General features: G+C 40.8%; 2 protein-coding genes across 6 annotated transcripts; one reads left to right on the top strand and one right to left on the bottom strand.

Moving 5' to 3' along the window:
* Nucleotides 1-8,488: 8,488 nt before the first annotated feature.
* On the top strand, nucleotides 8,489-12,768 carry LOC130602494 (cytochrome P450 1B1). 2 transcript variants are annotated; one of them, XM_057415395.1, is made up of 3 exons: nucleotides 8,489-8,626; nucleotides 9,243-10,406; nucleotides 12,029-12,768. In XM_057415395.1, exons 2-3 carry the CDS (start codon nucleotides 9,397-9,399, stop codon nucleotides 12,639-12,641), a joined length of 1,623 nt encoding a protein of 540 aa, XP_057271378.1. In that variant the 5' UTR covers nucleotides 8,489-8,626; nucleotides 9,243-9,396; the 3' UTR covers nucleotides 12,642-12,768. The 2 variants fall into 2 exon arrangements, with proteins under 2 accessions (XP_057271378.1, XP_057271377.1); XM_057415394.1 differs by having other exon boundaries at nucleotides 9,396-10,406.
* A 21,708-nt stretch (nucleotides 12,769-34,476) lies between these two features.
* RMDN2 (regulator of microtubule dynamics 2) lies at nucleotides 34,477-83,628 on the bottom strand. Of its 4 annotated transcripts, none has more exons than XR_008972907.1 (11): nucleotides 82,523-83,026; nucleotides 75,761-75,953; nucleotides 74,734-74,836; nucleotides 72,567-72,627; nucleotides 59,336-59,411; nucleotides 57,570-57,647; nucleotides 48,581-48,679; nucleotides 46,831-46,884; nucleotides 46,656-46,736; nucleotides 35,668-35,825; nucleotides 34,477-35,177 (listed from the first exon to the last, which is right to left on the bottom strand). XR_008972907.1 is itself a non-coding variant. In XM_057415335.1 (11 exons), exons 2-11 carry the CDS (start codon nucleotides 82,975-82,977, stop codon nucleotides 35,124-35,126), a joined length of 1,254 nt encoding a protein of 417 aa, XP_057271318.1. In that variant the 5' UTR covers nucleotides 82,978-82,989; nucleotides 83,533-83,628; the 3' UTR covers nucleotides 34,477-35,123. The 4 variants fall into 4 exon arrangements, 3 of the variants coding, with proteins under 3 accessions (XP_057271318.1, XP_057271316.1, XP_057271317.1); XM_057415335.1 differs by lacking the exon at nucleotides 35,668-35,825 and adding an exon at nucleotides 83,533-83,628 and having other exon boundaries at nucleotides 82,523-82,989; XM_057415333.1 differs by having other exon boundaries at nucleotides 34,477-35,825.
* Between the last annotated feature and the right edge of the window lie 55,755 nt (nucleotides 83,629-139,383).

Below are 139,383 nucleotides of genomic sequence, written 5' to 3' on the forward strand. Positions count from 1 at the left end.
CTGCTGCCCCAGGGAGGGCATGGGCTCCTGCTCTGCGCTCCCTTTTGGAGGCAGCTAGCAAGCCTTTGTGCAGCCCCCCTGAACCTGGGTGTGGGCTGCTTGGGAAAGGAAGAATTTATGGCAACATTTTTTAGGTCTTTCTCCCTTGGCGTGCCATGAGATTAACAGACATTAGCAAATGCCTCTTCCTGGAGTGCTGTGACAAGAAGAAACCTGCCCTGACTGGCATCTGCAGTCTGTTTCCCTTGTGGTCTTTGATCTGCCACTGCTGAAGGTTAGAAGACCTGAATGGCTCAGAAACTTCCTTAGGTTTTCTTCCAAATGCTAGGAGCAATCTGTATGTGTCAAGACTGTTTTCTCTCCCTGACACATTTACTGGGAGCTAGAGGAAATCTTTATTATTATTATTTGTCTTACAGGAGAAGTCAACTGTCTTGATCAATATTACAGCCCTTACATGGCATACCGTCAAAATCTCCTTATCTCAATTTTTCCAACACTGACCACAAATACCACAAAGGGAGTTTCCCTTATTCCCCTTGGTTTGAATATACTATCTCCAACTCTTTCTTCAAATTAAAAAATGTGCAAACAACCAACTCTCATTTCTCATACCCCAGGGAAAAGCACAAATAACTTTACAGACTAGAATATTACCCACATATATCCCAGTCCCTAGTTTTTGAGTCATTTCATTTACCACTGAAATGCAGTTACCGCTGGAGGCAAAGACACTACACCCTTGCACAGCAGAGGAGAAGAAGCCAAGAATGCCATGATGTAGAGGGATTTGCAAGTGTCTCCTCAGCTGAGTTTCATCAGCCCAAATCACTAAAGATTGTGGTTTGGATTCACACATTTCCACTTTACAGGATACTTCAGCAATGCCAATGTGACCAAACCAGCGTTTTTGGTGGAAAATCTATCACTCTGTAGCTTCTTCACAAATACTATTAAATATTTTGTTGACCTGCAGTAATCGAAGGGAGGAGGGTGAGCATGTTCCCTGGCCCATTTAGGAAGCACCATCTAAGGTGTGACATTTACAAGCAACTCCTTGACTGACATGAAATTTCTTAGGTCTGTGACATGAATCTTCTTTGGGAAATCCCAGATAAAGGCCTGTATCTTCATGATTAAAAGTGAAGGAAAGCCCTCATGATGCATGAATTATTATGCTCAAGCTTGGTTCAGCTGCCATCTCAACAACCAGTTTGTGCCCAGCACCACCTGCTCTCTCAGAGCACCTGAAAACCTGGAAGGAGCAGTACTAAAGATAACATTTAAAAAAAAAAAAAACGAAAAAAACCTGAAAACTTCCTGTTATAAAATGTCAATCTCTGGGACAAGAAATTACCCCAGACCTTATAGAGTCCATGCCCGATAGCATAAGCAAGTTTTGAGTATCCACCTGAACGTAGATACACATTGCCAGCCCTGTGAAAACACCAGATGAACACAGGTAGCCAAGACAGGCCTTCTGCACTTGACATTATGCTTCAGCCGCAGTCGTAGCCTGACTCCAAAAGAGAAAGCATATATGTCTGTACACACACTGTACTAGACCCCTGGCATCAATTTCTGAAGTACTCTTAGACATTTGTAGCCAAGTCCAAGAACCCCCTTAAGCAGCAAGATTGGAGGTAACAGGACAAAGTATTGCTCACAGCTCTGTGCAGCTCCCTTCCCTAGATCAGACCTGCTTCTCCCATTAGGTAGCCACGCTTATTCTCTGAAGGAAGAAGAATTCTGAAGATCAACTTGGATTGCTCTAGGGGCTATTAGATTCAAACTGTGTTGCCTATTTTAACATTCTGATGAGTTGTTCTGCTGTCAAGGCACCAAAGAATGGTACACACTGTCCTGGGTTTAGCAGTAGCAGTCAATTTTTCTCCTTCTTGGTAGCTGGTGCAGTGCTGTGTTTTGACTTTCAGCCTGGGAACAGTGCTGATAATACTGATGTTTTCAGTTGTTGCTCAGTAATGTTTACCCTGACCAAGGACTTCGTGAGTATCATGCTCTGCCAGGAGGAAGCAGAAACAGGACACCTGACCCAAGCTAGCCGAAGAGGTATTCCATACCACAGCACGTCATGCCCGGGGTGGGGGGTAACTGGGAGTTACCCGGAAGGACAGGGGCTTCTGGGTCAGACTCGTTTCTCGGCGGGTGGTATTGTATTCTCTTCCCTTGTTATTTTCTCTTATCATTGTTGTCACTGGTAGTAGCGGTGGTGATTTGTGTTGTACATTGGCTGGTGGACTGTTCTTGTCTCAACCCGTGGGAGTTGCACTCTTTTGATTCTGGGAGCAGGGAAGGGGAGAGCCCCCGGGGTGGGGGGGACACGGGCCTCAATTGCTTCCAGCCCGGCACCACCCACTGGGAGTGAGTGAACAAGCTGTCTGGCTAGGTTTAAACCACGACAATTTGCAGTACAGAGTGAAGACCCAAATAACCAATACTTGTATCATGGGAAATTATTGCTTGGGAAGTGGTGAGCTGCATATTCACAGGCTGGGCTAATAGCTAGGAAACCTAGAACACAATAGGAAAACCCATGTTCTTATCAAAGAACTGTAAGTTTCTTCATTCCATCTGCTTCACTATCCTCTCTCTGCAGAAGAGTCATGGTATCTACTCCCACAGAGTTCCCTTAGCTGAAAACTCCTGGTCCTCCATCACTTATAACTTTGTCCAATTCAATCATCCAGCCTGATATTTTCAATTCCCCAGGCAATCCACATTTTACATTGTAATTTTTAAAAATGTCCAGTCCAAACCCAGTTGAATCCATTTATGAGAACAAGAAAAATAAGTGTTCATATTAAACATGGTGGTGGGAAAGCTTTTTAGCCTCAAGCTTTCAAGCAGGGACTTGACATTCATCTGGGTAATGATCTTTTCTCCCACATTTGTGTCTTTTGCTCTTCCCTTAATAACTGTCAAACTTCCAAACTCTGAAAGTCATATTTTGCGCATCTGTAGTAAAGATTTTGTAGAATTTCAAAAGTAAATCTTCAAAACCTTCACCCCTACAGAATATGCTCCTGCCTATGAGTAAAGCTGACTTTGCTTTCAGCTGTAGTCCAGGGCTGTTTTGAGCTAGCATCCGTCACTACACTGAGCACACAAGCACACTGGCGTTTTCTAAAATAGCAAATACTAAAACCTTCAACTTAATAAACCAATCACACTACAAATTTTGTATCACCACGACTAATACAACATCTAAAAAAGTCTGGAAAACAAATAAGAAATATAATATTATCACTTGTTAACATGTTAACAATATTGTCCCTAAGCAAGGTTTTCATTTATTAAGCTTTAGAGTGACCTAGCACATCATAGAGGCTATAAAGTTTCTATACTTCAGAATAAAGATGGAGCTTGGCAACACAGCTTTTGGTCCCGGAAACCTCAGGAACAGTGTGAGGGCGCAAAGCTTCTAGATGCCCCAGGGAGCTGCATTGCTAAAGAGGGAGAGCGAGCAGGCACAACAGTTTGCCCACATACCACATGTTGAAGATAGATACAATTATGCACATCTTAAGCAGTATCTAAACTTCCCTAATTTTTGACATTTTGTCCATCTTCTTCAGAGTACTTCTTTCAGAGTACTTTACAAAGAGCATTTGTACAGTAAAAGTAGTAAGACACACAAAAACACCATGGATGAGTGCCCAACAGTGTGTAATTTAGAGTTTGCTCTTTTGGCTCATAGCAGAAGGCAGTATAAAAAAGCTTCTCAAAAGGTAGCCATGAAGGGATCAACTCTGTGTTACCTGTGTGGAAACAGACCACAATGTATACCTTTAATTTGCTAGTAATGTGGAAAGTGCAGAGGTGGAGAGGCAACAATTCAGACTAGCACGGAACTGAGCCCCAGCAAGTACTGGGAGGTTTCTTGACTTCCCACAGCATCTAGGGGAATTTGGCTCATAATTAGGAGCCAAACTTAGACTCTTCAACAGCAAGGGAGTATTGAAAGTGTGAGCTGCAAAGCCAGTGGGAATGCAGGGAAGAGTGAAAGTCCAAGGAACTCTTCACATTCACACAAAGCTAATGAAGGACAGGAATGCGATAGGCAACCACAAATACATATGCTTTAAAAAGCATACCACAAATGTTTTATTTTAAGCCATAGTGAGCAGTCTAAATAAATAACCCTGAATCACTGAGCTGCAGCAGTCTGCTCCTGTGTATGCATAGCACTCTGGGTAGCACTGAGGATGTGCCTCCTTTTATTTTGCTTATGCCTCATGCTTAGCATAACAGGAAAGCTGCCAAACTGAGCAAAACCAGGATCCTGCATCAGACACTATCTCATTATCATACACACTCATGGTACCTCAGTTTCAGGTTAGTTTAAACACTGAGCAATTCAGTATCATGTAGATGTATCAGTATCAATGTAGATACCCAAGCAAGCAGGCACATCTGTATGGTGCAGAGCAGCAAGCACAGATGATGGCTGTGGAGCCAGCTGTCCTGGGCTGGCCCTGTGTCTGGATTAAGTGGCTGGCGCAGATCTTCTGCTCCTAGATCTGAAACTACTTGAAGCATAGTGGTAACTCTTCATCCTCCTGGACTGCAGTGTAAACATAATCTGAGGGAGATGTTGTAAAAGCAGAGGCTTACAGGTTCTGATTGTAATCGGATTGCTTTAATGGTGATTTTCCTGACTACAGCAGTACTGTTGAAACTAGAGTCAAACTGCAGAGGTATATAAAGACACCTGCAGAATTTTAAGCAGCCTGAAACAATAGGATATTACATTTGTTTAGGTTTCCAAGTGATTTGTGTTTTACAGTTACTAGACTTGTTCCTTCATCTTGTATAGTATTGTGCAACACTCAGAAACAGACAATCAGAGACAGTATTTCCAACGGATTATTTAATGAAGAATGACTTGGATCACTCTATAAACTGTAAACAATTTGTACAAGCCCAGTACTGAATCAATCCCAGAACAAAACGTTGCTCAACTGTTTTATAATTCACCTTGAGATTTTGTAAAATTAAGAGAGAGAAGGAAAAGAAACACAGCCCCAGGTATGGGAAACAGACAAAGAAACCCAGTGTGGGAAGGCTTTCCATGGAAAGATGCAAAAAAAAGAAGAGAAAAAGAAGGAAAGAAAATGGCATAAGGTCAGGTTCTTGAGAAATTCCAGTTGCTGCTCATGAGGATTTATGAATACCTTGCCTGTGTCCAAAAGAGAAGCCAACAGCTGCCACAGTTAGCAGCAAACCTGAGAACCGAGTCTGCAAACCCTTGTTTAGGTAAGTAAAGATCTCTTAGGGGCTAGCCGGTTTTCCTCAAAAAGGAGGACTGTGGCAGAGATAAAAATTTCCTCTCAAAGGGCAAATGAAGACTCTCCAGGTGGAGTAACTCCTCCTTTATCAAACTTTTACCTGTATATGGACTTTTGTCCTCATACAAAAAGTACCTTCATTTAGAGTCACAGAGGTACTGATGTCCCCACAAACGCTACTAGCCCCCAGCATCTAGCATTCCTGACAAATCAATCAGGATTTTTAGCAGAATAGGCCTGAGTTCCTTCCCCTTAATCCCAAATCCATCCGCTTCTGCCCCTTCAACTCCTTTTCCATATCTTACACCAAGTAGGGTTTTCTAAGCCTCAGAAATAATTCACTTTAGGTGGTGTATGTTTTCAGTGATTCAGTCTTCAATGCCTGCCCAAACTAACTATGATTCAGGAATCTGGGACTGGCTTCAGTAGAGCCTGCATCTGAATTAAGTGCCCAGAACTGGGAAAAAAAAACCACACATAATCTAAGGGCAGTTCTGAACTGCTGTGCTTCTATAAACCAAAGAAGCAAGAAGTGTAATTGAAAAGGTAAGCAGGAGGGCAATTTGTAGAATAACAAAGACCAAGGGCCTGATTATCCATTGCCTGCATTTTGTACCACATTAAATCACTGGTGTGATAAAATGCTTCCAGCAAGCTATGCCTGATTGTAAGGAACTAATCAAGGTCACATAGACTCAGAGCCTAGACACCTGGGTGACTGTTCATTACAGTTAAAATAATACTCAGGCTGTAATAGATGCAACAGTAAGCCCAGACTGTTGTTGTACAGCGTATAGCATAGGGTGGCCAGATGGTACTACTGCAACAGAACAAAATAGCTAACATAGATTTTTCTTTCTCTCCTATGTAAGTGATAGAACTCCTAAAGACCAGAGAAAAGTGTAAAAAAAAAAAAAAAAAAAAAAAAGGAAGATAAATTCATGCTAATTCATACACCAAAAACATATGTACCAGGATTTGTAATTCCAGGGCTTATGCCTTACAAACAGGTCCTGATAGTGGAAGTGTGTTCCATCCTCTCTGTTGCCTGGCAGGAGCCAGAAAGAAATCCCACTTACAGTATGATGTTGAGAAAAAGTGTCAGTAGGGTGCAAAGCTCACAGTGCACTGGACCCACACTGCTTCACTGAATGGATGATGAACAGCAAGGTGGGTGCAGGGCCACTTGCAGCAGAGGTCAGAAGTGGCACAGCATGCCGCCTCCAGCAGCCCCATGGCAAAGTGTGTTTCCTCTTAACTAACTGCAACCAGAGTTGAGCCCCCTTAAGGACACTGTTTCTTTATAAATTCAGATTTACATGAGAGCTGGAATGGAATCTGCTCTGCTTCCTCCAGAGTAAATGTCAATTTCTCACTTTGACTGCAGTACATCTAGTTTATGTGCTGCATTAAAATTAAAGAAAGCATTTAGGGACTTACTAACAAGACCTGTAATGCCTGGGGTTTAGGCAACTGGTTACCACAGTGACCAGGAAAAGGGCAAATTTACCTGCTTCCAATGGCAAATGCTCAGCACTGTAATCCAGACCTCAGATAACCAATCCAAGATAGCCCTTACCATGCAGATCCGGTGCCCAGAACACTCTTTGCAGGGAGAAGCCGCATCTCTTGTTTGACATGGGACCAATGAAGGAAGGAAGAAGGGTGGCTGACAGAGAGCCATTTTGCTACAGCTGAGTGGTTACAGCATGTGAAACTGAATTTCAACCTTCTGAGGGTGATGGAGAGATCAAAGTGCTAACCTCTTTGCAAGGTTGTCCTAACCTTAATGCCACAGGGATGGAGCTGTCTTTGCTCCTCCTTGAAGCTGGGCCGTGTGGTCAGCTGGACTGGGGGATCCTTCCAGTTCACCCAGAGCTGGGGCTGAGAAGAGAGAAGCTCACTTTTTCTGGCACTGGCAATACCAGGAAGAAGCACAGTGTGCTCTGAGGCATACAGAGATACGTCTGATGCTAGTTTGAGCAAGAGGCAGTACCACTGACTGGAAGTGCCTAGGACAGTGACAGCAGCCAGGATTACACCTCTTAGCACAGAGAGAAGCAGTAGCAGCCCAGCCAGGCCTGGGTTCACACCCTGAGCTGGGCTGACTCCCAACATCTAATTTTGTCTAATCCCTAAATGCTACCAAAACATCTTCTCATAACATGACTGTAGAGAATCTGAAATAAATGTTGTCTTTTTAAGTTCTGGTTGGTACAGGAAAAGCGATTATAACAAAGTAAGAGCGTTCTGATTTCTTGGGGAACCGCTTCCTTGACGCCTGGCGGTTTTGCATTCCCGGGTTCCGGTGCGCCGGAAAGCCCCAGAGGCGGGGGAGAGGGCAGAGGTGCCAGTTTAAGGGTCAAGAAGCGCCACGAGCAGGAGAGGAGGGGCTGGAGGACAGCGGAGCTGGCGGGGTGCTAGCTGCCCGGCGCTCCCTGCCTCCTTCCCCCCGAGCCGGTGTCAGGTACTGCGAGGAGGGGTAGGGGCCCGGGGAGGAGATGGCTGGAGGCTTTCCAGCCCCAGCTCACGCAATGCAAACTCCGCACGCAACGGGGAGGCGACAGGCGGAGGAGGGGAAGCTCTCCGGCTTTCTCAGCCCCCAAGATGCAGGCGAGACGCTGCCTCCCGACAGAGAGGGCTGCGAGCCCACCCGCCGACCCGCTCCCCGCCCGGTACCTCCTCTGCTCAAACTTTTGGCCCCGGCCATAAAAGCATCCGCGGCTCAGCCGCTCCGCTTTGGCGGGGACCCAAAGGCAGCTGGCAAATAGCTGCGACCCCTCAAGCCAGGGGAAGGGCCAGGCAGCGGCGATTTGTCCTTGGGTCTAACAGCCTCCAGCACCGCGCTGCGCATCGCGGATCCCGGCCGACTTAAAGCCGCGGGTTGCTGTGCCAAGCACCCGGACACGACGGCTCCGGCTGGGGGCAACGGGCTGAGCTCCCCGCGCCCTCTGAACCGTTCGCCTTCACTCCCTGCAGCGAGGTTTCGCTGGCCGCCCCGGCACCGCAGCCCGCTGGCCCTCAGTCCGCGGGGCTGCTCCGGGCAGGTGCCTGCCGGCGGTGAGAGCTTCCAAGGGTTAAAAGTGCTGGGAAGGTGATAACTCTGCCCTGGGATCGGGTACAACTGGCATTTGCTTGCACATGACCTGCCAAACTGCGGGTGACAGGACCCGGGGCTCCTAATGAATTTCCCAGAGGCTGGGATCTGAACGTTGCCATCGCCGCTCTCCTCCCGGGGCTGCCTGTTAGAGCTGCCGCCGGCTGCCCGGTTCCTCTCCATCCTCCCCGAGGTCGCGTATGGAAGGAGCGTGCAACAGGTCAGTTCTGCTACGGGCGGCCGAGGTGACCATGTATTTCACCCCTTTCTCCCCTTGCTGCTTCAGAACGGCTGGAACAGACGGTAGGATTGGGCGGTCCCCGGATACGGGTATGGGAAGGGGGACCAGTTTGGTCTGCCGCGCCGGGAGCTCAGGCATCCTCCGCAGCCCATCCCCAGGACCGCCGGCCGCCAGCCTGCGCTGCCGCGACTGGCACAGAGGTGCAGGGAAGAGGGAAGGGCTCAGTGCAGAGCGGGCTCGCTGGCCACGTACGGAGGTTTCCCCTCCGGAGCAGTGAGGAAGCTCTGACGGCGGCGCGGGGAGCCCGTTTCTCGCAGCGGATATTTCCGCGGGCGGCGGGATGCGCAGCGCCGGGTTGAACCTGTCTCCAGCGCGCGGCGGTTGCCGGCATCTGCAGAGGCTCGTTAGGCAAAGCATCCTTGTGCCTCCCCTTCTGCCCTTCTCAGCCGTCACCTTTTGGATCCCCTGCCACAAACTTTACCTACCGGGAGGGGGGCAGGGGATAAAAGCACCAGCCAGGCAGCCAAATATGCTTCGGATCCCTTACTGACAGTTTGCCACTTGATTATCGATTACGCGTTGGTTTTTCGTACAGGATCCGGGCAGGCTTTAGGCACACGAGGAGCGCACAGAAAGGCGCACTCCGAACCGGCAGCCAGCGCTGCCCGCTCGCCCCTGCCTGCGGGCGCTGGGGATCTGGCTGCAAGGCCGCTGCCCGCTGACCTTTCCCCTTCCCTTTCCCTTGCAGCATGGCCCTCGAGAAACTCGGGGAAGCCCTGGGCGGCATCCCCCCCTTGCAAAGCTCCCTGCTGCTCCTCCTCTGTCTGCTCACCGCTATCCACCTGGGCAAGCTCCTCCTGCAGCAGCACCGGAGGCAGGGCCAGCGCCAGGCGCCGCCGGGTCCCTTTCCCTGGCCCCTGATTGGCAACGCGGCGCAGCTGGGCAGCGCCCCGCACCTCTCCTTCGCCCGCCTGGCCAGCACCTACGGCGCCGTGTTCCAGCTGCGCCTGGGGCGCTGGCCTGTGGTGGTGCTGAACGGGGAGAGCGCCATCCGCCAGGCGCTCGTCCGCCAGGGGGCCGCGTTCGCGGGGCGGCCGCCGTTCCCGTCGTTCCGGCTGGTGTCGGGCGGGCGCAGCCTGGCCTTCGGCGGTTACTCGGAGCTGTGGAAGCTGCACCGCCGGGCGGCGCACGCCACGGTGCGCGCTTTCTCCACCGGCAGCCCCGGCACCCGCCGCCTGCTGGAGCGCCACCTGCTGGGCGAGGCGCGGGCGCTGGTGGCGCTGCTGGTGCGCGGCAGCGCCGGCGGCGCCTTCTTCGATCCGTCGCGGGTCCTGTTGGTGGCTGTGGCCAACGTGATGAGCGCCCTGTGCTTCGGCCGCCGCTACAGCCACGGCGACGGCGAGTTCCTGCGCCTCGTGGGGCGCAACGAGCAGTTCGGCCGGGCGGTGGGCGCCGGCAGCCTGGTGGACGCGCTGCCCTGGCTCCAACGCTTTCCCAGCCCCGTGCGCGCCGCGTACCGCGCCTTCCGCGACCTCAACCGCGAATTCTACGGCTTCGTGCGCGGCAAGTTCCTGCAGCACCAGCGCAGCCTGCGCCCGGGGGCCGCCCCCCGCGACATGATGGACGCCTTCATCCGTCTGCAGCGGGAACAGCCGCGGCTGCAGCTCGAGCACGTGCCTGCCACCGTCACCGATATCTTCGGCGCCAGCCAGGACACCCTCTCCACCGCCCTGCAGTGGCTCCTCATCTTCCTCATCAGGTAGGTGCCGGCGGGGAGGATCCGGAGAGCACCACCTGCCCGGGGAGGAAGGACACGGGGAGAGCTGCAGCCTTGGGGCATTGCGCCCCTGTTTAAATGGCGCTGCACGGGCAAACCCGCTTCGACGGTAAAAGCCGCCGCGGGAGCGCCTCAGCCGCTCGGTTCTCAGAGAGCCGGGGAGGGACCCGCCGCCCTTCGCAGCATTGAGGAGGGTGTTGCCGAAGCCCCGCTGCCACCGCCGGCGCACTCACTCGGAGGCGCTGGGGAAGCAGCTAGGGAAAAAAAAGGAGAACGGCTAAAAAGCCCGCAAACCAAACCCTAGTTTGGCTATAGGGTAATAGCGCGTAAAGAGAACATGGCAAAAAGGCAGCCGAGTAAAGCCTAAAAGCAGCAGATTTTACCAGGGCCGGATCAAAGAGATCATAGGTAACCGCTTAAGAGACGTAAAGAGTTGGCGCACCAGTTTACAAACCCGCTATTAACGTTAATTTGCCAGCAGCGTGTGCCTTGTGTGACTCAGGGAAAGGCCGAGCCCGCGGAGAGTCTCCTGCGCACTGCCCTCCACCAGCTCTTGGCGGGGGGATGGGGGGGGGGGGGGGGGAGCTTAGCTGGGGATATAGCTTAGCAGAAAAAGCCGTAACACTGATCGCCTTCCCTAACCCGGCTTTTTTCTTCATCATCTGCATGGTTTATAGAGTTGCACAAACATTATCTGCCCAGCTGGAAGCCAGGCAGATATTTCACACTTGGAGCTAAGGGTACAATGCTTGGAGTTCACATAAACTGTTGGGTTTCTCCTTGTTTCTTACATTTGCCCAGCATTCCATATGCACTTCTGCTGCAGGAGGAAAAGGCAAGGACACAAAAGCCAAACTTGGGTAGTTTAAGCAAACAGAGGCTCCTTGGAGGAACGCCTGCTTTTAGACAAGCAAAAGAAAGTCACCAAAATGTGTTAATATCTTGATCTTGTCTGGTTACTGTGTAGTCTTCCAGACTATCCAGAATTCAAGCCAGTCATCTTGAAATAGATTATAAAGAAAACATATTTTGATATCAATTAGGAAAAGTGTACATAAACTTTGGGGTGTCCATAAAGCTATTTCAACAATTATTAGCAGGGGCTTTTTCAGTTTAAAAACCTGTAGGCAGGTTTTTAAACTGAAACGTATGTATGCAGTATATCTAGTGATAACAAACTGTGCTTTTTGAAGTCATGTACAGAGCTGGAAAACCCAAGTTCTAGTTCCCAGAGAAAGCCCAGAATTTACAAGAGACAAGTAATTTCAGGTTTAGAATGAATTCTCAAAATTGGATCAGGATATTCAATTTAGGCACATTTTAAGTTTAATTTTTTATGTTGAGAATCGATTCCCTGTGGTATTCAAGTGAAAACGGAGCAAATCTAAAACACCACCATTGCATGGGAAGTTTGGGTTTTTCCTCTCATAACATTTTCCATGAGGGTCTACACATTCCTGCAAAATATATTCAGGCTTTGTTCAAACTGCATGATTTCAGTTAGGGGTGAGGTGTCAGTGAAAACACGCTGACAGCAAAGATTGTTTTTGAGAAAATCTTTTGGAAGTGTTATGTATGTACACACATCTTACTTGAAATGGCAGGTATCCGAATGTGCAGGCTAAAATGCAAGAAGAAGTGGATAGGATTGTTGGAAGAGACCGTCTGCCATGTGCCGAGGATCAGCCTCGCTTGCCCTACATCACGGCTTTCTTGTATGAATCCATGCGCTTCAGCAGCTTCGTGCCTGTCACCATCCCACATGCCACCACAACCAACACCTTCATAATGGGCTACCTCATTCCCAAGGACACAGTGATTTTTATTAATCAGTGGTCAGTGAATCACGATCCAGCAAAATGGTCCAACCCAGAGGATTTTGATCCAACAAGATTCTTGGATGAGAATGGATTCATCAATAAAGACCTTACTAGTAGCGTGATGATTTTCTCACTGGGAAAACGTCGATGCATTGGAGAGGAGTTATCCAAGGTGCAGCTCTTTCTCTTTACCTCCATATTGGTGCATCAGTGCAATTTTATTGCTAATCCAAATGAGGACCCCAAAATGGACTTTACCTATGGGTTGACCATTAAACCTAAGCCATTTACCTTGAATGTTACGCTTAGAGATACTATGGATTTGCTTGATCAGGCTGTCCAAAGACTGCAAGCAGAGAAAGCAGCCAGTGAAAATCAGCTGTCAGCAAATGCCTAAGCAACAAACCCTGCATCTAAAGATAATCCCTCTCTCTTTTTAGACTTAAATAAGTTATAGTTTGTTCTGGTTATCTTTTTGGAAAATAGCTGATATTACAAGTTGCAAGAGCAAGAAGGAAAACTGCGCAAGGTGTAACTCAGTCCTCTCTTAAATTCTAAAAGGAAAGCCATGAGAACAGTCTGATATAGTACATAATGAAACATATACAATTTGAAAGTAAGCCTTTTTTTTTCTAGCTTGTTCACAGAAGTTGCCATTGTAAAGCGTTTTTTATCTACTGACTGGTTGGAGCATCTCCAGGAACTGTTTGTACAGTCTGTTCCCTGTCTCCATGTACTGTGCCTTAACTCTAAGTTCGCCTTCGATGATTCCACATCCCAAAGTGAAATCACTTATTTTAAATAAAATAGTAATAATAATTATATAAAGGGTTGCTCAGAACACTGCAGCCTGCCTCTGAATTCACTTGTTGTGACTGCTTGGATGTACATTAGTGCCTCAATAATACATGTTCAAATGATTTTCAGTAAAATGACAATGTAGTCTTGCCTTCAGCATTCCAAAGTGTTTACATAAGTGACTAAGAAAGAAGACTAAGAAAGAAGCACATCTGAAAATAAAATTTGTATTTTAATAATTTAGTAACTCATTATTAAGTTTTGAAAGATCAGATTTGATGTCACCAAATGGCAAGAGTGATACAAACCAATTGCTAATCTGTTCATTAGCATATTCATTAACAATGTAGATATTTGAATTAAAAAGCCTTATAAAGGTATAGCTGAAGTTTGTATTTCTCTAGTAAAGACTTAATATCCCTGTTGCTATGCACATAGGTAAGCCAAGTCAAACCCGCATTCACCAAGATGTTCAGAAAGGGGAGTTTGGGTTTTTTTTATATTAAAACTTTGATGCCACAAGCCTCAAGTAAAGTGTACAGCAAATACACCCCTGCTCACTTGTCATTCTCTTAGGTTGAGGGAAATGGTATATCCAAAAATTAACAATGTAGTTTTAGTAAAAATTGCTTGAAACAGAATCACAGAAGGAAAGCTAATATTACATGTCCTAATTATTGTACCCATTAACTGGAAAAAAAAAAAATCAAAAATACCCCAAATGACCCCAAACTATTATTTTAAACTAAAACACACACATGAAGTTTTATGGCTTTGAGTCTCTGGCTAATGTTTGTGTGCACAAAACTGCATGTATTTCTCTAAAATGCAAACAACCTTATGTAAGTACTTGATTTTGAAAGTGTTGGGCGCTTCTTTGGAGCTGCAGATCACCTTCAGTTAGATATGAAATCCATCAGAAATGAAAGTATCTCACATGACTTCCTGTGTTCAGCTTAGTGCTAAATAAAGTATTAGTAGAGCTAGAAAAATAAGGGTGCAGTGCTAGACAGCAGAGTAGCTCTGCTGAGACCTAAAGCAAGTAAAGATTTCCACCAGGTCTTCCAAAAGATGGGCAGTCTTAGGCATTGCAGCAGTGGTGGACCTGTCACTGACATTAGGAAGAGCTGGGTTAACAACAACACAATCCTTCTGAAGCAGAAGCTTCACTAATCAAGCCTAAAAGTACAGCTCCATAACCCCCCACAGTAGTAATGTACCTGTTTAGAATCTGTTTAGACTTCACGTGGCACACAGAAAAAGCTTTCTGTTACATACACATAGAGTAACCTCAGGTGTTTTTCTGAATTATGTACAAGTGTGATAGCCCAGAACTTAGCCTATACCTGTGAAAAGCTTTATAAGATACTCAGCATTTTCATATGGAGATCTACATTAGATCAAATGCTAGCACAACAATTTTCCTGGTACCTTTGTAAGTATTATTAAAAAAAGAAAAAAGAAATGTAACCTACAAGTGATTATTCTAACACAAGAATCATTATTCATATTTTAATAAAAGCAGTTTTGCAATTTTGTACTCTTCAAAAGCTTTATGCATTGGCTACTAATGCAACTTCCATTCACATTGCTTATGTCTGGCAGGGTCACACACTACCTAGCTGTTGGTCAAATAATGCCTCATTTAATCTGTGAAGTTACTCAAATGTAGTAGCGCTCATTTAGAGTGTATGCAGTTGCTCAGCAAGCTAACTTTTATGGTCATTTTGAAATGTATCATGTTGCCAAAATACTAAATAAAATTATTCTTACACTTTCTTTGCTTAGTTTATTTATGGCCTTTCAACATCAAGATAAAATTATTGTGTCTGATTTGGAAAGTACTATTAGTTATTCATATACTTTCCACCTTCTTTCCATTTCTAGATTTTAAGGTTTCTTCTCCACACTGCCTTTACAGATTCTCAGATCTGCCTGCTTATTCATACCTTGCCATCCATGTTTAGCTTGCTTATGCTCCTTCCAAAGATTATTCCCTGCCACTCATCTCAGCATTGATCTGAATTCTCTCATGTCTTCTGCTTTCTTCTAAGACTTACTAATCTCTCCCCAGCCAACACAATCTCCCGTGCTATGTTCTTTCTGGCATTTCAGTTTATCTTCACCTCCCCTTATTTCAACCCCACAGACTCATTTTCCTTCCTCTTTCTCCCCTCCTGTAACTAATGCTGGCATCCATATACTCCTGATAATTTTCAGAATCAGGCAAGGTCATGTTTAACAGCAAGTCATGCACATCTCATGAGATCTTGTGTTTGCATTGTCACTGCCTCCCTCACCATCCTGTGAGTGGAGGTCACCACAGCAATACTAGACAGATGCATGTTGCTCTTTCTCTGTGAAATAAAGCACAAAGAAGTTAAGCAGCTGTATTCAAGAGAAGACTGTTACTTTACAAATCTTCATGCTCGTGTTGTAGTGATTTCAATGGGTCAGAAAAGCCAAATGTCATCTCATGTTCGTTTTCTCCATGTATGTGCACACACACACATACTTAGTAAATCTCCCCAGATTTTAGTACCATCTTTCATTCAAGTTAAGGGATTAAAAAAAAAAAACAAACCACCAAACCCACAAAAAAAAAAACAAACAACAAAGACCAAACCCACAAAACAGGAAGCACAAGGTTAGGACAAGCATATGTTTCTTGGAAAACTAGTAGTTGTCAGACCACCCTACTACATAACTAGGAGGGGAAGCAAGGAGGCTGAGATAGCAGAGTTGATATGGCATACATTTATACCGTTCAAGTGTACCAGTACGTTCCTCGTGAACTAAGAGTTAAGCCTGCTGTCTTCAGCAGGAGTCAGTTCATAGCTGCTGAAATAAATAGCAATAATATAACAATAAGAACAAGACTCATCAGAACTTGAGAAAAAAACACTGCTCGAAAGAGGAGAGGGGCGTCAGCCCAGGACCTGTGCAACAGCTGCCAGTACCAGCATAGTCATGGCACAAACGTGGCTAAATGCAAATTCACAACAACGAATTTCAACTAGTTTTGCATCAGACCCAGTATGTTTTTGTAAGTGTCAGGGACTGATGCATAGGTCTTCCTGTAGGAGGCTGGTTCAGATTACCCAGGCAGAGCAATCAGAGACTAAGCAATTGGGAGTTTACATTTTACCTCAGAAAAGGGGAGGAATTATCCATGGAAAAGGAGCAGTTAACGTTTGTCTTTGCTGCATTTTCAGCTTGGTTAAATTTTACTCAGAAGTCTCATTTGTCCACATAACAGATTCAACTTGGGATAAGGCTGAAGGTGGATCTCGCTTTTTCATTGGTGAAGAAAAGGGCTGGATTGTGAATGATGTCATTATTTTAGTGTAAGTGTAACACAGATACAATGATTCAAGTTTCAGCAACTTCTTCACTGTTTACCACCCTGCATTACTGCAGCTGAATTTTTCCAAGTACCAGTCATTCGTACTCAGACCAGGACTGCTCACTCAATTGTCAGGTGAAAAGAAGCCCAGTCTTAAGCACAAATAGCCTGAGGCATTTAAGATGGCTGTGGTGGATGCCTTGATGGCTCACCTTTGGGGCTTTTTGCCAACGATTCAGACAGCTCCACTCACCAAAAAATTCATTGTTTTGTTAGCGATGCCCCGACCTTCAATAGTCAGAGCAGATCTTGCTCCAGCCTGAAAGCACAAAGCTAGAACTAAGCAAATCAGACAAGAGTCTCAATTCCCTACACTATCTGTGCTGGATGCCTGGGACACTGCTCCATCAGTATGGGTACCTCAGAAGGTACAGGATGCCAAGGCATTTCAGCTGCATGAGTGCAGAGGGGGGAGAATGAAGTGAATGCCAGGGGAGTGACTTTACATTGCTTGAACGCACACTCAGGATTAGAGTGATAAGAATCCACACAGCATTAAAGACGTCCCCTCTCATCAGCAGGGAACATCAGACTGAGAGCACCTGAACCAAAGCTTACCTTCACACCAGGCTGAACACAGAATGAGTGATTATTTTCCAAAAAACTTTGGACAAACAAATGAGGTCCAAATAGTAACTCCTCACTGCCTGTTAAACTCAAGTAACAGAATTGAGACATAGCAAACATGGAAAGGAGATCCTAGGAACTAAATATGAGGGATCAGGTTGCACCGTACCGGCTGCAGGACTTGAAAACACAACCTTGTCTACAACATAAAGCAATGGAGAGTCTGTCATCCTCCTTCACCTCAGCATCCCCAGTGCCAAGAACAATCGGGAGGAATAGACAGTCTGGCCACAACAGTCTAAAGACCTTTTGGGGAAATTTTACTGTTGACATTGAGTGGTGGAAGGAGTGGGCACTACACCAAACACTATGGGTCTAGAGGATCCAGAGCAGGTCAGTGTCATTTATTTGGGTGAGCTGTCCAGGAATAGGTTAGTATCAGTTTGCTGTATAGTTATGTCTTCAGTTTTATCTAGGCTTGTTCAATGTCCCATAGGGAAAGAATGACACATATATTGCAGGATGCTCCAGAACTGCTTTTATCCTCTGATATTATTGTTATATTTTCAGTGATGTTGGTATATTTTCATCCTTCCACAATCTCCCTTCTCCCAGCCTGAGCTCTGGCAAGAGTGTAACATTTACCATGTAGAGACAGGTTTCTAATCCTCTCATGGTAACAAATGGGATTTCACATAATCATGTTTTCTGTTCTAAGAAAACCAGAACATTCTCCACTTATTTAGACTACTCATCATAACTGAGGTGGAGATGTGGTATGAGACACCCTTGTTCCCAGTATAAAAGCAAGATTTAAGACAAATTTTTTTTTTGTCTTTTTGACAAAGCAATTATGGTTTGCAAACACCTGCAGAATAGCACAAAACAATACTCCATGCTTCTTTTATGCTTTGTATTCTGTGAAAAACTTCCAAGCTGCAGTTTGAAAATTGAATTCTACTGTATATCTTATTTTTAATCATACTTTTTCACTCTGCAGAGAAAAATAATAAATTGTGAAGCTGTTAATCTTTCGTGGTTCAAGAAAATTAAATGACTGAATTCAAGCTAAAAAAAGTGCCACCAGAAATTAAACTCAGACTTCACTGTAATTACGCTAATGAAAAATGGGATTCCTAAATGAACTTCTGTCTCATTATAACAAAACTGCTTTTCCTTACCTTCATTTATGTATATAGCTGCTGGGACATAGTGTCATGCTGCAACTTGTTCCAAGACATAACTATGTTCATCTTTCTGGCAGAAGTGAGGAAGACCTGTACCTACACTCCAGAACAATATGCCTGCAGGGAAGCTTTCTGGGCAACTCTTCCAGGTGGCACAGGAATAAATGGGAAGTGTTTTCCACCAGCTTTCTCTGGATGAACATTCTTTCTCATGAGTGCCTAACATCATGCCCAACATCATGCCCAGCCTGCATCTTCCAAGTATATGACAAGCACTTGTGCTACAGTGGGCTGAGGGCAGATCAGTCAATGGGTTTCAGTCAGAACCACCACAGAAAATATTTAATAAAATTAAACAAGGATGAATTCCCCTACAGGAGGGGAGTTAAAAAAAATCCTATTTAGATGAATATTTAAATTAAGAAGGTTCCCCAGAGAATTATAAGGCAGATCCTCCAGTGACACTATGCTTGAACTGAAACCTTGTATGAAAAAATACTACTCCTGGCATTAAGACTGAGATACTTAATACCTGTGCACACAAATCTAAGCACACTGACAATATTGGCCTCTGCATTTCAAGGATAAGGTAGTAATTTCCTTGAAGTCATCAGCAGAGCCAGAATTCAAAGCATTTGGCTGATGATGTATTCACTATACACCACTTTAAAATATTTTCATGTCTTACTGAAAGCCAGAAAGATTCCTTTCTTATCTTCACAAGCTATCTCTTACCCTAATACTTTTATGCTTGAGTGAATAGATCTAATCTCTTCCCAGAGCTGAGCATACACAGTAGTTTTCAGTAGGTATAGGCCCATAAAACTATACAGCAGAAGAGCAACCTGTAAGGAAGTTCTTGAAATAAGTGAATGCTCCATGCATCCATTTCAGCCAATCATCTGAAATTGTGAAAGCAGGACAGACACATAAAGACTGGATATTAACTTTTGCTCTCAAGAGAACAGATGCTTTCTTCTGGGTTTATGAAAAGTCAGTTAATGAAGTGACTCTTTAGCTCTCTTTATAGCCCCAAACTGATTAGACCATAACGTTTTCCCTAGAAAAGATCCAGTTGGCAAGGCTTATTGCATTCCTACATTCATATACAGTCACAGTCTACGTGTAATTATGAACAACTTCCTCCCTGAGGATTTGTCATCCCTTTCTTTTCTTCTAGTATTTCCCTGAATTACACACAACTTTAACTGGCAGAAGAATTCTAATCAGTTATTTCACTGAACTCAAGTCATATATATTTATTTTTATTTTCTAAATAGGGACCTTTCTGCCTTTTGGAGAAATCAGGTTTGATCAATAGCCAAGAAGATTCTGTATCTATGGAGGAATAAGTATGGGGAAAATTGGGCAGTTGAGAAGTGATAAGGTGAACGAAGCAGAGAAGGAAACACATTAACATAACAGACCAGAGAAAGTTTTCATCACATGGAGGAGAATGAAAATCAGGAAAAAGAATGTGAGCAGCTTCTAATGCTCATTTGCCCATCCCCAGCTACAATAGCTTGCTGAGGTACCCCAGGGACCACAGGTTATACTTGATAAGGATACACATATGCCCCTTCAGAGAGCAGTTAATTCCGTCAGCTCTTTATCTCCACTGACCAGAGAGCATAGACACCTGCTTATACTGAACACCTAGTGTTCAGGCTGTTGATGCACTATGTCCCTCCCTTACTACTCACCATATGCTAGGGACAGATATTTAGATCTGTTCTGCTTAGAAACAGACATGTTAAGCTACATAACATCTTCAGTGGTGCAGTTAGGTTAGAAAAAAACAAAGACTTATACTGTTGGGACATACTTCCTTAGGTACTGAAGAAATAAGCCGCTCTGATTTAACCAGGCCATGTTGCAGAGTCTAACCCAACTATCTAATGCCATAGAATCACAGACTGGTTGAGATGGGAAGGGATCTCTGATGTCGTGTGGTCCAGCCCCTGATTAAGCAGGGTGTCTTGGAGCCCATCTAGTCATTTTATCTTCAAAATAATAACTACCCACCAAACTATAGGCCTTTTCCTTCAGATATTTCACAGTGAATACATAGCAAATAATACGCTCACCACAAGTTCACTTTCCTTTCCTCTTGACATTAAACCTAATATGGGCATCACCCTGGGAAACAGTGCTGTCCTAGGAAGTGCTTTTCCTCAGCACCACATCCCACTCCCACTGGATGAGAAAAGCCTTCTATTCACCTTCCCTTAGGAAGCGTCCACAGAGGCAGCAACAGGGAAAGGCCATACAAGACAGCCATTACGCTCCATCTCCTGCTGTTCTAAGCTGGATTTTATGTGATTTTATGTGCATTTGCTCTCTGCTTCAGCACATAATGGAGAGGATCTCTCTGCCCAGAACAATCTGTGACAGGCTTTCCTGCTGCTGAACTGAGCCAGTAAGTCATTCACGTCTTCCCAGATGTTTCTGTTTTCTGAACTAACAGGAACTGCATGTGCTGCTGTCTCTCCCTGAAGACCTGGGCCGGCACAAACAGGGAGGGAGGGAATTCTCCACTTCAGGAACCAGGTGCTTGCTTGCCTGCAGCAGCTGAGTTGAGCCAGGATGCTTCACAAGTGAAGGCTCTAACAAAGAACCACTCCTGAACCACTGGGGACAGTATACACAGGTATGACCCATTGGTGAAAACCCCCCATAGCTCTAAAAAGTTTTAATCCTTTTAAAGTTCTAAATAGCACCACAGTGTCTTTTCTACTTGAAGTAATAGTTAAGCACTATCTGCAGCAATCTTACCTATAGCAGTAAGTGAAGCAGCCATACAATTTAAGACATGGGTAATAAACTCATTTTGCTCAATGAGTTTCAGCACAGAAATCGGTGTTTATTGTGACGATGATGAATCAAGGAATCTAAGCTTTCCCTGCAGTATTTTAAACCCAGATTCCTTGCAAAGTACTGTCAGCTATTCTCATATGTTTCCAAATATCAAGACAACAATGATATGTGTATGGCATGTCTTCAGTCGTACTCTGAACTCAGGATTTAAAAGAGGAAAACCTATGGAGCAGCACATTTGCAAACACTTGTCCCTAATCTGGCCACTACATTTTACTGCCTATTTTTTAAATTTCTCCAATACAGAAAACTAATTTTTAAAGGTAGGAAACGAATTATAATTTATGGCAGCACAAATCTGGACAAGGGATTTCAGGCCACGGAATTAAAAAATAACTAGAAATTGGAACTCTACCTTTTTCTTTCCCATGTTTGGTTTGTATTGCTTGTTTTTCTTCTTTCTTTGCTCTCTCATCCTTGCTCAGATATTGATCAAAATCATTTGCACAAGGTTTGCTTCCCCAGTCTCTAGAATACATTCTGTTGAGTTAGCAAAAGAGGTATCAAAACTGTACTTCAGATTTTTAGGGGCATTTTCTGCCCTATACAAAAACCCATTTGTTTACAGATGTTTAATAAAGCTGTGCCACAGAAATTGTCTCCAAATTTATTAGGAGGTACAACATGTTTTCAGCTTAAATGCATGTGGTTTATTGCCTTTTTAGTTTTGACTGCTAAATAGCAATGCTATCTGAAAAGGCTTCAGTGAAATAAGACTTTTGGGGAAAAGGATTTCAGTAGTAGCATAGGCTTACATAGAAAATATTAAAAAAAAGCAGTGGTGTTCTTTTAGAATATTTATTTTCATTTGTCTAGCTCTGGCCAGGCTAGAGTTTTCATAATGCTCTTTTCAAGGGACTGGCTCTCACCCTGTGCTCAGTAACCAGCTTGCACTCCTGCAGAGGTCCAATGAATTTCTCTACTGAAACTTTAACTCCCAAGACCATTTGAGTCCATTCTTCACGAAGGCATTCAGACATGACTAAATAACAAATTAGAGACAATCACCATATTCCTATGCTGGTCTAAAACACTAGACCACCCTCATTGTAATCCTGAGCTTGCAGTTGTCAACTTTTGACATACAACCCCAGGATCCTTTCATACACACTACCAGAAGACTTCTCTGGCAGTAGCCTGCAAAGCACAACAAAGCCACTTATTTTGTCCAAGGACAAATTAAAACATGGGGTTAAAGTTCATTATTAACAAACTCCAGTGATCTCTATGAATATCAGTAAATTTCAAAGACTGTCAGGTTCCTTTCCACTCCCAGACAAGCAAAAGGGCTTCCAGGAGATAAAAAAAAAAAAAAAAAGCTTGATCTCTGCCTCCATGCCCCTGAGAATTATTATTATTTTTAATGAAACACATTAAGGGTCCACATTGCTGTCAGCTGTCTGCAACTTGTTTTATTTTTAGCTTGTAATACAGTTAATAAAAAACAGGTACAATCCTCATCCTGCTTCAGAAGCACATCTTGGAAATTGGACAGCTCTGCTAAAGTCATCATAGAACAAGATTTTAAGATACATCTAAAGAGCCATAAATCAAACTGTTCGCAGTATGCCATAAAGGCATTGTTTATCCATGTGCATGCATTGAAACATCTGATGTTGCACTTTCCCATTTGTAGGCAAAGCCAACCCTGTTCAGTGAGACCACACACTATGTCACATTTAGTACCTGTTAGGAAAGTTTCAGCATGATTTTAATTATTTCCAATCCTGGTAAATCCCCTTCTACCTCCTTGCTGGAAGGGTTTACATCAATTAAAATGGTGTATCATGTAAACTGTTTAAGCTCCTAAAAAGCTTCAGTTTGCATCCTAGTTAGCAAATTCCTTTCCTCTTCACTCTCCAACTACAGCGTTGCTCACAACAGAATATAAAATGTAGTTTCATAGGCAGCACGGTACTTGGAATTTAATCCAAAAGTCCCTATATTGCTGTTAACACTTACGATGAATTTCTTGGGCTATCTGTAGAACTATCCTGCGCTGGCAGAGAAACCACACGAGAACAGATGGGCAACTTGACTGTAGTGATACCAGACTCGAGGCTCTTTCAGCATTTGTGTCTAAAGAGTAAAAGTCTAGAAAATCTGGGAACATGAACGTGGTATCTACATCTATGGCTGCAAATCTGCTGAGAAACTTGCATATCCAAAACCAAACAGCTTTAGTTATTAGTAACAGCATTCCAATGAGTAGTAGAGTTTGTCCATATAAGCTGGCAAGGAGAAAAAACCTTAATGAATATTCTTGCATGTCATACTTCACAGCTGGGAAGGCCACCTTTTCTGACAGAGCTTGTTCTGGTGGTGGCACAAGATATTTCAACTACAAGTACTGTAGGTGAGTTTCATATTTTTGCAGGAGGAAGAGGAATGAATTTGGACATAGCCCTGACAATAATTATTCAACAATAAGGAGTTATCCCAGAAAAAACATTATATTGCCAAGCATCTTCCTCGCAGATACATATTTGGATTGTTCCTCCCTTGCATTTCATGAAATAGTAAATAATGCTATGGTAAATATCCAAACACAAGGTGATTTTAGTAGACCACCTTGTTTCAGACCAACTCACAGTTACCAACAGTTAAGTATAATCCCTTAAATTGCACACTACTAGTCGTAACATCCAACAAAATGCAAACATGGGAAACAACTCAGGGTAGGGCCTATACACCTAAGCCAAGGGCAAAAATGGGATTTAAGGGCAGACAAGTCTCTTCATTGCCTCATGGTAGACCCTTCAGTTTCTCCAGTGAATGGGGCCATTGCCAGGGTTGGAGCCTCAACTGGGAAAACACAGTCTCACAGGATGCAGACATACATGCTGTTAGGTATTTTAACAGGGAAGGCTGCAGCCCCCAAGGAAAACCACACCTCACTGTTATGCTGTGAGACACCTCTCCCTGATTGTTGCAGGGGCCGGGATCCCAAGCAAGCTCACAGTTTTCACTCCCAGCCTAGAAACAGAAGAGCTAAATGTAATAGCAGCGCATCAATGCAGTCAAGCCCCTTGCCAAATCTCTTGTTGGGGATTTCTGTAACCATGAAACCTATATGCACATTTGGAGCCATAGCCTTACAGAAAGCCCACCCTTTCCCTAGGGAAAGAGACGGGTGTTAAGGAGGAGATCCTAGGAAAGTGCTTTGATAATCCAACTCTCAGCTCCAGGAAAGTGTTCATGTCCCAGGGCAATCTTTTCATCAAAATTAGGTCTGCATGCCAAAAATGAAGGAAATGAAAAATGAGTAAATAGCAAATTAAAATCCCATAGCATTTAATTGCGGAATCAACAAAACATGGTGTTCCTGGAACAAATGCTGTGCCCCAGGCACCTCAGAAACTGCTGCCTGGCACCACAGAGACTTCTCAGCACCCCTCTGTCCCAGTAGAACAGCAGCTGGGAACTGCTGGGAGTCAAAGCAGAAATCCTGGCACATGGCAGGGTTTCTCATTGCTTTCTTTTTTAAAGTTTGTACTGCTTTCTCCAGTATGACTAATGAGAACTCCAATGACTGAAACAATGGATGGGGCTTCCACAAAGCAGCACATTGTCAGAGAGGGAACCACATTGGTGGCAACTCAGCAGTAGCCCAGCATCACTGCTTCTCCCACATGTGTCCTCACAGGGTTGTCTGCTTATTAGGATAGAACTACAGGCTGCCATGTGGTCTCTCTTTAAGGGAAGACTAGTGATGATGCATTTATATTTTTTTTAAAAGTTCAGTTGCTGGACATGCCCCTTTGAAAATCAAGATCAGTGAAATGTTAAAGCTATGCTCTTGACGGGAAAAGAAAGAAAATGAAAAAAAAAAGAAGAAAAAAAGAAAAAGGGTTAACTCATAAGAAAAATACAGTTCAAAGTTAACATGTTCAATCTGGTTTTAATATCATCTTTGTAAGTTTTTTACTGAGCTGTCGATCTGATAACATTGTGGTAGATGCATACTGTTTTCTTTCCTACACCACAAACCCCATTGGCTTCTCCCATCCCTTAAGTTTACAGTCAGTTTAGAAACCGTCACTTTCGTGATGTGCAAACAGCGTTCTCTGAACATTTTCACTGGCTGGCTTTATTTCACAGGGCATTAATCTGTTGTCAATTTCCACCCCTTCAAGCAGTGACAGAAACCCAGAATAATAACAGTTAATTTCATGGCACCCTACTCAGAATCACATGTGAGAATGCTCCACTTAAAATCTGCAGGAAAATCCCTACTGAATCACAGGGCACCTGGATCCCTCTCTGGAATAGAGTTAGAGCCTGAGTTGAGGGCTTTGTTGTTTGGTTTTAAATCAAGAAGAATATGAAGGGTAAGGAAAGCAGAGCAATTTGCAAGTGGCAAGTGTCAACTACAGGAGAGATGTCTTAAAAGACTGATACAATATTTCTCAAAATAGAAGAATCAGATGAGTACTGCATCTAAAAAGATCCCTTCAAAGGTTCACAGCACAAAAACATTGGTGCAAAGTGCTTTGCATGAAGCAATCCTCAGAAGGGGATCCTTTCACATCAAAAGGTTTCTAAACTATTCTGCAAAATGTAACAGAGAATTTCATTTGTGCTGAGAGACCATGCATCTTTCCAATGCATCAGCTGCCTGCATTATTAAAACTGGGGCCCCATGGCCAGAAAGGGGCAGAAGGTCAGACTTGACCAGTCTCTGAATATGAGATATCCTTTTGAAATCTGTCACAAACAATTGGGAAATCTGGTATATCAGTGGAAAAAAGAAAATGTGGACTTGGGCAATTGTGCTGCTTCCTACCCGAGTTCCCACATCAACTGTATTTTATCAGAATTATACTCAGTGAAATACTACCTGACTGCAAAGTTTCACAGGCATCCAGTGAGAAATATTTTTTGTAGCCTTTAGGAGACTGAAAAAAAAAAAAAAAAAAAAGAGGTGCTCCACTCAACTGCAAAAGCGCATGCTAGAAATGAGAAGGGATCCTGACATAAAATAGGCAAGTAATTACAAGTAGTTCAGTAAGATGGTGACTGAGTAACTCAGTTACCTCCCCTCAGTTGTACATAGTGTGCCTCAAGTATTAAATATATCGGAGACTGTACATAGTAATGAAGATACCAAGGCAGATAGCAAATGCTGAGCCAAGGCTCCAAATTTGTTCATTTCTGACTCCCGTGTGTCAGAAAGCACAGAATAAAAATCAAAGCAAACTCTAGAGAGAAGGAATCATACCAGATCAACACTGAAAAACAGAGTTTGCCAAAACCCTTGGAAACTGAAGCCCTGGAGATGTACACAGCCCTGCTGAGGACTTAATTTTTATTGACACTTGCTCTTCTGGCCATGGGACCCCAATTGTCTCCAGTGAAAGTTACTGCCAGGCCTGTGGTTCCTGCTGAATGCACTGCCTGACTGCTTGTCAGAGAAAGCACTTCAGAGCCCTTGTAATACTGCTTCTAAAGCTCACTGGTTTAAGGTTACATTTTAACTTCTCCTTACTTGGAGTACAACTGAAAACCTCACTTGTTTTGGCAAGAAAACTAGAAGAGATTCAGTGTAATAGAGGTGAGTAGACCAGCTATTAACATCTCAGCAGGAGCTGTTCATAGATGGGCTTCAGTCTCTTCAGATTTAATACCTAAGACTGTTTCAATCTTGCCTGAAATTCTCCTTTTCCCACTCCCACAGGAGTTACTTTAACTTTCAGTGAACGAGTACTGAGTTCAGGAAACCAGAGAAAGTTAAACATAACACAGATGGATATTAAGCAAACCTCCCTGAGCATTTCTCTGCAAACCATAATGCTTGCTTACAAAAAAGCGCTATCAAAACAAAGCCCTACCTCCACACACATAGAGCTCTCCCCCTGCCATCCCTTCCCTTCAGCCACAGGCTCCCTAGAAGCAAACATGATGGTTTGGGGATACCAATTACAGCCATTTCTCTTTGAGATGAGGATAATGGACTATGAGCTGATTCCTACTGCATCCATAAACCCTTTAGAGATCAAAAGCTCCCAGTTTGAGAAGCCAAGGCAAAGATAGCTCATAGATGAATTTACAGCATTGTTCACCTTTACCTAGCAATACCTTGCATTCAACAGATGTTCTTCCTGTCTATCCTCTCAGAGGGAGGTCAAATTAAGTGCTGAACTGTGGCAATTCTTTTCATGAAGCAGTTTTAAAGCTGTGCTTGGAAGTTAGGCTATAGAAGGAAGTGCAGGAAAAATCTTTCTCAAGTATTCAAACATCGATGGAAATTTCAAAAGATTCACAAAGTAATCGGGTTGCTTATTGTAGCTACAAAACACAGCAAGTTATATCTATTTTAATTCCTCTCTTAAACTTATGTATGTGCATATACACACACAAATACTTTTGTATGCATACAGACACACAAACACAGAAACTGTAGTCCCCATACAATTTCAGCACATGTAATTACAATATGACATTTAAAATAGGATGGGATCCCTTGCATTCCTACTGCCAGTGCAACACAGAAATCAGGATGTTGCAGTGCAGGTGAACTTAATCAACCTGTGTGCTTTTACCTCATACCATTGTAAATACACTAAACATTTGCTTCTGTTCTGGTGCTCAATTTGATTTAAGAAAAACTCCTTCATTCAAGTTCCTTCTCTCACCTAAATTTAAGGATTAAACAACCCCCTAACAATTTAAGAAAACACAACACCCCTCAGCTTGCCTTTAATGCTGCCAATTAATGAAGCAGATCTCAGCTGCGGGGAATCTTTGGTAGTTCCCCTGGCAAAATGCTGCTGATGGAGCCATGCTTATTTGCAGCAGCTGCCTCACACCCACCACACAACATCTATGCAGGTCTGTCGGGGAGGATTTTAACTAAGTTCTGTAAGCAGTTATCGAGAAAACTGAGTGAAATATTGCCAGTTAAAATATATCTCATAAAAATCGAGCTACAGCAATGCTTTCACACTCATCTTCTAGCTTGAGTTTAGCACTCATTTGCTTAACAGTAACTAGCTCCTGTCACAGGAAAATGGCAGTCCACAGGCACTGCACTTGAAATGTCTTTTATACCTTGTATTTATTCCATATACATTTAAGTTATTGAACATTTTTTGAAGGAAAACATTTTCATTTCACTACCCCCTGCCACAGGCACCAGTGTCCCAGTGATGTGGTGGTGACAGAAGGCAGCTCTGGAGCATCCCCCCAGGTCTTGGTGCAAGCCCTGAGGGGAATCAAAGCTCTGCACAAGGGAACTCTTGCACGTAGGCAGTTGCAGGCCAAAGGCTTAACAGGCCTTCTCCTCAGGAGGTAACAGATCCTGTGTACCTTTGGTTAGCTTTCCCAGGGACAGGTTCCAGATTTTCTCTTTTAACTGAACGCTGGCAGGTGCCACAAGCAGACACACAGGCCTGTGGAACACCCACCATTACAGTACCCATTGCATGTGTCACACAGACACAGCAGTGTAAAGCTAGATACCCCACAGAATATCTACTCACGCCTCCTTTGCCTCCAGACCAGCAGCAGCTGGGGGCTCAGCCTGTCTTCCAGCAAACTCCTGCATTCCTCCAGAATGACCAGCTCACACACCTAAAGCCACCTTCCGCAAGCTCTGAGGCTCTCTTTAGTCCAATCATACATTTCAAAGTCCTGCTTCTCTGCTGCCAAGGGCCACCTTAGCCCCAGATCCAGGCTCCCTGGGCTACTGTCCCCACTGCCCAGTCCAGTGTGCCTACCTCTCCCGGGCCTCACCAGGCTGCTGGCCCACACCTGCGAGGAGACCAGGCTGCTGCCGCTCACAGCCATGCTGGCAGATAGGCTTTTGAGGTACAGCTGTATGTCTGTCAATGTGTCTGCAACAGCCTTCTGTGCCTTCCAAACCAGCCTGGAAATACAGCAAGAATGCTTCCAAAGGCTTCATCTTCCCCTCTTCAGCTCTTCAGGTGCTGACAGAAAGAGCAAAAGAGGCCTAAAACGTGAAGCCTATTTTACTGCTTACTGGTCTGTGTTCTCCAATCAGTTAATGCTTGGCCAAACCTTGAGTGTTCAGTAGGCTAGACTGAACATAAGCACCCCCCTCTAGAGAATAAACTAACGTCCTTTACAGAAATCGTATCTGGTGGGCAGCTAATTAAAAGTATTGATTTAAGATTTGATTTTATTGGGCACTCTGTAAGCTGGCCTAGCATCTGAAAACCAGTGGTCCTTAACCCAGAGCCACCGTTAGAAGCTTTATAAATGACTTTTTGAGGGAAGCATAGGGGTAGCTATGAGGTGTGAGGGAAGATCATGAGGGGACAGCAGGGACATCCATGAGGGGAGATCATGAGGGGTGGCCATGAGGAGTGAGGGGAGACTGTGAGGGTACAGGAGAGGTGGCCATGAGGGAAAATCATGAAGCAGGTGGTGGGGTGGTTGTGAGGGGAGATTGTGAGGTGAGAGCAGGGGTAGCCATGAGGGGTGGCCATGAGAGGTAGGGGCAGCAGTTATATAGTGTGGGCCACTACAAGAGGGCAAATGAGGGGTGGCAGTGCCTGGAAACCATGAGGGGCAGCCATGAGGGGAGATCAGTTTGCCCTTAGTGACATGTTTAGTGGTGGGCTTGACAGCCCCAGGGTAACAGTTGGGCCCAATGATCTTAGAGCTCTTTTCCAACCTAGTTGACTCTATGATTCTATGATTATCTTCTTCTGAGATTAGGAAAACACAAGTAAATTGCTGAATCCATTTTGCTGACTTGCTACATTTTTCTGAACGACTAACAAGAACACTTTCTCATCTGGAGGATGACATTTCATCAGCCATGTTGATTACCTTTATCCATGAATTAGAAACCTGAACTCAGTTTTGTAGCTTGAAAAGTACATCCACGTTCATGCCCCATATCCTTAAGACATGTTTAGGTTACAATATTCCCAGTCAGTATTGTGTGGCTATTTTTTTAACTCATATAGATAGTGAATTCATACCAGCCTAGAATAAAGATGACATGAAGAGCAGATAGACAGTGTTTGCATCATGTAACTTGGGTACATAACCAAGTAGCTTATCCCCCAGTCACATTACAGGTCAGCAGCACTACCAAGCACAGAGCTCAGATTTTTCATATTCAAGTTCATGCTGGACATTGCTCCCACAGATAATTCTAGAATGACTGCTTGTTTATTTTAATGAAATAAGTAAAATATTTCCTCAGGAAAAAAAAGAATTATTAATGTTTAACATTTTTAGTTCGAGTGCTTCATTTACCAGTGTCACACGTGGGTTACACAAACATAGATGGGGCCAGAAAAGCTTATTTCTTTTTGTATTGTCAAGGCACTTGATTTGTTTCTTCTCCAATGAACTTGGGAGTCTTTAAGAAGGGAAAGTGGTGGAAAGTAAGAATATAACCTTATGTCAGAAGGGAAAAAAAAAAGGTAACAATAATGTTTGCCTTTCAGGGAAAGTTACTCCTTGAGTTCACAGGCATGATTGCTGCAATACAATTTTAACTGTCACATTACTGCAGGATTTTCTGATTTGGCATAGGGGTAATGTATCCATCAGGACCATTGTATCCACTGAAAGAAAACACCACAGACCTTGCCAGAATCCACAGTACCTGCCTACAGTTCTAGGTACTTGAGGTGGAAGGTGTTCAGGTAGTGCTGGCTGAAGATAAGTAGATTCAGATAAGCTGATACATTTGGGTAGATCTCTGGGAGCCACTTTATTTTTCTTTATGGTTCGTTGGTTTTGTTTTAGTTCAGGCTTTTACTACTATAATTAACAGGGTTTCAGGTGTGGAATTAGGGTTGGTTTTTTTTTAAATTAATTGGACAGAGGAATTTTCACTTTCCTTTCTAATTTGTCAGCTACTCTCCACTGTTGGGCAGCTTCCTACTTTATTCCACAAGTTAGTATATTGATATCACAACATAAAAGAGTAAATCACCCTAAAATTCTGCAAAAGGAAAGACAATAATTTAAACAAAGTAATTTGAGAGTGTATCATTTTAAACATTTCCACAATATAACTTAAGTTTGTGATTGCCTGCTGTTGCAGGGGGACAATCCTACAGGGACCAGGATCCAATGACAGAGCCCTTAGCTTCACCACAAGAAATCAAAAGTATCTCAGTTGTCCAAGGAAGGCAGAACTAGTAATTTTAACTTTAATGAAACACAAGTACCAGATAAAGACCCCCTGAACCCACCTTTTACCAATGTATAAAGAGATGAATTCCCTAGGAGAATATACAGCGTATGTACTGGAGCAAAGACGAAGGAAGAGATGCCACAGGGAGAGAGCTGAAGGAAATATTGTGCAACATGGCCAAGGCACTGTGGCTTCCAGCAGCCTGCAGCCCCATCTGCTCCATACAGCTTCAAGGCCTGCAGGGGTTAATACAGCTAACTTCTAGCTCCTCCACGGAGACAAAACTACGGAAGTGAATGTCTGCTTGTGGATATTTTAAACAAAAAAGAAAACATATGTCCCTCTGGAACTATGCTTGCTGTTTCTCCAGCAGATATGACACAGAGAACAGATAGCCTAGACCTAGAACTAAATGAAAAAGCTTTATTCCAATGAGCAATTAGAGAACAATTTAGGGAACATGCTCCAAATATAAAGGTTCTCAGATTAGCAAAGTAAAAACACAGAAAAGTTGAGAATGCTTATGTACACTAACTAGTAAAAAATTTTAAACCCACAAAATATCTTGGCTGTGAAAACCAGCAGCTTCCTACCTGTGTGAGGAATATTTCTACAAACTATGAAAGACAATTTAGAATTAAAATTAAAAACAGCCTTTTCTCTCCCAGATGTTACTTTGTGATTCTACACATAACTAGTAATGAGCAAAAATTTTAACAGGAGAATGGACTTAATTCAAAAGGCTGAAAAGAAAAATTGGTAATTTCACTTAAAAAAATAGAAATTTGCTTTAAAAATTTAAACATGTGGATTAAAACCACAAGTGTGATAAATAAATAGTTGAGGCCAGTATGATGCCTATCTTTAAATTCAAGTCCTGAAACATGATGGTAGATGTTTCACAGTACAAATTCATTAGGTAGCTTGGACCCAAATGCGGAGCCAGTGCGTGCAGACACAATCCCACTGACTGCAGAAACTCAGCAGGAGTGCCTGTAGCTTGTAGGGGGCTGGAGCTGTGCACTCTCCAGGGACAGAAGGCTAGGGGGGATCTTACGAAGTCATCTGGTCCAACCTCTGCCAGAGGATGAACTGTGCCTTAAGCACTGCCAATGTTTAAAGTTGTCTTTGTTTAAAAATCTGTGTAATTGATTTTATAATGTTCTCAGGAAATGTACTGCAGGATTTTACAAAACTACCATTTCTCCAAATGCCTAATCTAAAGGTAGGCAATTACTTCTTGCCCTATGAACAGGGGATTTGGGGAACAAGCTTTTGGTTCTGTATTTTTTACTGTCTTCACTGTAACAGCTTTTTACAAATATGAATATTCCTTTAGTCGTTGCTCCTGCAGACTAAACAAACCAAATTCTTCCAGTTTTACATACAAAATTATATTGCCTAGCACTCTCATCTTTCTTGTCTCTCTCCACTGGACTCTTTCCAATTAGCCCCCAAGCTCCTTGAAGTGCGGTGCCTGAAACTGGATAAAGTATTCCAGCTCCAACCTCATTAGGCGTAATTAGAGTAAAAGGTTATTTCGTGTGAATTTAATGAGGAATGCTTATTTATTTAGCTTAGTAGGAAATCTAGTTTTTCACTAAAACATCATATTATTGACCCACAATTAGTTTGCCACTCAGTAGAACCTGCATATCCTTTTTCATAGAATAACCACAATTAGCCAGGTCTCTTCCATCCTTTACCTGTTACTCAGTTCAGTTCAATACTTTCTATTTGCCCTAAATGAAGCAAATCTTGTCACCTAATTTCAACAATTAAATAACTTCTTGTTCTAATCTATTTCTCTGATACACTTTTAGCCTTTATTGGCCATACATGATTGTAAATGAAGTATCTATTGCAGAATCCAATTTATTTTATAAAGTATATTGATTAGCATAAAATTGATCTAAGTAAAGGCCTCCTTCTAACATTGTCCTAGGCGACAATGAATTGCTAACAACCCTAAGTACAAAGCACGCTTGTAGATCCATTTAAACCATGCTTCCTGCTTTGGCAATGAAAATGTCACGAGCAGTCTTTACCAAAAATCCCTTACCAAAATCAAGATGGGTCACCTCTGCAGCTTCTCTGTTCACAAGTCAATTATGCTGTCACAGATGAATTATTTGATATAATTTATCTCATATGGTATTTTTCCTTTTCTCTGAAATGGTGTATATATAAATAAATTAAAAAAAAATAAAAAAAGAGAACTCTGTAATTGAAAAATAGGTATAGGAACTATTTTCCCTCAGAACTAATATTAAAAATTACTACAATGCATATTTCAACTTGTGAAGATCATCAGGATAATGAAAACCACGAAGATAACAGTGAGAATTCAGAACTAGTTCTGAACTTCCAGATTTTGTTCAGAGAGATCTGAAAGTAATGCTTGTATGTCTGAAAACATATTTTTAAAGAGTATGTTTGAAAGAAATAGACAGCCATGGTTTATGAAATCTCTGAATTTTATGAGGAGTCATGGAGTCAGGCTAAATCCAAATGTTACTCTACATATTTGTCTTCTTCCAGTCTACTGTATCTATTGCCTTCTGTTGTTAGTAGTTAAAATCACTCTTACCTATGAGATGCTTCAGTCACAGGTATTCATACTCCTTCACATTGGACCGATTTTTAGATCTTTGTTGAGGTGACTGTAGTTCCTTCTTGCTAATTTCACTGTTCCACATCTGTTCAAAATTAAAGCCCCAACTGCTAGTTCAATATATTGGTGCCATATGAGTCCTCCTTGTCTTAGCCATAAACTGGTCCATGTTATTTACACATCAAATATGTCAAAGCAATGTGCAGTTATCCTTATCCAATTGTATTTCCTTTACCAGAAATGCTTAGTTCTTCCAGATACACTCCCTGCATCTAGATTAAGATCCTGAAATAAAAGCCTTTATTCTTTATTTAGTAAAGGCCTTTATTCTTCTACAGAGTTCAGTGAATTCTTTGTCAGTCTGTTGGTGAACTACATTAGTTCTCTACCTGTTAGATTTTATTGAAAACACTGCTGTCCTACATGCTCAGATGGAAGTAGGAAGCCTTTAATTAGTCTAGTACAAGTTAAGCTATATATAGAGAGGATATAATGGTCAGTGACGGTCACATGGTCGACTAGATTCTCCAGAGACACACTGGTGCCACCATGCTAGCCAACTGTTCAAAGAGAAAAAGCCAGGATTCACAAACTTGATGGAGGTCCAGTAACAAATCCATTAAACACCACAGCTGCAACAGATTAATCTTAAACACTTCATTTCAATTGGTCTGATTTTTAATATTGTACTTCATATTGCAAATAAAATAAAATTTTAGTATTTAATTTGTAAAGTTTTCACATTTTCATTTAAAACTGACAGTAGGTTTAAAGTAAAAAGAGCTTTGTGGAGGCAACAGCTTTAACTTCAACAAGATTCTAATTTTATAATAGTAGAGGAAAATGTGTAAACATAGGCATTCATGATTTTCTTCTGTACACATCTACGTAAATTAGTTGATACAAATATAATTTACTATAGAAACATTTGTTTGGTTTTGCTACAGACAGTTCTATGCTGGCATCGCATACTAGTCAATTAATCTAACAAAGAGTGAGATCTATGCATTTTGCTTTCTAACCCCCAGTATGTCCATTGCCAGCAGTGGACTTTATGTTCAGAGAATCAGACTCACAGTGTCAGCAATTTAAAATTAAACTTCAGTATGAGATTATAAATAATAAAAAATGAATCCATCATTTTCATAACATAATCACCGGATGCTTAAATGCCATGATCCAAACCAACCAAAATCAATGACAGTTTTCCCATTCACTCAGCTGGAATCCACCCACAGTTCCCAGTCACTGTAGATTCTCAGTTTTGCAATTTTATCACAGCATGAAGAGTTAAAAAGCATGTAGTGTCACAGCCTCAGTGTGAGAAGTAAAGCCTCTAAGTCTTTCTGGGCCTCTTTATCCTGAAAGAAACAGACAATCATGCATGAACTTAGATGGGATAAATCCCTTCATTTGTATAATATGCACCTATCCACATTTCTTTACTAACAGACGTAACACACAAGTGTAACTGCCACAGAACGTAAAGACTGCATAGTAAGTTAATTTCTAAGTGAATGCAAAAGTAAAGTTTGAAGTGAAAACAAGAGCCAGATGGCAGCCCTCTCTTTACAGCTCTGTTAAAGCACTTATAATGTTAGCCACAAATAGCCTTCTTAGCAGACCAGCAAGCCTTTTAGCTTAGGCCATAACTTTTACTGGTGTACTTTGCAGGAAGTACTGCCTTGCCTTATACTTCACGCAATCTTGCAATCCAAATGTGTGCAGGTTTACTAAAGATATTTCTATGATGTTTCTAATGATTTATTATGAAGTTGACAAGAAAATATTGGGAAATGCAATTAATGACATCAGTCAGATTGTAGTTTTGGTGCATACAGCCATACCTACCTCTAATAACCAGCATGGATGGACTACACCCTCAGTACCTTCCATACCGGTGTTAGTGAGCTCTGCCTACGGTACTGGGCTCATAGCAGAGAGAACCCAGTGGTGGAGCAAGAGGCAAGTAATATGCTGTGCTCAGAGCCAACACTGTATTATACTTCCTAGGACAGAAGGGAAAGGCTCCTTTCAGGTTGATGCTTAAGTGCACACATTTGCACAGGGCTTTCTGTAAACCAAATCCAGCTCACAGACTCTTAGTCACAGGTAACCAGTGACATATGTTTTAGCTATTCCATGTATAATCCATTTGAAAAGAGGTACATGCATATGAACATGTAACCACAGTACAAAAACTCCATTATTCTACTGAGTTTTTAAAATGCTTCCTGGATATAATCCGTTTGCTTTACTTACCACTGCAGAACCTCTATTTGCAAAATGCACCTTGGTTTAAAACCGCATTTCTAAAAAGTCAGCACCTTGTACCTGCAGGCTGGTAAGGGTCCAAACACCCAGTAACATGCACCCATGTGTACTTAGCAGTGCAACTGAAAAGCACTTGCATGTCACAAATTTTGTGCAAGTATTTCTAATGACAGAGATGAGTATTTATTTCCCAGATAACAAAAGAGGCAATTCTGAAAGAAAATACTGTAGACAGACAGTGAAGTAATCACTGAATTTCAGGATCACTTCATCATCCAATTAACCAAAGAGCTGGAACAAAATACAGGACATTTTAAAATACATTTTATGGGTGAAGAAATTCCTGCTTCTCTTTATTTTGGTTAGTTGTCTATAATGTCATGGAGGAATAGGGAAGAATATTGAAATGATAGAAACCATATGCCAGACATGTCAAACCATATTATATTATTGGTCTGGATTAAGCCATTAATACATTAGCTGGACACTTCTCTTGGAGTTGCTGCCTTACTCCCACTGGCAACAACAGGCTAAACTATCTGCATAATCATTTATCAGAGGCCTTAAAAGGCACACACTGCAAAGCCAGTAAGCTGTTGCCAAAATACTCTAACAGAAGGAAATGTCACACTGAATTCGGCACCCCTTAAGCTCCACATCACCACAGGCTGCCTGGAGCACCAGGTTGTGGCTTTCAACAAGAACTGGGAAATTCAAAATTTGTATCAATATACTGATTAGTTCAGGAAAAATACATTCTCTTCTGTACTGACTGTGGTCAACTTGTGAAAACTATTCTAACTCCATTAAGCAAAACAGTAAAAAGACAGCTATTGTCCCTTGCTATTAAGAAAATACACTGAACCAAGGTTTCAGTGTATCTGATCCTACTTTTCACACTTTTCTAAGCCAAAAATTATTTTCTCATCTCTCAAGGGTGTTTGGCATTTCATGGGTTGATAGGATTCTTTACACACTTTGAAAGATACAGCATTTAAAAAACATATCTCCAAAAGATTTTGTATAATTGTCTCTCTCCTTAGAAGCAAAGGATTATATTGGGCGATGAGCTTTAACGAGTTGCAAGGGTCCCAAAAACATTAGGCAATTTTCCCTGAATCTTCCACTGGGCTTAGGAAAAAGAATGAACAAACCCATGATTGTTCTAAGATCTAGTTGGAGAAGAAACTGCAAACGTGCAAAGCGTCCAACCTCTGGACACCAGAGTTGCTAGTTCCAAACAAGACTGTATCAGTATAAGCAAAAAGAACTATTGCTGCAAACTACTTAACGGGCTGTGTTAATTGAGCCAGCGGCTTCCAGTCAGTAAGAACTCAGATGTCAAAAGCACTGAAAAACAATAAACCAGTAATGGCATGAGAATGGCCAGTGAATTATTATGTCACCTTTGGATAGAGTCCTTCCAGACCAAGAAGTATGTCATGCTAAAAGGAGAGAGAAGCCACAACTCTGTTCAGTGTACCAGTCTCTAGTTTTAAGAATGAAAACTTCATTAATGCCTGAAGTTTGACTGTTAATGGGAAGACAAAGCCATAAATCCTATACTTGGCCAGCTCTCTTCTTCACTGATTTTTGAACCTGTGGTTTTCTGGGGGAGGAGGGTGTTCTGTTTGTGTTTTTTTTTTTGTTTTGTTTTGTTTTTTTGTTTTGGTTTTTTTTTGTGGTTTTTTTTGTTTTTTTTTTTTTTAAGGCTTTGATCTCCCTTTAGAACATGGCAAGGAGAGGAAGAGGTGCAAGTCACAGGAGGAATGAAACATATTTGTGTCAGACCCATTTGTTCACCCTGAGGCTTAGCTCAGCACTGGCTGAATACACAGTCATTTTCCAAACTTGACTTTCGACTGTCAAGGCTTACATTTATTAAACACTTCTCATATCATTTTCAGAGTTGAATAGGAGTTCAAAATGTTCTGCAAACTGCTACACAAAAGGTATTCAAATTACAGGGTCAGTGACTATATTTTCCCTTCTTTCTATTTAGTTGTTTTTCTTTTATGTTTCATCATCCACAGGGAATATGCACAGGAAAAAAAGACCTGGGAGGCCAGAGACTGAAGAAGGGAAGAGAGGGAGTTGAGAACAAGAGCAAGAGGGAAGAGAGAGCTGGTGGGAAACAGGGAAAGTTGGCTTTAACTGGAGGTATTCCATATTTTGACAGTTAATGTCTGCTGAAAAATTTACTGATAAATGTATACACAGACATACACATATAAATATGCATGTAAAAATTAAACGGCAATTAAAGCAGAGACAGAAAGATAATGATTTTACCTTCCATCTCTGCTAATTATTTCCTTATGCACTAAACACATCCAACCCAGGCACTGCACATACGTGCACTCATTGACAAAGTCCCAACTGTCAACACAGAATGATACACCCCCATGACCGCAACCAAAATGGTTACACTGGCCAACTAAAACATAGTTGTGTGCAACTGCTGCCAGATCCCAAGCTGACATGCAGCCCGTAGGGTTTCACTGAAGTCAGCGGGCCTGCATGGTGTGTTAAATGAGCTGGGCTGCCAGGCTTGTCCAAAGCTGTGCTCTGATATGTGGTAACAGCAATGAGGTGCTGAGAGCCACTCCTGCTTTCGGGTACAGCTGTATCATTCTGTCGCAGCTCCAGGAGAAATCCTGGACTGCAACAGAAGAGACTCCAAAACATGCACAGTGATTGCTAATTAAAGAGCAATAGCTCTTGTGGACAATTTAAATCATACACAGTTACACGCTCTCCCTTCACAGCTTCATGACAGACTCTCACAGATGGTGTGACTGTAGTAGGGCATTAAATTGCATATAATTGCAGAATACTATTTTTCCCTTTAGATATTTCAATAAACCAATGCAACCTCCTATATGACAGCTGTATGTCACAAGTTAGGGCATTTCATGTTCTTTTGTTATTTTTAGTATCTTCCTCTGAGGAAGAACTGTGACTTCTCAAAGCTTTTAGGATCAAGGCAAGCACAGCTTTAAAATCCATAGCTGATAGTAATTTCACATTTTCTGATTATCCTTCAAGTAGAGGGAAAAACACTATTTTGCACCAGAAGACTGTGAATAAAGTTTGACGACTGCTGAAGAATTATAGAACGGCAGAATTTAATTTAGAATAATTAATAGTCATGTAAAATTTTTATCCACCTAGTTCTTTTCAACTTAAAAGACTAAGTTTCTGGTTTCCTTTTCCTATTGTACACAGTGTGGAGCTTTTGGTGTTTAAGACATTTCCCTCTTTCTGTCCAGCTGCTGACCCCACCACGCTGGGACCTACAGCACTTTCTGTGCAGTCATCACTGAAACAGCTTGAACATGATTAGCCCAGTTACAGCCCCTTCAGAAAGATGCCTGTTGAGGCTTTCTTTCACCCTGTATATTGACTCTGAGACAACATATTTCAAACTCCTGGAAGCCTGACTTCCTCTGGCCACTCTACATAAATAGGAAACCAGTTCTGAACCTCCTCATCGTGCAGTGCACCCCCACCTCTGTGAATATTTTTCCCACTCTGCGCCTGCATTGCCAGCACACCAGCATAGAAGATAACACTCCATGCTTTGAGGAATCGCCTGTTGATCAGTCTTGCTGTGCTAAGATGTGTATGCTAAAACTGTGTTACCTTTGCTAGGATGTTGAAATGAGTACTTTGTGATACTAGTGGATTAAATCATAAATATAATAAACTCAATATTTATTAGGATAGACTTTATCCTTATCTATGAAACTATTACACTACAAAAAAAAATCTGAGTCACTTTTTGGAATTATTTTTGGAGCGGGAGAAAGAATAAGCAGACAACACAAACAAACCTTTTGGCAAGAACTTCAAAAACATGTAGATGGAAAATCAGAGAAAAACAGACTGTATTCTCTAAAGTGCAAAATAATGTATAATACAGGAGGTCTCAAACTCTTTTAGCAGCTCTCTTACAAATGTCATATTTTTACCAGCATTTTAAAGTTTGAAATCTGATCTCTTTATAATGAGTTTTTAAAAGACCCATTGCCTGAGCTAGAAGCATACAGATTCAGTGTAAAAACAGTGATTAAGGAATAGTTTTTAAAAATATATTCAAAAGATACTTTCATTTTAGGTTGGTGGTAGCTATTGGGAAATTCTTGTTCAACTCCACAAACATTATTAGGAGGAAAACAACAGCCTGGAATTCAAAATGAACACAAATCTGAATACTTCATTATTTTGTAATTGAAGCACCACCGGCTTTTCCTTAGCATTTGGAGAACAAATGTGCATGAAATCTAAAGGAATAAATATCCTCTGAAAACATACTGAGCTGATGATATTGAGAAAGTAAATGTTCCTTTTGATGAGAAAACAAAACCATTTTTGAGCTTAACTCAAACTATTCACATAGTTTCCATGAGTATTTTTTTTCACAAACAAGTCATAATTTGTACCCTTCACTTTAAAAGTACATTACATTTTTCTCCTTCAAATCTTATTTAGAAGGACAGATTACCACAGCAGTTTCAAATGAGATCTGTTAGAAATATCACCGCAAGGCCTGCTACATACAACTAGTCTATGGTAGCTGGAGCAGGGATTTCTTGAAAAATCTGCTGTGGAAAATATACAGGTATACAAATGGTCTGTTGTAATAGAAACAACAGATGGGTGTTGGAGTTTATACTCTGCCTTCTCTTCCATCCCTTTTCCTTATGGACAATATGAGAAATGGAAATTAATGACCGAGGAGATCAATGGTGGTGATGAAAAAAGAAAAAAAAAGTAAGAAAATCTTACAGGCATGATTTCTCCTCAGCAGCTGCATTCTTGTACAAACATTCAGCCATTGTTCCTGCCCATTATTATATTTACCTCCTCCTTCATGTGGGCTTTCCTAGAGTTTCAAATGTCACTGAGGCTGAAGGCAGAGTCTTTAACAAGTCTCTGCTTCCTGCCATTCTATCACCTGTAAGAAGTGAATACCATAGTGGTCAATTTCTGTACTATCTAAATCTCCCCCACTTGTCAATTTCAACTCTGAATTGCCTTAATTTGTAATTGCAGGGAAGGAGGGACTGTTTTTGAAACCATTATTGGGTTTTTTTAATCACCAATAATTTTATAAAATACATACTCAGCTTCAAGGAAATTTTTATCTGTAATTTAAGTTAGACTTTCAGCAGCTCTCAGTGAAAACAGATTTGCTTTGCATTCTTCCTGCTTCGCTGTCTTCGGCTCTTCCAAGACTATAGTTTTTGTAATGTAACTGCTGCTTTTTAGACTTATCTTCAAATAACGTCATAGAGACCAGAACCTTGACATTTTAATCACTTTCTCTGTTAGCCTGTTAAATCCCTCTATGGTGAGCTTACTGGTCCTACAAGCACAGAGTTCACTCCCATGCCAATGCTCATCTCCAGATGAGCAAATACAAAACGATTTCTTTCCTATTATACTTTATAATCCTACATTCAGATTATCATTTTCTACAATTTCAAGCCTTGAAAATACCCAACAAAAGAAATTAGTGTCTTATTCCCCTTTCATGCAAAGCTCTATGTGTTTAATCAAGCACACCCCCCGCATTTTGTCTTTCTATATGCAAGACAAATGCTCATGTTTTCAAATTTTAAAAAGCCATTTTTTTCCACCTCAGTAGTCCACCACATCTGGTTTTGACAGCTCTTCATGTAGTCACACTCAGCAAGGCTTTGAGCGCACTACAAAGTAATGAGTCTCAGTAAGGGTAATGCAACATCTACTAGATAAACAGAGCAGCTGTTAAGCCCTTTACAATAGCTCACAGCAGCCCTGAACATTAGGATTCTTTTAATGAAGGGGTGAATGTTTCCCAGGACCCTGAGGTTATTCACCTGGACAGCAACCAGAGAAAAGCAAAATAACTTAATGCCCTGTACACCTCCAACAGTGAAGTACCACTCCACAGTATGACAGTATTTATGGCCAAGGAAAGACCATATAATTCATTAGAGTTTTTTGTTTAGAGAGGATAAAAAGTGCATTGTACTGCAACATTAGTTAAAATTAAAAAATGCAGAGACTGATTATTAAAAATGTGCCAAACTATTTTTTAAACCGGGTATTAGGACTTAGAGGACTCGTTCAATCAGAACTTGTCTCTTATGATTTCTTTGGTATCTTTTTTCAGGTTCATAATAGGGTTGAAATTGTCCATAGGACTTTTTTTTCTCTTTTAAGAAGAATTACCTCTGTTTGGAAGTCCCTCCACCCCTTGAATTAAAAACATATTCTCTAAGTGGTAGAACAGATGCACAGAAGGGATACTGGATGCAATACAACATTCAAGACAAAAATCGTATCACTTAACTTGAAATGTTACATGAAATGAATCCTAGACAAAGTGTCAAAGAAGTGCCCTGAGTTAGATCAGCTGAGAATTTGACCAGAGGTTTAAAATGAGCTATGGGCTATTTTACTGATGCCGAGCACCTCTGGTTCCCACTGAAATCACTGGAAACTGTGGATGCTCAGAAGCAATAAAAAGTAAACTATTGTCTACTATTATTTTTCATACTTATACTGTGGGATGATTTGTATCATGAAATACTATACATTTCCTCAATGTGGCACCTTTCCAGCAACTTTGTTTCTCAGTCTGCTCCTGATTTTATGCCTTTATACATACACGTTTCCCAGTAGAAGCCAACATTTAAAAACAATACAGAAATTCCCCTGCCTGAAGAATGATAGAAAACTGACACGAGAAACTGTGATTACACATGGGAATGATGGATTTTGCATGACTGTGACAACACACCATGGTGCTGACAACCTTGCAATCCTGTGCTGCAGCTAACAAAGAAATCCTCATAACGCTGCTGACCTGTGTTTTCTTTTTCAAACCATCTTTTACAGGGCTGTAATCAATTCAGGCACTTTATCAGCATCTGTTTATTACTATCTCCCCAACGTATCTTTGGTTTTATTACAGTCTCTTCCCTCCCTTAAACTGACTGGACTAAATGTTATTCCTACATACAGTTCAAGCCCTAAACGACTTCAGTTCCAACATGTTTCCCCCCCAGTCAGTGATAGTCTTTCTCTAATACAATAACAAAACCAAAACATAATATTCTAATTCAGATGGGACTTGAGGTAACATTTCATATCAGCAGTTTGTATTCCAGATCTCCATTTTACAGTAATTCCTTCACACATGCACTTGGTTTTACCTTGTGCTGACTGCTTTTTTTAGAATCATAGAATAGTTAGGGTTGGAAAGGACCTTAAGATATCTAGTTCCAACCCCCCTGCCATGGGCAGGGACACCTCACACTAAACCATCTCACCCAAGGCTCTGTCTAACCTGGCCTTGAACACCACCGGGGATGGAGCATTCACAACTTCCCTGGGCAACCCATTCCAGGCCTCACCACCCTTACAGTAAAGAATTTCTTCCTTATATTCAATTGAAACTTTCCCTGTTTAAGTTTTAACCCATTACCCCTTGTCCTATCGCTACAGTCCCTAATGAAGAGTCCCTCTCCAGCATCCTTATAGCTTCCCTTCAGATACTGGAAGGCTGCTATGAGGTCTCCACACAGCCTTCTCTTCTCCTGCCTGAACAGCCCCAACTTCCTCAGCCTATCTTCATACAGGAGGTGCTCCAGTCCTCTGATCATCCTCGTGGCCCTCCTCTGCACTTGTTCCAACAGTTCCATGTCCTTTTTATGTTGAGGACACCAGAACTGCACACAGTACTCCAGGTGAGGTCTCGCGAGAGCAGAGTAGAGGGGCAGGATCACCTCCTTCGACCTGCTGGTCACGCTCCTTTTGATGCAGCCCAGGATACAGTTGACTTTCTGGGTTGCGAGTGCACACTGAAGGTGGCTCATGTTCATTTTCTCATCGACCAACAGCCCCAAGTCCTTCTCCACAGGGCTGCTCTGAATCTCTTCTCTGCCCAGCCTGTAGCTGTGCCTGGGATTGCTCTGACCCAGGTGTAGGACCTTGCACTTAATGGTTAAACTTCATGAGGTTGGCATCAGCCCACCTTACAAGAGTGTCGAGGTCCCTCTGGATGGCATTCCTTCCCTCCAGGGTATCAACCGAACCACACAGCTTGGTGTCATCGGCAAACTTGCTGAGGGCACACTCAATCCCACTGTCCATGCTCACTCTTTACTTCTGTGGCTGGTGTGAAATGTTCACTTGGCTCATCAGCCATAGTGGAGGAGGAATTGAATTACACACTATTGCCCTGGACTATTTTTTTCCCCCCTACACTTAACTCAAAACACATCACAAGTAAATAAAACAAAACTGACAAATCTATGATATTTATAGAATTAGCTCAAACAGAAGAGGACAAATCATCTTGCCCTCTTCAAGCGGACAAAAGACTTCTGGGGCCTGTTTGACACTCTTCTCTTCACAAACCAGAATCATTCTCATCATCACCCTGCTTGAATGGGTGCACACACTCCCCCTTCACATTGCTCCCAAATTCATGTTCTTACCTCAGAGTCCTCCTTCTCTCTCAGGTCTGATAGTCCTTCAAGAATGTGATTCCTTTTACCACGGACTAAGCCCTTCCAGGTGTCTGAGGACACACTGAACTCCAGCTTATGTTTAGACTGATGACACTGGAATTTAGGGGCAGGATTCACATCCCATTAGCTGCACAGTCTAGGAGCCAGGTGTCTCAGGTACACATCTTACACCTGTCTCTACATCTAATCTCTCTCTGCCATCAGGGGACAGAGGGAGGCAGGATGGGGAACCTGACCCATCTCTCTCTCTCCACCGACTATAGGGGAAGCCTCAGCAACTACCTTCGGTCACTAAGATTTTGTCTGGCTACTGTTAGCAAAGATGAGACCAAATCTAAACTATGTCTATGCTTTTTCAAGGAGTCTCTATGAATATATTGAATGACTTGCAGTTTACTAAACACAGGCAGTCTTTTGCCCATCAGAGTGTCTATAAATATATAAAGGGGGAGTGTCACGAGGATGGAGCCAGGCTCTACTCAGTGGCAAACAATGATAGGACAAGGGGCAATGGGTACAAACTGGAACACAAGAGGTTCCACTTAAACTTGAGAAGAAACTTCTTCTCAGTGAGGGTGACGGAACACTGGAACAGTCTATCTCTAGCTTACTGTGATACTGTGATCAGAACTTTTGTAATACATGTTTGTTTGCAATTTTACCAGGTATCTTAAGAGCTCACTGCAAGATTACCAGGCCTGTAGTAAGTTGAATACAGGAAAAATAAGAAAATCACCAGCACAGTCAGTGCAGATATATACAAAACAGGCTGAGCACAGCCGATTTCAGTTGTATGCTCTTTCCCTGACACCCCTAGTCCTACCTTTTATGCAAAGATGTAAGGTACTAAATGAAGGATAATGTATAGCAGTCTTTTCTGTGCTCTGCAATAGGCAAGCTGAAGGTACATTTCAACAGTAAGTAAAGAATAAATTAGAGTTAAGAGATTATTTATATCTGTATCAATACATATTCAAAGAAACACTGAACTTAAGCAGTGATTGCTTAATATATGATTGGTACATACTGTAACTTGGGCCAAAAATAAAGGCCACCCAGGAGCAGCTGCTGGTGAGGCATGCAGTGGTCTTTATTCCCAGCAGGAACATTTGACATAAACATGTTAGTGCTCCACACAGCATTTATTGTCAATCAAGTTACAGAGCTATTTAATGGTCTTTTCCCTGAACTTCAAAGAATCAAATTGGATAGGGCCAATTCGTCTCTGGAATCACCTTTCACTCTCCCTACCACATCTGCTGTGCTCAAAGGGGGTCCCTTAGGCTGACAAAGCTCAGGTCTGAACTTGTCACGCTGTAGGATGGTAAGACATTTCCAGTCATAGGTCAGTAATTATGGAACTTGCTTCTACATGAGATCAGAGTGAACCTTCCTGCCATGACTTGGTTTATATTTGAGAAATTATATCACTTAAAATTTCTCAAATATCTGCAGAAATGTTGTGTCCACATACTAAAAATACTCTAAAGGGCCTAAAAAGGAATCTAATAATCTCTTCGAATAAACTGTGTTTCAGCAAATGTAACTGGAAGAACTGTGCCTCCTTAGCTTCACTGTGGGTGAGGACAAAGGCAGTCTTAACTACCTCTGCTGCAGCTAACACACTGCCCTGGAGGCCTTGACAAGAATCACAAACCAGAGGCTTTAGGAGGAGAGATTGTGCGACAAAATCTGGAATGCTTTCAACTAAGAAACAGTAGGTCTAGGGCAAAATTTCAGTACAGCTAGAGTGACACACTCAACTGTTTATGCTTAAGATAGTCCAATGAAATGGGCTGAATACAAAGAGTGCAATTCAATTGCTGACACAGACAAGTCCTTGACAGTTCCCAAAGACTTTTTTTAAAGCTGTTGATACAGACAACTGTAAATGAGCCAACAGAGAGTGGAGGAAAAAGGAAGGTTCTGTGTTTAGAAGAAAAATTGAAATGTTACGTTATTACTGACAGTGCAATAATGGGCGCCAAAGACAAGACAGCAGTCACAAGAGAACAAGTTATCATTCTTAGAACTCACCTCATTAGTAACTGAAAGAATCGACAGTGCAGAATCACAGTACTTCAGTGCATTGTTTTTCTGGCCAAGATCTTTATAGCACTGAGAAAAAAAAAACACCATGTTTTGTTTCCAATCAGACCACTGTACAAATACCAGAGTCTACAAATCGTAATTTTTAAAAGAACTTGGTTACCTTTGCCAAATACACATAATTGCATTTGGAATATCCCGGATGCATTTCTTCCGCCTAAATAATAAAAAACAGGAAAGAAAATAGACATAAAACTAGTGTGATGAGATTTATGTGGTCTGCATACCACAAACATCAGACTGAATCATCCCTACTGTGTGTACTGCTGTTTAGCACTTAAAAAAAATCCCAGGAAAACAAGAAAACTCCAAACTCAAGCCCTAAACTAGGCACATGAGGTGCCGATATTGAACACAAAACATTTCTATTCTTCTTGTTCTCCACTCTCTCTACATGCTTTGTAAAGATCTCAGATCATTCTATAGAATATCTATTGGATTAATTCACTTACACAGCAGGTTGTAAGACACTGCTCTCTCTAGATATTTCTTTCCTTACATAAATATAGCAATCAACTATAGAAATAAACAAGCAACAACTATTCATGATTTGTGTAATGGGTTATGAACTGCATTCATCAACTTTATAGTTATTTTCCTTTCTAGCTCTAGGTTCACCTTTCTTTTTACATTACCATCTTCTGAAAAGTTCAGATTGTTAAAAAATGTCAAGATTGTCTTCCTTTTAAAACACATCAAGGATGTAGAAGCTTGAATGATGAGAATCTTAATTATCTACTAACCAAGAAGCATCTTTAATCAACAAACAGCATCTGAGAGAGGAAAAATTGTATCAGTGAAACTTATAGTAGCCGTAATCCTTTGACCAAAGCAATGCTGCTTTCACCGCAACTGCATATTATCAAGCAACTGAAAAAGAAACTCAAACAGTTGTCTTAGACATGAATTTATTTTTTGTTGCAGAAGATGACTTAAAACCACAGCTATTCTGCAGGCCACCACAAAATGCCCTGAAGCTAAAGGGAACACTTCCAATTATTTCTACCACCTCTGGAGTTTGACCTTAGAGATAAAGATCTCTTAAACTGAGAAGACGGTAACATATTGTGTTATCAAAAATTCAGGAGATCATTCCATCTTTAAATATACTAAAAGCACAGAGAGTAAGTACTTTTGATAGTGAGTAAAGTATGCTTGTTCAATTCCTTTGAGAAACTGTCTGAAAACAATTGCAACAATGGAAGTTTATGCTTTGAATTCAGTCAAGTGAAAAACCTGTATTTTTCAGCTCCAGATTTAGAAATTATTCATATAAAAACCACTGAAAGACAGATTTATTTTATTCATGTGCTGTTTTCTCAGAACTGTGCATTGAAGTAGAATGGCCAGGAACACAGACCTATATGACAAGAGTTTTCTATTTCACTATAAAGGTAATTTCACCTCCCCAAATAAGAAAGACTTCTACCGAAATTCAATGGAAAGAGCTTCAGTTCAGAAAAAAAGGAGTGTCACAACGTCAAAGTCTTCCTTGCTTATGTTAACCCTCCTACTGAAATGGGCAAATCACTGGTTATTGCTATGGTTAGTTTCAACAGCATATGTAACTCCGCTACATTCATCTCACATTAAGTCCAATAAATATTAAATGTGGCAAGTCACTGAACAATTCCTTAAAACTAAAGAAAGAGACAATAGGTGCTAGCCACTCATCTGCAAACTAATTTTAAAACAGAAAAGAAAAAAATACTTTACTAGTACAGAGCTCTGGTATTTAGGAGAGCCCAGGATTTATAACTACTGAACATAATCTGTTGAGAAGACATCTTGACAACAGTCACATATAGCAGCTGGTAAACAGTCACACAGGAAAACCCTTGGCTAGGACTTACCTTAAGGAAATTCTGCAATGCTTCTTCTACTGTTGAAGTTGGTGGAGTCCCAAAGAGAGCAGCAGCTACTTTCTTTTCAATCCAAGACAACTGAGCTACCTATAATAATAACATGTATATATATATTTATATTGTTTTGAGATGTATATCTCAAAAGTCTTTAGGTTTGCTTCTCAGTTTTGGAATAAATATTGTCCTGTGCCACTGTACTACTTATACAATCTATTTTGCAAAAGAACCTGTAAAGGAATGTTTTATATTGGCCATTTGCTAAAGCACAGTTTTTTAGATTTTTAGATTCTGTTCACAGGAAAATGTACATATTAAGAAATACATGACAAAACATCAGCATCATTAATATGAGATTATTCCAATACATAAAGCTTGAAGTACAGTTTAGGTTTCATAAGACCTTGCAATTTTTTAAAACCTAAGGCCAGAAATAGTGTTTTAAACCTGCTAAGGTTTTCATGAGACATTCAGTTTAGCATGATAGCCCACGTACTTGACTACTTTTCAACATTACGAAATGCTACAGTCAAAATGTAAGCGCTTTTGGCTCTTGTAAAACAAGTTCATTTATTACACAGAAGCTAGTGACAACCACTGTTAAGAAATAAGCTTCATATTTTCCTCTTCAAATCTGACAAACAACACTTGCCAAAGATCTCATTTCAGAAACATGGGCTGCTGTAAAAGAAGTGTAGGCAACTGTGATACCGCCACACAATATATATGACTTCTTCCCTTACATGTACTGACAACTAACAGAAACTGCTCTGGTTACTGCCATAAGGAATTTGGCTCCCTCACCAAACCTGGCAAAACACACCTCACATCCCTAATGAAGGATGGAGCTGCTAAGAAATGCAGTATGAGACTGGAGCCTGTTTAAATGGGGAAGTGAAGCCACCTGCTTCAGACACTTTACTACATCTGTAAAGGAAAGTCAGGACTTTATTCCTTCACATCAGTATTTGAACCACAGCACTCATGGCTCCTGTCACAGAGTAGAGCTGAGTTTAAAAATTATAAAAACCAAGGTTCCATAGCAATTTATGGCCTGGCCTATGCAGAGGCAACACACAGAAGGGATACACACATGCAAAGAAAGAGAGCCTCTCATGAGAGAGCTGGAAGTGAAGTATGAGTCAAAGAGACAGCTCTTTTTCAGAGGAAACTGCAATTCAAATAACAGAGTTGAGCCTTGAACTCCAATCTGTCCTACTGCTGTAAAAATTAAAGTGGCTTTTTAGTTTATTTCTGCCTCATTCCTTGGCTTCCCAATCTTATCAGGGCTGTTACTGCTAAATGCAGCAACCCAGTAGATGTCAGTTTATTATGGTAAAATACAAGAATCCATCCACACATAACTACTCACAGCCATCAACCAGAATACTTCTCTTTTAGAGAGATATCAAGCTCTATGCATTTCTTGTTGCAAACTGCCCCCAAAATACCATTGCAATGAGTATAAATACAGGCCAGCATGCAACAGAAAAAGGTGTAGGACTGCCTCAAATGACTCTAGCTACATAAGACCAATATTGCTTGGAGACAGAAGGGATCCTGGTCAAGTCTTGCTGGTTGTTCAGCAGAGTCTAATGCCTTATTTGTTAAATGGCAACAGTAAGTCTTTCCCACAAAACCACTAAAAATTATATGCCAGAGAGAAACAATATTAAGGATGCTTCTCTCTCTCACACACACACATCCCACTGTTGAATTCTCTTCTAAGCGAATTAAGTGTGGTTTACAAACGCACTCTAACCATCCCACAGTTCTTATTCATTGAAGCAACAAGATGGTTCCCCTGTCTGCGCTGCAGTGCTTCCATACTGTGTTAAAAACTGCAGCACAGAATGCTTCACAGAAAGCATGCTGGTTAAAACTCCAAATTGTAGGTATGTATTTAATTCCCTCACACACATAACTTCCCCAGCTGTTCTATAGTTTCTGAGGCATATTCCACAAGAAATATAAGAAGGATTTTTGCAATTGTTTTCTTCATGCCAATCTACTGCTGCAGGAGTCTTTTTGGAAGAGGAAGGGGATTTCCGTATTTCTAGGTTCTTCACATGGAGATAGAGGCAGCTTACAGATGAAGAGAAGAAATAAAGGGAATGTATATGCACATACACTGCACAGATACAACTACCACACATGTGTCTGCTGTTATGCAATAGTGAGGAAACAAAATTGCAGTTTTTCCATGTGGAGTTACAATTACCTATTGAAAACACAAGTTCTTCCTGGCAGTTGTTTTCTTTTCTTACAAGATTTAATCAGAACTGATTTACTGAGGTTTTAGTCATTATTTTGTCTGGCTTAGGTGCTGCTTTGCATTATTCAAACTTTTAAAAGTGCAAACATATATGCACTTGGCCGTTTTTATATTACAACTCCCACCAATCTAAAACGTTTAATGTTTAAAAGTGAAATGCATCTATGCACAATAGTGAGTTTTCTGTAAGCTGCGCTGGCTACAGCATTATACTTTGTTACACAGATAGTCTGAGTTCCTGGATGTTTTCAGCAGTCAGCCTTACATGCCACTGGCTTGAATTCATTGCAGCTAACTCCAGCCATCCATAAATGAAGTGCCTTGCTTACATGAGTTGTCCAGGTTCCTTGCATGGTCAGTATAGTGAAAGGCAATTTCCCTTCACCTATGTTAGTCTGGGATGAACACTTGTCTCTTTCTCTTCTTCCCTTCAACTACAAAAGGAGCATAGACAATTATACCTTGTGGATAGCTAAAGACAGATGAGGTGAATCCCATCACAACGGCTGAACCACACCCCACCTGAGTCAGTCTGCCCCCTTTTACGCAAGACACAAAATTGTGTCCTGGAGCAACAATGATGAACAGGAAATTACACCCTTTGCTTAAACACACACAAGCACAGTCTGTAATTTGTAATAACTTTATTACAGTATCTTACGCTACATCCAGTGAAATGGAAACATCATTTCTACTATATCAACTAACTTTATTAAGCATTCTCTGGGTGGAAGCAAGCACAGGCAACAGAAACCTTGGTGTAACATGCTCTAGTGTACTGAAATTTGACTTCTGCAGTCAAGGTTGAACTTAGCCTGGAGAAGAGAAGGCTGCATGGAAACCTCACAGCAGCCTTCAAGTATCTGAAGGGGGACTATAACAATGCTGGGGAGGGACTCTATTAGGTGTGGTAGTGACAGGACAAGGGGTAACAGGTTCAGACTTAAACAGGGCAAGTTTAGATTGGATACAAGGAGGAAGTTCTTCACTGTAAGGGTGGTGAGGCACTGGAATGGGTTGCCCAAGGAAGTTGTGAATGCTCCATCCCTGGCAGTGTTCAAGGCCGGGTTGGACGGAGTCTTGGGTGACATGGTTTAGTGTGAGATGTCCCTGCCCATGGCAGGGGGGTTGGAACTTGATGATCTTAAGGTCCTTTCCAACCCTAACTAGTCTAGGATTCTAAGGTTACTCCAAATAGTGCAAAGCGTATCTGGAGCTCCATATAAAATGAAGAACCAGGAGAATGTAACTCTCATCAGCTTCAGCAGAACCATAATTTCACTTAATGCAAGCTTCAAGAATGGTATAGGACAGCAGAAAATAATAAAAGCAGCTTCTCTAGCAAGTACTAGCTACAACAACAACAAAATTAAAGAATGAAGATTGTCCTTGACCTAGAGATGATTTCCAAACCTAAAGTGAGTTTTGGTTTTTTATGTCTCCGAAGTCCTGACATCTGTCCTCCCAGCAGCCGGAAAATTCACAAAAGCACTGCAAGGAACACTGTGTTTCCATAGAATATCAGGTTATAATTTACTGGGTCACAGGAGGCACATCGCTCCCCAGCTGACATGAGGAGAGCTGGTCCCAATCTCTCAAGAGCAGGAAACAGTGGCATGAGGGACCTTCAACCAAGTCCTGAACTTCCCTAGGGCTGGAGGGGAGGGAGTGACCATGACATCCTGGCCTCTGCCAAGGAAAGGAGGCCACTCTTCAGTATCCCAAAGCTAAAGCAGACCCTTGTCTCAAAGGTTTTCATCTACATCTGTCAAACAGCAAGCTCTCATCCATTTATTCTACTCAAATCTCTACTAGTACTAAAGATGGAAGAAAGCCACCCACAGAGTTAGCCTGCAGCTGACCATAAAGTTCATACCCAGCAAGCTCCTATCAGGCCTCATGTTCCTCTGAAGACCAAGACAGAAAATATTGTTCTCCCCTAAGTACTGGGAAAAGGGATTTCCTAAAATCCTTTTCACTTCCTTAGCCTAGGATCAGCAAAAAATCACATATGAACCAAAACACTAGTTGGAATTTGTTTTCCTGTCTCCTCATCTTTTGATGAGATGCAAACCCTGCTCATTGACAGTCCTTTTAAAATCCCAGATTTCACTTGGATTGAAAATTCAGCCAATTCACTGATTTACAATCCTAAAGGATTTCCTCCTCCCATGTTTCCTTGCTAATAGCTCACTGAAGACAGATCACACAGTTGTCTTTCATAAAGGAAAATCATCCCATTGATCCAGCTTCAGTAAAATATTAATGGCATCTACTTAAATGTCCCCAGAGAGTTTCTATTTCTTTTTCATTACAATATATTAATGTAAAATTATATTAAATAATTATGCAATGTTTTGACTTCTGGAACAGATTAAGTAACTGGACAGCAGTTTTCAAACACTGGCTTCCAACACAAATATTCTCTTTCTTGCCAGCTAAGGAACCAGGACAGTCTGCACAGGCATTTAGGCATTTATACAACTTGAATTCCCTGGCCTTTTCACTTTCCAGTAAGGGGAGCAGACTTACAGAGCACACAGATAAAGGAACTGAGTCAATTTGTTCCCTGATGTACAGATATTGGATAAACCAGTGATGCATCCAACACATGGCATGTAACCATCAAAAAGAAAATCCCAAGAAATCTAATTTTTAACATCCCACTAGCCTTTATCGGTGGCTCTGATCCAGATCCAGAAGTACACGCTAACTGTTCTGTGCCAGTCCTGTAGCAGCAAGTAGCCATAAGCCTTAACTAGATACACACTCCATTTTAAAAGTATTCTAAGCATTAAAACACTAAAAAAGCCCACAAACACATAATTGTAAAGGATTATTAGATAATTGCACCCAAAACTCTAAGGAAAGAAAACTTATTCCTATAGACCATGTACCACACATCAATTGACTTCCAATAAACATTTCTTGCTGCTCTGAAGAACAAAGTAGCTTTTACTTTCCCTCAACAAAGCTGAAACCGGAAAGGCTCTAAACACTGCACTTATTTTAAATTGCATGAACCAACCCAAGCATGTATTTAAAATATTATGCCTTCCCTGAAAGATATGAAATTAACAAAGCCTGGTTTTGTCACACAAGGCCAAGCAGACAAAATTTCATCCACTACCAAAGACATTTTAAATGAAAATGATTTTGCTGCTGTTGCTTTTCTTTGGAATAGTAACATTTCGTTTACATACTAAACACTGGTTTACTTTACTTACTAGATAAAGTATCTTCATTGCACTTATATGGTAATCTTCTTTTCCTAAAATTCTCACTAAAGCTACTCTGGGAAAAAATCACCACTGAGCAGAAGTTCATACCAGCTCTGGAAAAAAAGGAATATTAAAACAATACTTGTTAGAGTTATCCATTACAAGTGGTGTTCAGTTATGTTTGCTCAAGGCATAAATAAATCAAGGGTCTTTTCTCCCTTGTCGCCTTTGCAAAACAAACCAGAAAACCATTAGAACTGTATGTGGCTTCTTGCATACACAGCAAGTCTCACAGGCAAAATTGTGCCCACTGTGACATCTACAAAATGATTAGTGAAAATCTTGCCTACCTGATTGTGATTGCAGAAGTACTTTTAAACAAAGCTGAGATGATATACACATCAGAACAGAATCTTCCTCATTTGTGTATCTCCTGGCTTTATAATGGTAACAGAAATAAGAAACAGCAAAAATTGCGTTTTGGACAAGGTGAGACATAATTCTGGATGTGCATTAAAAGCAAAGACCCACTGATGCAAGGCAGTGAAAATGCAGCTCATCCTTCCTCCTGGAAGGTGCTAGGACACTTGGCATCAGCTTCAGGTCTGGCTCAGAAAGAAAAACTGCTAAGAAAGAAACCTGGCATTGCCATACCATTGCTCTTTGCAAAGTACTGTGTTACACTGAGGGAAGATGAGAAATGGCAGTCTCTGGCAAAATTTCTGTAAAAATCCTGGCAAAACCCCACAAATCAAAAGTTTTTACTAGTACAGCACACAGTCTCTGGATATAGGTTTCAGGCTTCAATAAATCTTCTCCATTTGTCCTCAGTATACTTTTAACTTTTAACCTAAAATTCTGTTCAACTTCATTTGTGAAAATTAACTGGAACCTTGAGTTACAACACTTGAAGCATCCCCTTTTACACTCTTTTATGCTTTACTTAATTTTTTCTTTCAGTTTGTGAGCCCAAAAAAGCAGTGCTAGAAGGTAGTAATAAGATCCCCCAACATTAAATGGGGAATGAATAGGAAATATCTGACTCTACTAGGAAGACTTAAGTACATCAGCTTTCCCCAAGGTGTTACCAAAGCCTGTAAAATATCAAATACTAGTTATCTTTTTTTAATTAAGCTGTTTCAGTAAAAGAATATATGACTAAAATTAGAGAGTAACACCCCTAGAAGCAATACTTATGAAAGAACAAATATTGTGGCCAATTCTAACTTGACCCCAAAGTCAGCTAGACTGTATGTAAAAACTAACCTTCTTTCCTCAGTCATCCCTTTTTCTTCTTTAATTTCCTCACACTGGACAACACTGCCTTCCCAGCCTCAACCGCAGCCAGACTAAACAGAAAAAACAGAGGGTCTAAGAGGAGCATCATTACTCCATCTACAGGTACCAGTACAGAGAAGGAGTGACAAATGAAGTTTTCAAGCACCCTATCATAACCCCATATAATGTATTTGGAGCCAATGCCACATCTAAGAGTCTACTTTTGGGGTAGTTACCACAGCATGAAACAGCACAGTCTACAGAACAGGACCAAGGAATCTGCCACATCTCCACAAGTTCCTACATGTACCTATATTACATGCACAGCCAAAACCTGTGTTAGAGGATCAGCAAAGAAACCTACTCATGCAGTCTGATAAAATGAATGAGGTTATGATTCTATGATCACCAACTTCACTGGGCTAGGATTAAGATCTAGCTTCCACAGTAGAGCCTCGAAACTAACATTGCCAAATGATGGCCTCATCCTGCTGCTGAAAGCGTGCAAAACACTGAAGTTACAACAAAATTTATTCAGTCCTATATTTTCATTTATTTGTACTATGCAAACTTGTTTTAAGTGCTTCAAGTTACATTTTGTCATGGCAGTCATAGAAGGCAAGAATTAAAAAAAAAGAAAATCAGAAACGAATACTTAAGTATTTCAGTGGCTACATCTGTTTAGGTGGATTGTTTCACTTAATAAAATGCAGGTCAGGTCATACCCTACAGCAAATGCTAACCTATGACTTCAACGTTTAGTGAGGAAGCCCTGCATAGATGTTACAAGTGTGAAACATGAGTTTGTAATGATACAGCGCAACAAACTACATGCATTACTCAGTCAGGAAGTGGTGATTGTCACTGAAATGAAACACGAGTTAAAAGCCAGTGCAACAAGAACAAAGCAAGGTATACTGAGACTACATGTTAAGTTTCCAAAAGTTATAGCTCAAGTGAGAAGCCATGAAAAACATCTGGGAGTATCTGACATACATGGAAGCCGCATTCAGCTGTTGGACACAACACGGTATAAAATTGATTAAGGAATCACTAGTGAAAGAGATGCTCTTCAGAGGCATAGCTAGCATATTCTAGGACAATCTTCAGCAACCCACTTTTGCATAGCTAATGCTGATATTCAAGAATACAACGTGATGAAAAGCAAAATTAAAAGCTCTTTGAAAAAGTTGGTGTCATTCCTTATTCACATCAACTGAGAAAAAATGTAGTTGTTGAAAGTTCTTTGAAAGTTAAATGTATGATCTGAAAAAAACTGCTGAAAGATTACTTTGCATTAAGTCTTGTTGCAGATAAAGACAATGTCTACAATTTATCACAGCAACTCCTTCCCAGTTTGCAGGCACTTTGTAGTGACTGGCACTGAAAGCAGCTATAGGAAAAAGCCAGGGTTGGCAGTCACTACACATTAGCAGTTATTGTTCTGAGAAACCTCCCAATGATCTTTTACAGCATAGGCTATGCAAGAACATTTTATTCTGATGAAAGATTCTTCACAGCGCTAGAGATGAGCTAGTAAGGATAGCCACCTGAACCATCAAAGATGCGAGCTTAAGAATAATCCAACTCATACTACGAGCACCATTTGTCTAAAAATAATAATAAAATTAGTCCACAACTAAATTTGTAAACCAATTACTTTAGTTTTTCATATATAAACACTTATGACTATATCATTAATACAATTTTTAAAGCACCTGTTGCATTCGCATAGTAAAAACTGTATCCCTTGCAAAATGTTCGGACAAATTAGAGAGATTTTTATGTGTGCATCTTTGTTGTGACATTCTCCTGGAATTTACCAAGCCAATACAGTATCCTTGCTGCCACAGACATAATCGCATGGCATGCAAATGCCTTTAACTTCAGTTATGGATGAGGAATAAAGTTGCTAAAAGGCTATGTTATCAGAAAGTTTGTGGCAGAAAAAGAACTGAAATTCCAAATGTCAATTACTTTTCATTCATTCATTCAGATAAGAATTGAATACAACAATGAGGGACACACAAGCACAACTTACTTGATGTAAGGAATGGTCAGCAGTTAACATCAGACATACGGAAGTTAATTCAGGACATGTTAATGTAGTGCTTCATTTAGCTCAAAATATCTACTTCAATAAATACCTACATTGTCTTAAGTCCCATTATTTCATTTCAGATATATTAGATAAAATCCAACTTACTGAATAGCACCATCTTCCATTTAGGTAATATAAAAAAGGATCTTGAGGCTTAAGTTCAATTGCTTTGTCTAGATGCTCCTATTAGAAAGAAAATCAGAGTCACTTTCGATGTTTGTTTATGAGTGTGTTTACATTCTAGGAAGTTTGCTGCAAATTATATACAAATAAAAATATCCTCTTTGCTGCGATTCCATTCTAACAATGTAAAAATTTTTCAGCCGGCAAACCCGTTCCTTGTGGAGGGACACCACAAACAACATGATTTAGCAACTTCGCACACAATGCAAAAGTCATGCTGTATTTACAACATGGCTACACAGCTCTAAAGGTCAATCAAATTACTCAAGAACTTTTGCCTTTAAAAGGCGAAAACTTCCATTAAATTCACTTTATTTACAGTTAGTATTAGGAAACTGTCACACACCAAATCAGCGAGAAAGCAATCACTCTCTTTGACAGATCTTACATGCCAGCACCCATCATTGAAACAGTCTCTTCCACCTTGGAATGTGACTGCCCATTTAAATGGTACATGACACAGAAAATTGTTGCTATAATGTGAAATTCAGAAAATAAAGTAGTTCTGTTTACACTGAAACCATAACACATAGAAAGTATCTAATGAGGTGCTTCTTCCAAACCCATTTTCATTAGATATCATGAGTACCTTTCTTTCTCTCGCTGATTTGCTAAAGAAAGCTCTTACTGCTCAACTTGAGTTAGAAGAAAAAATCGGTTACTTCACCCCTAACTAGCATCTGCCTCACAAAATAAATATTACTTCTGAAGTTCCATTCCCCACCCCTCAATACCTGTTTTCCTAATTAAGCCAGTCACTAAAATATCTGAGTAATACAGGTCTAAGAGCCTACTGTTTTATCATTTTGTCCACAAAATATCCAGATAGGAGCTATGTTTTCATGCCCCAAATCCTGAACATTTCCAAATTATTCATATGGATTTCAGTACTTACTTGTGAAGAGGAAAACTTCCCTGAAAAGGCTACTGCTAACACTGCAGGCTGTTTTAAAATCCCTTCCTTAAACAACTGCAGCACTTGCGTTATTTGTCATTTTCCCTTCGTTGTTCCCAGCTTGTCCCAGCTCAGGGCTTAGCTCTCTTGGCACAGCTCATGTATAATTAATGCTCTCTTGTAGGAAAGCTCTGTGACACTCCAAGCCCTAACACAGACATGATGTGATCGGGACACATCTCCGGCACTCCCTGGGAAGTGGAACACATCTGCTGCCTTTCACCGACACCCAGAAAGGGGGGATGCTGGCTGAGAGGGCAAGGGATGGAAAGTGCCTAAGCAACAGCGAGGACAAGGAGTGGAGGGAGTAGCACATATAACACAAACTGCTAACTCTAAAAAACACAGTTACCTTTGAAAAGACAGTGTTAAAACAAATATTACTTCTTAAGGGTAGCATGAAGGATGATTGCAGAACTGTGTTAGGTCATCACTTACTATTTCATTGTTTCATTTTCTAACCAGAATTGCTACTCCCTTTTCCTCCCCCCCCCCCGCTTTTGACTACAAAATTAAACAAAAATCTTAATGCTGTTCCCAGAATCCTACCTTAATTCTTATATTTTGTAAGCATATATTTGCATATATGAAGATATCTTTTTCATTTTAACATTGACACTAAAATAGACCTGCGAGGCTGAATTACTGTGTTGGAAAAATCTGTCTTTCACTATATAAGGAAATAATTTAAAGGAATAGCTTAAAAAACCCAGAAAACCCTACAAAAACATACCTTAAAGAGATAACCATTCCTGATTTTGTTTTGTACACTTTCAAATTGAGACATATAGCCACACATAATTGCAAACCTGAGAGGGGAAAAGAAAAACATACACACATGCTTTTCATGATTTAAATAAAGCTTTGAATCAAATTACAAAATATTTCAATACCTAATTCACAGATTAACACCTTTCTTCCATCTTGATGGCTGGATAGAAGTTTGGCATGAGTGGTACATAGTCAGGAGCAGACAAAAAACAAAACAAAACAAAACAAAACAAGAATGGAAACAAGAAGAAATTTAAATGACACTATTTGGGCTGTCAGCAAAGTGGTAAAACAGGGATTACTCCTCCGAAATTTCTACCATTTAGTTCAGAGTGCAATACTTGCAGCCTGGCTCCGTACTGACAGCAATTAACTGTACAGGCTGTGCTCTGAAGTGCTACGGACGGGGAACGTGAACACCACCAGTGCGGTACCTCACCCAGGAAGACAAATCCTTGGGACATGCTCAGCAGTAAACTGTGCAGACCTCAAAAATCATTCACAGTCATCTTCGACCCTTTTCAAGCACATTGGTGCATTCCTGCACCTTTAGTATCCTTTAAATATCCTTAAAATTATTTAAAATCATACATGCACATTCTGCTCTAACAGGATTGCTACTGCTATTATTAGCCCCCTATTGCTAAAGTTATTAACATAATTACTATTGTTATAAATTCAGGACACTGATAGTGATAAAAGAAATGAGATAATTGCTATTAAAAATTTGTATTTTTAAATAAGTATAACTGAAAATATTTTCAGAGGTGCCTACCTATAAAGATTCAGATTTCTGAGCAAAAGAATTGTCTTACTATCTATTTTTTCCTTAGCTTTTTCCTAATTACTTCAACCACTACAGTACCTACCATGTATAAGGAATCTCCTGCAGACATCAGTTGTGCTATCGTTTGACCTATTTTCATTGGCATTAAGAGAACTGCATTTTTGTACAAAACTAACAGAATCACCAAATAGCTATTTAAGCAGCATAAATTAATACAGGTTATTTCTATAAATTTTTCAGAATTTTGCTTTTGTATTAAAAAATTTACAATGCAATATGAAGTGATTTAAAAATTAATCCTAAAAGAGGGAAAACAAGTTGGAGTCCAGAGAAAAACATGAATTGTACAAGAAACTTATCGAGATAATTATGGTAACAGAACCTCAATCTGTATAGCACACATGGTTTTCAAGCATTACTAAACCTCATGTTTCTTGAATTTCTTTATGTAATGTAATTATTCAGGCTCCAGTGAATCCTCATTAAAATGTCACTGCTAATAGAACTAAAGAAACCATTTTATTGCTTACAGTTATAGCTGATGGTTTTAAGATAGAAATACTTGTGCTCCAGGTTGTTGTGTTTTAAGTCAGTAAGTGTGCCCAGGTAACGCATGCAAGTCAGCATAACAACAGCAGCTGAATCTGTAAAACCTCCAGACAGACTGTCAAACACTGTAGAGCAGGATGCATGTTGTGACCAATGGGCACTGAACAAAATCTGGCTAATGGCACCGCTACTTCTGACAGTTAAAGCTGCAGGGGGAGCGCCTTTTGTGTGGGAATGAGCTGCAGCTGAGGGGAAAAGCAAGGGGTGGGGGTCAGGAAAGTTCAGGTATTTAGAAAGAGGGGGAAGGTACTGAAAACTTTATTAGGATTAAGTAACTCATGCAACATTTCCCTTATTCCCTTCACTCATTAAGTGCTAATCAGATAAACTCAGCATACCATAGCTAAACGGATTGCTGCTACAAAAGAAAACAATGAAAAGCGAACAAGCTAATCCAGCATCTTGCAGTATTTCCCTGTCTGTGCGTGACAAGAAAGAAGGCCTTAGTTTAAACTAGTTCAAAGAGAAACGTCTACTTACAGCTAAAATCTCTGGGGAGGGAAATCCCAATAAAACTTCCAACGCATGAAAACTAAGCTAACCTACCAATTTTAATTTTTTATTTTTTTCAAGGAAAAAGTAAGAATGTCTTTCATGTCTTAGCATTTTTTTGTTGGTGGGGGGAGGTTGTTGGTTTTTTTTTTGTGTGCGTTTTGTTTGGTTTGTTGGGGTTTTTTTACTTCATACTTTTGAACTGGGCTAGACAGGCAAGTGGCATAAATCAACTATTCAATTTTTGGAGTTCTATGGCACTTCAGAGAGTCATTCCATTTTTTAAAAAAGGGTGGGTTAGCTGTGTTTTGGTTTTGGGTTGTTTTTTCTGGTAGGTTGTTTTGTGTCTTGCTGTTGGTTTTTTTTTGGTTTTATCCCCCCCCCCCAAAAAAAAAGACTTCTTAGGCCCTTTAAATAATTTTCAAGGACCTGAAAAACAAAGCAAACTTTATTTTCACTGATGCAAAGGGTAACATTAATCTTAGAATGGTCTGGATTGGAACGGGCCCTAAAGCTCACCCAGCTCCGACGCCTCTGCCACAGGCAGGACACCTTCCACTAGACCAGGTTGTGCCAAGCCCTATCCAACCTGGCCTTGAACACTGCCAGGGATGGGGCAACCACAGCTTCTCTGGGCAACCTGTGCCAGCGCCTCAGCAACCTCACAGAGAAGCAAACGAGGAAGGCGCTAAGTGCAAATACTAGCTGTTGGCTGGTTCAACCCCGACACCCGTTCCGAGGCCCAGGTCTCCGCGAGCGCCGCCGCTGTGCTGTGCCGGGCATCCTCATGCTTCCCGCTCCGTTGTCACCTGCCCCACCTCGTGGTGACACAGGAACACGGCAGGCAGGCAGCCACAGCACAGGGCCCTCTCGCAGCTCGGCTACATCCTCACCTTGCGCCCTACTGTAAAAATTGGGGGGTGTGAATTAAAAGATAATCGCACAATAACGCTCAAATTCCCCGTGAAACTGATAAACTGCGCATATCCTTTGTTAGAGCAATGGATCCTAGTTTTCCTCACCACCACTGCTTGCCCTACACGCTTCAAACTGCAAGATTAAAAAACCACTTACAGTACCTTCACAGAGAAAATAAAGAGAAAATTATACCAACTAAGTGCTGCAAGGAAGTGGCATAGCTGCTGAGCTAGTGCTGCTCCTGGCTAATGTGAAAAACCAGCTGCAGACATGCTCATCTAAATAAACATAATGATCATAACCTCATTAGACAGGCACGGTATTTCTGTTAACATTAAAAAAGTATTAACAGGTGTAAGGAAAGTTACTGAAAACAGTGTAGAAGCATACAGATTAATCATCCACAATTAATATTCCTTTTCTAAGCACAAACACAACCAAACTAATAAGTCAGTACCACATCCCTTTGCTGCAAACGATGTCACTGAAACTCAGAAGAAACTGTAGTTGACAGAGGTGGATGCAGAGTGCTTATGTAGCCCTCATACAGAGGGATCCAAATCAAGACGAATTAACAATTTCCCTTCTGGTGTTTTAGAACTGTTATACATATTCAGACAAGGTAAAACTGCAAGGGACATACCTTGCCTGCTGCAAAAGGAAGAACAGCAGGTTGATCCAGTGAGTTTTGTTGAGCACGTTGGCAGGCAACCTGAATTTTAGTACCAAAAATGCAGGAGATGCTACCAGCACTTAGAGTCTGGCAACCACAGTTTATTCCATACGAGATGGATTTAGAGGAAGATTTAAAGTCTTAAATAAAGACTGAGCCACATTAGGAGACTCAAATACGAGTTTTACCTTTTCCCTAATAAATTTCATAGGCCCAAAATCAGAAATAACATGCATCTTCTCAGGCTTGTTCCTCCCTCTTCTACATCCCCTTCCATGTATCCCAACTCCAGAAACCCCTATTATTTCATGTAGACTTTGGAAATGTGTAGGTACAGGGCTTACACTTGGAATTCCAGGTCTTTCTCTTTTAGCAGCCTATTATGGACAAGAAAATTTTTCTTAACTGTAATTGCTACAACTTTTGTGAATGGGATGAGTTTGTGATATTTAATAAAATAAAATAATTTAATTAATATATTCCATACCTCTTTCACTCCCTCCTCTTCACCCAAGACACGTCTGACATACAAGGCGGTCTGAGTAAGGGCTAATGTGTGGGTAGCACACAAGAGGTTCAGTGAAAAAAAGTTCATTCCCATTCCAGATCTAAATGTGTTCCTTCGTCTCCCCATCTCTGCACAGCTCAGAGTCCTGCGCATCCCACCTTATTTCTTAGCCGACGACTCTCTCCCTTACCAGTTTCACACACTTATGAATTCTGACAGTCTGTAATGGAGCCAGACCCTTGGGCTTTCTTTTTAACCTGACTTCATGTGACACCAATTGCCACATAAGCAGATTTTGCAACTTCTGTGACAATTTATGATCACTGTTGCATTAACCTTCGAGAGATCACAGTTTTCAAATTTTTCTATCATTTTTCTACCATGGCCTTATATCTATAAAAATGCATCCGATACTAAATTTCCATGGAAAAAATAAGGCATTAGTTTGATATAATTTTCTTCGTGGTGGTGAGGGTATGGAAGCAGTGGCTAAGAATGTGAAAGACTGCCAACATACAAGGTAAAATGTGCCTAGGTGCAAAGTGAGTCTTTAGGTGGGGTTTTGTTCATGTTTTTTGGAAATTCTTTGTTTGGATTTTATTTTCTTTCCTTTTTCTTCTTCTTGGAATACAACTGAGTCTACTTTGTAGAAACTGGCAGAAATATAGTTTTTATATTAAAAATTCACCAGAGCACTGAAGCTGACCTCCAGGCAAACATCAGATGTAGCACACAGGTGCTTGTACAGGTGATGCTTGCAAAAATATGGAAACAATTCCATGTACTAGTTTAAAAAAAGACATCTAAGAATTGTCTCAATAACTTATTGCAACATACACAATATACCATGCGAAGGAAAAATGCTGCTGTTCATGCATATCCACAGAAGTTCACCAGTAGAACATGTGGATGCCATTTCTGTGGAACCTGCAACTGTGTTAAATTTCTGAGTTCCAGAAATTTAACTTTTATTTTTAAAACAGACATCTTTAGTGCAAATACAATCCTGAAGAAATTAGCACAACACAGTCTTTACAAACGTGGAAACAGAGTAAACCAACAGCTTTCAGGGAAAGTAACACAACAGTTGCTGTTGACGAAAAAGCAATAGGGGTCTTTAAGTTGCCAGCATTACTTCCTCTGTGACCATTCTGGCAACAAGCTTGCAGCAAATTGATCTTTCCACATATCAAACCTACCTCCTTTTGAATGCTGCAGCATTTCACCAATGTACTGCTATTTCAAGAACCTTTTTCGAGAGGATGCATCATACTCCTCCTCACAGGCTGGACTACAGACCTGAGCCCAGTTCCTGGTGAAGGGCTACTACAATACCAGTGCCAGCATCTGCTATCTCCCATCAGTGGGAAGGGAGACACACCAAGAAGAAAGATCAGCAGATGGAGAACTTGGAGAAGGGACCACAAATACCTCGAGGCATTGCAACAACATTTCTGAACCGAAATATTCCATTGACCTGATCCATGGAAAACACCACAAAAACAAAACAAAACAATCCAACTCCCTACTAGATTGTGATTAAGCGACTTTTAACAGATATAATCATTAATCCCAGCAACTGCACAGCCCTAATGCATGACCTTCCACCATTCTGTCATTTAAATGGCCTAACCAGAAATACACAGAAGCTATGCATCCCTCTGATCCTCTTACTAGAGAACAAGCTACAGCTTTTCAGAAATGGCTTTTGAATTTGCCCTTCTGTATTAAAAATTTTGAATTATTCTTGTAAGTAATTTAAAGCTTATTAAGATCGAGCATAATTAACAACACATTGCTGTACTTTTCTGGTCTCCCCATGAATCAAACACAGGGCAAATAACTACTAACCTGAAACTTTTTTATATCAAGTTTTGATTGAAAGCATTTTTGCACAAGGTATCAACTCCTGAAAAACAAGACTGTATGACAGAAACAGATGCCTGTGGCTTGTAAGTTGCCTCTCTTTTCCAAGTCTAAATAAGGGATAATAAGAGCAGAAGGTTACAAGTATTTAGTTAGAAAACTGGATTTAAAAGTTGTCAGTAGTATGATATCCTACAACATAATCTACAATTTTAAAGGGTTTTATTTCACTAGAGACTTACTCTTATACCATTGCACCCTACAAATCTGACAAATTATGTATTCTAATTCTGCCACTGAGATTACATGATGTTCGCTTTTTGTGGGAAGTCTGTCAAATCCTTTTTGCATGTACATGCCACCTAATAGGAAAGTTCTTCGATAAGAACTATGTTTTTCCTGTTTCTGCAAAATAACCAAGTTATATGGATTTAAGAACTTGACTTTATCATGCAGGGTAGTAATCTCTTAATCTTAAAATTAATCCATTGATTGAATTCTAGGAGAATCTTAATCCAAGTTGGGTCAAAACAGTAGTAGACTTTATTAGGAACCATCTTCTAACCAATTCTTTATCCTATTATGAGTGAGCTTACAATCTTTTATTCTCAAGACACACGATTTGGAAGTTTCTACATTTCTGAATACTTTCTTTGTGCAGAAACACAATTCCTACACTCCTGTATACTTTGTATCTCTCAAGTAATATAAAACACCTTCTGGCTAGGTACTCCACTGTTACAGACAAGCCTCTCAGTATCTTTGCAAGCTCTATCTAGACTTTCTCACTGAAATATATTCTACTTGGGACTATCACTTCTTTCTTTTTTTTTTGTATATAGATTACAGCAAGTCCACTCAGAAGTTTAAGTCATCCTAGCAAGTCAAAGATTCCCTAAACATCAGTTCTAGCCCAGGCACAAGCTCAGCACAAAATTGTATGTGAACGTAAAGGTCAACATTTTGAATGAGTCCTGGAATTGAATAATAAATCTCTACAACAATAGCTAATATGATTTCTATCATTATATCCATCTCCATTTTCTGGTTTACTAATACAAGTCTGTCAAAACACCCAAGTAAGTGGTAATTATTCAATGAAGCCAATTCATTCTCTTCTGTTCCCTCTCTGTAAGAGACTTGTCAGCTCTGTAACTCGCTTGCATGGACAATCCTCAGCATGCAAAACTTGTTTCTGCACTTCTGTGTAACCCACATACACACAGCAGAGAAGAGTCTTGGAGCAGCTGTGGTTCAGGGGTGTCTTCACTTAAAATTAGTAGGTTTTCACTTGATAAGTGCACTCCAATCCAAATAAAACACGTGCTATTGTTGTTCAAGACCAGGTTGGATGGGACTTTCAGCAACCTGGTCTAGTGGAAGGTGTCCCTGCCTGTGGCAGAGGGGTTGGAACTGGATGATCTCTAAGGTCCCTTCCAACCCAAACCATTCTATGATTCTATACGAATCCTACCAGCAGATAAATTCTATAGAGTAACCCAAACTTAATGGCAGCACTAAATTTGCTTTTGGTAAACAAACCAAAGCTCAGTGTAAAGAATGATCTTTCCAAGTAAATGTCATGAACACTGGGCAGATCTAGTAACCCTTCTATTCTTTGCAAATCTGTAAAAATAATTTAAATGCGATTGTTCAGTTTTAAATAAAAGTACTATTAACATAGCTCTACATTTTGTGCTTTCTGTAATTGTAAAGTGATGCCATCCAAAGCAACTATAGCACCGAATTCTTTGCATAGCACTTCCAATTAATTTTTGGATGATAAAGATGTGAGGATTCACAGCCATCATTTGGGAATCACTGACCCACAGAACAATTTTGTCTGAGGCTTGGGAAAAACAAGACAACCTGCAACTGGCTGGCACTAAGTTTTGCAAGCAAGTTCCTTCACAACTTGAATAACTGACACCAGCTGAACAAAGGAACAATTCACTTCAAATATCTATTCTGCCTCTCTTTAGGATGGTCATAGAACTAATAAAAGGTTACAGCTATGTTTTTCCTTTCTAGTGTTTCCATTTTCTTCAGTTTTTGAGAGATCACCATTCAAAAAAGCTGAATGTTTTTCAATCTCATTGGCAACTACATATTAAATATGAGTGCATCTTCATAAATCTGGATTCAGAGAAGAAAATTATTCACAGCTGCACAAGTTTATTACCAAAACAGACTGACTACTTCAAGATATTTTGCTCTCTTTCTGCATATCTTTTGACAAATTTAATTTGAGGATGAATATTGGTTACTTGGCAGTATTCAGACTGGTAATCTGGCCAGCTTTATTGTTGATTTATTTTATAATACAGGTTTACAAAAAAAGAAAAAAAAAATCAGCAATCTACTAAAAAGATACATGGCAATTTTTTTGTTCTTAACCAATGTAAATATGAAAAGTAAAGTGAGAGAGCTGAACTCTGGGCATACATTAGCAAGGGTTTGTTCATGAGACCATTCCATGAAATTCTCCTGGTGAAGACAAAAGATACATCCTATTTCCCAGGCAGCTTACAGCAGTTTCATAAAGCAGGAAGAATGCTGCTCTGGAAAAGGGATGTTTTTGCCAATATAACTCATCCACACTAAGGCTTTACTGGAACAGTTATGTCAGTCAGGGTGTGTGATAAACAGAACTTTCAAGCAGCGGGGATAAGCTTCCAAAAGAAACTTTCAGAGGTCTATAGCCTTAAATCCTTGCTTGACATGCATGGCGTGCATTTATAATGAAGAAAACAAAACCATTAAAAAGGGCCATGTTCTAAAATGTTACATAGAAGAATTAAGAGACAATATTAAAAAACATAGCAACAAATGACCCTTTTTGATGCAGAGGAAAGGCAGGAATTAATTTTAAAGACCAATTCAGCTCCAGTGAGGTATTCTCTATTGACAAAAAAATTCAAAAGTAATTGAGTCTAAAAGTGAAAATAAGAGCATATGGCTAAGCCGTGGATATTGGATGGGTGTATCCATATATCTATAGATATCTATCTCAGAATTGGATGGCATATTTAAAGGTATATAAAAATGCTAAATACAAATTAAGTTGCAACTTTCAAGACACATATGAAGCAATAAGAGGCTGTATAAATAAAGCAGAAGGAAAAGAAACAAATGAAAGTACAGAGCAATTAGCAGTGAGCAAATCATGACAAAAGCTGAAACCAACAAGGCTGAATTCAACTTCTTCTTTGTTTATATTGCCTCTACCCCCAAGGGTTAACTGTAAGTAGAGAGCAAGGAACAGGCCCAGAAAAAGAACAGGCATATCATTTAATCCTCACTCATTCAGCAAGCTATAATATATTTAATAGCTGAAGAGAACATTAGAAGTAATGTATTAGTGGACAATATAGATAGCAGCTATATCAAACATGAGTTAAAACCTCAGTTGTGCTGTTAGGAAATATCAAAACCCCTAAGAAATAAGAAAGTGAAGGTTAGAAAGAAATCAACCAAAGCTTTCCTTAGTCAAGGTCAGAAAGCCAGTTTCCTCACCAGTAACTGATAGACAATGAGATAACCTTTTATGAAAAATGAGAAAACTGCCTAAAAAAACCAGATGGGTTTATCTTAGGCTAAGATTATTTACCTTATACAACCCAAAAAAATGTTATGTTAGCAGTGAGATGAAGAGGAGGGATGTTGGTCTGAGACAGGATTGCTTTCATACTGAGCTTCCATTCATGCTGAGCTTCTCATCTATGTATCTGACCTCCTATTACAGTCAGTGGAGACCCTATTCAATTCACAGTATCCCTGCCTACACACTGATGCCTACTGGCACTGGAAATAGGCCAGGGCTTCTTCCAGTTGCTGGCCTGGAAGGGTACAAACCCCCAAAGGTCCTGTGTGATATCTGCCATGCCACACAAATATCCTGGCACTTCAAATGGCACATATTGCCATCTACTCTCCATTCCCTGAAAGTGAAGGACAAGTCCCTCGCCCACACATACAATGGAGACACTACATTTAGGTGTCAATCTGCAATTGGGTACTGCCCTTCATCTCTGATCTTGGGTGAGACTGGTATTTCATTCTTCTGTAAGTGACTGCCTGCTTGTGATCCTAGAATTTTAGTATAAATATTTATAATGTTTTTCTTTTAAGTTTTGTTTTCTATCTTATTGTCCTTGCACACTATATATTTCACATTATTTTCACATATTATTTCTTCATACCTTAATTGTATTGCACTGTTTGCTGTTCACAAACAGAAACGTTGTGCAATATCTACTTATGAGGTTTGGCAACCTGTTTGTATACAACTTAGCACAGGTTCTACAGGGAACATTCACTGAAATCTTCTTTCCTGTTCATGGGGATTAACATGTAAAATAGAGTTCAGAAAGATAAATTTGCATTAGCCAGGCTCAAACAATCCAGATCTGACATACAGCTGACTACCAAGATGTAGAAAATGGGCAATGCAGAAAGCCTCAGCAGAAACGAAAAAGGCAAATATGACTGCTGTCTACAAAAAAAGGAAAGGAAAGGACACGGGTTACAGACAAAACAGCCTAACCATTCCAGGGTGAATTATTCTGTTAAGTGCAGAAGCATACAAAAGAGTTAACATAAGTTTGTGGAAACAAACAGCATCAAACAAATGTATTTTTCTTCTCTGACAACATGAGCAAGCCTGGAATATTAGAGGAATGCAACAAATGGGGTATAGCTTGACCTTTATGTTGTCTCTAACTCTGTTCTACCCAATGTGCTTCAAAATCTAACTGTGGAAATACTGTTCAGATTAAATCACCTGTAGAGATGGTTGCAGAACCAGGCTCCTGTGAATCTGAGCATCATTATATGTGTTCCATGAAGTTTTGTGCTGGGTCTGTTAGCTTCTAGTAATTACATTAATGAAGTAAATGATTTCAAAATCCCACCTAACAACAAAACACTTCTAAAATAAAACTGCCATCTGAGAGATAATGCAAGCATTTACGAACCTAGATGACCTCAGTAAATGTTAGAAAGAGTCTGCACTCAACATGAAACCAATGGAATGTGTATAAAGTACTCTACGCCAAGGAAGAAAATAGAAATGTACAGTTATAAAGCAAGTCAATCTGGTTAACCAGCAGCACAGCAGAAAAGGATCCACTGGGACCACAAACTGAGCAACAGTTGGTGGGCTAGACAAAAAACATACAAATGTCTGGATCGTGGAAGTCCATTGTGCCCAGTATTCACAGCCTCAGTGCAACATGAACAGTATGGGGCATTACACTCGAGAAATCATGCATCAAGTAAGAAAGACTTCAGAAAAGACAGATATGCAGATAAAATATTCAGAGAAAAAATTATACCAAGCTATTCAAATCTGTGGAGTCCATCTACAGTTAGAAAGCCACCAGTTAGTGGTGATAAAACCCTCTCATTCACTTGCAGACCCAGACGCAGTTTTCATCCCAGAAAAAGGACTGTAAACCACACAGAAATCCATTGCCTGTTATAAAAAGCAGTAGCTTACAAAACATAAGATTTTCCTCTTTAACCTCTCAAACAGGCTTTCCTGAGCTAACCTCTGGAACACATCTCCTTACACTCATAATTCTTCCTTTGCTAGATGTGCCTGCCAGTACAGGATCTTGCATCTGAAGTCCAGCAGACCACCTACATCTCCCTGAACAATATGTAATGCTTTATCACTGTAGTTTCTGCCAGTGAAATATTTATGCTAGGAGATTTTGTCAGTCTCATGGGCTGGAAAGGAGGGACAGGACTTGTGCTTGCATATGCTTTTGTGGTTGTTTATACATAGCTTTAGCTGAGAGGGGTACACCAGCATTACCCTGAAGAAGTGACCTTGGCTGTGGTCAGTCAAACAGCAGACATGGCTGTAAACCGCTTTCAGCAGGTGTTCAAGCTATGGGGTTCAAATCACCTTACACTCAGTAGTGACACTCAGGTGCTCCTCTTCTTTGGTTCTGCTGGCAGAGGGCAAACTCCAGCAGACAGGAATTAACAAACAGCTGGGGAAGGCCAAAAGAAAATTCTCCTATCTTAAACTGCCAGATTATAGCCACATGGAGCCTAAGCTTCACCTACAGGCAGGCATCATCATTACTTCCAAGACATGGGAAAGAACAAATGGAAATACATCTGTGGCAGTGAAGCTTAGCCAAGATTCCCACAGCACTCCAGTTCTAGCATGTCACTGTTACAAAGCAGGTGTTTAGATCACTAGTTGTTATAAACAGAAAGATAAAAAAGAATCAGAAATATGGCAATGCTCATAGGAACACAGTCTGGAACAATAACATGGCCATTCTTGAAGTTTAGGAAAGAGAGACCAAGTCAGAGAGGCACCTAATGAAACGAAAACATCTGTGTCTAATAAACTATCTAAATCTTGAGATAGCCGACATGTGCTCCCTTTATTGGCAATAGAGATGTTGTCAACTGAGCCTCAGGAGATACTCATCTCATCCTAATGCAGATGGCTAAAATGGACTCAGGTGAACTGCACTCCAGAAAAGGCTGCTTCTTTTTAGATTGTGAAGCGAGCTTGGGATAAAAGGATTTGGTTTAGATATGTAAAAGTTAAGTGAAATCCTACCCTACATGTGTAATGACAAAATTAATGAAGAACATGGAAATAAAAATGGGAAAACTAGCAATATTAGAAATCAGGAGCTCAATAAAATTGATTAATAAAGTAAAACAGAGAAATGATCTACTAGAACTCAGCAGAATTATCTTTTACCTGATAATGTTGATTCAATAAAAAAATATTTACATTTGCGAAGAGTCTGTTATTCCTAGCAAGATCTACAAAATTAATCTGACTGCCAAGCTTGAAGAAAAATGATTTGGTAAAACAAAAAATTGAGAAGTTAATTCAAACTTCCACAGCCCTCTCATTGCCTATTTTTAATCTAAAATCTAAATTAGAATTTAGGTTATTATAAAGAAAGGACAAAATATGAGGTCAAATGTCATTATTTTGCGAAGTGTTGAAAGAGAAGGTAAATGAAAAACTATGCCTTCTCTGAGCAATAATATATTGGTTTAGGCAAATACTCCCTTCTACTTTCCATGGTACATACTGAAGTATGGTGACTGAGTTTTCATATGCCATAGTAAACGCTTCACAAAATACTTCAATGAAATTTTTAGCTGTGACTGATAATTGAGTTCCATAAAACTATGAATACTATTAGTGAATCATTTATGAAATTTACATCAAATTGCAGTATGATAAATGTAACTTGCTGCGAGCACTGTTTAGAGCCAAAGACAGCTGGGATTTTTTGTTGGATCTGATATAGACAGACAAGTCGGCAAAAGGCACACTTTTTCAAACTTACCACTGGTGACTCTCAGCACTCCTGCCATCCAGCTGTACAGCCTTTTCAGCTTTAATCTTTCCTGTAAATGGAATACAATACATTAAAGGGTTTATTGCACTTTTCTGTGGCTTATGCAACTCCCAATAATGAAGCAACCTCATGTACTCTAGCTGCAAAGAAGAAATTGCTTTCCATTCTTCTAAACATTTAACTGGATGATGTAACATCCTGGCTTTACACCATTTATAGCCGTATGTAAATATGTGTGCATATGTATGTATGTATACGTATATATGTATGTATATATACGCATATATATGGGTGTGATTTTATTTTTTTCTCTTAAAATCCAGTTAAGATGAGGCTAAATCAGGAAAGATTGGACTAGACTGCCAAAGGAGGCCGTGCTGTGTATAAGACTTAAGACCCCTTAAAAGCAGGTTAAAGAAGCACCTGTCAGAAGAGCAAGTAAAGCTGTTTCCTATCTTGGGTACAGGAATGAACTAGTTGCAGTTCCTTTCTAGCACAAAGGCTTCCATTTAGCTCCACTTTTAACTGAATAAAGATGACAGTCAGTGATTTGATCAAACCCACGCTCCCAGTAGTAAGTTCAGATGAGATGCTTTGCTGTTTGCAGTCTCAGCTGCAACCAATTACGCCACACTGACATTTCTGTATTGCAAGTTAACTTCATCAAAACAAAGAACAGCATACATAGGCCCCCAACTCCCTGGAATGAGAAAACTCACAAAACTACTGCCAGCTCCCCCACAGTCTCAATCCCTCTACACTACTTCCAAAAGCTGAGATGAAAAAGGCTGCTGCCACCCACCATTTCATGAGAAAGAGCTTAACTAGGCTGATTACTCAACACCTAAGACCCAATTTCATTCCACCATTCTTTATCTCTCCCTGTCTTTTGCCATGCCACTATCTTTCATCAGCTGAAGCTACATACAGTCACTGGTAGATGCAAAGGATCCAACAACAGAGTTTACTGTTGTAATTTAGTCCATCCCCACTGTACTTCATGATTTCCATACAAATAAGCCAAATACTAAAGCAAAGCCAGTATCAATTAAATAGCTAAGACAGTGCAAGTCTTCACGAGTATTCAGATGACACAATTATAGGGACAAGGACTTTGGACAAGCTGTGGTTGGCAATGGAATATGTAATCACAGCACAAAGGTATGACACTGCCTTTCAGGTTTACAAAGGGCAGCCAAAAGTGCTTTGTCAGTGATGTTGTCACTGCTAATAGAACAAAAAGTAGAAAACAGGAAAAAAGTCACAAAATAAGAACTAAAACTTGGAATACACTTGGAAAACATGAATTTGGTTCAAAAAAAAAGGAGAGGCAATGAAGAAACAAAGGAGACAGAGAAGTATTTCCAGATACAGGCAAAAGGGATTATTTTAAGAATGGTGCGTTGGCTGGAGGAAAGTGACACACGTAGAAAAGAAACAGGTTTTACCGTAATAAAGAGAAGGCCCAAAACAAAAAGGGAAACGTAAACTATTCCTCTGGTGAATGTGCATCCAGATAGTGAAAGAAAGATCAATGTTTTTAGGAGCAGCAAAGGACTGCAAAGAAGAAAATCATGACCTTGTTGAGGTTAAGCTGTCAAGCAGGACACACAGGGAGAGATGCCTGGAAGCAACATCAACTGTCACACATGACTTCTGTTTCTGGTCAACAGTTTTTTCAGATTCCTAAAGTATTATCACCACCATCACCACAAGAAAAGGCTGCTGATATGCAGGAGTGCTCTTTTACCACAGGAAAACAGGAAAACAAACCCTGAGTTTCCTGTGGAGTTTATTTATTCCTCTTGCTCTCCCAAAGATGCAATTAAGAAGTTATGCTGACAGCGTCTTTTTTTTTTTTTTTTAACATCCTGTATCCATCCAATTCTCAACACAATATAGGATTTTAAGGATCATCCAGAGTGAATAGTATGTGATTAGGACCCACAATACTTCTCCTTCACTGACTCTGGATCTCTCCAATGGACTGAAGTTGTATACTGTGGCAGTTGATTACCCAAAACATCATTATTATGGTACAGATGCTGCCATTTATTGGACTGGAAATGTCTTGGATTGGAAAACGTAACTGAAGCTCAAACATCTTTCACTACATTCAGATGACATTCTAGACATATATTTTTCCTCTGCTTACCATCAGCAACATATTTCCTCTTCTCATTAGCATCAGTAGTCATCTCAAACATATCTCCATAAGCACGTGCAAGTCTCCAAAGAAAGTCCACACAGTTTTCATACTGAAAATAGAGGACACCTGGGTAACTAAATAGATCAGAATTAAAAGTTTCCTTTCATAATGCTTAAAGTAGGTTATCTGAACGTGGCATAAATATTTGGTTATTTTGTATCCTTCTATATTATTTTTATTTTATGCAAGAACCACTCGACCAATTATTCACAGCCAAAACACGCCTTTTGGAAATACCCTGGACTGTCTAAAGAGATTTACTTCACAAATCAAATTTAAAGTTCTTTTAATATAAAAAATAAAAAGGTAATCCAGTAAAGCACAACAGATTCCTGATGTGATGTGTATTTTCTTTGGGGGGTGTCATAAACACCACACTCAGTCATAATTAGTATCTCATCTACCTTCCTGGGTATTTCAACGTGTAAATGAAAATACAATCAGAACTAATGTTTGCCAAATCAGAAGAAACTGATACACTGAATTAAGCACTGAATATCAAGCCACTTTGAAATTTTATCTGGAGTTACCTATGAGCACAGTACAGTCAAGGGAAAAATTTACACGAAGTAAATTTTAAGGTATAAGCAGACTACAGGCTCGTAGTCTGATTTCTTGAGAACATTAGGTCAGGTTAGTACTTAATTCCACAGGACTTTGCCACACAGACCCTTTTAAAACCAGGTGAAATAAGTATCATTACTTTGTCATATCCAAGAACACATACATAAAAGAAAAAAGCCTCAAAATTATTGAGGCTGGATGGGATATAAAACAACAAAAATTCTCTGCCCACCCAACATGAATATTTACACCACCTTAAAATATTTCTTTTTTACTGCATTTTAAAAATAATCACGAAATTTCATCTTCCATTCCTGTGTTCATTTTAGTGCTTGTATTAAGGAAGTTCTCAAAGGCAGTACAAAGCATAAGTTAACAGCAATGTAATATTAAGTTTACCCGTTAATACCTTGTCATCTTTCTCAAGCAGCAGTCTGAAGCCCTCCTTTTTGTCATTCTCTGAACCCTTGTGCAAATTGTCCACCTGCTGTAAAAAATTAAACAACTCTTCGTCTTCTGATTTCGCAATGGCATCAGGTGATTTCTTACATCCCTTTTCTTCCTCAGAGTCTCCTTCAGTATCAGTATGAGCTGTAAGATAACTAAAATCACAGAAAGTAACCATCTTTTCTAAAAATATCTGTAAAGCCTTTTTCAATTCAAACACAAAAAATTCAGAGCACAATTTCTTCCAGTTGGCCAACCTTAATGGTGTTCTATTCTTATTAATGGTATCAAGCTTATTAGTATTATTACTAAACCTTTACCTTCAAAGGGACAGCACAATCATATTCCAAACTTAACAGGCAAGTTACGTTTAACACTGTCCTGTTGCCTAATAATGAATTTAAAAAAATGCAGATACATATTAGAAACACATGTATCCTTGTGTCTCAAACACAGAATGCCCGAAATCATTAATACGTATTGGGATGTGATCTGTAACCCTGATTAGACCTCTTGAACTCAACCTCAATTTCCCTATTTTTTGAAATAGGAATGGGCTTACTCCAAACGAAACCATTAAGTGCTATTAAGAATCACAGAGTGTTTTGTTACACACTTTTAAGATCTAAACAGAAGCAATAACATCACTGTTCTCTCTTCCTTTATTTCTTTTGAACATTCAGAAGGTCAGAATATCTGAAACTGGGAAAGAGTTTATATTAATTCATTATGCTTAGTGCACAATTACTCAGCAGAAGGCAGTCAAGGTCAAAGAAATATTTACAAAAGCCATAAATACCATGCAGAGATAATCAGGTGGCCTTACTGTCCAAAGTGCTGAGCATACATTAGGGTCCTCTAATTTCATATAGAAGCAGCTGAATGGCATTATTTTTTAAAAGTAGCTTTTTGCTTGTGCGCTAAAAATGAACAGAAAAGTCTAACCTTATCCAATTCCTCTTTTGAAAATACTGTTCTGATGAGAAATAACAAATGTAAAAGTATTAGCTGCCAAGTTCAGAGATTTTTAAAATGATAGCTTTGAGCAGAAAAAAACATGAGCTAGTCACATGAAGCAACTGAGTAACTGAAGCAAGCCATGACAGTCAAAATATATAAAATCCTTTTTTTTTTCTTTCCCAGAAAAATAAGCAGTTCAGAATGTTTGCAATACAAATGGAGGTTAATATTCATATGGCTTTTAAATAGCATTTGAAAGTGACCAGAACTAAACACAAGCAGATACACTTAGAGCTTGTAAATGAAGAGCTCATCAAGCCACAGAAATGCTAGAGGTGGCATGACAGATTTGCTGCAAAATTAACCCAGCAGTATGGGAAAGGAGTAAAAAATACATTTGGATAAAACAATACATACATAAACCATATGTACGTGTTCAAACTGAAAAACAACATGGAGCAAAGGAGAGATGGGAAACTTCAGAGATTCCCACAGATTTTATACAATCTTGATGCTGCTGAAGTTGATAACACATCCTGTCCTGCAGATCCTTTATTTATAAATCACCAAACATTTATTTTGGTTTTCTGAAGCATCTTTACAACACAGCATCTTGTTCTTCCATAGTTATTCTGAAGTGAGTGCAGAGCAACATCATAGATAGGCTGCATTTCTCAGAGCACTAACTTGACCAAAAGTTAGGGTCACCAAAAGGGATTTGGTGGGAGGTAGCAGTCTTTTAGCCCCAATACATAGCCTATGATGTGAAATATGTTTTGAAAGCACCTTTCCTCACATGGTTTGGATGCTCCACCACCTCAACCTCTGCAATTACTGACCTAATATAAGGGCATTACATAATATAGCAATAACTAAGCAGCAAAGGCAATTTCAAATTCCCCACTGCAACTGTAACACTCCTTTAGTTACAGGACTTTGGGCACTGCATCAACAAATGCTGCCTACACAGGTAGATATGAAAGTAAGGAATCACTGTTTGGAAGTCAATGTTGATGTTATCTTTATCTTTGCTGCACAATCATCTGCTAAAAATTTCTATGATCACTACTGTTCCAATGTTAGAAAACAGCCAAACTGTTTTTTTAGAAAACGTTACTCTCCCAGCAAAAATATAAAGGCCAATATATATACTGGGCTGACAGCCAAGTCCTTTCACTCCAAACAAGCCCAGCAGAGTTTCATCAGCAAAGCGTCACGGCCAAACACTTTAATTCATGACATCACATAAGCTATACAAGAATATTCACTGAGACACTCAAACGGAAAAAGTATGAAGTAGGCCACTACCTAACTGACGATCAAATTTAAGAGGAGCTAATGATAAAATACGATAGAACAATAATCTTTTAAGACCAGGCCTTACTGCATTAAACCTTTCCTTATTTCACCTCTCCTACAGAAACATGATCTTCAAGCCACGTCTGTGACGAGAAACACCAGAGAGGACAGGTCATTTCTTTCCCACTTCCTCTCACCTCCACCATCCTGGAAAATTCTGTCCTACCTCATCTCTATTTGCTGCATGAATCCTCAAAGAATTTTAATGTGGAGCACATCATCTTAAGCCTTAATGAGAATGCAATAGTTTTCAATTTACTTATTGAGTGTGTGCTTTAAAGAAGGCAAAACAGTACCTATAAAACAACCTGTGGGTGAATTACACAACAGTGTGAATTACACAACAGTGAATGATTTTTTTCATTTTAAGGTAATGCCAGTTATTCCTGGGGTCTCACACAAACCATACAACCCTTGTGCCTGCTGACACACGAGTTACACTAAGGGGCAGAAGTTTCTACACAACCAAGAAAGAATGCCATTCTCAAACAAAGGGAAGAAAATTATTAAAATCTTCTCCAAGTTTGGTTTGCAGTGACTATCCAGATACCAAAACATTCAAGGGAGCACAAACACTTGCTAGTGCTCAAGATACGGAATGCTAGTTACCCCTGGGATGCATCAGCATTCCTTTAGACTTTTTCTTTCTCTCCTCAGAAAAATCACTTTATAGCACCTTCAGGGGGTCCTCTCTTCCTTGTCTCTTCTTTGGCTCCAGAGCCGACACTGCTGCCTTCCAGCATTTCCCACAGGATAAGCACCAAGATGCCAGCCAAGAGCTTCAGGACTGACTTGTGATGAGCTCCTACCTCACTAGTCACGCAGCACACACCCCAGGCAAACTCCTACATTGCTATGGGGTCATGGAAGTGAAGTGACATTAAGGTAATTTAATTAAGTGTAAAATATTAAATATCACTTTAACCATTTTGGCAAATTAGGCATAAAGAATGTATTTCTGTTTTGTTTCTGATGACATTTTCTTACTAGCTCGCCGTCTGATCCTTATCATAGCTGAAGTGTTTTAAGCATGAAAACAACATGTTAAGAATGCAATACAGACTTTTAAAAAATAAACAGCTAGGATTTGTCCTAACAACTTCGGTAAGCTGCACTTTACCAACTTGAACTGAAGTCAGTTTTATTAGAAGATAGGAAGTCCCTCCAACTACTTAAGGACAAAATAAGAGTGTAATAAGAGTATAACATTTTAATAAAAAAGTACAATAAGACAAACTTGATAATTGACTTCAACAAAAGAGCTAGCAGGCTTATACTTCTCATTCTAGAAAAGCATGTTATGAAAAACAATTTTATATTAAAAATAAATACATAAACAAAACCAGGGCTAACACAAACAGAAGTGAGGATTCTTTTTAATGAAGTTTAAAAACTCCAGGAGTCTAAAGGCTGATGACAGTAATCCAAAAGAGAAATTCACTGAAAACAAGGACAGTCATTACTGTTTGGTTTACACATATTTCATAGAATGCTGACATCTGCAATTTTATCTGGTATTTTCCTGCAAGAGGTTTTATTGGATGATAAATAGAAAAATAAGTATTTGTATGTGATAAACACATTGACCAATACTTGAGAAAATGGAAGAACCTAAAAAAATGTCTAGTCAGTGCCAACTTGCTTTCACCTTTTTTAACAATAGATTTTCTTTAAAAGAGAAAAACAGTGGTGAAAGTGTGAGGAGTAATGACCAACCATCAATGCTCTGTTGGATCACAAAGGAGCGGTCAAAGTTCAAAGAACAAATAGAAACTGTGCTAGGGACTCTCCACTCTGTGGTTAAGGGGTTAGGTAAATCCAAGCACCTAGTACTGAACTAAAAAACCCTTGAGCTACATGGTATAAATTTGCTCTGCTGGTTCAAAACACATGTTACATTGCCTGTAAATTGGGAGACACTGGGCTTAGCCAGGTATCATCTGTTCACAACACTTCAGCTTTCAGACAGATCAAATAACACCTGCTGTTTCCCTGACAACTTTACAAAAGTTTACACAAACACCGTCTCATCTACTCCTGCTAATTCAGTAGAAAGATGATTATATGTCTTGGACTGATCTGGACCAGATTTGCACTGTATGACCCAGCAGAGTATGTATCCATCAGCAATGGTAAGTAGCCTTCAATGAAAAGTCTGCCAAACCAGACTGGGGGTGGAACGGGGACGGACAACAACATGTAAAAGCTTTTCTGGAAGAATTTATAAATTCAAAACCAATATAATCGTGCAGCACAAGTCCACACAACTCCAAAGCTCACTTTATCTGTCAATTCTCAGCATGTACCTACTTGTCAGTTAAAAGCAAAAATGCTTAACACAAGCAGAAAATTGTGTTGTGCACAGACAACGGAATGCATTATTGTGTGTGGAACTCACCACAGAACATTACAAAACAATGCACATGATGTAATGCCTACAGCACATGAAGTGGTGGTGCACATTAACTGGAAAAAAAACATGTTTTGTTATTGCCTCTCACAGCAAACTCTCACAGAACTTGTACCACTGTTATTAAAGTTACAGAAGACCTCAGAAAAAGCTGTATATATTGCAACTGTACACACACTGGGATCAGCAACCTATTTCCATTTGCAAGGAAAAAACTAAAACAAAACCACCACCCCCCCCCCCAAGAAAAACCCAGCACAAAATTACTTAAATGAAATGAAATTATATTTAAAGAAGATATGCAAAATAAGCAAATCAAGTACAAGGTGTTAGCAGGAAAAACACCTTTTTTGAAAAGGGATTAAAAAACAGCATTGGAAAAAGCACATACTCAAATGACTAACACTATCTATAACCTTGAATTATCTTCCTTTCCTCCGACTGTACACAAATACTTGTTAGTGGAGGCCTTGCTTAAGAACACACTTGCACACTATAATCACTTGTATTGGATCCTCCCATCAGCTTCTTCGTCACACAGAAAAACCTGAACAGACAAGTTCCCTTGGCTAGTTCCCAAACAGCAAAGCATCTCTCCTGATGAGAAAACAGGATCTGCTCACCTACTAGGTGTGAAATAGACCCTCTATTGAGTCAGTGAGCCTGATTATTCATAAAATGGTCCTTATCTACATCCCCAAATCTCTTATGTATAACATAAAGGCTTCTGCAAACCAACCGATGGATAAAACAATCTGAGAAAATAGAACGGAAGTGTTTCTACACCATATGAAGGAGGAATGTCTTTTAATTCTCCTGCCAATACTCTATACTTAAAATACAGAACTAGTTCGTAATAGAACTGACAGGTCTCAAAATATGCTATCAAAATACAACTTGTGAAGCATGTGGGCTGGGATGTAACACAAGAAATTCTGCCCACAGGAACTGAAAATAAATTTGGAGAAACTCTTAGAGAATAAAATTCCATTAATTATATGGTGCATGTTACTAACTTCAGAATATTACAGTTAATTAATGTATCTTTAAAGAAAAAAGTGGCTTAAGATGGGCAATTTACAGACACAATGCTGCCTACACAGGCATGTTAATACACTGAGGAGACTGCTCAAAAAACTAAGCTGCTATAAACATACCCTTATTAAACTGCATGTAAGTATCTACTCTGATTATACCAAAACAAAGTTGCAATTACAGGAGAGTAATGTCATCACTATTTTTACATTACTAGTGGTCAGTATATTAGGTAACAAATGAAAAGACAGAAATCTAGTCCCCCTCCTCGACTCCAAGTACATCTGATCCTTCAGCATGTTCCTCAACTCACATCAGGACACAAGATGCAATCAAAACTGGGAACTTCCCACTTTACTGAATCACTACCTTAAATACCTCATGAATTCTTTTTAAGCTATCAGAAAGTGTAATTCAACAGCAAATACATAAACATTCTGCCCTTTATACACATGTTGCATTTGGACATAGCTTTCACAGCATATAATAATTTCAGGGAGAACATTGTCTGTCATAACTCATCTGTAAGGCCCACAGAAGACAATTACTGCAAAAAGCACACAAGAGTTTGTACGATGTGAACACACACCATCAGAGACTATTTTATTACTAGAATCACTTTTAAAATTACACCATTATTCTGAACTTTGCCTTCATTGCAGACCTATGTAGCAATACTGCACCCTTAAAAAATCTGTATTAGGCCTGGCATTAAGCCAGCTTCAACCATAGTGCAGATTCAGAGGTGGTCACCCACAGGTTTTTCTGGTCTAAAAAAATTTCTAATCTGAACTTCTATTTCTCTATTCAGGGAAAAAAACAGAACCAAACAAAAAAATGACAGAAGATCTATGGAAAACTTTCAAAGGACTCCTATTTACAATACAAAGTTTCACACAGGTAATGATGCAATTTGCTCTGCACGTGTACTGTAGTATGTACAAAATATTATTGACTCACCCTCCTTCACTTTCCGCCTCCTCAGAGCTGGTAGTTTCTGCAGCACCAGAAGCTGTCTCAGCTTTTCTCCGTTTTGTTGCTCTGTGTGAGGGGCTTACTCTCTGAACATCTCCCTTCCCTTGAAGCTCCTTGCGAACAAGCTCTTCAAGCTTTGGAATAGCTTCTTTCAGAAATTTTACCTCCCTCTTCAGTTCATCCACACTCACTAGCAAGTCATTCAATTTTTCTAGTATCTGCAGTTGCCTTCCATATAAAACCATTACTGCTCCTTGCTCATTCGGAGCTTCATTTTGCAAGCCCACAGAACTAAGCCTGTTAGTTGCATTTAGGAGCGCAGGTATACGCACAGTTGCACCCGGTTTTCGGATCTTACGGTACCAAATCACCATCAGGCTTATGCCAGCAGTCCCTGCCATTATGCCCAGTATTAGTCCTTTATTTTCGAAGCGAGACATTTCTGCACTCTCCTAGAATTGTGAGACAACAACAATAGTCGGAGTTAAAGATGTTGTGATGTTTTTCCTACTCTACCCATCACCAAAGCGTAAGGCTGGAGCAACTGGCGCGCACTGCAGACACAAAGTTACACTACAACTCCAGCAGATTCCGCAGTAGAAGGTACAATGTGCTGCCACAGCAAACCGGGCTCAGTTACGGGTTTAGGTAGCTCGGGGGAGCGAGGGGCAGACTCTCCTGCACCGGCACGTGCGGAGGACAGCAGCTTTCACTTTGAACCTTCCCGCATCTCGGGGCTTTGTCGTTTTAACATCACAAACTCTTAGGACCGGATTTCCCGCAGCTGCACAGCGGCGGAAGCCCGGCTGCCAGGCCGTAGGGCTGCCAGGGCCCTCACCGCTCTTCCGAGGGGTGTCCCGCCGTCGCCCCAACCCCACAGCGCCGAAGGGTCACCTCCCCAAGGGGACCGCCTGCCCCGCAGCCCGCCCCTGCGCGGGTCGCGGTCGGTGGCAGCGCCGGCTCCGGGCCCAGCGCCGCCCCGTTACGTTACGTACCAGCGGGCAGGTACGGGTGCGAGTCCAGCCGAAGCGCGGCGCCGCTCGGTCCCAGAGCTCTCCCGCCGCGGCACAGGGGGCGGTGGCGGCGGGGGCCGCCCCGGGGCGGTGATACCCGGATCGAGGAGGACGGGCTACGGCCGCAGCAGCTGCAGCCGGGCGAGCGGGCTGAAGAGGCACTGAGCCGGGCGGGCCCTCCTAGCCCCAGAGTGGGCGGGTCTGCGGGCTATGAGCCGGGGCGGGTCGCAGCGCTGGGAATCCCGCCAGGCGGTGCTTCAGACATATCTCGAACACTCTGCTCAGGTATAGATGTTCCTGCTCGTGTGTCTCTTCAGTCTGTCGGCACTTGTTTCGCTAATTTAAGCTTTGCTGCTTCTAGGCTCTAGATGAAACAGTAGTTCCACAGCATTAGAGGAGAACTGAAGCTGCAAAATTACGGAGAATCTCTGCCCGTTACCAGGAAGAGCAGCAGTCTCAAAAGATTCATTGCAGCTTTAGCCATCTAAGGGCCCAAAGGTGATTTTACCAAAGTGCATTATAGGTTGCTCAAAGCCATGGAAGAACTTGGGTTAAATAGGTTGCAGGGAGTTATGGCTCCTGCATCTCATCAGGAACATCACTTGTATCAGTGATATTCACAAGGCCCTTCTTTCTCAACAGTACTTCTTTCTGGATCTGCCTCCAGTGACTCCTGTTTCTATCCTTGAGTGGAAGAAGAATCATCACAGACAACCCCCTGTGTCCATTCATCTTCCTGAAGTCTTCTGGAAGGGTACCAGGTTGCACAACATCCTGCCAGAATTTGGAAGCATTAAAACTCATGTTCTTCTGTGTGAGAGCTCAAGGAAGCCATCACAGAAACCACAGTATCTGTGCAATGAAAGAAACTGTTCTTCAACAGTTGTAATTTTCCTCAGCCGTATCACTTGGAAGCAAAGGAATACAATGTAGTTCTTAAAAAACTCTACAAAGTGCTGTTAAAAAAAAAATAAGTACTTTAAACAGGTACCAAGAACTCAATAATTTTCAATCTTACTGCAGATTAGCAAATGTAAATCAGTCTAATGTTTATTTATTTTCAAACAAAGACTTCAAATAACTAAATCTGCTAACTAATTCTCCATTAAGAACCTAAGGATGAAACTAGCCTTACATGAGCCAAACTAAACCCTGACAGAAAGGCAGAGGTTTGTTAAGATGAAGAAATTAATACTGTTTCAGTATTCTACAGTTTTCCTAGTTACAAAAATTAAAGTACATAAGTACATATTCATATGTTTGTAATTTGAGATTTTTAAACTCAAAATGGAAATCTCTTCAAATTTATGGGAACTTTACTAAAATAAAATTATTTTAGAGAACAAATTTTATTATAAGTTGTCATGGTTTAAGCTCAGCCAGTAACTCACTCCCCCCCCCTTCCTCCCCCTGCTCCCAGAGGGATGGGGAGGAGGATCGAAAGAATGTAACTCCCACAGGTTAAGAACAGTCCAGTAACTAAGGTATAACACAAATCACTGCTGCTACCACCAGTAATAATAATGATACGGGAAATAACAAGGGAAGAGAATACAACCGCTCGCCACCCTCCGACCGCTACCCAGCCTGATCGAGCAGTGATCTAGCCCTTCCAGGTAACTGCCCCCAGTTCGACATCCTGGGCATGACGTGCTGTGGTATGGAATACCTCTTTGGTTAGTTTGGGTCAGGTGTCCTGTCTCTGCTTCCTCCTGGCTTCGCCTCCTCCCTGGCAGAGCATGAGACTCAGAAAGTCCTTGGTCAGAGTAAACATTACTGAGCAGCAATTAAAAACATCGGTGTTATCAGCGCCGTTCCCAGGCCGAAAGTCAAAACCACAGCACTGCACCAGCTACTAAGAAGGAGAAAAATGACTGCTACTGCTGAACCCAGGGCATAAGTAATTGTTTTAAGTTACTTAGTCCATCAGTGGTTTAAAATGGAACAGGACTACATGAATCTCCATACTGATGGTATTTCAGATTTTCAGGAGCAGTCATAAAAATTTGTTAGAGAACCTTTCTTTTTATTTTCTCTTTTCAGTACCATTTGCTAAAATCTTTCTATAAGCTAATTACAACAGTAAAGGATTTTAAAAAAAGTTAATCAGAGGGCAGACACAGCACAAAGCTAAATCAAAAGATGATGGATGTAAAAACCTAAGTGAGTTTTTTCCAAGATATTCCAAAGTGACTGTCTCAGGCTCCAGGCCTTAGACAAGTAGGCCTGTTTTCAAGAATAATGGCCCAGGAGAACTGCATCACAGCTGCAATTGTGGAAATCACGTCACCTGTCTCATCCCAAACACCTTGCTTGCTTTTCACCTGTGGCCATTTTATGCAGAGCAGTGGGGAAGTACAGAAGTTGTTACACTCATGTAGAAACTGGCCAGAAGACAGCAGCTTTTCAAGCTGGAGAACTAAACATGAATTTACCTAGATTTGACAGAATTAAGTTGGCCTACGTTTGACATATGCTCTAAAAAACTGCAAGGAACTGTTTTTAGAAAAGTCCTGCTTTTCTGCATGTGGATGTTTTCTTAGCTCAAAAGAGACTTTGTGTACCTGAAGTCCTAAACAACATGTAAGTCCAGACCACCACCTGTTACAAAATGCTTAGCCCTGTGTATTTTTAGTATTCTTAGTGTATTTTTAGCCTTACTCCCCAAGAAGACAAAGCTTACATCCCCAGTCTGTCCTTCTGCCAGGCAGTACCACAACCCTTTCTCCACCCAGTAGTTCCTGAACCTGTAGCTTAATTTTATGCAATGTTAGCAGAAGAAAGATGTCAAGGTACCAAAGTTCTGACAAGTTTTGTGAAGGTCAGCAGCTCCAGGGTGGTAAGACCCTGTGAACATCCTGCCTCCCTCCACCCCTGGCCCCAGGCAGATATTTGGGGGTGAGCTCAGCACAGCAGAGCTGCAACACTGGGACACCTGAAGGCACCAGCCTCCTTACAGCACTATTTGTGTGAAACCAGGCCATGCCATTTAACTGGTCTGTTGGGAAATTTTGAACTTGGACAGTATTTTTGTGTCATATTAGAAAAGATTATTGAGCAGTTGTGTTCAATGGATGAGAGAACCTTTACACTGTGAGTAACTGATGCATGCTCTTTCCAGCCAAGAAGTAGCTTAATTTACTGGTGTTTTCGTTTCTCTATAGAAGGCATTCTTATTTCACAACTGACACAAAATTCTTTAGCTGTAAATTTTCTTTTCTAATATGCTGCTCTTTCTAAATTCCTCCTTCCCCCTCCTCCCCTTCCACCTCTAGATATTAATCTACTGCTTGGAATGAATACAAAAGCTTTTAATGTGTTAGTAACACTTCATGCTTATTACTTCAGCAGTTGTGAGTGTAAAATCAAATCTTGTTAATAAATCACCAGATATTGTGAAAGCTTAAATACCTTTGACCAGACTTGCAACCACCTGACAGAAAGCCTACTTTTCTGTAAAGTTGTACTGCATTATCCTGAATCATTTGCTATAAAATTAAACAAAATTATACTTTACCTGAAAGGGACAGGAAGCATTCACTGTCAGACTTACCAATATTCTCTACTGCTCTTGCCCTGAACAATCATCCAGTGCCCGTAATGTAAAAATAATAAATTGGAGTTAAAAGGAGATGGGTAATGCCATACTGATCTTTTCTGTTTTCTTCAAATGAAGATACACCGCTTAGCGTAGTTCCCAGAGGAGATGTCATTGGAACTGCCACTGTCTTTATGTCTGTGTGTGCAAGTGTAACTGTACTTCTGCATCATCTCCAATATTTTTCAACATTTGGCCAACCTCAGTCAAACTCAACAGAGAAACTAACTTCTGTCAAGTTTCTTTGAATTAGTTGATTTTTTAAAGGAGAAAGCCCTGAATTAGTGCCTCCACTACGAGGAATATTGCTCACCCCTTGTTTCACAGCTGAGAATCCGCACAGCAGAAAAGCATTTTGTCAGGACAGGGAAAGCTAAAACAGAACTTACATTTTATTGGATGAGAGGGAATTGTACTACAAGATACAAACTGATAGGAAAGCTGGCTTCATTAGTTCAACTACACACGCAATCATCTGTTTATTTATTTATTGCATTGATTGATAGGATCCTGTGCTGCAATTTCAGCTAAGTACAAATGGTCACTGCTGACATGGCATTTAAAAATCAAAAATAAAAAAATCACGTACATGCTGTTCCTACTTCTTTGGGTTTGTCTTCTTCTCACCAGGAAGCTCAAGGACATTATCAAGATGTATTTATGCAAGCTATGTTAATTTTTTAGGCCTTGGTATATGAGTCAGTTTCCTTGATGTAAGAGATGAGAGTTGGCAGGCCAAAAGAGTTTGTGTATGTTGTGTTGACAACTCAAGGCTATGTTAGACGTAATCCCACAGCTGTCTGATTCCTTCACGAACAGAATTGGTCCTGGGAGTGCCTGGGAAAAAAAGGGGGAAAAATATATTTCTCCAAAGAAAAAAAATATATTTCTCCAAAGGGGAAAAAATATATTGATAGTTAGAAAAAACATAAGAGTGTGTTAATAAATGTAGCTTTTATATATTTTACATACATATGTTTACATTCCTTGGGAGTCTAAACTTGAAAAGTCAAACTTTTTATAAATATGTGTCTGTACACATGCATTCCACATCACCCAATGTATTTTCTTCTAATTAATGATTTATTACACAATTATATAATAATAATGATAATTTTTTTTTCAGTTTCCCTATCAATATGCTATTTCAGAGCATATTAAGGAGTGTCACCATTTTCATCTGCAAAATACTGAGTGCCCCTTTCTGAGCTTCACAGATTGGTCCCTCCAGTGCCACCTAATACATGGCCCTAGGATGTCTGCAATTTCAAACTGAAAAACCCTTTTGTCTGTGTGACATGGTGTGTTCTTCAATCATTTCTTCCCCTGTTCTGTGCTAGCACTTGTGAGCATATAGAAAATTTCCCTTCTGATTTGAATTTTCCATCTAGACCACTAAAGCTATGTGTATGTTAGCAAGCAGTGGGGACCAAGACACATGCATCTGTAGGAAAACCACTGGTGCTGCAGCCATGACATCCATGCTGTGGCCTGTGTTGTTTGACTGATCTGCCATCTGCCATGATCTGGTGCCCTTGTGTGGCTGCAGTGCTTTGAGTCTACCTCTGCAATGGATCTTCCCAAAATGCAAATCATGTGCCCCCAAGCCTGGCCCATGGGGTGAAGCAAAGCTTGCCAAGCTGGCATGATTGGGAGATTTGCTTCTGAAACGCCCAACCATTACTCTATACACACATATTTATACTAGGAGGTTTTGATGTAGGTTACACAGATTATTCAGATAGGACAGGGCAGGAGGTCACCTCCCCCTGGCAATTACTGTGCATTGGCAAAGGGATTCCTCCTTCACTGTAGGGTTATTTTTGGACAATGACAATTGATAAATGCAGCAAAAAGCATGAGGAAAGGTGGTGAAAATAGGAGAGCCAAGGGGAAGCAAAAAGAAACTCCTGATCAGTTACAGGATTTTTGCTGTATAAAATAACAAGGCAGGATTTCTACTGCCTTGTTATCTTACACAGCAAAATATTGCTACAGGGGTAGTCGGGGGACACACACCCATACACACCCCCGCAAGTATTTTTATACACACAGCATTTTAGCTTTGCAGATTGTTTCACATCCCCCGATTTGCTTTTTCAGCAGGAGACAGGTCTGTTAAAGTAAAATGTAAATGTAGATGTTATTATTTTAATTGTTGTTTGCACCCAGTCCTGGTGTTTTAGAAGCTTTTCCTCCAATTTTGAGATGCAGATTCCTAAAGACTAAAAAGTAAATATACCAGGCAGCCTTTATGAATTTTGGTGAGGTGGGCTCACAAGCCTCTTGCTCATTCATAATTCTAATGCTGCTACCTTGTGGGAAAAGAAGGCTGCAGCAATTTCAATACAAAGTTAGCCCTCTTGTAAAAGAGGGTATTAACATCAGTTGTCAAGAATAGTAATGATGGCCTTTTAAATGATTACATGTTTTTGTTGTGTTGACTTACTGGTTTTCTGATTTAGAAATATTTCACCCAGCCTGTGTTAGTGCAATTAAAGCGGTAGGTTATATGGGGAATCATTATTCAGTGTGGTCCATATTGAGACTTGGGCTATTTCACTGCCTAGAACTTTGTATTTTAGCAGAAGTAACAAAATACCTCCCAGTACATTCTACAGTATAAGCAGTACTGTTTGTGAAAGCAGTGAAAATATTTCTTCTATTGCCACTTATTATTGACTCAATACTTAGTTTCAAAAATCCAAATCTGATGAACAGCTAGAAAAGCAGCACAGGCAACATTACAATGTTCTCCTAAACAGATTTTTGGTCAAAGTAGCTATTTTAGGAACATTTTCATTGGCATATGATTTTATATTCAGACTGAAATACCAGTTGTTTCTGGGAACAGAGTTAAAATTCCAGCCTTAAGAGGAAATTGTACTAAGAATTGAAACATCGTTTTCTGTTTTCATGTTTTGTTTTCCAGCTTTCAAATGCACATGGAAATACAGTTTCTATGTCAACAAGCACGTAAAGTACTATTGCATATGGATATAATCCACTTTCACAAGTTACTAAACAGTTTTCCAAGATCATCCATGTTCATAAAGGAAGTACTTTGTGTTTTACCTAATAGCCTTGGATTGGGAAAGTGGGATTTAAGCAAGTGAAGCACCTATGAAAGTCAAAACCAGAAATGGAAGAGCTTGCCCCCGAACCAGCAAAATGAAAACAATGTCAAAGAAATTGTTTTCAATTCAATGGGATTGTGTCTGTCACTTTTAAAATCGAATGGGAGTGTAAAGGTTGGTTTGGTCTCACATTTATTTCAAAGGCAAGAAAACAATTTACAGAAGTATGATAATAGCAAAAAAAAGGTCTGTCTTCCACATGCAAACCAATCCTTTTTAATACTTCCATTAAAACAATAAAAAATAAAATTAGAATGCTTTAAAGGAGTCTGCAGATCTGCTTTCCTCACATAACTGAAAATTCAACTGAGTGAGAATTCTGAAGTAAGAATTAAATCTAGCACTACACTGAACAAGTCGGATACACATCAGGAGTTACTCTAAAGTGACAACAGTGTGTGAGGCAGCAGTAATGTAGATCAAATAGCGATTTCACTATTTTGCATTAGATAATGTTCCAAAAATACAGAAAAAAATATTAAAAAAAGGCTTATTTTTTTAATTTACTGCAGTATTCTCTCAAATGAGAATGTGAATGGAATTTCCAAGCACTCAAAAACCGCACGCCCTCAGTGACATGGTTTAGTGGTGGACCTGGCAGTCCTGAGGTAATGGTTGGACTTGATGGTCTTAAAGGTCTTTTCCAGCCTAGATGATTCTATGATTGTGCCATACATACTGTTGGCGCTTCCAGCGCCAGGAGGAGTACGGAGCCCTCCATCCTTCCCCAGGTGCCTGAGTCGCCTGCCCCACACACACCACAGGCTCTCGGAAACGCCCGGTGCCGAGCAAGCCCCCCACGCACTGACACTGCCGCCAGGAAGCGGCGCTGTCAATTGTCACCTGAGGTAAATCCCCTCCCTCCTCCCCTCGCGGGCCCTGAGGACGCCGACGCGCCTCAGCGGCACCACTTGGTGGCGCGCGAGTGCCGCCGCGCAGCTGCGGTCGGGCCGGGGAAGGGGCAGAGAGCGGCGGGAGCGGGCGCTCTCCCTCAGCGAGGCCGAGGGCCGGCGGGAGGTGTCCGCCGCCCAGGGGCAGCTCTGCGGCCTGGGCGCTTTGCTGGCGGGCCCCCGCGGCGCCGGATGAGGCCGGTGAGGGCAGCCCCGCTCTGCAGCGCCGTCTTCGTGGCTGCGGCGGGGCGCGGGGGTGTCCGTTCTGCTGAGGTCGAGGGCTTTCCGTGAGGACCCTGGAAACGAGCCTGTGTGTACTGGAGGAAAAGTCCACCCGTCCACCCCCTTCGCTGGTGTTCCTCACTTGAACGGGAGCTGTGCGGGGCGTTTCGGGGACGAACAGCAGCGCAACGTGCCTGGAGTTCCTGCATTCCGGGGGTGATAACGAATCCTCACCCCAGAGTCGCCTCCTGTGAGACCCCTGATTACACCCGACGGGACTGGGCTGGGATAGCCAACTGGCGTGTCTTGTGTCCCGCTGCAGGTCCAGCTGTGAAGGGCAGGGAGGGATGGGGTCGGTAGCCACTGATCACTTCAGGAGTACCTTGGGTGAATCTAGGAGCCTGGCTTAAAAAACAAATTGGCCTTGAGATATGAACAAACATGTTAGTCACTGCTTTTCAGTAGTTTTGTCTAAGCAGAGGTAAGAGAAAGAAAATAGACGGTCTGAAGTCTGGAAAAAGGGAGGCAATGAGGAAAGAGCATCATTAAGAAATGAAGCTGCTCAGACAACAGCCTGCTGCCATCCGGAATGTGTGCTTTTACACCCTCCCTTGCACCAAATCCAGTGCTCACTAGGTCACTCAACTCACTGACTTGGCTGAAAAACACTTTTTTGTTGAGTGAGTTTTCTGCCACCCTGGTGGGTTGAATCCACTCCAGGCAAAGCCCAGTGTGAGGAAAAAAAGGTGGGAGCACATGGCTAAGAGCTGAATTAAAAAGGTGATGGATTTGACTCATCTCATGGAAGCGTACCTTGAGGGTGCACCACTAACTGGGACTGTTGTAGTAGAAAGGGTGGGAGATACAAATGAAGAAAGAAAAGACCACATGTAACTGCTTATGGGCTGTACCTCTGTCTGAGGGAGAATAACAGATCTCTCAGGACTAGTTAAGAGAGTAGCAGAGATCTTTGTGGTGTTCGTTCTTGTTCTTAGATTAGAGCAGAATGAAAGTAATTCTCCTGGTGTGGCTCTGTGTAAGCTGACCCTTAATGAAAAAGATTCAGCTCTCAGTGTTGTGTTCCTTGAATCTTAGGAAAAAAAAAAAATCAAAGAGAAATGGAAGCAGTAGAAATGATGCTCAGAAGAAAGGTGGAATAATCACAAGTAAAAACTGGAGGTAAAAAGCAATGAAGAAATAAAGGAAGGTGGAGAAAGTCTATAAAAATTTAAATGCCAAGAAGAGCTTGTTTCTGCAACAAAGGTGACCGTGATCTGGATTCCTTCCTCCTGAATTTAAGGGTGCAACCAGGGTACATAGGTATAGGCTTCCTGTAACTTCTGTGGACAGAAAAGCTCCTTCAAAGGGGAACAGATCTCCCACATGACATCCTTGTCTCTAAATTGGAGAGACATCAGTTTGATAGGTGGATCACTCAGTGGATAAAGAGCTGGCTGGATGGCCACACACAAAGAGTTGTGGTCAATGGCTCAATGTCTGCCTGGAGACCAGTAACGAGTGGTGTCCCTCAGGGATCGGTGCTGTTGGGACCGGTCTTGTTCAACATTTTTGTCGCTGACATGGACAGTGGGGTTGAGTGCGCCTTCAGCAAGTTTGCCGATAACACCAAGCTGTGTGGTTCGGTTGATACACTGGGGGGAAGGAATGCCATCCAGAGGGACCTTGACACACTTGTGAGATGGGCTGATGCCAACCTCATGAAGTTTAACCATGACAAGTGCAAGGTCCTGCACCTGGGTCAGAGCAATCCCAGGCACAGCTACAGGTTGGGCAGAGAAGAGATTCAGAGCAGCCCTGTGCAGAAGGACTTGGGGGTGTTGGGCAGTGAGAAACTGGTGTTGGTTGATGAGAAAATGAACATGAGCCGGCTTCAGTGTGCACTCACAGCCCAGAAAGCCAACTGTATCCTGGGCTGCATCAAAAGGAGCATGACCAGCAGGTCGAAGGAGGTGATCCTGCCCCTCTACTCTGCTCTCATGAGACCTCACCTGGAGTATTGTGTGCAGTTCTGGTGTCCTCAACATAAAAGACATGGAACTGTTGGAACAAGTGCAGAGGAGGGCCACGAGGATATCAGGGAACTGGAGCACCTCCAGTATGAAGACAGGCTGAGAAAGTTGGGGCTGTTCAGCCTGGAGAAGAGAAGGCTGCGTGGAGACCTCATAGCAGCCTTCCAGTATCTGAAGGGGGCCTATAGGGATGCTGGGGAGGGACTCTTCATTAGGGGCTGTAGTGATAGGACAGTGGGTAACAGGTTCAAACTTAAACAGGGGAAGTTTAGATTGGATATAAGGAAGAAATTCTTTCCTGTTAGGGTGGTGAGGCACTGGAATGGGTTGCCCAGGGAAGTTGTGAATGCTCTGTCCCTGGCAGTGTTCAAGGCCAGTTTGGACAGAGCCTTGGGTGACATGGTTTAGTGTGAGGTGTCCCTGCCCATGGCAGGGAGGTTGGAACTAGATGATCTTAAGGTCCTTTCTAACCTTAGCTATTCTATGATTCCATGATTCTGTAAGTTGCATAACAGCAGTTATCCATCTGCTGCAGGCTGGAGAATGCTGAGCTTTGCTCTTATGTGCGTATGTCGGTATACTGACCTCTGCCTGTTGCAAGACACATTTGACATGGAAATTATGGGTGACAGATATTGAATTGTATTATATGGGAGGCCAGCCCATGTGACCATCACTATCTCTTTTGTCTTAAAAAGGGTGACTTTAGTTTTGGCCTTTGGCAAGATGTCCTGCAACCTATTTTGAACTGAAACTGGAGGATGAGCAGAAAATCACGAAGCTGTAAGAGCTGCCCTGCTTATCTTGGCTGCCTTCTCCTGAATAGTTGTACTGAACAGCAGCCTGGTGCAGCAGAGAAGCTTGACCTGTATTTCTAAACAAACATGGGCTTCTCAGTGCATTTTTTCTTATCTGCATCTTCTTTTTTTTTTTTTTTACTTTATTCGTTTGAGGCAATGGCAGTCTTTATTTGTGCTGGCTCTAAGACCTTAATCGGTGTTTAACAGTAAAGCATAATAAAAATGATCTCAAACAGTAAAGCATAATAAAAATTATCTCAAACAGCATCATTATAGGCACTTCAGTTTAAAAAGTCAAGTTACTGCTTAGATTCTAGTCCATTTTCATTGTTATATGAACTTCTAAACATCATGAGAAGGTGAAAAAAAAGCACTAAGCGCAAGCTTCGTATTTTCATTATGTTTCACTTATACAGAAAAGGGCAGTATATGAAGAGTTGCAATGTAAAGAAATAACAATTACTGATTTGTTGCTTAAGCTGAACCAGTAAACTCACTGTAACACTTCAACAGTATTACTCATCAAGAGCAACATCCCAATTCATTTTAAGAGTCCAACTTCAGTGGTAGTAGTTTTGGACCCAGTAATTTTGGTTGTTCTGGTTACTTCAGATAGATGCTATTGTCCAGCTTGGCTATAAATGCATTTCAGTCAGCTAAGGTGACAAGTGCATGTTATTGAACAGCTAGGTGTCTAATAATAAAGCATATATTTCTTTCTGGGGAAAAAAAAAATAGCAGGAGAAGTCACTTTCCCTTTTCTTAAATTCAAAGAATATTGACCATGACGAGGACTCTAATAAGAAGCAGAACTTTTGATCAGAGGACTACAGTGTTGCATAACCCCCTTTAAACCTGGAAAGGCATGTGCACTGTTTGGAAGTCACACTAGAGTGACTGTGCATATGTAATTCTGGAGGGAATATCTGACATTTCTGAAGTGTATTCATGGTTGGGTTGTGGCAGCCAGAACTGCAGACCTGCTGTAATGCCAGGTCTCCCAAGTGCCTGCACTTTTCCTGGGTAGTGTGCGGCTACTTCGGCAATTTTTGACTTTCTCATTTGAAGCATCAGTAGCAACACAGAACAGAGCTGGCTGGAAATTTCTGACAAAAAAAATCTCCATTGGGAAAAAAAAACCCAAACCCAAACTGTAATTGACAGGTTGCTGAGCAGCACATTGGCTGTGATAGAAGCCAGGCAGGATCCCAGGCTGCCTGCTTCCCCTGCAGGCTTACTTGGCTTTCTCTGTCAGCAGTTTGCATGCTTTCTGGGCTTCTTGACAGCTCACTAGGGAAGCTATCATGCATCAGGGAGCCTGCGGACTTGAGTGGTGGAGCCAGGATCAAGGCCACATTTCCACTGTAATCCCGCTTTGGATAGATAGTCTTTTTCAGAAGTGTGGAAGAAAAATTCTGGTTCTTCAGGGCTCCAGTGAAGGGAAGAGCAGTCAGTTTCTATTCCAGAGCACCTCAAGTAATGCCAACAGCAGAAAGAGCAATCCATCCTTCTTCAGCCCCGACGCAGCAGCAGGGATAAGGTGCTCTAAGGAAAAAGAGGCATTCCATCTTTCCTTTTTGAGGTGCAGTGGCAGAGGGGACCTATCAACTTAATCGCTCCATCAGCTGCATGGGACTGTTGCTGCTTTTCCATTCCTGGCGCATAAGATTTTCCATAGGGATACAGTTAATGGACATTTAACCTAGGCCAGTGAGTGAGGGGAGGAAACACAGAAGGCCATTCATAGTTCCCAATTACTGTTCTTAGTCTGAGAAAGACACTAGTGCACCCTGGCTGCTAGCTCAGTAATGCTGAGGTTCTGTTTGAAACTCTCTAACTGCTAAGCATCTAGCTTTTAAGCAAGCAGTGAAATGTTCAACAACTGTTTGGCATGAATATTTTTAGGCTCTCTACCTGTCAGTAGCCATTCTTTGGTATAGCTCTGTATATTTCCTTTAGAACAAATGCAACATTATAGATTAGCCAGACAACACGTGGTGATTCCGCTTCTCTTCAGTGTAGGTTAGTAACCAGTCAACAGTATATTTAACTTAAGATCAGAACACCTTGTTCCATGTAGACTTCAGAACAGCTCAAACCCTGAAGTCTTTATCCAGGCCCTGATTAAACAAACTGCACAATCTAACATCATGGCTTGCTGAATCTAAGTCGCAAGTCTTGCTCAAGCAAACTATTCAGGGAAGTTAAAACTGGACTACAGCTTTTAACCTGTTGTTTCGGGTCAGAATCCTTACACCTGTGAATAAAATGTCTTTATGACTTTCTCTTTTCACATCTTTTAATTCTCTTCACTTTTTACAGTCACCTGTGATTTATTTTCCTAGCTAGAGGTATATGCAGGAGAAAGTAGAGCAAGGCAACTTTGTAAGTCAAGGGGCAGAATTGAACTTGTCGCAGCTAAGTAATTTGCCATAAAATGGTGAAAACCATTAATCTTTCACGGGTTCCATTTTAGGCTGTGGGAAGAGAGATGAATTTTTTTAATTTTTTAAATTTTTTTTTCAATGTGACTTCTGTACACAATACCAGAAGGTTGAACATGTATTTGCATCTTTGTAAGCAAGTCCAAGCTTCTGGCTACAGTCCAGCAGACATTTTTCTCTGTCCGTTAGGGCAATCTCCTACACAGTTTACCAGGGGAGGATGAAATTCCTCAAGCTGTTTCATAAACATTCATCACTGCAATCACGCTCCTAATAACAAGAACAGCAGACAAAATTTAAGACACTCTACACTGGGTGTAGACAGACACTACAGAATCAGGAGTGAACCAGGAGAACCAAAGACCAACTAAGCCACTGTGAAAAGATTGAACAAGACAATTTTCCATCACTAAGAGTGTTGAGGCTCAGTGGAAGTAGGAAAACCCTCATTCTGTCACTCCAGAGATAAGAAAAAGTAATACTTAAATGCAAAGGAAAGAGTCTGAGGAAGGATCCTTTTTGCACTCTTGAAAGTCTTGGTTCCTCCCTGTAGCAGTGCGCGACAGAGACAACCTACAAAGTACTTCAAAGCCACACAGTCTGTATTTACTTCCCTGGACAACCTTTTTAACAGTTCTAAGGAATCTCCCTTGCTAAAGTTCCTTCTTCTTGAATAAAGTCTCTAGAGATGACATCTGAAATCAGAGTCCTGTTGAGACCGTGGCTCCCAATGGGCAGCACATTTTTTAACTTGCCCTGCATTTCACCACGGGACTGAAAATGGGCAGCGCTGACAGCAGTGCCTCAGGCTTCTGGTTAGGGTGACTCTTGTTATCAGCTCACCTTCCTGTCTTCCTTTTCTGCTGCAACTTACTCCCTTCTCTGCCAGTCTCACTAATTAGTGCAGAGGGTTTGTTTGTGTGTAGCCCTAATAAATTGTAATCACCTTAGATATAGCACTTCCTCAGGCTCCAACCTTTTGCTCTCCAGCCATGTCCTGTGCCAAGTACTGGGTGGGAAGGTTGAGCAAGGATTTCCTATGTACTGCCATCAGCAGCAACAGGGGACTCAGATTTCCCTTCCTCATTTAGGCCTGTACTAAGGGCTACAACCATTAATGAATTATTTCCCTTATGAAAGCATTTCACAAAATTCAACAGGAATAAATCCAGAAAGGGATGAAAAGCCTGGAAAAAAATACTACAGACCTTCATTTTAAGGAAAAATTAAAGGAAAATTAAAGGATTTTAAAGCATTAAAGCATTTTAAAGGAAAATTAAAACTTCTAAAGGTCTGTGGTTTTGTGTCAAAACCTATGCAACTCCATGGAAAGCATATTTTTCTAGAAAAATAATTTATAGGAGACTCCAGAAAGGTTTCTGAAACTGCTGACAGCAAGAAGCTGATGGGGTGGGATTTCATGGGCACACTGTGAGTGTATGAATGCTAGCCTCTCTACCACTCTCGGCTGCATCTGGTTTTCAAAAAAAGAGTAACATTTTCTGCAGTGTTGCTGGCAGGTTTCTGATGTGTGAATCTAGTGAACCTGGGAGCCCCACTGGGCTGTAACTTATGCAGAAGGCTGCACTGAGTCCTGGCAAGCCCGGGCTCCAGAATTTAATAGTTCAATAGAAGGAAACATGCTAATACCTCTACCTGAACTACTATTCCTTCAACACATTCCTCTGTGGTGTTTCTTGGCTTGCTGCTTGATCCCTCAGCTCTAGAATAGGAAAAAAAACACACCCCAAACCTAGTGCTTGAAGCTCCATTTCTCCCAATCCTCTGGGTAGCATATGTGGCAAAAATAACCCAGAATACTATAGCAAAGCAAAACCTGAGGAACAATTTTATTTTCCTATTTAGTTAGTACTCAAGAGTTTCAAATATGTGAAAATCAGAAGTGCATCTTTAAGCGTTTAGATTTTCAACTTTTAAGATATTGCAAAAATCAAGATGCTGAGTGGGTTGCCTTTTAAAGCAGTCTTAATTAAAAAAGGTTTTTTAGACTGATGCTACAAATAAAAATCCCATCAATTGCAGCAGTTCCAAAACAGAGACCTACGTCTTCTCCCTAGTGTGTCTCCATTTTTACGGCTGTTTAAAGCAATTACACACAACTAGTATGAAATTGTGGTCCTATGGAAACAGAGGAACTTAGCACAGGAAAAGATCTAACATACAGCTAGTGAAGTACTATGGAGGTTATCTAATTTGTGTTTTCATAGTTAACGTATGTACAAGATTACACTCTCTACTTCAGAAAGAGAGTTTTCTCTGACTCTTTGCTCTGTCACAAGAAGACAGCCTGGGTTAGTCATGCAAATGACACAGACATTGAAGGTTGTTTCCAACAGAAATAATGTTCAGGGTCAGTATTTCTTAGCTGGATGCTAGCTATATATTGAACAGCAAGTTTTAACAGGGTGGCAGTCACAGCACAGTGGTTGGTCTGCACAACATGCTGCTGTTGTACGTTCCGTATAAACATTAGTTCAGCAAGGAAAGACAGGAATTTGGAAGTAATTTTTCCCTATATATTTGTGGGCTCTTTCCATTTGTCTTGGCTGGACAAACAAAAGCAAGAATCCTATTACTATTCAGCTGATGATTGCCACTGCTAACTTCTACTATTCCACAACTTTATAACAAGATAGTTTTACATATATAAAATTCCAGCTCTCTGTTGTTCTTGTCCATAAAGCTGATATTCCTTCCAAATATCCAAAGTGACTGAATGACTGTAATATGTCATAAAGTTTGAGTCACAATTCTCTATATTTCATGGTGCCATTTGATGTAGCAGAGTCCTTAGACTCCTGTTGGAGTGAAAGAAGTCCCTTCACTGTGTTTAGTAAGCCTTGGATCAGCCTCTGGCTTGCTCAGTGCACTATTACAGGAGGTCAGTGACTCTCCTAGACTTCACCCTCTCTTCCTTTTGGACAGCTAATTAATTTATAAGGCCTTGGAATCTCAACAATTATCTTAGAAGAGATTTTGCAGATTTTTTTGTTTGTTTGTTTTAAAGGCTGGCATTGGAGTATGGGTTGTTCGCAGACTGAGAATACCCTCATGTTCATAGGCCTCTTGAGAAAATGGAATCACAAGCCTTCAATAAAATCTAATCATCATTTTAAATTACTCCCAGATATAAGAGCTTAACTAAACACAGAAAATACCGTGGTGTTACTCCCCACAGGGTCTTATCACAGTCAACTTGGCTTCTACACTACAAAAACATCCTCAGCTCTTCAAATATGCCAATAAACTCCCCCTGAGAGGCAGGCTTCAGCAAATAAAGCCCTCCACTCATGCTACATCACCAGTGTTTGCTTGTTAGACTTTGGACAAAAGAGTCAAAAATCTCTCCACTGAACCAACAAGCTGCTAGAGGAGCTTAAAAGCATGGGAAAGTAGAGCAGTTGAAACCATAAAGATAGGATTTGGGACAAGGTGATGTCACAGCCTAGCATCCAGCATTTTTTAGTACGCAAACAGGAAAGCATTCAAACTCCAGAATGCTTCTAGCAGCCAAGCAGTTCTGCTGTAACATGGATGTCACTGGGGAGCTTTTAATAGACTTGCTATACTGAGCCAGCCTGAGGTCTTTAGAGAGTTATGGGAGAAGTGGAATATGCACATCTGGGAACTAAACCAAACCAATACTGATGCTTTCATCGTACAAGGCTTTCACTTGCTATCACATATAAAGGAGGTTGTATATTGTTTTAATTCTTTTTAAAAGTTCACACAGATTCTCCATTCTCCAGACAATTGTATTGTACATGGAGATACACAGAATAAAAAGCTTCGTTGATGGGTATCAGATGATAGCATCAATAACCAGAATAAAAGGAATTGGTCCCTAAGGTAATATATTATTTTTCTTTGAATAAGTGTAAGCTAAAGAAAGTAGTATGTTACTAGCCCCTCCTTCTGAGGTGATCAGAAGGCGATTTAATACATCCACAGTGTAATGATGTTCAGATGGGATACTGGGAAACAGAACTGGTCAGTAATGAGCGTTTAGTTCAAAGAAAGGAAACACAAAAATGACAGCAGAAACATAGAGAACATTTTACAAACTCTATTTGCTTTCTGTTAAAAGAAGTATCTTGAGAAAAAAATAAGGACAGCAGCTATTAAATGTCTAACAAAGATGTAATAGCAAATGCATACCTGCTACTATGAGATGCTGAGAAAAATCAATTTATGTCAGTAGCAACAAATGAGTTAACATTTTTGGGGAAGGAGAGCTCTCAGGCTCTCTTGAGACTCAAAGAGCTTCTGAGTAGAGATATGCTGTGCCCAGCATTCTCTCCCCTCAACTCACACCCTATGCTGGCCATGACACAAGTGACATTCTGCCACTATTCCTTATTAATAAATCATCCAAAAAATCACTTAAAAATTACAGCAATTTCACCTTTGGCTTTGAACTGCAGATGTGTTTGCTACTTATCTCCAGAGTAGATGATTTGAGTATGATATGCACAGTGAGAATGATATGCACAGTGAGCATACGGCTTATGGCATTTGGCTTTCAAATGTGAATCCCTTTACACGTGGTCTTTGAAGCTCCTCACCAACCTATGTCTTCTATAACTCTATGAACATTTCTAATTATAAATAGAGTTTGAGGTATGTCTGTACAACCTATCAACAGTCATTAGACTTACAAAGCTGTTGAATTATCAAAGACCTCACGATTTGTGCTTTTAGTATCGCTCGTACTGTGTGTCCCTGGACTTCATAAATCTGTTTGAACCCAAAACGAAGCACTGCTTTGTGACATTGTTATGTCATCTGCTGTCTACTTCAGCCTAAGAGTGACTTACTTACTACTTTGGAGTGGCCCATGGCCCAGGCAGTCAGAACTCACTTGGAAACCCAGGCTGTCTTGGTCAGTTCCAGCCACCTGGCAAACCTGGGCTCCTCATAGATCAGGAAAAATGCTCAGTCAGCAAAATTCAGTGGTAACTTACTTAGGTGGAAGCAGGTTTAGACAAGCATTTAACAAACTTGACACTCTGCAAGGGGGCTGCTGTTGGCAGAAAGAAATCCAACAAATTCAGAACAAAAAGCTAATGCATGGATTCTTCTGATGCCAGCTTTTACAAACCAGAGCCAAAGAGCCCCGCAGTGATGAGAAAAACTGGATCAGGAAACTACCTGTAGAGTTGGGTATTCTGGGGGCTAGCTAAAGTCTGAATGTACTCCACGCTGCCACTTAAGTCCTCAGAGAGCTCATGCACACCAGAGTGCAGTGGCAGAACTGAATAAAGCTGCCCCTAAATGTTGTGGTGGGTACTGCTGCCTGGGCTTGTGACAATGCCTGCCTTGCAGAAGCCACAGACTCGTAACCGCTGTTTTCCCACGAACAGCACATTTTCTTTTTCACTCATGCAGAAAAATTTCAGTTCCTTACCGCACTTTTAGCAACCATGAGAGGATCAGTCCCAAAGGGGCTGAGGCCTCCACCGGCCACTTCAGCTACCTGAATTCAGCCCTCAAATCCCCAAGCGGCTTTTCCAGTGCACCTGCCTGGGGAGGCATTAGAGTTGTCTGCCTGCCTAAGTGACTGCCTCTCAGTGTGTTGTAACTACTGAGGTGTGGATATGTCCACTCCGTTACATGTTTAAGCCCTTCTTAAACAAGCTATTAGCAGATCTACATAACCTGCAGGTCTGCTTCTCGAAGCATTTTCTGTCCCTGCTGTCGTAGGGTCTGACACACGGTGTTTTCAGCAAAGGGGTTTCTTCCTGATTCACCTAACCAGTGCAACCTCTGGAAGAGAGTCTGCCCCTATGTCCTGGGTTCAGCAGTAGCAATCACCCCCCCACCCAGAAAAAAAAAAGGGACCTTCAGACATGTAGAATAACCAGCACCCTTCTCATAAGGGGAAAAAGAAAGACAATACCATGTTCTCATGAAAAGGAACAGGCTTGCTTTTGGTACCTGTGCTGAGGAAAAGGCACATGGTGATGAATATTGAGATGTAAATGCATCCGTCCAGCATGGAGTTAGGTCCCCAGCTGCCCCAGAGCCTTGCCCTGGCCCTCAGCAGTTTCCACTAGTTTCAAAATCAGCTTTTCAACTTCCAGGAGACTGCCAGGACTACTTACAAAGTGTCTGACAAGGTACCAGTTGGGAGCAGTGGATCCACTCCGTGCTGTTAGTTGTTAGTACAGGACATGAGAGGAAACATGGGCAGGGAGAGCTGGGGGAACACAGAGAACGCCTCCCAGCCTGAGTTAGAAATGTGAAATGCATGCTTTGCAAGAGAAAGGTTTCCTTCCTGCATTGTTGCAATAAGGACTTCCTTAGCAAAAGATTGCATTTAATACAAGTATGTTGTGGCTGTGGTGCATACACCATAATGAGTAAATGCAGCCTCTTGTGTGTACATGTGTGTGAGAGTTCTCTAAGCGCATAGTGACCGAGCCTCAATAAAGGTCCATTGCAATTCCTTCACCCCAGGTGAAGTTACAACAGATGATGTTAATAGAGAATTTCCTCACACTGGTTTTCCCAGGCAGCAATAGCCAGAGGTGCCATATCACAACTCTTCTGTCGTGAAAGAAAATGCTCCTTTTTTCGAGTCAACATCAAGACTTTCTTTCCTTCTCCTTTATCTTCTTCGGTAACAGGCTTATGCGAACAAGTTCTTGAGACGTTTGGATCCTGGAGGCTGGTTTATGCCTGTTGTGGGACCTCCTGAGAGGAGCTTCTCTTTAGCTTCTCATAAAAATCTTGTCAAGCTGAGAGGTATGTGGGAGAGTTTCCAGTCTCAGGTGAATTCCCCTCTCTCCTTTTCTGCACTTTGGGGTTATGGTATATTTCCTCAAAAGATGCTGTTTGCTTTGCTTTTTAAATGGTCTGCATCATCTATGACGTGTGCACCAAGCTCAGGACTAACATGCAGGTCCCATGCCCTCAGGTATTTTTTTGTGCAAATACTGATCCCATTCACACTTGGAGACTATTTTTCATGCTCAAGACAGCCATATTCATGTTTCTGGAAAACTTGGCCTTTTCTCTTTTCCAAACTGTTGATAATAAGCATCAAAAGGTTTTAACCTACATTTACTGAGACACTATCCCACAAATGGTTTGTAGGCCAGTTTATGTACTGTCCATACAGTCTTAGGGCTTTCTAGATGGAAGCAACCCTGGCGTTGCCGGCGGGTTTTATATAACATGATTAGTTTGTGACGTTGGGTTAATCTTCAAAGAAACTGGACTGAAATAATGTGTTTCCATTACAGCGTCCACCTGGACTGACATCACAGTCTCACATAATAAACAAGAGCTGCGTCCACTAAAGCCTTTCAAGCTTTCTGTTTTAATGAAGTTTTCAGTTTATGTAGAGCTTTTGGTGAAAATCCACTTTGAAAAAATTACACTGTGAGTGCCTTTATGCTCATGGGTTTCCCCTTTTCTTGGTAGTATTTTGTTTTGTTCTGCTTTCTTTACTAATTTTGCCAAGACTAACTTATGCAGGCTTTGGTTTGCTTTACTCCCAGGTTTCTACTTCTAACGTTTGTTTTTTAAAGGTTTTAGAATTTGGATTTAAGAATAAATATCTCAGGTTTTCAAAGTCAGAATAATTTGCTTTAGCAAGCCGGTGTATTGCACCTGTATCAGCTTAGTGGCACAAAACTTCTTTGGGGAATTTTTCATTAGAGACATCAGAATGAGAGCCTAGCCAAGAGCTGAAAAGACTGATTAAACTTTAAATAGTTTTACTAATGACACCGAGGGAAAATGGGCTGCATAAAGGATTTGCTTGCTGTGCACTTGGCCAGTGTGAATGCTCTACAATTATTACCGAAATTCTTCATACTTGCGTTCAGCACTTTGTGTGCGCAAAAAACCTAAAGTATCAGAGGTTTTAGCAGGTAAGGCAGGGATTGAAACTATGGCCTGAAGGAAAATGTGCCCCTTTATTAAAACTGTAGAACTGGCTCATATGTCTTAGAATCGTAATTACCAGCATTTTAAACCACAGCCAGATTTGGCGATATGTGCTGATACCCTTATGATGGACCGTGTGTGGTATTTTGTGTGACTGGCATGAGAGATCTGTCCTGCCCACCACACTTTGCGTTTCTGCTCATGACCTCAGCATGGTTTCATACAGGCAAAACTTGAGATTTGGCCTGTTGCTGCCATTTTAGCAAGGATGGGCCATTATACAATGATAGGTTCTTTTCTTTAAAACCCAAATTAAGCTAAATCAGCTTAATTACACTGTATTTGCTCAGTCTGACTGGGCCCTTTGTCTGAGGGAATGATCTGTCATGTAGGAAGGGCTGTCTGCTCTGCACCTCTCATTTCTCCACACCTGCCGCTTTTCCAATAGCTTTTATTTGTATTGCAAACACAAACCAGTATAGAAAACAGAACACTCTGTGGTGAGGGAAAAAACTTAATTGTGCTGAAGCTGGTCAACACCTGAAGTCAACTTCTAACGCCAGTCACAGGCATGTCTGTTGACTGAAGCTGGGGCATTTGCAGGGAAGATGCAGATCTAGATAAGTGTGCTCACAGCCCTTCAGAGTTAGGCTCCTGGCAGAGAAGCAAAGCAATTCCTCTATCCTGAGCATGATAAAGTGAGCACACATGTGCCTCTCTGATGGAGGAATATAGGTCTTAGCTACAGACGGTCCACTGCTAATTAGGCCGGAAACCATAGATACCCTGGTCTCTGGTGGAGCAGTGTCTCGCTCCTTTCTTTATGCTACCATGTAGGAAGGTCATGCAGGTGGTGAGTATTAACCCTGTCTCTTTCCTCTAGACCTCTGTGGCACTATTTTCTGGCACAAGGACCCAAACAGACAAGGGGGGTGGGTTTGCTTCAGCCCATCCTTCTGCCATCCTTATGCTGAGTAGTACTGTCCAAAGCTATCCTTGCTGTACTGCTTGAGAAGTATCTAAATCATTTTGTCATGGTTGGTAGGAATTGGGTGATCAACTAAAGCCAATTTAGCCGGAGCTGAATGAGAAAGCAGTCCTGCCAGACCCACGACTGTTTTCAACATGAAGCTGAGCACCCATCTGGACTAGACACAACTGTGTACTCATTCAGGAGCCCTGAGAGGACTCAGGCACACAGTGGGAGCCAGCCACATCCCTACCAGCTACTATGCCAGCATGTAACCCCTCCAAACAGCCTGCTGAGACTCCACCTGCACTTCTTTGCTCTGATTCGAGAACCCATAATTTTCCTCACCAGCTTCCTCCTGGTTCAGCCATCTGGGATGTCTGGTGAAGGAAACCTCTTCAACTGCTTGGACCCTGTTAATGTCAGCTCTCCAGTCACCCCCAGAGCACTGCTCAGCATCACCTCCTGGCTTTTTGGGTACCTTCAGAAATGAGATAGTCAGAGGTGTGCTGCAGCATATTCCCCTTCTCCTTCACTGTGAATTTTACACAATCACAAAATAGCTGACTTTTGAAGGGGCCTCTTATAATCATCAAGTCCAACCCTCCCTTGCTCAAAGAAGGGTCAGTTAAAGTAGGTGGATCAGGACATTGCTCAGTACCAGCTTTTGGATATCACCAAGTGCGGAGACTCCACAACTCTCTGGGAAACCTGTGCCAGTGTTTGATCACCCTTATAGTAATTTTTTTTCTTATATTTAGATGGAATTTCTTGCATTTCAGTGTGTACCCATTGTCCTTTCAGTGGGTACCACCACATTCCTGGCTTAAGTCCACCATGATCCCTAGGGCCTGCTTTCCAGTTTGTCAGTGTCCAAATGTACTGGTACATGGGGTTATTTGTTCCCACAGACAGGACCTTGCATTTCCTTTTTTTGAACTTTGTATTGTTTCCTGCTGGCTCATTTCTCCATCCTGTCCAGGTCCCCCAGAGCGGCACCAAAACCATTTGGTATACCAGCCACTCCTCCTGGTATTGTACCATCTGCAAACTTGCTGATGGTACGGTCTGCCTCATTACCTAGACCATTAATGAAGAGCAATCAGGTGTTTCAGATGCTGAGCGTTTTTAATCTATTGGAAGCTCATTTTCTCATTTAACCATTTTGTTTATGAATACCCTGTTTGTATAATGTAAATCCAAATGATTCTCCATTCTTCACCTTTATATTTTAGGTGTAGCATAAAGCCATGGGATTTTTAAGTGAATCATAATGCAATAAAACTTGTAGCGGACTATTTCCAAGAAAGTAGATTTGTTTTCAGGATGAACCACATGGAACAATATTTAGAAGAACACTATGACTTATTTTTGACTAAAGTTTCTCTACAGAAACATTCTGTTTTCTAAAGAGGGTTTTGTGGCTAAAACACAGAACAAACATACTAAAAAGGAACAAAGGATGCATTAAAGGGTACTCCCTAGCCTTGAAGTGAATCCTAGAAATGCTGCAAATAGGATGTTCCTGCACAAAGAAATACATACATACATATATATATAATGTATGTATATATAAATGAAAGAAGTGATATTTTTGCTTTCCATCCAACACAAGCATAGTCTAACTTTGGCAACTGCTGAGTATTGTACATGTTTTCATTCTAGTACAGCTTCATTTTATTGATGCAAATATGCATGCAGAAGACAAGAGGCTGATCTAAGGTTGGGTAGTTAGCGTTTCATATACAGACAAGCTTGTAAAACTCCCCTGTGTGAGAGGTAGAACAGCAGCTAGAATTTGCACAAGGTCAGGAGCTCCCATCCTCCCTCCTAGCAATCAACTAGACTGTCCCTGATAATGTTGGTCTTCGTTTCTGTCCTACCACAACTGTCTCTTTTTTTTTGTCCTGTGCTTGGTCATACTCATTATCGTTCGCAGTCCTGAGCAAGAATGGAGCAAAACGTAACTCTTGTTTGTTCCTTTTTGTGTTCCCAGGCTGTGTTCCTGTTTGATCAGTGGTGTTTCCTTTTTCCTGTCCTTTGTTTATTAGTATAACACATTTCCTGTTTATTGGTTTATAGTAACCAGGCAAAAATAACGTTGTTTAGAACGTAGAGAGACCTCTGTCTTGGAAGTGCTGGAGGTTCAATGACACAAAGTATTTGAGACTTACACTGCTTCCTGATGTCTCAGCTTCCTCCTCCTCTCCATTTCCCCCACACACTTCCCAGCTCTGCTCCCTTTGTCATGGCACAGCTTTGCTTTTCACTCACACCAAAACCTTTCATTCAGCCCTTCTTCTTATTTCTGGCAGTAGAAACTGAAGTATTTAGCAAGAAGGAGGGAAAGAACCACAAAAAGAAGCCACGGTACGGCCAGTGCAAACATAAGTTTCACGGTGGCAAATCCTCCTACTCCAGCATCATTGGTAAGAGAAACAAAGTTGGAAACTGCTCTCCAGTGACAGGACATGTTCAGGGAAAGCCAACCAACTGAGGGAAACTGAGCCAATTGTGGGGCATCCACCAAAAGCTGGATTAAAAATTCTAAATACAAAAAAAAAAGAATTGCCTCCGCTTCCTCATGGTTTGAGGACACTTAGAGTTTACATTTTCAAGCTTCTCATTGTCATATTGAAGACTATTGCTTTTAAATTGCTATCTTTCTTTTTAACAAAAGCTCACAATTACAAATATCATCTTGACCACAGCACCTGGAGCTTTAAAAAGGCAGGACAATACAGATACCACCCAAATACCAGAGGACCCTATCAGCTATTATGGGTAGGGTCCTGTCTGCCTTTAGCTCAGTGGGATGCCAATGTTGACTCTGAGCCTGCAATTGCCATGAATTAGCTGAAGTTTGGAAGCAATTTATCGTGGTTTCTTCATACATCAGGTTCTCCATTTGCCAGACACGCCAGTGTCCCCTAGCTGTGCACAGGCAAAGAAACTGGAGATCTTCTTCAAGCCTGACAGAGACGTTGCATACAAATAGTCAGGGCACAGGTGCCTGAAGAATTAATGTAAATGTACAGATTACACCTTCATACTGAGCCCCAACAGACAGTGCATTATAGGAAAATAAATGCATCTCTTCACGCCCAACATGGTTATTCCTTCCGACCACAGACAGTTACACTGTGGGGTGCAGAGCCATAGACCAGCAAGCTGTGGCCTTCTGTCATCAGGAGCTCTGTGGTGACCACTTGCAAGTGGGTGCTTGCTGCTGCTTTTCTGGTCCTGGCCTACATAGGGTGCTTCCCACTGCTGCAGAGTCCTGGAGAGCTGTCTCCAGTGTACCACTGCTGGTTCTACTTCACTCCAGACTTCATCCTGACAGCAGAGCTCTGTCTGCTCTGAGGGGATTACTTCAGGATTTTGCAGCGTGGAGGCTGGAACTGAAGAATAACGTAACATTCAGCATTGAACCTGACAGTTCATTGCAACAAATGAGACCTCGTAATCAAAAGGCTTAGGTTGCAAAGTGGTGTCATGAGCTATAATTTTCATTTTTGGTGGATGTAAAAATAGGTCTTCTTCTTGCTAACCACTTCCAGTCTGTATAAACAATCTTATTAGCAGCTTAGAGCATTATTGAGAAAGAATTATGCCTGTCCAAAAGGTGAAGATGCCCTAAAGACTGAATTTATATCAGGTGAGAGAAGGAAGGACCATACCAAGGAAAAGAGGCTTACCCTTCCATGATGACTTTCGTTATTCAAGCATTCAAGAAAATAATTAAAAAAGAGTTTGGAGAAGCTAACTGCTTGGAGCCAATGTTTGCTGCAGGTCTATTATGGACATAAGTCACAGCAGAGTGACAAAAACCTGCCAGTTAATAACCTGACTCCGACATGTGGAGCTTTACAGTGACAAAAAACATCTGTAGCGTGAGTTGTCCTGTAACAAGTGAAGTTTTACAGGCCCACCAATCGAAGTAACTGAAGGCACGAGAAGGTTATAGACAGCATTGTCGAGCTTTGGGACTTGTAAGTCACCTAAATAAGCAACTTCAGTTAACTCTTCTAAAGAAGTTTTCTATTCCTGTGCTTGTTAGCTAAGATAATGATGCTAACTATTTAGGTGCCTAATTATAAACTGAAGTGTCTAAGTTGTAAAATGCTCTCCTTAGTTCCTTGTCAGTACTTATAGTCAAGCACTGAAAGAAGGGTGACTGTGATCCAGAGCACAGCATTCCTATCACTTGATTGGATGTTCAAGAATACAATAAAAAATATAATTATAGGGTAATAAATTCTTGCCTTGAGTGTTTTCATTTTCATAGGCATTCTTGTCTTGAGTGCTTTCACAGGCATTGATTTCCCTCAGGTAAAAATATATGCACCAGAGTCACATTTACATTTTTGTCTAAGCATTGCCACCCTCTGTTTTCCAATAAGGTTTTATGCCTTTGCTTAACGATATGTAATTTGCAGCAAGTTTTATGCTTCAAAAGAAACACATAAAATTCTGTTTGTTGTCCCATTCTTCATTTGTCACTGAGTTCAGCTTGTCCCACCATGGCATTGAATAGTCATTTGCTAACAACTTAGTAGATAATCACCAGTTTCATCTCCAAGACTTAAAATAGCTCAGGGTGGTGCTTGTGAGTTTTTGCATATACATGCATAACCTCCTCCTGCCCCCAAGAAGCCACAGTTAACCACAGACAAATCTCCACATATCTAAATACCATTTTTCCTTGCACAGCAGCGGGAATATGTCCTGAGTCACCCCAGCATGCTCTTTTTCTTTTTCTCTGGAACCATACAATTAGCATCTGTTTTTAGTACTTAGTGTTCAGACAGAAGGGGATACAGAGAAGTCCCTGTTGTTACTTGTTGCTATGGACTAGTCTGTAGTAGCACGCAGAATTGTATCCAGCAGAAAGACCTACAGGGATCACCCTTCCAAATACATCCCCACATTTTTTACCTATTTGCCTCCTTTTCCCTAGGAAAAGATTAAGCCTTTTAGAGACAGAGAATTAAGAGTCCCAGTAGACGGCCAAGCAGTGCTGTCTGTATGCTGTGGATGTGGGGGAGAACAGAGAAAGTAAAAGAAGACACAGTATTTATATGTATGTTGTATCCCTGCACGGTTGTTATTATAAACTCAGGGCTTAGGTCCACAGAAGAAGAAAGGAATCTATCACCTCCACCCCAGCACAGAGGGAACACACTTCATGGAAAAAATTGGGCTTATTTCTTAGAAGTTTCCTCTCCATTCCCACTTGTGATGCACCTGAGTATCACTGCAGGCAGGGCACCAGGAACACTCTGAGCTTTGCTACTTAATTTCTGAACTCTTGTAAGAGTAGTTTATGGGACTGCAGAAAAGAGATGGAGAAAGATAAGGAGAAAAGTAACATCTTAGGAAAAGGACACATCTCAACCCTTTTTACACATCTCAACCCTTTTTAAGGTCAATAATTTGATGTAATCCACAAAGGACTCAAAAGTAAGATACAGCTCTGACAATGCGTCTTATTACCACCTAAAGGTCAAGCCTGTTTGCTCTAGTTATGAATTGCAAAAATCAGATTAAACAACTCCTACCACCGCTCACTAATTTCCAGCTAGGTTCTCTGAACAAGTGCAGCTCAGGTTGCTGAGGCATTAGCATACTTCTTCTACCAAGTCAAGCACATTATGCAAGTGTTTCACTATGGAGATACAGTTATAAACTTTGCACAGTCCGGTGCATCCCAGTTCAGTGGGACATTCCTCCTGAAAGAGGTGGGCAGTGAGTCATGCCCAGAAGTAACGTGTGTGTAAGTGTGGCTGTGGAAGGGATGAGGCAGTAGTGGAGTGGGGAGCATGGAGGCAGAAAAGCCAGCTGAAAGCCATAGGCCAGTTTGTATACTTAAAATGGGACACAATTTTATGATTCTGCAAGATGTGCTAAGGAACAGGCAGGATCATTCTTAAAAGTACCTCATCTTTCCCTTCGCAACATCCAGTGTAACGGTTTTCAACTATGCTGCACTATGACCTTAGCAATGCACCGGTGACGGCTGGGTTTACATTTTTCCTACTCTTCCAGCCAGACATAGCCATGGTTTCATTGCAGCATTATGCACAAGGATTGAATGAGCAATGATTTTGCTTTACATACTCTTTACTTCACTCTTACATACAGTACTACAGTTGTGCAAGTGACGACACACGCGCACAGTGACCTGATTCTTTGCAGTTGCTGTAAGATAAGCCTAGACCACAGATGTCCATATTTTCCAAATGTTTGCAGCTCGTGAGTATATTGCTTTGACTCCTCTCCCACCATTTAGTCAGCCATTTTGTTGTTGGCTGCAAGCTTTATATGCGATGCCAAGTTTCCCCCACTCTATTTCTGTCAAAGCAGCCCGAGAGGCAATAATAAATAGCCCAATTTGTTACTCACATTTTCATGAACAGATTAACACTGGCTTATATTATAACAAGCATCTGTTGGATTGAGCTAGGAGGAAATGTCCCTGTATTGGACTACACACCCTTTTTGAGAGGATGAGCTATTCTGTTGTCAAGTCACATTAGCAGTTAGATAGGTGGCATGTCCCTAATTTTCTGAACATTCAGCCCTGAAAAGTGTGAAAGAGCAATTATAATCCTAATTACTTTGGGCCATACTAGGCCTGTGTCAAACATATATGCAAATTCACATAGACTAGTCTTCTGCTTGTCTTGTGGTAGGCAGAGACATAATCACAGACCCCAGACTTCTACTGCTGTGTGAAACCTAGGAGAAATCAAGGTAATTTTCCATTCCTTCAGTAGACTCCCTCCATAGAGGTTGTTAGGACTTTTACTGAAAAAAAGCAGTGCATGACTATATGAGTATGGTTAGCAAGAAAGATGCTGCCTGTACATTTTATGACCCACAATTAAAGTACAGGTGTAACTTGTTCCAGTTTGCTGCTGAATTCCAAAAACATGGAAATAGGAACAGCACACTGGAGACTACTGAGACCCTGCTCTAGCATATACTGTGCATCCAAGATTTTACTCTTGACGTATTGTTTGGCACTAAGCTTTAGGATTTGCCTGTTGTGGATTTGAGACCAGCCTCATGGTGTGATACTGAAATCCATCACGGGGGAGTTCAGTCACACAAGAATCAATAGGACTCTACAGTTTATCCAGTGCATTCAGTGAATGCTTTTCAATCCAGCCAATAGTGCAAGACAGAAATACAGCTTAACAGGGGTATTTTAGCAGTCTTGGAGCCTGCAATGTGGGGGCTTTTATGTTGTTTGGGTTTTTTTTTTATGGAACATGGCACAGCAGATAGATAATCACGTTGCAAGCAGTGATTGCAACCTCAGTTGCAATACCAGCGATCTCAGTATGACTGGAACTCATTTTATTTAGTATTTCAGCCTCACGGTTGTCAATTTAATGGATCCTCTATCTACTACAGACATGGCCTAGCTTCAAAGCTGTTTATATTAATGTAATTTTGTTATCCCATTTGTCTGAAGAATCCTTCCCAGAAAAGCTTAGCATAGCCAAACTACAAGCAGCCATCTATTATGTGGGTGGGTCAGAGGAGCATTGTTACCAAGAAAAAGCCTAGTGTTGACCTTGTTAATTAATAGCCATCTTTCTAAAGATCAAAGAATGAAACCTGATCAGGAACAGATGCTGTTATGTATGGTAATTTACATTTTCCTGCCCGATGTCCTAACATGCTTTTAATGATTTATCTCCCTTTTGCAAAGGGTAATTCCATGGTTTTATGAAAGAAATCAATGTGTCTGTTCTTGGCAGATGACTGCATACCTAAGATTGTGCTGCTCTTGATCCCGTCATGGAATTTTCCCCAGTGTGAATGGGAATTTCATACAACGTGAATGACCACAGTCCAGGAAATAAAAAATCCTGCTGTCCTTGAGGAGCTTTTCTCGGAGAGTGATGGGACGCAGTGATACTCCACTGCACAAAAGAACTGTGGAGCTCAGGCATAAAGACTGGAGGGCACTTGTAACACAGAGGCTTCTCTCTTTCCCTTCCTGTAAGGGTTAAATTGCAGACATTAGAGTGGCATGTCCCTTCTCTCCACATTTGGATCTCTGCAGAGAAACCTGGTAGTCCAGATGCTTCAAGTCTGTAGGTGCTGTTGGTAACTCAGGCTGGATAGATGACATACCTAAGCAGTAAGAACCTCTTATCACCTTGTTCATGTCGGTAATCCCAGTTCAGACACCCAAATTCATTAAGGAAAAGTAAACTCTACTTATGCCCAAACTGGACAAAAACTGGTGAAATCTAACGGTACTGAGCTCAATTTCCATTTAAAGAAACTGAAAATAATGACCACAAACTTATTTGTAAAAAATACTGCAATCGATGATATGCAGATAGCTGAGAGAAAAGATGACAGAAATTATGGCAGGAGAGTAGGCGGGGGAGAACAGATGGGGAGGGAGGAAAAATCTCTTACTCTAAGCTAGATTTTGTGTGCATGCATATCCTGTGTATAGGCCACCCACCCAGGACGCATGGATTTTGAAGGGTGCTATTTTACTCCTTATACATGGCACTGGCTTTCACTGTAAATAGGAAAATGTTTATTTTAAAAATTGAATCAACCCTGACAAAAACATGGGTTTCAGTTACAGGAAGAACAGGTTCATGAACTCCAGAGAGATTTCTGAACCCTGCCATCTTAAAAAAGAGCAAAAACCACCAACAAAAAAATCAAATCTCTGCAAAACTCTCAAGCTCCAGGAAGCTTACCTCTCTCTGGATCACCATACAAACTACCCAGTAAGGGTTTTGAAGCTGCATATGAGGCCAAATAGCTACTAATATTAACTCTTATCCAACAGAAAAAGAAGAGGAAAAAAAGGAAAATAGGTACTGTGATTGTCCCAGGTAGTAGAGCTACATCATTCCCCTGCACTAACGCAGTAGTTATAAGCATGGCATCCAGAAATCTTACGGTGTTATAGAGAACTATTAATGCTAGGTCTTGCAAAGTCGGATTAAGAAAGCTCTTCCATTTCTTCTGTTCCTTTGCAATCTGTAAGAGTAAAGATTTGTAGTCCCAGTGCAGTTACCTCTCCCTTTGTCCCCATGAATAAAAGGTTTTGTCAACCAAGGCAGCCTTGCTTGCCACTGCTGAGTATCTGCAATAGCTGGGGCATGGTGTGAACTCATAGTACACTTGGGGAGGACTTCTTCCCCTTCAAGAGCTGTTGGTGGTCCTATCCTGCAGGGCAAAGTTAACAAGAGTCTCCAGATAAGGAAGTGGGCATATGCCTTCCTCATGGCATTCTTGACATTGACAGTACTCGTTTCCACACCACTGTTTGCAGAATCCAGCTTATGTTGTCCCTATTGAGTGTAGCTATTTTAGTGACATGCTTTTGCTTCTATATGTATGCATGGTAGTTCTCAGGATGGAGTAGTCACTGATTCATGAAACAGGAAGGTTTGTTTGCAGAAGCATTTTATTTCTGTTGAATGTTTTGCAGCTTTCTGAAGACCCATATCTACATATCCAACTGCTATTAGACATTGTATAGGTGAAGTTTCACATAAATAAAAAATAAATATCATTTTGCACTCATACCACTTTTACATCACTACAGCCTCACAAATTCAAAGCCCTGGATGACTTAAGCTGTAAATGGAATTAAATCTGTTTCTTTAAGTCTATATAAATTAAAAGACAAGGTTAATAACTCTGATTGCCATGCAATTAATTTGGATTGTATCTGAGAATAAGAAAGAATAAGAAGTCTGGCCCTTTCATTTGTCATAAATGTTGGTTTAGCTTTCCTGCAAACCCTGAGTTATGACTTGACAAGTTCACTTCTCCATCCTACCTGCCCAGAGTCATTCAGTACACGTGTAGCTTGACAATATGTTGGTTTGACTGGGACATGAGCAAGAAAGCGTTCAGCCGGTCGCATCTGAGAACATCTTGCACTTTGGTTACAAATTTCAATATTATTTGTGCTATGAATTCAAACATACAGTTGTGAATTCAGCAGCTGTGGCTTCTCTGGATAGTAAGAGCCATCTCCTGCATACATAGAAGAATCTCGGGAGGTTTGCCATGTTCAAGAACAAGACAGTTCTGTTTGTTGTGGATGTTTACGTGACCAGATATACTCTGCCGAACAGTACTTGAAAAATATCTGTGGCATGTGCTTCATCCCAACCACTCATTCCCTTTCCTTGACCTGCCCTTTGTGGAGAGCGTGGAATGTTAAACATTTCTTGTTGGTCTGCCCAGCCTCTGCTTTATTTACACTTACGCTCCCATTCCCTTATGCTGGGGCACCTTTTAGGATATTTTCATTCCTGCTCAATGTAATGGAGTGCTGGTAGGGCCATATTCTTCAGCAGTAATGAAGTGGACCCTGGCTATTAAGGCCGGAGTCTGTACCCACTGAAGCTGCACATAGAGTCAGAGGTTAAAAGTAGTACAGAAAATTATGAATCAAATAATGTTTTGTGACTTGCAGAGCGACACATCCCTTTTCCTGCTGCTCTGAGGCATGTTTTTAAAACAGTATGTAAAAATCACTTCTGCTAAAACCTTTCTTCTCAACATAAGCAAGTTTGGGGGTCTTGAAACCCACTAGTCCAGTAATTGCAGAACCATCTCTGCTGCATTTAGCAGAGATTAAGTAGCAAAGAACAATCCTTACAGCAGAACAGCCAAATGCCTGCACTTACAGTCAGGTTAGTTTACAGATTTCTTTTAAAACTATTATAGCGAAACTAAACTGTCTGGACACTTACTTCAGTGTCAGCCAGGTTTATTCCAGTTTCAGTAAGACCACTCAGAAGCTGCTTTAACATAAAATAAGACAATAATAAAAGTCCATGCCACTTTTTGCATCAAATTTTTCCTGTAGATAATCTTGTAAATATGCGAGATAGATAGGTAAAGAATCAAGGGGAAGCTGACAGACAGGAAACAGCACAACGTCTGTCACCCGGAAACTGCCAGTTAAATGAGGATTTAGCTCTTCCCTCAAAATTCAGCTACTTTCAAAGCTGAATGCTACTTTGGGTCACCCCTTTGTGACGTGTGGGAATCACAAAGCTGCCATGTGTGTTGTTTATTTCTAGTTTCAAATGCTGTGCATTTTAAAAGCAGCTAGCATCTTTCCTTCTGAGTTATCCTTTGCATTAAGAGGAAAGGAAAGAGGAAAGCTGTTTTCAGCAGTGAGGTTGCAATAGAACAGTAATTTTAAAGGGAATATGTAGAAAAGTGTAGAAAAGATTCCAAATTTTTTTAAAAACACTTTTCTCATCATAAGGCGTGTTAGATATGAGCTTCAGCAAGCCCACCATGGTGGTCCCTGATACATAATGTAAAAGATCAAAAATAGTGGTACTACATGGATAGTAATCACAACTGACTTACTTACTTTTGAAAAAGTTCATATTCTTAAGTCTGAAGCATTGTTAATACATAGTTATTAGTGGGTTAGGTACTATTATCCATATGTATTTTGGATAGAGACAAATCTTCATGCAATTTGAATAGACCAAAGCAATCCTATTGGAAGTAAATAGCCAACTGACATAGGAGCAGGGGTAGAGATGGGGCCTCACCTTGTCTCTGCTGAGTATAAATTCAGTACTTGAAGTATCAAGAAGTCTTCCTCCAAGCCCCTTCTCTGTATTAGATGTTATGTGTGCCACTAACTTTACAGTGGATCAAACATTACTTTCTCAAGACAGTGGCCCGAATTTTCAAAGGTACATAGTAAGTACAGATGTCTCTGAATGACCTGATTTACAGAACCTCTTGAAAACACTAACCTTCCAGTCAAGATAAGGAGACTACCTCAATACCGAAGACACAGCTTTTGTTTAGCTGTGGAATTTAAAATCCAGCTCAAGACTTAGACTCACAACTGTATTTACTAGCTTGGAAGCACTGACACCAAAAAGAGACAAACATGCCAGCGTCACAGTAGCTTAGTATGTTCAGTATGACTAAATACTGCCTGTCTGACTCAAGTGGTCATGAGGTTTAGGTCCAGCTGCCAACTGCCTGCTGAGCTCTGACCTGAGTTTGAACACAGCAAGAATGTGCCTTAAATCTTAACTGAGTCTTGGCGTGTTTCTTGGTGATAAAGGGGACATTTGCCTGCAGTGAGAGATGCAAAGCAGATCCATAGATTCCTCGTCCTTTCATCTACAAAGCACGATAAGAAGGATCTTGGCAGTGGCAAAGGGCTGCACAGTTAATTCATTCATGTGTGCCAGAGACAAGCCTGCAGGTTTCATGGTGAGGAAAAAAATGTCTATAAGATCTGGCCAAAAAATAGTGCTACCGTTTTTCCTCACTGCTGATCAGGCAATTGGCAACATTTCTCATCAATAAAGCTATTCATGATCTTAGCAATCTGATGAAAAGATTCTTTGGGGATATATGAAAATAACTTTGTTTCCAAGGATTTATCGGGTGAGAAGGTAGGAATTCCATGCAAAGCCTATGTTCAAAGCTCTCAGATTCCTTGTGGCTTCTCATCTTCCTGGAGGTAAGCTCATAAGAGAAAAAATGTGTACCAACTTTTATGTCATTGCACAAGAGTGCTGTAAGATGATCAGAGATTTACTTACTAAATGTCAAGAAGTTTATTTGAGGTAAAGCTCTGCCCTGTATGGGGGGGGTACGTGAGGCAATAGTGGAGTTGTAGGGAAGGAGCTCCCATCACATGAGTAAGGCAGAAGAGCAGCCCCAGCACCACTTCCTTCCCAGCAGTAATGTGAACACAGAAGAGGGAGAAATCACCAAGTAGATTATAGAAGCAACCTGGGATGTTGGAATTGGGGGTCTACCATCAGCATCTTTGGTGACTTGGGATAAATCACATGGTCATTTTGTATACTAATCACAGATATACAGTATTTACTGTGTGTCCAAACCTGGAAGAATTACTGGTGTCTGGATGAGTGCTCTGTACCTGTCAAGGCTAGTGGCCACCTCCAACCCAAAAGAGTGTGCAAATGGATTAGGACTGCAAGAGCAGCCCTAATCAGGGGAGCAGGAGAACAGTTGAATGGGAGTACAGAAAAAATGCTGAGTGGAGAAAAATGAAGTCATTCACTGTCCAGCTCAGGCATGAGGAGGTGACTCCAGTCGCTGTACCCAGATCAGGTCTGTGGTCCCAGTACCAAACGGGCCTTGGAGCTGCTTTGTGCCACCAGCTCCATGCAACAAGACAAGGTCTTTTGAACCTACAGCCAAGACGGAAGGAGCAACTTAAAGATGGATAAGGTAACTATACAGGATAGAGGTTTAATTGGCATTCTCATGTGTTAGGATTCTCATACCTCCTGCTGTTCATGCTGAGAGACTGGAAGAAGAGTGTTTTCAATTGCACAGCTGACGAAAGAAACTAAAATAAGAACTGGAGGGTGGGTGAGCAAAATCCAGACAGACTCAATTCTCCCCACTCCTGTCTAAATCAGGAAACAGATGGAGGCTTGTATGGAAGAGGGAACCCTGCTGTTCATATCACGGTCTCATTCTCTTTTTGTTTTCTGCTGACCAAGGTTTTTGGAAGGCAGTGATTAGAGAGCCTCAGTGACAGGAATGGGGCAGTCACCTTAGCTGTGAGAAAATCAGTTGCTTTGATAATAAGCCTTGGGAAAGGACCTCAAATAATCCAAATATGAATGCTAAAGTATCCATCCAGTCAACATGAAATTCACTTTGTAAATACAGCATCAAAAAAAGGGGGGGGGGGAATCAAAAAAGAAAGAAAAAAACCTAAACAAACCTATAGCTTTGACATTTTGTATTTGTTTGATAAACAGTTTGTGAAGTACAACTTGTCTCTTCCATACTAACCAGGTTTGAACTTCAGTGGAAAGGCCATATCTGAAGCAGTCATTGTGAAACCAGAGTTACACAACTTTGTTTATAGAACGATACAATTCTGATAAACCACTTCCATGTCACCACATTCCTGCCCTTTGGGCTAATAGTTTTTCAGTATTGACCACCTTCAAGAAATAGATTTGACCAGTACTGTGTACTATTGTTATTCCTTTTCTCCCAGTAGCAACAAACTCTATGAATACACCAATGCCCAGTTCAACCCTTAACCCCAAGAGCCCATAAATGGTTCTGCAACCCTTTTATGGCTAAGTTTATCTGCTGCAAGACCTGGTGCAGGCTTCTGAGATATTTCCTTCCACTTTGCACTTGCACAAACTGCCTGTCATTCCGTGGAGACCTCATAGCAGCCTTCCAGTATCTGAAGGGGGGCTATAGGGATGCTGGGAGGGACTCTTCATTAGGGACTGTAGTGATAGGACAAGGGGTAATGGGTTCAAAGTTAAACAGGGGAAGTTTAGATTGGCTATAAGGAAGAAGTTCATTCCTGTTAGGGTGGTGAGGCACTGGAGTGGGCTGCCCAAAGAAGTTTGGTAATTCCTTAACAATCCTATACACAAAATGAACACAGTCATTCCCGTCTTCCTGTGCTTACTGAAACTAAAATGCAAAGTTAAACTAAAATACCTTTTCAGATAAAAAAGATTTAGGAAGGAAGGATAGAGCGAATAGATTTCTAGTTTTGGAGTTTTTCTGATCTGCTACCTCAGTCAGAATGGTAGGCACACATTCAAAAGAAGTGTTCAAAAAGTGTGGAAATATACTGCAAGTCATCTGTAGAAAAATCGAGTGATTTAATGTAATTCAAGGCACAGTTCAACATGTTTTTTTCAGAGTTGCTGGGTTCTTAGTTGTTCTCAACAATCTAAAACCACAGCAGTAGGACAGAGAAAACATTCCCTTTTAGCCTTTCAGGCTTTCACGTTTCCTATTTGTAAAATATGTAACTTTGTATAATTTTAAAACATGTAAACTCATAGCAGCCGATTGAAAGACAGACATTTTGAGCTGCCTTTGAAGGAGGGAGTTTGTTATCAAATATATTTGTACTTAATTTCCAACATTAACAGTCTTTTCCCTGCATAAACAAAATCAGGAGTTAATCAAAGAATTTCCAAGTTAAATTCTCAGTTTTCCATATCAATAAGAAATTCTTCTAAACCCACAAGTTCCATATTTTCCCTTTGTGCTGAAAGGGTGAAACTCATAGCCAAACCTCAGTATGCTACACATCTAACAGAATAGCATCCGTTACATGGGTAATAAATTGCCTCCGGAGGAAGAATTTTCCAGCTCAAATGAGCTTCCAACAGCAAAGTGCAGGTGTTCCAAAACACTCCTTGGTTTAGATGTGGTGAGAGGATTTTACAGATGACAAATCATAACTATTGCTTTAGAACATCTACCTAGTCTTTATTTCTAAATTACCCATTTACCTTACACTTCCCCATCTCTGTGTACTCAGTATGAAATGCCCCTTTCATTTACCAACATCACTGGCCACCCAGTGATTACAGAGAGTGTATTCTAAGACAGGGAGAGATACAGGGAAAGAGTGTGGGAGTGTGCAGCTGCCTGTGACCAAAACAAGCACTGTGATTAATTCACCAGAGTATGATAGTCGGTTCAGATAACCATAAAAATGAAACGCAAATGCATTTCCCTCTTTCAGAGATCTAAATTTATGTATCTAAATGTTCTCTGTGATAGTAGCATCACAGCAAATTGCGGGAGCGTGATTGCAGGCTGTGCTGGCAGACATGGGCTAGCATCAGCAGGCAAGGGCAGAAGACAGCCAAGGAGAATCGGTGGCTTAGCCTTTGGGACATGTTGGAAAGCAAAATACATGGCCATAATTCTTGGAGAGTTGTTAGTGTAGTTGCTGTCATTAGCCAATATGTCAGACTTCTGAGTCTTCATTATTATTGTCACCCATGCTGTTTTGCTGGCAAGGTAAACAGACCTACCTGTATAACGATGATGCTTCTTTTTTCTTCTGTAGACATACCAGAAACTGTCACCACCAGAGCTTGAAGCAGAATTCAGGATCTTACTCTGAATATCTCAATCACATTCTTTAAGTTCTGTGAGGTTTTCTGGCATTAATTGATGCCACAATGTTTGGAAAGAAATTTTTGTGGCACCTTGTTGCTGAGTTGGCATTTCAGGTCAGGTTATACTCTGAACCTTTTTCAAATGAGCCTCTATCTACACTTCTGCTACCTTAGATTCCACATGTCTTGTCAAATTACCTTCAAATTCACACACTGGAACCGTTCAGGTTTTTAAGGTGTAATAATAGCTCAGAGAGAGCAAAAATTTGTTCAGATGACTGCCCTTTGGGTTCCCCAGTCAGAAACAAAACCAGTTAAAATCAGCACTTTTTAAACGTACACAAATATATGTTTAGTTTAAAAAGAAAATAAGTTCACACTGCGTGAAGTTTTTCAACATTCAAGTTTGAAATTAACTTTTCCTCTTCTCCAGCACATCTGCAGCTCACCACATGCAAACACACAATATACTTCTTGTTGAAACAAAAAAAAAATGCAGTAAAATAATATGAGAGAAATCATAGCCACAAATGGCTTCTGTGGAGTCACTGAGCTGTTTGAAAATAGCACTTCTGTATTTTCTTCTGGGCAATTTTTGTTGTCTCCCACAAAAAGGCTGCCAAAGACCCCACACTCAACAAGCTGTCCTCCTCAGAAAGCTAAGCTGCTGTTTGATGTACCAACCCTTCTCTGGATAATCACAATCTGGTTCAGTATGTTTGTTGATGAATATTTCACAGATATATTTTGGGTTTATTGTTCCCTGGTTTATACCTCTTCCAAGACCTCGTGTGACACCAAGCCACCATCTGATGGAACTCAACTTTTAACTCTTCGAGATGCATTGGCCCAGGATCAGCCAAGCACCATGCTCTTTGCCCAACTGCCATGCAAGTGAGAGGTGGGGGTGCACAAAATTTGCACAGGCCTGCTCAGCAGGAGTGCATTCAATTTTAAGCAGTGATATTACACTCCGTTTTTTTATCTCACATGTATATTTGAAACCACCAGTTGCTACATTGGACAGGACAACCTTCTAGGCTACCCCTACATTTCTTCTCGTACTTCTCTTGCCCTAAGCACTGATCTCATTCTCCTGGCCTTTTCCTTCATAGAAATCCATTTTCTCTAGCTACTGCTGTGTGCAGCACTGTATAATCCCTGTCTTTACAGAGTTGTGCCATGCCCCTCTTCCCAATTGCCTTCAGCCTGTTCCTGCTCTCACTGCATGCTTCACAGGATGTTGACTCCACTGTACTGCTCAAGAAGCAACAGAAAGCAGCCCTCTGGAGACACCATTGTGATTTGACCCATAAAAGCCTCTGTTCAAAAGCATCTTTTTAAAGCAAAACTTTTGGGAGAATATGAATAAAGTCAGAGCATTTACTTAGAATGCAGTATGACTGCTGTAGTTAGGAGAGTACCTTTAGGTAAAATAGAGAGAAGACACCTTGTTTTAAAAAACGCACTGGTCTCTCTCCTTCTCCCAGTTAATAGGGTGAGAGATACATCTGTCACAGCTGGAAAATTTGCCTGTAGCCTTCTGGTTAGCAGTGTATGTCCAGTCCTCCCAGTCTCTATCAGAGTACCTCAACAGTTATATTCCTAGTCAAACTGCAACTGCTTGGGTTTGTTTCCTGTCTCAGAGAAGGCAGCCTTTAAACTGGCTTTTAGCTTTCCAGTCTGCATTTGAGGTACATGGACCATATCAGAAGGTATTTTCTCAGCTAAAACTATGATATGCACAGAAGTAGCCAAGGGTTGTCTGATGATCTTCTCTTCTTTCCAATAAAAAGTAGCTCCCTTCTGGCTGAAGTTTTCAACGCTAGCATTTTTGTTACTGGTTTGCTTCAAGAAGACTCACGTCACTGGTTTACAGACTGGCTATCTATGTGTTGCCTTGGCTAACAACCAGCCAAGAGCCTATCCTAGCCATGTATTCTGTCAGTTTTTGATTAAATTACCTCAGTATGCTCACTCTTTGAAGTTATCCAACATCATTAAAGCTTACTCTCATGCTCTTACTTTGGTATTAAAATCTACTGAATACCTCTGAAAGTCTTTGTTCTTCACCCTAGACAAGAATTGTAATTACCTTACCATAAGAAGACGAATAAACAACTTAGTTTGCCAAAATTTGTTTACTTACCCATCCTAGCAGGGTAGCTCCAACTATTATGAACATTTTTCCAGTTCTCTAGAAACATAATAAAATCAAAAATTGTATTATTGAAAATGCTCAGTAGAACCATGGAATTAACAAGAAAATATTTTGTTTCTGAAGACAGAGACTACTTTTCTGAATAAGTGCTTTGGACTTTGCAGTAATGTTGTCACACAATGAAATAGTAGTTTGATTGGCTTATATTTTTTTTAGGATAATATTTTATTTTAGTGCTTAATAAATGCTAGATTGTTGTCCCTTTGAGACTCAAAGCTCCAATTCATAGTTAATGAAGCACAGGCAATAAAGCTCCTATTCAGAGCTAATGAAGCATAGTCAAAGGCAAGGCAAAAAGCCAATCTCTACAGGTAGCTAGGAAATAAAAGCAAAACAAAACATTCTCTAAATTCGGAGTTCTTTGAAATTACCTTGTCCAGTTGCTATGATACGCTAGTGGTGCTGTGCCTTAGCTGTATATTGGATGGTGTGCTTGAATGCCTACGTAAAAGTTCCAGCTGAGTTAGTGGCTTTTAAGCATAGGTTTAATGCTTCAGCTAAGCCTACAGGCTCATTTTTGTAAGTCTTCTATAACTCACAGGCATCATCAGCCTGAAACAGGCTCAGATACCTGTTCTAGGAGTTACAAGCAGAACTGTACTGAGCACTGGTGTTTTCTACTCTATTGCTATTGCTGCAGGTAACTTTTATGCAATAATCAGTACTCTTCATTTCCACAAATGGATTATTCTTTTTGAATGAATTCTTCTCTATTCCCCAAATATAATCCTAAATAGATGAAACAACTGCAGGTGAGACAAAACTTCCATTAGGTAACTTATAATTCTATTGTATATGACATATGTAGGAGAGTGATTTGCCATCACTGTACACTGTGACTAAAGTATGTATTACAGCACAGTTGCAATGACTGTAAGAAATTCAGTTTTCTTTGTGACTCTGAACAATCCTCTGGGGTAAGATGATCTGCTCATTAAAACATAAATATGAAATGGTATTGTATATTCTCCAGCTTCATAATATCACACTTGATAGCACTGTTGACTGAAGTGGGCATTGCATATACTTTTTATTGACTCCTCTCCTTTTCCTGCAGAGCCCCAAATGGCATTCCTTTGGGCTCCTTTGCCTTGGAGCAAGAGGGCACGTGGGCCTGTTGAAAACTGAGAGGCAGTTCTGCAGACTAACAGAAGGATAAATTGCTAGTTAAAACTCAGTGAGTACTAGTTTATTGAATTCCAGTGACTAAAGACTATAGAATATTCTGCAAGTAGTCCAGACTTAGCCCTTTACCCATCACTCAAAATACAAATTTCCAACTTCACTTTCTTCCCAAAGGCAGTGTTTTTCATGCTCTCCCAACAGAATCTCCTCAACCACTCTCTTACTAATGCTGCTTCCTAAAGAACTGTTCCAGTTTCTCCTATATCCTATCTATCCACAGCAAAATGCATCTGGCACTAGGATGCAGCTGTAATTACCCTGCATCTTTAAATGGTGTTCAGGTACCCAGTAGCAAGACAGCATAGTTGAATTACCCAGAAATTTGGACTTCGCTGTGCTTCTTCAAGCACGTGATTGGATGCTTGGTTCTTCTTATTTCCTCTGGAGGGTCATCCACTATTTCACATTTAAAACAGAGCTGAACTGATACAGGATACAGCTACTAGCATGGTTACTTCACTGCTATAATGATGCATTTGCTTACTGAGCTTTAGGATCCTACCCATCACCTGAGTTTTCTCTTAGGGTTCCCCATCCACCTTTTCAGTGACTACTTCAGCAGTGGATGTAGCTTTCACTAGAACTGGTGTATGTTCAGTGCTGACAGCACATGAGTTCCTCTGAAAGAACACATGAAGCTTGCTCTGGACTGGAGTCTGACCTGCACCCCAGTTGTGGAACACAGCTAACTGCTTGGGGGTTTCACGTGGGACAGGAAGGCAAACACCTCTATGCAGGTCTTACCACGGGGCAGCTGAGGGGAGGGGACACTGGCTGGCTGGGCCCCCAGCATGGGGTGAGGTCCAGCTAGAAGTTCTTTTACTTCTGTGTATGCACCCTCTGGGTGCACAGCTGTCTCCACACAAACCAAATGTAGGAGTCTTGGCACTGGATTATTTATAAAATCTCCTTGCCATGAGTTTTTGGCCTTATTAACAGGAAGTTACATTCCTTTCATTGTCATTCTTGGATAAGTTCGTTGATACACACGGAAAAAACCTGTCCCTCACGTGTGCATGTGGGACGCACATTTTACTCTTCCTTAGTTTTATTCTGGGCTTTGCTACTCTACATTTGCATGCAGAGCCTATTATGTCAGTACCAGCAAAAGATTTGTGTGTGACATGTTTAAAACACTGAATGGGAAGGAAACATGAGCTAAAATCTGTTACTGCCACAGGTCATCTGCTCAGGTATGAACTCTTACAGTCCTCTGAAGCTATCTTTGAGTACCCTCACACCAAGGAATAGCACCTTCCTTTAATGTCAAGTTTTGACTTGTCCCTAGAGGATGGAAGACATGGTAGCTCTGAATTAGCACTTCGGATTGCACTTGAAGACCAAATTGTAACACTGCCTGATACACTGAGTTGCAGCCCTTAGAAGGAGATATGAGGATCATTACATCTCTAAATCCCAGCCAAATTCCAGCTCCAGCACTTTGCCTGTGGGGTTTCATTGTTTTCTGTTTCTATCCCAGAGTAGTAGGATTTGTTCTACCTCAGCTACAGATGCTATTAGGAAATTCTTTGGTGCACATTCTACCCTCTGTCATCCAAAACAAACAGTTCTCAAGGCTTTCATTTCTTCTAAATGGGAACAAGTAGTTCGTGTTTTGCCAGAAGTGTGATGCTATCAACATCCTTCAAAATCGACAAGCAACTCACACATATGTTCAGCAAACTCTCTTTGACTCTAGCTGGGCATCCTGGATACGTCTAAAAGCCATCTGGAACAGTGTGTTGCCAACTTCAGATCTGCAGTTAAGTACAGTAGCAACTTTCTGAGCTCAGAGTTGCTACAATGACTAAATTTGGAAACTTCATTAAATGGTACTGCAATGGAGGAGCCTGTTGGGTGTTTTATATCCCCAAAAGGATACTGAGTTATCCTGTCTTTAGCAACTGGAGGCATTTATGTTTGAAACAATAGCTCTCATTTAGCACTCACGCTAAACGAGAGCTTGCCTAAATTTTGTTCTCAAGAGGCCAAACTGACAACTTTGAAACATGATTCAGAAGGTGTTGCCGTCAAAATAGATACTGCAAACTGATGCTGTGAAATGTTAATTTTGTCAATATTTTGTTCACATTGCAATTCCATATAATGTTAATAAGGAAGTTTTTTAAAAGAAAAGATTGTGAATAGAAGGTTGTGTATAGAAGCCTTTTAGCAACGTTTTTTTTAGTGGACTGGATGACTTTAAGGTTAACTTCCATGCTGAGGAGAATATACTTTTCTCTCTGTACTGCTTCACTGAACTATTATAAATCTGTGAAGACAGAGCTGTAGATAAACAAAAACCCCCAACACCTTAGATAGGCTTAATGAGTAGTTATCTCAATGTGTCAGTAGCACATTCTGTCATGCCATTTTTCTCTCTGTTTTTTTCATGTTCAGGAACATTAGGAACAAGTCACTCATGGCTATCTAGAATACCTTCGGCATGCCATCTTTTGTCAGTGAAATAAATACTGAAATTAGCACTGAACGCTATTCAACTTACTGAATATATTTCAGGAATCACCCAGTGGCTGCTTCAATTTAGGTTTACTCCACTGGCAGAAAAGGCGTCAAACAGAGGGAAAGGTTCCTCCACTTCAGCAAATCAGTAAGCGCTTTTGATGTTGGTGAGTCGCACTGATTTACAATGTCTACAAGATGTGCTCCAAATTTTGTTTTCCTTTTTGTTTTCATGTCACTGTTTCTGAAGACAGTACAGGCTGCCAATAAACCCATTGCCAGATCTGTCCCACTGAAGGAGTATGTAGAGCTGCTCAAGTCAGAGGGGTCAGAGCTTATTTATCTAAAGTATTCTTAAAAGCAGTCATCCCTCCCTTTTAATCAGCTTTATATTTAAACAGGAGTATTGCAAAATTTGAGAATAACAGTCCAAGCCTGTTCAGGAATACCATTCTTAAGGCACAGATCTCAGGAAATACATACTGTCCCCAGTCCCTGTCTCCAAAAGCTCCTTCACAGGTTAATATCTTCTTACATTTCCTGTGGATTATTTCTCTGCCCAGGTAAGCTCATCTTGATTTTTCATCACCTCATGGGTTTTGCTTTGCGATGAGTTGTCTTTTTGTAACTGGCCTCCATTATGCTTTTGTCAGGGGACATGTACCACCATTAGCTCAGTTGCACAGCTTCTAAGTTGATGGATTTGTACTGTGTTTCTAATAAAACCAAAAATTTATTTAAGCACGAATTCAGCCATGCTAGTATTTAAGTTCACTATGTATGGACAGTCTTTTGGAGGATTTAACTTGTTTTCTTTGCTCCTGAAGGCGTCTCAAGGGCTGTAGATGACGCAATGCCCAAGTGGTAGATAGGGAAAGTGCCAGTAGGTGGTGCTGAAGAACATGCAGAGTGGACCTGAGCTTTGGTCGTTGCTCCCAGAACGTGGCTGCTGGTGTTAGAGCACACACAGCCGAAGAAAAAAGCAATCTGGATTTTCAACTTGTTAGCATAGATTAAAAATCATGTTATTTTCTTGCAATTCTGAGAAAAGAACTTTCAGCAAAAGGGGAAAATAACTTTGATATCAAAGACATGCTCTTCCCTTCACTGCAGGCCTGATGTTAGAACTTTCTCCAAACTATCCTTGCTTAAACCCTCCAACCCCCATTCTCATATCCTGTTGTTCTTAACCACTGCTGCTTCCTTTTTCATTTCTTTATGTCTCATTCCAGGATATAAGACTGCTAAGCATGAGGCAGCCACTGTGCACAAAATCATTTTGGAAGATTCACTTTTGCCAAGCAGTCAGGAAATACAAGTCCTTATCGGTCAGATCCCCATCCCTTCCCACTAAATTAACACTAAAACTCCTAAGACATAGTCTCCCATCTTTATATGACTTTTGCTCTGTGACCTGGTCAAGGTTAGGGACACTCTGTAATTTTTCATCCTGTACTGAGTTGAAGGAGACCTTCACTCTTCTTCACTCAAAACCTAGAAGTCTTGAGTAGAAGGATAGGTTTTGGATGGATGTGAATGGAAAGTCAGAAAAGGAGCACACTTGAAATAATTCAGATTGTTGGTAGTTAAATACATAAATTCAGTGAATGTGACTGAGGCGGTTTAAAGGAGTGACTCTTGCCTGGTCTTTTACTGTATTAAACTTCATAAATATGAGATTCAGGGGACCAATTTGTCTGTCTGTGTCTGGTTTTATCCCAATCCCAATCGTTCTGAAATGAAGGAAGCCAGAAATGCTGCCAATAAAATATTCAGCTCCATGAGACCTTCCTGTTGTCATTTAGGGCATGGTCTCATTTGGCAAATTTAGATCAGTTAATTTCAGAAAATTCCTCTATGTCTGTCTGCCAGAGCTGCCCCCTACCAGGGAGACAGCACAAAGGAAATCGTGTCATTACCTCCCTAACAATTTACATGCTAGCTCAATAGCACACCTCCCTCTTCACCAGCGGTTTTACACATTACCCAGGTTTATAACATATTGCAGCTGAGAACAAGGCACATGTTTATTTCTGCTCCAGGGGTGACGATATCTGGCAGATTCCCCAAAACTGTCTTGGCATTATAAAGATCTCAAAGAGCTGACATTTCCTAGACAGTTTTCTGTACTGCCTTCATTTCAGAAGACATGTTCAGCTGTAGGAGTAAGGATTAAGAGGACAGATGCACAGCCAAGGAAGCCTCTTGTTTAACTCCTCCATATGAGAGGAACCAGCTCAACCAGCTCCTGCCCACTGGGCACAGGGCTGTGCACAGCTGCTCTCCTCCACCACTTGTGCTGAGCCTGCTATGAAGTACAGAAAGGTCTTAGTTGAGCCTCAGAGACATCTGAACTGCCCTACTAGAGGATTCCTGAGCGTCAGGGCAGTGAGGATACCTAGTATTGAAATGCTGTATTTCAGCACTCAACCTTAAGGTCATGGGATATCTCCGGAGTGTCTGAGTGATGTATCAGCATTGCACAAGGCTCCTAGTGCTGTTGCAAATGGCACATTTCCCAGCCCAGAGCCTGCAGCCCTCCTGGAAAGGTGTCTCTAATGCTTGACAGTGATTTGTCTGCACCACCCACGTCTGGCAACCCTTCTGTGTAGTTCTGCATATGCAGCGTTCATACCGTTATCCTTCATCTTAGAGTCAAAAGAAAGGGAGGACTTGTACAGGCCAAAGTCCAGATCTGCAGACTAGCAGCCTCCCACATTCCTCCCCATTTTGCAACTGCTAAAATGCCTAGGATTTTTTAAAAATATTTCATTTATACTTCGAAGGGAAGAAATCTCTATTTCAACTTTTGTTTAATGAAAGTGACTTAACTCATTCTGTCAAAAATAGTCCTGTGGATGTATGAAAGTTTCTGTCCATTTTATAGTGCATAGTTTGTAAGAAAATTCTGCAGTGGCAAAAAGCACGGCCTTGTCCAGAAGCTCAGCCCATTAATAACGCACAAAGATGCACTGTATTCTGCCAGGCAAAAACACCAGACAAGCTGGAAGCCAATATGGAAATATTTAATGAATTTTTCAGTAGAAGTGCCAGCTACTGTATTGCATTTAAAGGGAGGAGGATTTTAAACTAAATAACACATAGGTTTTGTACAATGTGGGTAACATAACTTACAATGAAAATAATTTGTGTTTGGGTCACTGTAGTCAGTGAAGGTAAGCTCTTATTGAAAAAAATGAACTGATTTTCATATATGGTAGCTCAGAAAAACATCTCTGGAGAAAGCTCAATATACATTTTTTTAACTGAGAATTATAACAGTAATGTGAATGAAGTTCTAAATTGTACTGGGTGGTATGGATTGCCAGCAAAGAAATACAGTTCAGAATAGCAGAGATGAAATCTGTGGGAATTCCCTGGGTTGATCAGATCCCTGGGTAATCAGTAGGAAGGGATGACAAAATACTACTAAGCCACAAGAATCTTGTTTCATATCTGCTTTCAATCACTGGAAGTGACCAGATGATGAAGTGCTGTGGCTATTGGAACCAGATAGGTTTGACTTTTAGAGCATTTAGGACATGTCTTTAGAACCTGACCTCCAAATTCTACCTGCACTTCTGCATGTACATCGACAAATATACCTTGAAATGTGCTTGTGCAAGCAGTCAGATATCCCCATGTGACAGACTTCTCAATAATACATGGAATGATGCTGGCTGCATGATTTGACTTAAGTCATATAGCCAAGCGGTCTAACATCACATTGAAAAATAAACCATATACTTTTCTTACTGGAGGCAAGTATCTCTAAAATGGAGGATAATTTTCTCTTCATGGATTCAGTAGTATCATACCTGTTACAGTGCAAGTTGAGTGTACCTTTGTAGTTTTAATACGCATTCTTCTGTGGGGTCTTAGGTACACTTCTGGATTCAAAATACGAGTGTAATCCTCCTGAAGATGATTTTAGTCCCTCTTCATTTCTCTCAGCATACTTACCATACATTTTCATCTTTGGGAAAAATCACTCATTGAAAACTGTCTGAAAGACAAAAGTTATAGTCCCAGGTTAACATGTGTCAAACTGATTTGTCTACAAAAATGAAATAGGCATATGGAGTAGAGGAAGAGGATTTCCAGGCAACCAAGTGTCATGATAACTGAGTGACTTATAGTGTTACACAATCTTAGGGGCACTAATGCACTGCAAGATAAAATCCCACCCTTCACAAGTCTCAGGAAATGCATATTATATGTGCTTCACAATCTCTGTCTGATTTACTGCTGATGTTGTAGAGTGCTCTGTAATCTACATCCAGGCTCCAACTGTACTTTAGGAGTACCATCAAGGAAATTAGCATTAATTAGATAGAGGAAAGATGAAAGGCTGTAGGAAGCATTTAGGACCTAGTAATCATGTTTCCTAAAGAGAGAGGCTGAGTGTGGTCAAATAAAGCTGCTGAATGATTAGGTCAGAAGTTCCTGCTTTGCAAGAGCCAAATGTAGTGAAAAAACACTGAGCAGTCAGAGCTGAGAGGGGAGGGAAGCTCCACACACCCTATTTGTATCTGAACCTGTTCCCTCATCCTCCCCTGCTCACCATAGCCACCAAAATGGGCTGTGAATTGGGAGCACCTTCCCTGGCCCAGCTTGTCGTTCCTCAGGGAAATGCCTTGGTCTCACTTAATTTCAGAGGTGTCCAAAACCTGGAAAGTAAATTGTAGAAGTGCTGAAATAATTGCTTTTACTGGGGTTGTGTTCTAGTGGTTTAAACTGAAGTATGTCTCTGCATTCAGTCCAGCTGCAGCCACTGGGCTGTACCTAACTGTAGAGAATGGTGAGCAAACTGAGCACAGCACCCCAGAGCTGTGACTGCAGCAAGAGAGGAAATATACATCTACATGAAACAAGGCTTTTGGCAACACTTAGTTCTGTAGATTGTGCCTGCAGAGGTATACAAGCTCTCCTACCACCATAGAAATTATCAGCGAGCTGGATGTATCCTGCAGAAAGGACTCCAAGGTTTAGTGAGAATCAAAAGGACACAGAAATCCAGAAGTAATGTTGAGAGCAGGAAAAAGGGAGAAAAGTAACATTTACAGACTTTGAGATGGCTTGTGTGAAGAAGTGTCTCCTATTCAGTGTAATTGACCTCAACTGGAGATTTCTGTGAACAAAGAGAAGAGGTAAGGGCTCGGCCTTCAGGGCTCTGCCGTGGCATTGGTTCCCAAAGTGTCCCCATGTCATTTGTAAAGCTATTGCATTTCTGGCATGTAGTGCAGAAAGGCAGAGGTAATTCTGCACTGCGGAGATGATGTGTGCCTTGTGTCCCGGGTTCAGCTTCATCCACACTTTTATAGTCTTCGTTTTCCAGAGCTTACATTTGGAGCAATGCAGTGTACTCCATCTGTCTTACCATGTAAGGTGCATGACATTGCAGCTTGAGATTAGAGCATAAGGATTCATGTCCAGAGGTGCACACCACTTGTGGAATCACTTCCTCTTGTCTGGAAGAGCACAATGAATGCAAAATGCTGCACTTTTGACTTGAGAGCAATTTTTCTCCACCTTCCCTTGGTGGAAGAAACCATGTAAACTCTGAGAAAATCCAGGCTGCGAATTTCAGGGTCAGATAGATAAAATTCAATCCATAATAGATGAATTTAAAATTATTCTCTACAGTGCAAGTTGGCGACTGAAAAGATTTGTTTGCATTTACTATAGAAATTTATCAAATTACAGTTTGCCTGTGGGAAGACAATGTGCTCAGAAATTTAAAGTCTGATCTTTACTGCATCATTGAATCAGAATCCAGTGTCGGGTAAATCTGATCTACTCAAATTACTCCGTGCATCAAATGGAAGCCACTGTTATGTCAAAGAGGATAAATTAGTAGGTAATTGATAACCAGCATGTAATTAGTTGATAATCAAGTGTGCTTTGAATAAAGAAAAGGCTAAGTACTATTATCAGTACTTATCTCCAGGTAAGCTCTAGGATATGACTCCATTTCTAGCAGTCCATGTAACTGTACTTTTATTTTACTATTTTAGTCAAATTTTCAATCTGACTTTATTAGACACAACTGAAAGAGCCCTCTAGCGGGCACAGGTTTGTCGAACCACAAGAACAGGACTGATTTTGGCACCAAACTTCAGAAAGTAAAAAACACATTTCCATTACAATTTTAAAATGTGATTCCCCCCACACCACGTGCGAGTTAAGTTAATCTAAAATGCCGAGGCATCCCCCACACTTGGGGCAATACCTCTTTTCCTGGGTGAATTCAATGGCATTCAGCAGGCTTCACAGAAACATAGAACAGTTTGGGTTGCAAGGGACCTTCAAAGGTCATCTAGTCCAGTCAGAACATTCAGCTGAGGAATGGGGTTTTAGGGGTACTTTAGCTATTTTGTGGGCTTGCAGTTTTAGATCTTTATGAATGGCTGTGACATGGTGGGGTGATGTGTGCATACCAGAGCCTGCACAGAGTCCTCTCCAACTCAATACCAGTCAATCTCCATGTCTTCTTGTAAAACTTCTCAGTGACTGTTCTGTACTTTTATGTTTTATTGAATATGTCTTATGCAACACGCTGATGTCCCAGGCAAACGTCAGCCAGCAGAAATTGGTATTAGCTATTGCTGGAGGAAGCAATCTTGCCCTGGCCTGTTACTGTATTTTTCAAAATTGAGTGGTTTCCAATGTTTGTATATAACATAAATGACCTACAATCATTTGTATGTCTGGACTACAAGCAGCATTAGAAGTTCTAGCTTACTCCTTTGCCTATTTCCATGCTAAGTGCAGTGTATATGTCGCTTTTAGACATGAGCCAAAAATTTAAGATATGCTGCTTTGCTTTTTTATTCATCTTTTTTTCAGTCCAGTATTCATTGTTCATTTAGATTTCCTCACTCCGTTTTTAAGTACATACCAAAATATGGTATCTATAGTTAAAATGACAAACTTCTTTTTCAAGCTAGACACCTATTTTGTGACAGCTTCTCAAGCCTTTTGTAGCCAGCCTGCTACATGTTTCCCCCTACATCATTTTAAGTGTCTTTATATATAGTTGGCAGAGGAGGAAAGCAGAAAAGCTTTAAATGAGGTTACAATAGCAGCACAGCTGCCAACCCAGCCTTTCACCCGAAGTGCTATGATATTTACCATGTTTCATTATAAAAAGTTCCTGTAATTCTGTGCTGCAAAAAGCACGAACACATGCTGCTGTCAAATACATTCTAAGAATGCAAAATAAAGGCCAAAGAAAAAAGACAGAATACAATATTTATTGATTTATTAATACTGTGATTTGCAGGCTGACCTCAAGGCTTGATGCCTCTTTTGCAAAATGCTGGGACTGGCAAGGCTAAATGAAGAAATGCAGTATGCAGCTTATATTTAAACAGCATTAAATCTTCATAGTAGTGACTGCTAATATGTGTATGTGTAAGCAGACACTATATTAACGAGAAAAAATGTGCTGACTAATTTAATGCACATATGGAATGATTCTTATTTAGAATTACTTTTGATTTTAGTAAAACTGCACAGAAACTGATGATATGTCAGAGAGATCTGCTGAATGCCCAGTAATATCGTGGGCTTTTAGGGAGAATGAAACACAATACTATGCGCTGTTTTTAGGGCAAGGTTTGACACATACTAGGTAGAAGGTCAAAGTATATCTAACATCAAGGAATAAAAAGAGCATCAACATTTTTATTACTTAAAATCTTGTGGTTTGGGGGAAAACTATCTTGCAACTTTTGGATGCCTGAGTTCTTCAATTGCATGAAATAAACTGCATGATAAAATTTTAATTGTTATGATCTATCTATCTGTTAGAATAACTGCTTTTACAGATCCTGAAGTAGCTTAGTGAGAAGGGAGCTGGTGTGCTATAAAAGCAGTTATTATTTTAAAGAGAACATTTTAGTCAAACAAAATTAATACATTCCTTAGGATTTATAATCTTGGCAAAAGATGATTCTCCATTTTTAATGTTTATTTATCTTTGTTCCTATATTATATTATTTCTGGAAACGAATGGATAGGGAACCCTTTCTTAACTAAAAATTCAGAATGAAACTTAATGAAGCAAAACCATGTAATGAGTATAAACACAATCATGATTAAAAGGTAATCATATATTTGGCAAGCTTACCTACATGGAGATGATACCAGCAGCCCTATCTATGCACAAATCTATTCCATACATCCATAAGAGAAGGACATTGCACAATCCTAAATGCAGGGCTTTTTTTTTTAAACGTCAGACAAGCACATCTTCAGTGATGAGAAAGCCATGGGGCGGCATGTGTGTTTTGCATAGAGGGCTGCATTCCATTCATGCACTGAAATTAAAGCTAAATGGAAACTGGAGTTCCTCAGGGCAAGAACCATAACTTCTAATTACCAAAGGTAAAAGATAAACTGAGAAAAAAAAATATTCTTTCAGATATAGCTAAAATTATGATGTGAGCCTTTGAAATATTTATCTTTCCTTCCATAAGTGAACATTCTTCTGGTAACTTGGAGTTTTTCTTGGACTGTTATCACTGTTTCACAATGATCTGAAGCTTTATTTGTAGTCTTAGTGGTGCTTATATAATTACATAAATCTAAAACATAGAATATCTGATTATTCTAAATTCCAGTTAAGATGAGTGACTTGAAAAAGAAACTGTACCTCAGTGTTTCAGCTACACTATGGAAGGTCATATATTCATATGCTCAGCGGGCCACGGAATGAATGATCTTGTCATGGGGGATCATCGGGAGTTCTTTGAAATCCCAAAAGGAATTTAATGTCTAATGAGTATTCACAAATATATTAAGTCACAAAAGGTGGCAGTGTCCAAAATCTCTGGTAGTCCTGAAAAAAATCCTGGAGCCAAGTTGAGTGAGGAACGAGACAATCTCCACTGAGAGCTTGTCTTTGAGAAAACACTCAAGAAAGCCACAGCTAATTAACTGAAAGTACAGAATTATATTTAATTAAATAGCAATTGAGGATAGCACTGGCTGAACTCCACCACAGATGCTTTATCTCTGTGTGACACTACTATATCTGCCTCTGGGATTTCCTAGACCCACTGCCCCTCCACAGACTAATTCTGCAACACCAGCCCAGTAACTAAAGCTGATTCTTCCTATAAGTATCAAACTAATTGCACAGCTTCATAATGCACTTGGGGTATATTCCAGGCTTGCCAAACCACCAGGCACTGTATGAATGAGATATATATCCTTACTGTGTGTCCACACATTATGGTTTTCTTCGACCTCTGTATACCAGCTAGATCCAAAACTGTCAGCTCATGTGTCAGTACAAGGCATATGCAAAACAGCATCTGACCTTTCACCAATAACTAGTCTCTAGGAAGTCTGAAAATCCTAGACAAATATAGAAAGTGATCCAAATTTGCCCAGGCAAGATTTACAGGCAGGAAGAGGGCACATGATGGGAAACAGAAAGCAAACACGAAACCAGGGGGCATGCCAGGAATGTCATTTTTGCTGTATCATTCACAGCTGTTAATGCATGCTACTGCTGTTAGAAAGTATGAAAATAAAAACTTTTCAAGTCCTTCTGCATAAGCATGTCTTCCTACTGACTAATCAAATCATGTAATCAAAAGTCTGATTATATCATGTATTAATTACTAGAGCTGAATCATATTCAGTTCAGATTCACATCAAAATTTTCCATGATTACAGTCACCTTTTTCTGTGGCTTAGGTCAGGAAAGTCTTATTAAAGACAAACAACTATAATTTCTCTTGTTTAGGATTAAAGGAAATCTTAGGAGGAATGGGATAAGACATGCTGAGAAATTCCCTCAGTATTTGTTCATAATGAAAACCAAACACCTTACAAGATACGTGATAAAAACGACAAAACATTTTAAAAATGCATGGTGTTTAAAAGGAAACCGAATTTTCAATGCTTTTGACTTGAAATGTAATGTGTTGCCAGTAGCATAAGCTGAATGTTGTAGGCAGTCCTTTGCAGAGCACAATGGATCTGGCTGCAGACTCTCTGGTTACAAACTGAGTGGCAATACTTCACATCTTTTACACATGCTTTCCCCTTGCTCCACAAGAAACTTGCAGGTGAGAAGTCCCCCTGCTTTTGGCTGGCTGCAGTCTCAGGATGTTCACTCTCCTTTCAGTGTACTCTAGAGGCAAAAATGGCAAAAAAAAAAAAGTAGGAAAACATTCAAGACCTCTCCTGGTACTGGGACCTGCTCACTGGTGCATTATTGTGTTTAGACTGCTAAAAAAGAAGGCAAGGCAGAGAGTCAAAGCACGTCAGAAATCACTGTATTTCCATACTGTAATCTGTACTATATGCTGCCATGAGGAGTTTGGCTACCATACCCTTCTCATTCAGAGAAAACATTCTCTATCTAGTAAGAATTTGCTAAACGTTGAGTGCCTCCCTATTAATTTTGAATATTCAGGCCAAGAAATCTGCACCTGCGGATCCCGATACGCAGCTGGAGCAACATTCCAGCAGGCTCCTGCAATGACTCATCAGCTCTGATCCAGGTCATCCCTCCAATTAACAACAACAAGAATACCTTCAAAGTCCAGTTTTAAGCCTTTTATCTAGAACCACGTGGCAATTGCTAAAAAAATAATTAACTACTTCCTTTGATACATTTGGTGATCCAGGACATTTTACTGAGAATGCTAAAAAAGCATATTAATCTTCACTGAAAAGCTGATTTTCGTGTCAGTACCTTAGCTTAGTCTGCTATATTAAGGACTTGCTTTTACAGAAAAAGAACTATGTTATGTATTTAGTTCAGACTCTTTTATTTCCTCTTTTATTCCTGAATTTATGGAATTATCCATATACAAGATAGCAGAAAATCTAGACATACATGATTTGGAAAAGAAAATGGGAATTAAGCAATCACTGTCAGGCTAAACTTTTGGATTGCACCTTCTTCTTCAAACTCAACTATCAACAAACATAGGACAGACATGAACATTACGTCTTCTCTTATAAGTGTCCAAGATCCAGATATTATCACTGACGTTTTCACATTACAGCTCCCCTGATACCTGTGGAGTTTCCTTCTAATTTACACTTCCCTTAATGAAAGCAGAATCAGCCTCTAAAAAAATTTGTCCTGTCAACAAATCCTTTTTTCTTATTCTAATAGTAACAAATAGAAGCCTTGCTTAGAGGCCTCAAGCACCAGACTTTTAATTTAGAGGATGATGAAGTGGCAAATTGTCTTAGCCTTTCCCTTCCATTAATTAAGCAATACAAAATGCTGCATTATATTTGATTATGCCATTTTCTTTATGAGACCTACGTTATGGAAATGAATACTAATAGTCACATTTGGTTGCTGGCAAAAAAGCATATTAGCAAAAGACACAGTTACTACTGGAGTCTGTTGTCCCACAAAATATCATGAAATTCTCTTTTCACTGTGTGAAACTTGGATAAAAAAAAAAACACTGTGAAAACATAGGGCATGGATGAACTGTGAGGAAGAACAAACCGCCCTCATAAAAGTCACACAATTACTGGGTAACTGCAGAAACAGTTAAGAGAAAACACATAAATCTGTGTAGTCAGCCACAGATTTAATCCGGCCCCTGCTTTCCCTTTGAGATGCCCACAGCAAGAGCCTCACAGTGGCTGACCAGACCGTGAATTTCTGCCAGACCCTCCCCCCATGTCCTCAGCAAATCCCTCACTTTGTTCCTGGCAGAAGGATGCCGGCACCTGAGAGGGAGTCCCTGTGTGAAACACCCCAGGGTTGCACACCATCAGTGCAAAGACTGCTTGCACTGATTGCAAGCAGCAATTAGGCAATACCCCATTCCTGCCTTCCCACTGTCACCCACTCTCCACTCACCAATATCTCCCTAATTACAGGTAAGGACTGAAGGGACAGAAAGGCTGATTACTATGTGGTCATTACTGCTGGAAGGTCAAGAAGCATCATATGGACACTGGGAAAAGACCTTGGATGTGAGATGCAAACAAGAGTGAGGAGTGGCTCATGTTTTGAACCTGGTGAGG

This window comes from Pezoporus wallicus, unplaced genomic scaffold (genome assembly GCF_028554395.1).
Source record: "Pezoporus wallicus isolate ANWC-B61680 ecotype Strahan unplaced genomic scaffold, APGP_CSIRO_Pwel_v1 contig_5352, whole genome shotgun sequence".
Lineage (NCBI taxonomy): Eukaryota > Metazoa > Chordata > Aves > Psittaciformes > Psittacidae > Pezoporus > Pezoporus wallicus.

Bases quoted from the DNA above. Each gene is read 5' to 3' on its own strand.
- LOC130602494 (XM_057415394.1), top strand. From the start codon at position 8,607: ATGGAAGGAGCGTGCAACAG. The intron at 8,627-9,395 runs GTCAGTTCTGCT...TTTCCCTTGCAG, and splicing joins ATGGAAGGAGCGTGCAACAG to CATGGCCCTCGAGAAACTCG. The intron at 10,407-12,028 runs GTAGGTGCCGGC...TTGAAATGGCAG, and splicing joins CTCCTCATCTTCCTCATCAG to GTATCCGAATGTGCAGGCTA.
- RMDN2 (XM_057415335.1), bottom strand. From the start codon at position 82,977: ATGTCTCGCTTCGAAAATAAAGGACTAATACTGGGCATAATGGCAGGG. The intron at 57,648-59,335 runs GTATGTTTTTGT...TCTTTCTAATAG, and splicing joins GGAATGGTTATCTCTTTAAG to GAGCATCTAGACAAAGCAAT. The intron at 46,737-46,830 runs GTAACCAAGTTC...TTTTTTTCTCAG, and splicing joins ATTATGTGTATTTGGCAAAG to TGCTATAAAGATCTTGGCCA.